General features: G+C 43.5%; 3 protein-coding genes across 4 annotated transcripts; all 3 read right to left on the bottom strand.

The window, feature by feature from the left end:
• Positions 1-12,682: 12,682 nt before the first annotated feature.
• On the bottom strand, positions 12,683-73,590 carry SORL1 (sortilin related receptor 1). 2 transcript variants are annotated; one of them, XM_081333776.1, is made up of 48 exons: positions 73,025-73,575; positions 59,495-59,611; positions 57,875-58,000; positions 56,747-56,908; positions 55,894-55,961; positions 54,888-55,068; positions 52,310-52,411; positions 51,734-51,903; positions 50,618-50,810; positions 48,687-48,804; positions 47,906-47,979; positions 45,792-45,880; positions 44,411-44,589; positions 44,080-44,266; positions 43,178-43,306; positions 42,371-42,456; positions 41,578-41,750; positions 40,963-41,094; positions 39,636-39,727; positions 39,177-39,423; positions 38,066-38,204; positions 37,482-37,655; positions 36,504-36,617; positions 35,114-35,236; positions 34,306-34,425; positions 31,711-31,836; positions 30,682-30,789; positions 30,139-30,270; positions 29,927-30,058; positions 28,967-29,101; positions 27,723-27,878; positions 26,330-26,479; positions 25,133-25,261; positions 23,116-23,242; positions 22,452-22,621; positions 21,515-21,627; positions 21,156-21,260; positions 20,314-20,386; positions 19,183-19,265; positions 18,464-18,560; positions 18,005-18,189; positions 17,110-17,229; positions 16,531-16,695; positions 15,656-15,830; positions 15,401-15,507; positions 14,496-14,688; positions 13,997-14,209; positions 12,683-12,779 (listed from the first exon to the last, which is right to left on the bottom strand). In XM_081333776.1, exons 1-48 carry the CDS (start codon positions 73,340-73,342, stop codon positions 12,712-12,714), a joined length of 6,675 nt encoding a protein of 2,224 aa, XP_081189902.1. In that variant the 5' UTR covers positions 73,343-73,575; the 3' UTR covers positions 12,683-12,711. The 2 variants fall into 2 exon arrangements, with proteins under 2 accessions (XP_081189902.1, XP_081189903.1); XM_081333777.1 differs by lacking the exon at positions 30,139-30,270 and having other exon boundaries at positions 73,025-73,590.
• An 11,063-nt stretch (positions 73,591-84,653) lies between these two features.
• LOC308671714 (lathosterol oxidase-like) lies at positions 84,654-88,430 on the bottom strand (the record flags this gene model as incomplete). Its single annotated transcript, XM_081334116.1, has 4 exons — positions 84,654-85,369; positions 85,706-85,806; positions 87,458-87,590; positions 88,221-88,430. The coding sequence occupies 4 exons, from the start codon at positions 88,428-88,430 to the stop codon at positions 84,941-84,943; spliced, it is 873 nt and encodes a 290-aa protein (XP_081190242.1). The 3' UTR covers positions 84,654-84,940.
• Positions 88,431-102,082: 13,652 nt separating this feature from the next.
• Positions 102,083-109,239, bottom strand: LOC308671713 (lathosterol oxidase-like; the record flags this gene model as incomplete). Its single annotated transcript, XM_081334115.1, has 4 exons — positions 102,083-102,614; positions 102,951-103,051; positions 108,121-108,253; positions 109,030-109,239. 4 exons carry the CDS (start codon positions 109,237-109,239, stop codon positions 102,186-102,188), a joined length of 873 nt encoding a protein of 290 aa, XP_081190241.1. The 3' UTR covers positions 102,083-102,185.
• Positions 109,240-111,746: the final 2,507 nt, after the last annotated feature.

Raw genomic sequence — 111,746 nt, 5'->3', positions numbered from 1 at the left:
CGCCCTTCTCCGAAGGACTACTCAGGGCGGTGAACAGGGCAAACATATAAAAGTGCAAAGATACAAAAGTTAAAAAAGAATTAAACAAAATGCCCAAGCTAAAACAATAAGTAAATATATTTAAAACAACAATAAAATCCCAACCCATCCCCCATCAGGCCAGGCCGGCTTGTTCGAACAAATAAGTCTTCAGATCGGAGCTTTGTATACAAAATATTTTTTAAAAATTATTACTTCTTTCAGCTCGGTACTGAAATTGTTTCTCTGCTGTCTGTGCTGTATTTTTCATTCTTTCCCCCTCTTTAAAATCTCTGTCAGGCTCTTGTTGGGCAAATAATTGAAAAGCCAACAACTCGTCATGAGGGCTGAAATCTCTCTGCTTGCTTGTATTTGGAAGGCTTCCTTTTGTATTTGTGCCTGGAAATCCATAGAGAGATGAGCCAGAAGGAATTTGAGGGAGGAGAGGCTGGCCCAATATTGCGGTCAATTATGACTATTTTAACAATAGGAAGGGAAGTTATTAAATACTTGGAGAGTTATCATCTTAATTCTGTTAAAATTGGTCTACATTAAATTAAGTTCGGGGGTTTTTTTCCTCCCCAGTTCCAGGAGAGACAATCCTAGAATGCCACACCAATGCCAGAAATAGCCTTTGATCTGAAAAAAAATAAAATAAAAAATTGGCATATTCTTTGCTAAACCACAGCTTCTATGGAGCTGTTTGATACATTCCTTTTCTCTTGGTTCTGGAACCAGCCCATGGTTTTATTTATCTTATTTATTTATCTGTGTGTTCAGTTTCAACCGAGTGACTCTGGGCCGCTTGCAGTTTTAAAACTGTAGAGACACATAAAACAATATAAAGAATACAAACGTCCCAAAATAAATGTATTCCATAGCCAAGATAGTTAATCCATTAACAGTAAAGAGAAGAAATGGGGGGCCGTAACACATTTGGGTACCTAGCCGAGTTTTTAAAGCCTAACAAGGTTGGGGCCATTCTAATCTCTGAGGAGAGAATATTGCAAAGAGCAGGGGCCACAGCAGAGAAGGGCCCGTTTTTTTGTCCCTGCCAAATGATATTCTTTGGCTGATGGGATCTGAAGCATGCCCAATCTGCTTTTGTTTCTCTCCTTTGTCTGCCAAATAAAACAAATAATCCTTTCTTTTCTCCAATTCAACCTACCATACCTATTACCCTCCTTCCATTTGTCCCCCAAAAACCATTTAATGGATTGATCCAAAGTGACCCCCATGGGCTTGCAGGTTGAAGGTAGATTGAACCTTGCCTGGGGCTCAGTAATCTAAGTCCAACCTCATATCCACAGCATTTTGTTGGCTCACTAAACTTTACCCTGAGTGGGTTGAACTGCAGATTCAACCACTTTCTCAACCGTTCCCCATTCAGACGTTATGTGGGAGAGACGTTCCCGTCCCATGGTGAGGTTGTGAAAGGAAGGAAACCATCCGATGCACAAATACATGCAGCTGAGGTGATCATTATCCTCCTGCTTCTGTATCAGAGGTCTCCAGACGTGGCCACTTTAAGACTTGTAGACTTCAACTCCCAGAATTCCTCAGTCAGCATGGCTGGCTGAGGAATTCTGGGAGGTGAAGTCCACAAGTCTTAAAGTTGCCACATTTGGAGAAGCCTGGACTACACAAGAACTTCTGTGCATGGGATTGAGGAAACTATACTGTCCCCAGAGGAGGAGAGACCACGATTTGTATGTGAAGTCTGGTGTTACAGGAAGTTGCTGTGGGAAGCCTGGTGGACCTCAACTGCAGACTTGGGACAGCCAAGAGAAGGCAACTATTTGTATGGCTACAACGGTACTGAAAAAAGCAACTTAGAACTGGTCCTCTCACTTCAACCGTTGCAACATTCCCACAGTCATGTGATCAAAATTCGGGCTCTTGGCAATCAGGATGTACTTACTTATTTATTAAAGACCATATGATTTTCTTAACAACTGCAGCGATCCGCTCAAGAATCGTGGCAAAAGAGGTCGTAAAACACCTGCCTTGCTTAGCAACAGAGATTTGGGGCTGAGTTGTGGTCATACGAGGAGGACTGGATGTATTCTGGCTAGGGCGCTTGCAGTTGTAATTGTTGTAGCGCTTAAGTCTTGGGCCAAAAAGGGGACTGAAAGCCCTTTTGTTTCCCAACGCTCGTTAAAGCTGCAATGTAATGTATCTGACTTCCCTGTATTTTTTCAGAAACACCACGGTACAAAAGTTCCCCTTTGTTGCCTTGCTCTCATAGCAATGAAAAGAGAAATTTTTAGCATCACTTGGCCTACTTAAAAGCCGGCCTTCATAGTTACACTGGGGTTCATACAAATCCGAGAGTCGAGTTACTTGGGTGGATTTTAGCCAAAGGAGGGTGTTCCTTCGTGTAACCAGAGCACAGCCTCAAGCCACAAGCAGTTGAATTATTTTATGATGCCCCTCCCTTCTACTAACAGAAGATGCAATGCTCTTGTAGGACATTTATCAGATTTGGTCCAAGATGGGCCTCAAGAGTAAGGAAAGTCTTCCTTCCTTAGGGGCTGGAAGGATAATGAGACCTCTTTATATAAACAATGGTTATGTTGGTTGACTGCCAGCTACAGAAACCATCACAAAGCATCCTGTGATCATGCAGTTAAGAGACAATTTGTTCGATGGAGAGAGAAAATGGTTGATGTATGAGACTAAAGACTCAGGAGACCGACCTTAACTTCATTCTGTGTGGAGAACATACATCTTCCAGGGTGGATTCCGGTAGATGACATCATGGAACCATAGAACCAAAGGATTGGAAAGGACCTTGCACATCTTCTAGTCTGACCCCTTGTCCAAGGCAGAAGTCCTTATTTCATCACAGACAACTGATTGTCCAACCTTTGCTTGAAAAGCCTCCAGCCATGGAGCACCCACTACTCCAGGAGGCAAGTTGTTCTATTGATTCATCATTCTGTCAGGAAATTCCTTATTTCCAGATTGAATCTCCTTCTGATGAGCTTGATTTAACCATCGTTTGTTGACTGGCCAGTCTGCATTTAGATGGGAGATGTTTTGGAAATCTGAGGGATAAGTGTCTAGGTTAGAAAGTCAAAAAACAAAACAAAACACAACAACCTCAGAAAACTCCAGTGGCAAACTACTTTTGATTGGCAAGAAAACTGCACAGACGTCTCTATGAAGTTGTCCTTAAAACTGAAGTGAACTGCACTTGGTTAGCTTATGAACAAGAAGTCTAAACCTTAAACCAGGAACGCACATGGATCAGAGCTCAGTGGAGAAATTTTCTTGGCACATCAGAATTACTTGCATGGAGATGGTTGCCTGGAGTCTCAAAGCCTCACTTCCTGATTTGGGGTTGATTAACATCACTTGTTTGTCTGCTGTATTTGCATCCTGCTTTTTCTCCAGGAATTCAAGGTGGCTTGCATGGAATCCTCCTCCCTAGGTTGTAGATTGGACTGACTTGGATAGCACGATGGGAGGTAAGAGTTGAACCATGGTCTTGTAGACCAATACTTTAACCATACACCACCCTGACTAAAGTAGCCTCTTAGCAAGCCTTCTTTCCGCCCCTACATATCATGTGTCTCCATCACCCCCCAAAGCTCTCCCAAGAATGCTGACACTCCTACAACTCAAGTACAGACCCAGTGGAATAACTAGTGTGGATCCAGATAGCAGAGATAGCTGGGTCCAATTCTTATGAAGTTTAACCAGAGTTAAGAAACCTAAACTGAAGTGGTGAAGCATCAAGAGAAGCAACCAAGATGTCAAGTAACAAATAAGTCTTATAATGAGGAGCAAAAAGGTGACATCCCAACCCCTTGAACTAATTAAATAGAATTCACAACTTTTTCTTGCATTTACAGATATCTTAAAACCTCTCACAATATGGAATAGCAATTGCACAGGTGATGATAAATCACGGCAACGTCAAAGCCTACAGGGCTTTAGATTTAGAAGACCCACAAAATGGGCCATTTAGAGAAACAGATGGTTATTGGCAGCTTTGGAAGAGGGGTGTGGTTAGAAGACCACAAACTGGGAAATGACCAAGGCCTTTGATGACAAACTTTTATTCCAAGCTGTCGTTATAGCTTTTGAAACTGAAGCTGGTGCGGTTTGGATACGAACTAAGCACAGTATGATTCCATTACTGCTTCTACAAATCTTCTACACAGAGTTGCAAAACTCAGGGTTAGATCTTACCTAACCCTTATGGCCTGGGATCAGGTTATCTGAAGGACCGTCTTTCCCCAGTCATATCTACCTGAACCACCAGAGTGGGGAGGCAGGGGATGCTTTAGGTCCCTTCTCCTAAAAAGATCTCCTGGTGGGACCAAGAAGGGCCTTCTTTGTGGTGGCCTTCTCCCTGTGGAACATCATCCCTGCAGAGATAAGATTGACCCCCCATATGACATTACTTTGGAAGACCCTGAAGACATGGCTTTGCCAGGGGACCTGGGCACCCCAGAGAACATGGAACCCATCAAGTGGCTGATCTGATTGCTGTCACGGGGGTGGGGTGTCACTGGTTTTTGTATTGAGGTATTATCTTTGTAAAGCTGCCCAGGATCACCATGAGTGAGTAAATAAATGAATAAATAATCTATCCATCAGATAGTTTTCCTGTTTCCTTAAAGTGTGTTGGATTTCAGATTCCTATAGGGTCCATTCAGATATTCAGAGCAAAGCCCCAACATACCACCACCACCTGAGAAAAGGTACATCACACCTTCCCAAGTCGATGCACCTTGCTTGGAACTGAAAAGTCATGTGTTGAGAATGCATGCTGTTTAATTGCTGAAAAACATTTCAATGCCCCAAATTCCTTTGAAACAACAACAATGTGGGTTGCTTTCTTTTGTTTTGATTTCCCCCCCCCCTCAATGCAAATTCTGAGAAGATGGCATCTGCCAGTTTTATTTTAAAACAAAGGCACTTCCTTCTGGATAGCCAAATATGAGGAATGCCTACAAACAAAACTGAAACCAAAGTGTGCTTGTTGAGGTCAAAAATATTGCCTTGCATGACTTAAATGTTATTTCAGTCCTAGGAGTTTCATCTTCCACTGATTGCCTTATCCATCCATCCTTATCCATCCAACTATCCATCCCCCAATCTGTTATGATCCTGGGCAACACACAAAATACACTGTACAGTCTCAATTAAAAAAACCCTCAAATCAGAAGAACCAACAACCATTTAGAGAAGCCAGGTCATCTTACAATGGGCCCTTCACTCATCCAACAACTCAGATCTGGGGACAGAGCCAGATTTTCATGGCTTCTTTAAACCGAGCCAGAGGGAGAGCTATATGAATCTTGGGGAGGGGAGGGGTTGGTGTTCCAGGAGACAGAGGGCATTATTGAGATTGATTGAAAGGCCCCTTTCCTGAGGCCCACCAAATGACATTGTTTAATCATTGGGACCTGGAGCACGCCATCGTATGAACCAACAACTAGGTATGTTTAGCCCAGGGATCTTCAAACTTGGCCCTTTTATGACTTGTGGACTTCAGCTTGCAGAATTCCTCAGCCAGCGGGCCTGAGGCTGAGGAATTGTGGGAGTTGAAGTCCACAAGTCATAAAAGGGCCAAGTTTAAAGATCCCTGCCTTGGGCTATACAAATGGAGTTGCTTGCATCCATCTTTAGTTTTGTCTCAGTGGAGAAGAAACCACGAAGAAAAATATTACAGAGAGTTAAAGCTATCAGGTTGGAAATAAACCTGCTCTAATGCAAGCCTCTTTACGCTCGAGGAGCTGTTCATATGCCCTTATGGCCCAGAATGCATTTGTTTGACAAGGATGCCAAGAAATTCAAAATTTTGGGGGTTATTTTGTACACGGTTTGCAAAGACATTTTAAGCATGGGCTGCTTTGATTATAAATCACCAGATGTTTTTTTTTCCCTTCTCAAAGCGGTCTTTGGTATTCGATCACTGCGAGCAGAGACTCTCAGATTAGACAGACTTTTGCAGGGGTCTTCAAACTTGGCCCTTTTATGACTTGTGGACTTCAACTCCCAGAATTCCTCAGCCAGGCACGCTGAGTCTGAAGTCCACAAGTCATAAAAGGGCCATGTTTGAAGACCCCTGGCCTTTTGGTTCAATCAACCCTACCTTTTATTTTCCTGACACTTTCAAAAATCCAGCGATAACCTGTTGATGGCATAATATGTGAAGTGCAACAAAAATGGCTCCATTGATGCCAATTGACCCCACCATGTTTAAAATCTGGTTAGGAGGGGAGGCAATGGCTTGTCCTACTGTAACCGTATCATCAATATATCACAAAGACACGACGTGGAAAAAACCGGAGTATCTCGCCATCATCTCAAGTCCTCTTTGTGATTCAAGGTGTCCCTTCTGCATCATTGTCCTTCTCCTTTGACTTGGTAATTCTAATCTTCAAAGAGGAATCCAGACATGTTGGACATCTCGGTCCAATATGTATATTCAGTTCCAGTCTGGTAATATTCCTTCCACAAAAGTTCTATTGTGAATGTCAAGTTGGAGCTCAAAAAGCTAAACAGCTGTCAAAATGTGAATAGGGGATCTTTGGCTGTTTAAGAACTCAGTCTCTCGTTTTTTGCAGAGTATCATTTTTTTTTTAAAAAAAAGGGGGGGGAAAGCTGCATTCTTATACCGGCTTCATTCAGACTGGGTTGGGTTAAACAAAATATTACAATAGCGAGAACTCATCTGGAACGAATAAGTTTTGGGGGGCCACCCAAAGTATTATCGAGAGAGAGAAGAGAGACCACTGAATCTGCAGAGGGAGAAATGTCCGTGCGGCCCCCTGGTGCATGCTAGTGGTACTGCAAAGTTTCTAAACGTTAATAATCCAGATTTTGCTTGGTCTGCACTTTAAGCAAATCTATCAAGGCTATTTTTTCACCAAGAGTTGATGTCTCAATCCTTTACCATCCTCAATGCCTTTATTTTTCATGAGCAGCTTTTTATTTTTTTTAAAAAAAATGGAAATGCTAAATGTGCAAAATGGAATCCCACCAAAAGCTGTTTCAAAGAGTCCCAATTTTCCGTTTTGCATGTTTTCACACTAGATAGAAAGCATTGTGATGTTATTCTGGGTCTCTTGGCTGCAAAGTGGGTTGTTCAAAACACGGCTCGTGGGTCTTTTGAGAAACAGAAGGGGCAGTAGCTTTGTTCTCAAGAGTGATGTCTCCTTTTTATTATTATTATTATTATTGCCAAGTTAGACTGCACAGGTTTTTTTTAAAAATAATGAAGTGGGGTATGTATATCCGTACGAAATTTAAACAATGGAAAGTAGATTTGTAGCAGATTCACACCTCAATGATACTTCATTGTTTAAAATACTTGGATGACTTAAATTATGCACAAATCTCACCTATTAATATGCATGGAATACTAAGTTAATAGCACAATATGCAGTACTGATTTCTGCTTTTAATAGCTTGGCTTATTTTTTGGCAGTAGAGAAGCAGGAGAGTTGAAGGAAAAGTAGCCACAGATAGATCAGGATAGACCTAACCAAAACCAAGAGACAGAAGAAAGGAAATTCATTTCAGGTGGCTGAATGAAGTAGGCAAGCTAGAATTATCATATCTGGGTAGCCAATACTGGGATGACCTCACCGTTTAGCAAAAAAAAAGAAGAAGAAAATCCTCCATTTTCTTGCAGTCTTTCAGCCTACATCCTAACGGTTATCCAGATGTTTGTAGCCCAGAGATGGTTGCCTTAAAAGTTAAATCTGAGACTTTTGTGTGTGCTGAGAAGTCAGCGTTTCTAATCTTCAATAACAGGGAGTGTTTTGACTTTAATTAGGAAGCACAAAAGCAAGCCCAAGGCTATTGGCAAGGAGATGAGGTGCATCACATCTGCTTTTTGTCATTTCGGGTGGATTTTTTTTAATTTTTTTTTTTTTTTGCTTTTCTTCCTTTGCTCTTTAGCACCACCTGCCGGATTTGGCTGTCAAACTGGCCACTGCCCCAAGGAACACACTACTGGTTAACTCCGCAAACTTTTTTCTTTCCAAGGTTTATGTCATTTTAGCCATTTTTGTTAGCCAATCTATGTTACGATGCTATTGAGGAGAGAGAGAGGCAGACAGACAGACAGACAGACACAGAGAGAGAGGATAGATGATATATAGATACAAATAGATTATAGACAGATAGATAGATAGATAGATAGATAGATAGATAGATGATAGATAGATAGATGATAGATAGATAGATAGATAGATAGATAGATAGATAGATAGATAGATAGATAGATAGATAGATAGATCAATCAGCAACCCAAGAGAATTTGCAAGTTGGCTATAACTAATCCCACCAGACAAGAGCAACTCTGATGCTGCAATTGGTAGTAATTCATTTGGGACTAAGTGTTAAAAGGCAGAAGAAAAACACAATGTGGAGACACGAGATCTTAAGAGTCTGAAAAAGTAGTTTGTGTGCCTTTGGTGATGTTCACGTAACACACTAGACCTGATTAATCAAACAACTTTTGGAGTTCAAAGAATCCAAACAAAAAACTAACCCAATAATTTTGGTTCACACAACAGGAAGAATTGGAACGGTGATCAGGTTTTAGACATCGCAACCAAATCCTTGGTTCACACAACAGGAAGAATTGGAACGGTGATCAGGTTTTAGACATCGCAACCAAATCCTTGGTTCTCAACAAAGTCAGCATGGCTAAGCTGTCCCTTCCTTTCCTTTTTCCCATAAGGGGGAACATCCTATAGATCAGGGGTCTCCAAACTCGGCAACTCTAAAACTTGTGGACTTCGACTCCCAGAATTCCTCAGCCAGCCATGCTGGGAGTTGAAGTCCACAAGTCTTAAAGTGGCCAGGTTCTAGATAATTTATGGCCCCTCATTTGTTGGAAAGAAAATTGAAGCTGGCAGATTCTAAAGTGAAGGTAGGCTCACGGCTCTGCCATCACATCTGTCCAGTGGAAATATCTCAAGACTTATTACAAGACTAAGGGCAGGAAGCAAAACCAACCATTGTCGATATGTTTACAACAATGAACACAATAAAAAAACACAAGCTTCAGCAGAGTTTTGTGAATCGAACAATCACAAAAATATAAAATTTATTTAAAGCTGAAACTACCTCTGCCCCACAGGTCTGATGGTGAGCATTCACTTAGCAGTATAAAGAAATGGTTCTTAGATTCCCTTTATCTCCAAACTGAACCCTTAAATCTGCTGTGATGATGCTATTCTTTTTTTTATTATTTTTGTATGGAGGAATCCACATTCTAACTTACGGTGAACAAATCAAGAATTACGAGGTATTCTCACTTGCTGAGGTTTGGCTTTGGAGTCACATCTTCACAGCTACAAATCCACAGCACCATCCAGTCAGCGAATGTTGTGTAGTGTGTGTAGAGGTTCTAGGCATATCTGCTATTGGGAAACGCTGCTAATGAGGCCTGCTTCTGAAAACCCCAGCTCAAACCAAGATCTTCCATCTCAACCATTTTTCTTTAATCAAAACATGTATTTTGAAGGCGAAGTAACAGCAAGCACATAATCAATTTCATAGCATTTTTAAAATGAGTTCAACTGTGCTGCCGAGTTACCCCAGAGCCATTTTTAATTTTTTCTTTTGCTTCTCCGATTGTTGTTCTTCAAAATTAGGAGACATCGGCGCATCTAAGAGGGAACTCAAGGCATCCCCACAAGACAACCAATGTGGGAAGTGGCCATTCCTGGTCAAGGTGTCAAAAACAATAGATCAAAACTCCAGATGGAAACAAGGAAATTTGGGTCATCAGATTCCCAAGACCCGCTTTACCTGGGCAATGCTACTAGATCCTAACCTCCAGAGATTTGTGGTCCTCTTCTGAGATCTGAAACACGGAGAGTTCTAGGATCCAATCTGGGTTGGTTACTGGGACCAGAGGATTAGTCTTCTGACCTTCCAGACTCATGCTGGATCCCATCTCAGGGAACTTCTCTCTACCGGAATGTGTGCTTTAGGCTATTCTATGCTTGGAAGAGCCCAAAGAAACACATTCTGGAGACAGAGAAGTTCCCTGAGGATGGGGGCTCCAGCACAAATCCGAAAGCTCAGAAGACAAACCCTCTGGTCCCAGCGACAGACCCAGATGGGATCCTGCAACATTATCCTGGAACGTGTATGTTGGCCTTCAACATACAGGTTCCGACACCGATCTGGAAATTTAGGGCAGAAGTAGGCAGTTAGGATTTCCTCGCACAACCGTTCTGGACTTCCACTGAATCAGCCTCAGCAACCACAGATGGTGCCAAAGGATTGTAGACGATGTGATCCAAAGCCTTACCTCCTCTGACCTTATACACCTCTCCTCCAGTAAACATCTCTCTGCAAGAGTGGCGAATACCTGTAGCTCAGGTGTAGGATGAGGGTGAAAGTTCGTTCTCTGACCTTGTGGGTTGGTTTCCGAAAATTTAGTTATTAGGCTGGGTAACCTCTTCAGCGGAGCTTAGGGGATGCCAGTGTCAGTGCTCTTCTGTTTATAAGGGCTTCAGGTGTGGGTGTGTTAAGTGAGGGTCTTGTGATGGTAGGGTGACCTTAACTTACCACAAGACCTTCACTCAACACACCCACACCTGAAGCCCTTATAAACAGAAGAACACCCCTAAGCTCCGCTGAAGAGGTTACCCAGCCTGGTAAGGAAACGTTCAGAAACCAACCCACAAGCTCAGAGGAAAAAACTTTCACCCTCAAACATCTATTTTCCTATTCTCCCCTGCTTCAACTTCATCTGTGATAGAAGAAAGGTGGGCCAAAGCGCTCAGGAAAACAAGTTGGAAGGACAATCTAAGTGTCCAGGGAGGCCCCAAAGGATCAGACCATTTGTGGAGCTTCAAAAGCATGGAAGCGTTTTAGTCCCACTCCAGAAGGTCCTGGAGAACATTTGAGGAGCCACTGAGTCTGCCAAAACACCACTGACATTGTTATGCAAAGCAATATAGTGTTTGCACTGATGGTTCCATTTCAATAAGGAGAAAGTCCCATTTCATAAAACTTTTTTTGTAAAAGGGGGCTGAACCCCACCAACCCCTTGAGGCTGCATCAGCGTCTACAGACTCCAGACAAAGCAATAAGAAAAACAGAACAAAATAGACTTGTTGAACCTTTTGTTTGTTTTTGCATCTATGAACACGTGCAAAGTAATCTGCAGAAAGCATTTAAGCCCTCAGTGTGACAACTTCGTAAGGTTTCCATTCTACCCGCCTGACCTTTTACTTTCTCACAAAGCATGAAAAAGTATTCAGAGATATATTTTTTTTCCAAAAAAAGGTTGTGTTTGTGTATTACTGCGGCAATCATGCCTGATGCAACTACAGGAGACAGAAAACAAACAGAACAATCCAGCGTTTTGCAAAAATAGATTAAAGTGTCGTGTTGCTAACCAACGATCATGTGCACGGCTGAGAATTTGGAACTCTGATCAAAAGCAGATTTCCTAATAAATTAATTGAACCGACCCCCCCCCAAAACAAAACAAAACAAAACCCCAACCCCTCCTATAAAACATAATACAAATATTTTTTGTCTTTCGGTCAATGTAAAACCTTCAGGAACTATTCCTTCTCTCTTTACAGACAGATATAGATAAAATTATAGATTTCCTAAACATTTTTTTCAATAACTTTTTTTTTTGCTTAGGAAAAAGAAACACGCAGAGAAAGAAAACCTGAAGATGGTTGAGATTGATCCTGAGAGAACGAGGTCATTTTTAAGTAAACTCATAACTCTGGGGTATACATTTTGAGCCAATGCCCCTGAAAACTTCAGGGTTCTGTAAGCAGCAACGTTTCAGCACATCTTCAGAGCGTTTTTCTCTTCCTTTTACTTTTTTAGGAACCTTACCTATGCTTGGTGTTCATGAGGGCCAAAACTAGAGATTGTTGTCTGCTTCCAAAAAGTGAGAATCCAAATCATTAGAAGAACATCAGTGTTCTTCCCACAAGATTCCTACCAATCTCTGAATAATATTTAGTCAACTTGCAGAGGTCAAACTAGAAATAAGGGGCTGGCATCCTATGGCTGGCATGGACAACGGTTCAACGATGTCCAGTCTCTTGTTTGACTCATCTCTTCCTATCAAAAGCTGGGGAAATGCCTGCCGTGGTCTAACCTAGGGGGAAAAAATGAAAGTGGAAATATTTGGGTCTCATGCAATGCCCTCCGTATTCAGCGATCAGTGGAGAACCTGACAATACCATTTCATTAGCACACGTTGCAAAAAAGAGTTCTCTTAAGGACAGGCGACTTTCCTTTGCTTTCCATCTGACTTCTTCAAAGCCAGGAGAACTGTCCCAAGATTCCCAACTAATCACAGGTTCTCAGAGGATCAAAGTCATTGCCAATGGGAAAGACCTCAGCGAATCGAAAGCTGTGCCCAGGAGGCGTAAGACTAAACTGAAGTTTGGAAAAGAAGAACCCCCAGCCACAGAAATGCTCACTAATCCACCTGATTTGAAACTTCACAGCAGTGTGCTACAAAGTGTCATCGTTGCTTCTTTTTCGTTTTCGTTTTTTTTCCAGCTGATACAAAAATAACGTCTTGCAACTCAAAAAGTGCGTTTTAGTTTAGTTTTGTTTTTTTTAAAATAAACAGTTGACTTTTTTTTCTCTTTATCAAATAAAATATTTACACCATTTTTGTTTGTCTGTTTGTTTTTGCTTTTCCGGAATCAGAAGCCTTCTTCATGCTATTACCATGGGGACGTCGTCTGAAAAACCCGTGATCATCGCGGCTTCGTCGTCTTCGTCTCCTGGTAAATCAAGCCACAAGGTGATTGACACTCAACGAGAATGAGAGACAGTCAAGACACTAAGAAGTGTAGAGATGGGCATGAAGGACCACTGGGGGATCATGCCTACCTCCTCACTGCGATCCACAGAAGTTTGGAAAAGCTGAATAAAAGATGGTTAACTGAGGGATTTGAGGATTTGGCTCAGGAATTCTGGGAGTTGACGTCCACGAGTCATAAAAGAGCCAAGGTTGCCTACCCCTGGTCTAACCTGTTGACTGTTTTTTATTTCTTTTATGATACCATATTATGATCAGATGGTGGATCAATTTGATTATCACAGAGATCCCCTTACCTGGAATATTTGTTTATTTAATATAGTATTCTTGTTAAACAGGGATGGGAAAGCTTATAACTATTTGCAGACCCGTTATGTAAAGGGGAGGATAAATTATCAGGTTTTTAAAAATTTATTTATTTTCAGCATTGAACCAAGGTGGATTCTTTATGTTTAATGTTAAATTTATTGGATATTTGGGTCATTTTTCCCCTTTTTTGTACACAATTTTTTTTCTTTCTGTTTTTGTTCTTCTGTTGGATGTATGTTTTTCTATTCTTCCATTTTGCATTTCATTCTTTTATAATAAATAATTATATAATTATATAGAAAATATGGCCTAATGAGACCACTTAATCCAGACTCAATAAAGGAACCCAAATTAAATCATTCATTCATTCATCACCCAAATCCAATGGACTCTGGAAATGGCTGAAGTGGAAATTTAACAAGCTGTTTATTAATATCCCAAAGGCAATTGGATATGGTCTGGATATCAAGAGACAACTAGACTTCCTTTTTTTCATTTGAAGATGTTTCACTTCTCATCCAAGAAGCTTCTTCAGCTCTGACTGGATGGTGGGGAATGGAAGGATTTATATTCAATGCAAATGACCTGCTCTCTGCAAGGAGTATAAATCCTTCCATTCCCCACCATCCAGTCAAAGCTGAAGAGGCTTCTTGGATGAGAAGCGAAACGTCTTCAAAGGGAAAACAAGGAAGTCCAGTTGCCAAAAAGCATATTTGAGACAAGCATGACCTGGATGGATGAGAATCTCCATGGACAGTCCAGGTATTAATACTCAGTCCAAGTAGAGCAGACACAGACACAATTTGTGGCTTGATGTAAATCCAGCAGTGTTTCTGAATCACACCCAAGCATTCCTAAGACCTCACTTACCTAAATCATCTCCAGAGGAGAAAACGGCAGAGCCCAGTCGTGAGTTGTAGTGACTGTTGGCAAAGGCTGTGAAGCTATTTTGAAGTCTTCGGTGCCTCATGTACAGAACCACAAACCCAACGCCCACTGTCACTAGCAGAAGAAATAAGACTGGCACCACGATGGCAGCAACATCCTTTGATTTGCCCAATATGGATGCAGTGGCCTCTCTGTCTACAGAAAGGGGGAAAGGGTTGAACAGAGGGAAAGGGAAAAAGATGAAAGAACAGAGCTCACAGAGATTCAATTGATACCAAGAAGTTCTCCGAAAATGGTCAAAGTCCTTCTCAACATGCTTTGTTGAGCAGAAGACCTGACGTTGGCCAACTGGAAGAAATATGAACTTGAGGAAGGATCCAAACTCATGTCTCTCCCGCTCTGCTCTTCTGGGGGGTCCAAACAGAAATGTGGTGGAGAAGATGCCAGAAGTGACAAAAGGAGATGGAGACACTTCCCCTACCTCTTCCCATCTCACTGAAGAGAAGAGTTGCAGGCTCTCCACACATCTGCCCAACATAGAGACATCTTGCTTGCACCGTGAAGGAGTAATTGTGGCCGGCCTTCAGGTGGGAAACCTTGAAGACGTTCTCCGTAGTGTTCCCCAGGTAAGATGTGGTGTTGGTCCCACTGTCAAACATGTGCACCTCATATCCCTGAAGGCGGAAAGAACACATTCATTTAAGGTGAACGGAAGTATTTAGAACAGGGGTCTTCAAACTTGGCCCTTTTATGACTTGTGGGCTTCAACTCCCAGAATTCCTCAGCCAGCGTGCCTGGCTGAGGAATTCTGGGAGTTGAAGCCCACAAGTCATAAAAGGGCCAAGTTTGAAGTTCCCTGGTCTACAGCATAAGGTGACAGCATTCCCCCTCCTGGCTTCCAGAAAACCTGGTGACATTTATTATTTGTTAAATGGCCCCTGTTTTGTTTTGTTGATGTTGTTATGTATTAAATTATTTTAGTCTGGGCTAACTAAATTTCAAAAAGATTTAATGTTTTTGGCTGATTTTTTCCCCATTTCGTTTGCTGCCTAGAGTCCACTGGATTTGGGTGGCTAATACACTTAAACAACAATATTGCATTTGTGTATAATGCAGTTCTATTTGGGCTTACTCTGTTATCTGAACTCTGACAGTGTGGTCTGCAAACCATGCTCTGCATATACTGTAGCCTTGTGCAAGGTAAATAAACAATAAGCCACAATCCTGTCAATGCAAATAAACAATAAACTACGATTCTGTCAACTGTTCCTTGGGGCGTTGTGTGAACACAAACCAGTTTGCATGTGAACCTGGAAATCCTTTGAAGAGGTCAATTAAATGCAGCAGGGAGAGAAAGAGTGTCATTGTTACACAACTGCAACTTACCCGGCTTTCATTAAATTGGCTTTCTTTTAAGGCTAAACTCTTCCAAAACAACAAGATGTGGTCATTTTCTGGTATAATCTTTAAAGCGTCAGGTGCAGCCAAGGAAACTGTAACAGAAATTGGAGAGGCAGGTGGATGTAGCAGGTCAATGTAATAGGAACTTCTTAATAAATGCAGGAAAAAAGACCCATTGAATTCAATGGGGCACGCACTCCAGATGATGACAAGTTCAGCACTTACACCACACACCCTTACCTGTGTTGATTTTCAAATTAGCTTCCTTGCTCATGTTTCCTAGCTGTATAACGATGTGGTATCTTCCACCAGGATCCAGTTTTTTGATGGTATATTCCACCGTGCTGTTTCGAGTCTTCACCTTATAGCTTCGATCTGTCTTTCTTATTAAATCTTTCACAGCCACTGCATACAGCTGGGGAGAAGCAGAAGAAACGAGGACACAGGAGATGCAATGTTTCTTCCAACATCCAGCACGAAATATTGTATTCCAGTCGGAGCATCTTTTTAGGAAGAGTCTTTCAATCTTCACAACTTTAAGAGGTATGGACTTCAACTTCCAGAATTCCCCAGCCAGCATGGCTGGCTGGGGAATGCTGGGAGTTGAAGTCCATGCAAGGTTGAAGGACAGTGCTTTAGGGAAACAGCGATCCATTGAGAGTTGGCTGAAGAAGGCTAGATCCTTTCTAGGACAGTATTGATTAATGGAATAATTAACCTTGGAATCAAAAGCTAGCATCCTATGTTGAACCCATCCTCTCTGGCACTAGGCATAGGCCCAGGGTTCCATGTTTATGGATCAGTTCACCAAACATGGACTGGCGTTGTGCCTTGTGAGGACCACAGACAACAAGGTCCCTGAGTGAGACGCAGGCAAATCCAAACAACAGTGACTGTATCTGCTCCAGATTCTTGATGTCCTCAATACATTAATTTTGTTTAATCTATTAAGGCTAACCATGATGCAAAGTCTTCCAATTGGCGCTAACAAGGTTGGACATATTTCCCGTCCTTTCCAAAAGGAGAAAGTGCTGCACCAAGATTGTGATCATAAGGCCCCCAACCATAGGTAGAGTCAATGTTGGGCCAATCTTGGACTGGGGCAACCCTCTTACCATATCTTGGTCCGGGGAATCATAAGGCGACTCCCATTTAATGATGGCGAATGTTTTTGATAGGTGGACAGCGTGAAGGTGCCGAGGGGGAAGGCGATTGTCAGGAATCATCTTCACAACAATATAATCTGAAGGTGGTCCTTGGTAGGGAGAAATAACTCTCACCTGGAGGAAACGAGATATCAGTAGAGCAATTCACCAAAGGCACACTTCCTGAAAAGCACAATATGGATTTTCCAGATCACGAAGCATAGGCTGAATCTAACCAACATGGACTATTAGTCCTGGTTTAGCTTCTTTCCAAGCCCATGGTTTTCATTCTTCCATAACTTACGTTCCACCAACCACTCAATTGGAGAACTTGAATTCCACCATGATGGGAAGAAAAAAGCTCACTCTAAGCTAGTAGAGCACATTGGATAAATCATGGTTAGCACAGTGTTTAACCCCACCCAGGCATATGGTAAAAGGATACCAGAGGAACAACTTTCAAATCTCCTCTCTCATCTGCATTTAAGTTAACTGAGTTGGGTTTTTGTAGAAACTGCCCCAAAGAATGAATTGAAAGTCTATCCTTACCAGGAATAGATACTGCTCATCTCTGTTAACAATCACAGTCATGTTGTGGAGAGTTGTGGTTGCATTGCTAGGATTCCGGTAGAGTTCCAGGAAAGACGTGGCATAAAAAATGCCATATATCTGCTCAGGGTGGAGAGGAAATAAGGAAGAATAAATAAACATGCTAATTCTGCTGTTCTGTGAATAACGTCCCAGAATCCTTTAGGCCCAGGGTTTTCAAACATGTTTGGTCCATGGAACCACTGAGTGGAAAAAAAAGTTCCCAGAATCTCCTAATCCACAAAATGGCAGCCACAGCATACAGATAGTCCTCAGTTTACAATCATACATTTACTGACCGTTTGAAGTTACAACAGCACTGGAAAAAGTGACTTATGACCGTTTCTCACGCTTATGAACGTTGCAGCCTCCCTGTGGTTCAAATTCAGACCCTTGGCAACTGACTCATCTTTATGACGGTGGCCGTGTCCCAGGATCAAGGGATCCCCTTTTGTGACCTTCTGACAAGCGAAGTCAATGGGGAAGATGGATTCGCTTAACAATTGCAGTGGATCTTAGCAACTGCAGCAAGAAAGGTCGTAAAATGGGGCAAAATTCACTTAACAACTGTCTTGCATAGCAACAGAAATCTGGGGCTCAACTGTGACTGCAAGTCAAGGACTACCAGTAAAAAAATTTTTTGTCCAGGAAACAAGACCGATCCTTTCCATCTGAGGGATCCTCTCTCACACAGGTCTCTTAAGAACGCCATCTGTTTTTTGCAGAACTCCAGAACACGGCTCAAAAATACCTTGTTCCTCCACCCACCCACCCCCAACAAAGGGACAACTCTCAACAACAGAAAGAACCACAGATCTTCAGCACGTGGGATGAATAGAAGAAGTCTCCTTTTTACCACATTCCTTGGCCCGCTCCAGTTGCATTCGACGGCCGTCTGGTTGACCGCTTTAGCCTTCAGGCTGGGGGGGAAGGGCCTCGTGCCGCGGGTCACCACGTGTGCGAAAGAGAGCGGGCTGTCCCCCAGTTCCGTCTTGGCCCAGGCGGAAATTTCATACGGTGTCTGAGCAGTCAAGTTCCTCACTGGGGGAAGGAAAAAAAGGGAATTAGTTGGAGACAGAGGATCTGTCTGTCTGTCTGTCTGTCTGTCTGTCTGTCTGTCTATCTATCTATCTATCTATCTATCTATCTATCTATCTATCTATCTATCTATCTATCTATCTATCTCTATATCTGTATCCCCTGCATTGTTATATACTTGCCTCTGAGCACAATAAAAGGATTTGATTCCATGGCTAAGGGTGGATTGGGGACTGGATATCCCTGTTCTCTGGTAATTTTGCTCAGATCATCTTACCTGTTTGGGCCGACTTCCCTCCATCTATAAAGAATGATCTTTTTTCTTGTCGGTGGGTGTCAAAAGTCCAGAAAATTTTCACAACGTAGCCATTCACCTGTCAACCAGCAGCGTGAGAGGTACGAGACAGACAAATAAATACCCAATCAATTTCTGGGTGGTTTGGTTTTACACGAGTGGAAGAAAAGGGCCCCATCAACAAAAGGCAATTATTATTTTTTAACAAAGGAGAACCTTTATAAAAGCTGTTTTGAGAATACGGAAATATTATGATTGTGAAAAAAGGGATGAAGGCAAGCAGGTCTGACTTCTCGTATCTGCTCGAGGGCCTTCACATACATTTGGGGAAAAATCACGGAGGCAAAAGAGAAAGGATCATTGTGAACAGAATTAGAATTCAGGTGAAATCAAGGAGGAAAGCCAATTTTGGTTAATTAGATCCTGGCCTCAATAATGTATTTATGTAGAATTAGTATAATTAAGCATTCTTCTTCCCAGGGATTGTAGACTGGTACTACAAACAAACAAAAAACTGCACACACACACACACACACACACACACACACACGATAATTTCTCCCCTAGCCTTCCCAAAATTCCAGTTTTGTTTTTATTTCCGATTGATCCCTCTTAGGAAAGGTAGTTGAGGGTGCAGCACTTGGGAACCAACCGTACACACTGTTAAAAGTGGCAATTAAAAAAAGAAGAATATATCGCACCTGAATATTGGCGTCTAGTCTGAGGGTGAAGCTTATGGAGTTTTCATCGTAACTATCAATGTGGATCGTCGGAGGAGGAATCACTGAATAAGGTCAAAGGAGAGAAAGAGATTGAACATGGATAGATAAACAGACATCAGGAGACTCCAATTAATTGGAAGGACATCCCAAGGATGACCAGCCAACTCTACTTAATGTGCCCTTTCATGGACGATAGTCCCTTTTCAAGTCCTTAACTTATTATCAGGTGCTTAACATATAATATAATACATATAGTACATATACATATATACATATAATACATATATGTTAACATATACATATAATAAAGGTAAAGGTAAAGGTTCCCCCGCACATGCGTGCTAGTCGTTTCCGACTCTAGGGGCCGGTGCTCATCTCCGTTTCATAGCCGAAGAGCCAGCGCTTGTCCGAGGACGTCTCCGTGGTCATGTGGCCGGCATGACTAGACGCCAAAGGCGCACGGAACGCTGTTACCTTCCCACTGGAGCGGTCCCTATTTTTCTACTTGCATTTTTTACGTGCTTTCGAACTGCTAGGTTGGCAGAAGCTGGGACGAGTAACAGGCGCTCACTCTGTTACGCGGCACTCGGGATTCGACCCGCCAAACTGCCGACCTTCTGATCGACAAGCTCAGCGTCCTAACCCACTGAGCCACCGCGTCCCTTTTATACATATAATACATATATACATATATAGTACATGTACATATATAGATATACATATAATACACATACATATAATACACATACATATATGTACATATGTACGTATAAGTGTATGTGTATATTTATATGTATTTAAAGTGGCAGTTGTGTCCTGCAATTAAGTAAAGCATCTCTTTAAGCGTAAGCTCAAATACGGGTAATTTCACGGACATGACGGGCTTTGGGGCAACCACATAGAAGTGCTTCCTAGTGCATTGTTCAAGGAGGTCCTTCTCCTCTGTCACAGCTCTGGGCTTCCTCTCACGCAAGTCAAAGCCCAGGCAGATCTCCTGAGCTTTTGGAGACCAGCCAGGGTTGAATAGCTGCTGCCATCTAGCTGTGTTTACCAACCTCAGTGTCTAGTGCAACAAAAGAATTCAAGAAATTAATCCCGGAAAGGTTTTACCTTTGCCTTTTATAGTTCGTATGGATTTGGAATCGCTCCAGTTGCCCACGCCACGGCTTGTTACTGCAGCAACCTTTTCAAAAGAGAAAGCTTGTTAAAATAGGCGAGAGAATTTCCCTTGGTAAAATAGCTCTTTTTAAAAACAAACAAAGGCCAAGGAAGTTTAGAAGTGAACGGCAAGGAGGTGAAGGAGGAACAAATGACATATTCGTTGTTATTCTGAAGGAAATGCTAAGTGATCAAAAACAGAATCCTTCTACCCTCTCCCGAAGGGGTAGGGGCTACAAAACCCAGTATTCCCAGCCAATACAACTCAAAAGCTTTGGGAGGGCCACTCCCAAAAGCCAGAAGACTTCTGCCAAGTGATGGATCCCAACCGCCATGGATAGACCAGACTGGTGGCCAGGTGGACCTTGGGCTGAAGGATCTCCACATCCACAGGGAAACTGGTGGAGGAAGGTGGTGATCGCTAAGCATGCAGAAGATTCTCAAACAACTATGGGTTATTCTCATCAAAGGAACCACTCAAGATGTGTCCATCAAGGAAATGTTTAGAGAAGAACAAAGACAGAAAGATTCTTGCTTGGTACAAGAAATCTGGAAGACTTTCTCAGAAGAAGCTTCTACAAGGACACTCCTCCCCTAGTTAACTGGCTCCATTGTTAAACAATCCTGATAGTTGAGGTTCCATCAAAATTTCTCCTTCAATTGGCTACATTACACTGAATCCACTGCCCTTTAAATATCTGTTCTTTTTGGGACAACAGAAGAATAGAAATCTCCTAGTTCTACAGGCTAAGATCAGTTGAACCTCACAGAGTTCTAATAAAACATCTACTCACTCTGAAAATGTATAAGACGTTGATTTGCAACATCTCAACTTCTGAATAGTTGGTGGGAGCCCTCACGGAAGACCACTCCTTTGATCCGGCTCTGCTGTATTCCACCTACCAGGACGGAAAAACAGGGACAACCATCTCCTTGCTAAAGTCGCCTTCAGCAGGCTAAATCTTTAAGATCCTGCCCTGACCACAAATGAAAGGTTTGAATCTGCAGGTTTGACCTCATATATTTGTGGAGGGAAACCGCAATTGAGTAAGATCAATGCAGGTAAAATGACACCCCTTATACCTGAATGCCTGTTCAAATCAATTCTCCATCATTGGGGTCAGCTTATCTCAATGTACAATGAGATACTTACAACATATTCTCTGATTAGACCATGGGCATTTGCTGGAGGGGCCCATTGGCAAACCACAATGCCTTCAGCTTCTTTCTTCAGCTGCAGTTGAAGATGGCGGGGGGGATCTGGAACTGGAGAGAGAGAGAAAGAGAAGGAGGGAAGGAGGAAGGAAGGAAGGTGAGTAGGTAAGTAGTCCTGTTGGAGCAAGCCAGGGACTGATCAATCCCAGATTTATGTATCTCTTCATGGCCAACCAGATGCATGAAATTCAGGAGCTTGGAGAACAGAGCAACTTGTCTTCTTGCCCTGGCGGTACCCAGCCCTAGTGTGTCTAGTCTGCTGTGTTTGGGGTCTAGCTTGTAGACCCCAAAAGGCTATCAACCCTGACAGCCATTGAGAGCCCATTCTTCTAGGCATCCTTCTTTGGTAAAAAGGGCAAGACACCCGTGATTCAAGTACGGCTCTCCAATGGAATGATCTCCTTGCAGTTGCGGAAATTAAACAATTCAACCACTCTTTCTACATAATGCTACAGACAAATGCCCATCAGATGAAGAAGGTAGAAAGAAATGGGATTCACAGCCTTGAGAAGGTTGAAAGGGACTCCTCCTTCTGTATCTTTCCAGAATGCAGAACGTGGAACAGTGATCTTGAGGGACAGATTTGGCTTGAAAATTAGGAAAAATGAAGAAGGTAGAAGGTTCCCAACAGCAAGAGTGGCTTGGAAGGAATCAACGTCCCAGAAGGGTTGGTGGCCTCTATTTGGTTGGAGAACCTCAATCAGCATCTGTAGGTTAAGGTCATTTGGGATTCCTGCCCTGAACATCTACCATTTAGAGATCATTTACAGTGCAAGAGACCTTCTCCCCTGCAACTAAATACTTGGGCCCAAGCAATATGAGTGTTTACCCCACCTTTATCCCAATGCGGCCTGTGAAGAAATGGACTCGCTTACGTCCTTCAGGGGTCCGTAAGACTATGAAATCGTTGGTGTTGTATACTTTGCTCAGGCACTGGACCTGGACCTTGACTTGATAGGTGCAATCTGGCTTCAGTACTTTCAAGATGGTGTTGGTTTTGCTACTGTGGGTTTCCACCGATTTCCACATGCTTTCTCCCACCATCCTAGATTGGGGAGTGGACAAAAAAGCACGTCATCACTGTGGCGGAGTGATTCACAGGCAGTTTTTGAATCTGTTCCATGCTTCCATGTATCAATCATTTGTCTTGATATTGTTAGAAATACATTTAATTCCATCCATGTTTGGGTCCATGCACACTAAGTGTGAGTGTGTTGTATGAAACTAGCCACTTTTAGGTTCCTCAGGAAAACGCATTTATGTATGAGCACATTGTAATGTGCAGATCAGGTCAGTGAAACCATCAACACGGGTAAAGGACATGGCTCGGTTCTGCCTTCTCCACCCTTGGATTCCCACCAAGAAAAGCTAATTTAGGAGCTGCACAGAGCACTGTACAATTTGCTGCACAAGCCATGAATGGAATAGCAGTTGCACTAATAAGAGGTTCTATGTTAGCACACAGGGCCTAATTTTAAGCCTGCAGTCAAGCTCCCTGATGCCAGGAGTTAGCAAGAAGGCTAAAATCAGACAAGCTACCTGTAGTAGATATTGTAGACACAGGAAGAGAGAGGCATCTTCTTCGGCTGAGCCCAGGATAAAGTGATGTTGCCTAAAAAGTCAGCTGTCCACTGAAGGTTTTGAACCTTATAGACAAGAGTATCATCTATGTAAAAAAAAATAATGAAAGAATTCCTGACTTTGATAAGGACTGGAAAGAAGGGATTGAGATTATCACCACCTCTGTGCAGAAACAGTGTTCTGGGCTAAAGCTTCCTTCCTTCCTTCCTTCCTTCCTTCCTTCCTTCCTTCCTTCCTTCCTTCCTTCCTTCCTTCCTTCCTTCCTTCCTTCCTTCCTCCCTTCCCTTCCCCTTCCTTCTTCCCTTCCTTTCTTCCTTCCTCTATCCTTTTTTCCTTCCTCCCTCCCTCCCATCCATCCATCCATCCATCCATTCCATTTAAATACTATGCACTCCTTGAATACAGGCCAGTCCACAACAGCTAATACAACCGATCACCATGACCCAAACTTTTACAAAGGTGGTCCTCAAGTTACAACCAAAACTGAGCCCAACGTTTCTGTTGTTAAGCAAGACATTTGTTACATACGTTTTGCCCCATTTTACGACCTTTCTTGCCACACTTGTTAAGTGAATCCCTGCCGTTGATAAGTTAGTAACCCGGTTGTTAAGTCAATCTGGCTTTCCCCCTTGACTTTGCTTGTCAGAAGGTTGCAGAAGGGGATCACGTGACACACACCCCCCAGGATGCTGCAACAGTTGAAAAAGTATGAAAAATGGCCGTAAGTCATTTTTTTCAGTCCCGTTGTATCTTCAAACGATCACTAGGTGAACCGTCGGTAAGTCAGGGACTACCCATGTCATCCTTATAAATTGTGCTTGGAGATTCTTCTTCAAGGTTAACGATGGAGGGACTACGTTCAAGAGAGTTGGATCCACCTTCCCACAAATGATTGGCCACTTAGTTGAGTCCAGGTAGGCTCCTGCCCAAGCTGCACAGATCAAAGGCCTTGCTTCAGCTCCTGACCTCACTTTCTCCACGGTCCCTTCCCCGCAAACGCCCCCAAATAAAAACCAGAATCATTCAAACCGTTCCTAGTCTTTTCCCCCGACCGACTAAATTCTCCAATATCAACTTCCCGGCCCTTGGGAAATGGCTTCGAAGCACTTGAGTGCCGCTCTTTTAAAATTCCAGCCAGGTGGACGTTTTCCACGTTGTGGTGGGTGGACAGAATCTGGGCAGACTTCTCCCAATCAATATTTAATTAAAGATTGATGGATGTTCAGTGACCCTTCCCGCTCGGGGAGGAGGAGAGCTGCACGGCCGCACGGGAAGGAGTATGCTGCCAAACGGAAAGGGCGATCGATGGCCATTAATGGGGACGTTATCTCAGCCATAATGAATCGAGGGCTGGAGTTCTGCTGACGGAACAAGCAGGGTGGGGGCAGGGGACGATGGGAGCAAGGAACACCTGGGGGAAAAACCATCATGAGACAGGCCTTCTGAACCGGGCTCCCCCCACCAGCCTCACTGGATGGAAAATAGGCAGTCCTCTACGTACGACGACAACTGGGGCTGAAATTCCAGTCGTAAGTCACTGAGGTGGTTCAGTGGTGGCAGCATACAACCGGACCCAAACCGACCATTTTTATGGCAGTTGTTAAGAGAAGTCACTTAATCACTGTGTCAGAGGAGGTCATAAAATGGGGCAAAACTGGCTTAACAACTGTCTCGCCTAGCCACAGAAATTTTGGGCTCAACTGTGGCCATAGGTCAAGGGGTACTTGTATTGGGTGGTGAAATATCTTCACCAAGTTATGCAACTTTTAATTCGATAGGACATTTTATTGTCCTATTATTTTTCCCTTCCCCTACAACAAACTGTTATCTCGTACGATTTCTCTTTTTCCCTGTGCATTTTTTTTAATGAAAAGGCTGGTTAAAGACCATAATAAAGCTATTGAATTGGATTGGATTGGATTGGATTCCATGGGCTTCACTGTTTTCGGACTTTTGTTTAGATGCTAGGACTTACCAGTACAGTTCTTTTCATCGCTGCTATCCGGACAATCCAGAAAACCGTCACATCGTTCCATCTTCATGATGCAGGCCTCCCCATCTTCACATCTGAATCCACTAGGGCATAACAAGGTGCTGTGAGTCGCTGGAAGACAGAAAAATATGCAATACTGCCATCTTACAACAAGTAGACGGGGAGGATCTACTTAGTTGCCTCGCGTTAAGTAATCTTGCTGTCTTTTGAACAATAGAAGCATTCCTGAATTTTGGTGCTGTTTCTTTTCCTGAAAGCCTAGTAGATCTTTAGCCATCATGATTGTTGGGTTTGTACTCTCATGACCAACCAATACTATGGTCTTGTATGGGCTACTTGAATCAAATTAATGGAGAAATGAACTACCATGGTTTACTCATCACCACTGGGTTTGTCCATTCATGACTAACCAATTTTGTACCATTTAATTCAGGGGTGGGGAACGATGGCCCTTTTATGACTTTTGGACTTCAACTCCCAGAATTCCTGAGCCAGTCATGCTGGATCAGGAACTCTCGAAGTTGAAGTCCACAAGTCATAAAAGGGCCATCGTTCCCCACCTCTGATCTAATTGAATCAAAGTAATGGAGAAATGAGCTACCATGGTTTATTCATACAATTATTAGGTTTGTTCATTCATCACCAACCAACATTAAGGTTTTGTACATCTAACTGATTCAAATTCATGGAGAAATGAGCTACCATGGTTAACCAATCACAGTTGTTGGTTTTGTTCATTCATGATCAACCAATGTTAAATTTGTGTAACATTTAATTGAATCAAATCAATGGAGAAATGAGCTTACTATGTTTTATTCATACAACCGTTGGGTTTGTTCATGACTGGTTAACACGGTTTTGTATGATGCGTTTGATCCCAGTTAATGGTGAAATGAGTTACCATGATTTAATCATCAAAACTGTAGGGTTTGTTCATTCATGACCAACCAACATTATGGGTTTGCATGATCTGTTTGAACCCAATTAATGGAGAAACCAGACACTAGTTGCGATCATCAAAGATACGTGGCCATTTTTCAGGAAGGCAAAACCAACGATATGGATTGGAATCCATTCCAGAGGGTTCCCAGCATTGTCTGGCAAGAGAAAAAGGCAAGAGAAACTCCTGGGACAGCAGGAATCTTTCAGGAGTTCCCCCTGAAGCCAACAAAGACTTACGGCAGTTGAGTTCATCTGTGCCATCCTGACAATCTTTCAAGCCATCGCAGCGTTTCCAATTTGGGACACACTTCTTGGTCTGCTGGCACTCAAATTCAAAGCGGCTGCAACGTCCATGGACACTGGCAGATGTGGAACTGGCACCGATGGCTGGGTGGGCAGAAGGTGGGGAAAAAACATCAGAAGCCACAGAAATACTATTACCCTGCTTCATTAGCGTAGTGTTTCTCAACTTCAGCCATTTTACAGTGTGTGGCCTTCTACTCCCAGAATTCTTCAGCCAGCGATTCTGGGAGTTGAAGTCCATACATCTGAAAATGACTGAGGTTAAGAAACGTTGCTCTGAACACATCATCTTTGAAAGCTGTTAGTAAGCTTCTGGGAAATTCTGGGAGTTGGTCCATACAACTTAAAATAGTCAAGGTTGAGAAACACTGCATTAGAAGCTAGCTTCCTTGGACTACAATTTATTTTTGTAGGCAAAGCCAGTTCCTTTGCCTCCCATACCACCAGATGGCAGCCTGAATCGGTTGAGACAGGAGAAAACGTGACTGCAGCTTCCAAACCATGATCTGATCCTTCCTAGTACTAAATCTGAGCCATCAGAAGCCGGTGCACTCAGTCACATCTGGGCTGGCTACTTCAGCGAAAAGAATGCCTTCCCCATCCAATCAAAGCAGAGATGTTCATGTAGCATTCCTTTAAGGAATTGGTCCTGCAAAAGGACTTTGCATGTTTGAAGATGTTCGGTCATTTTACATGGGAACTTAGCCAGGTTGTCCTCTACGAATTGGCCCCAACAGTTTTTCCAAACTTGGTATCCCTGAGATATACTGGACTTGGTCTCCTCCTTCTCCTCCCCCCCAACCCACCCTCTTCTAGCACTGAAGATGTTCCCTAGTTGGATAATGAAACTTCCACAAGAAAACCGCCAAGCTAAGAGATAATAAAGACCCCACAGTCCTCCTCTTCCTCCTCCTCCCAGTATAATATGCAAATTGATCCATATGGACTTAGTGCACAACCAGGAGTTGTGGTTGGTTGTCTGCAAAGGCCAAGCCACTAATGCTTGTTCCTCAACCCCTTGCTAAAAAATCCTGTCTTAGTATTATGAGTGAACGTAGCATATCTCCAGTGGCTACAGGTTGTTAACAGATGGCACTGGAAAGCAAATGAATCATCTTCCAAGATTCCCGGAAGTTGGCTTTTCTGTGGCTCCTCCCTATCGTTGGAACATCTGGCAGCTTTTAGGCCTTCTCCATCTGGCATTCGTGTAACACGAAGGATGCAATTCGTGTCATTTGCACAATGGTGTGAGGTCATTTCCTCCCTTTTCTTGCCCAGCCCACTAAAACCGATGTCTAGCAAAGGGTAAAAGAGAAGGGTGCCTTACGTGCGGTGGGGCAGGCCTCTTCGTCGGATCCATCGGCACAGTCTCGGTATCCATCGCAAACCCAGCTGTTCATGATACACGACCCGCTATTACACCGGAAGTGATTTGGGGCACACGTGGCAGGAATTGCCGTGGTGACGGCGATGACTGCAGAGCCTGGATTTCAACCAGATCAACATCAGAGTAGAAGCTCAAGGTAGGCGAGTCAAGAAACAGACCATGGGGATTCCAAGAATGCTACTTTATTGTAGGGCTGGGGTCTCTAAACTTAGCAACTTTTAAGACTTGTGGACTTTAACACAGAGATTTCCCCAGCCTACATGGCTTGCTCAGGAATTCTGGGAGTTGAAGTTCACAGGTTGTAAAGGGCCCATAGTTACCCATCTCTGAACTAAACCATCCAGATTAGTGTCCCATGCCCAGAAACAGGACAGCCAAAGCAAGACACTGAGATTCATCGTAACACTATTTCTCCATTATTTATCCCCAAACTTTTCTGGAGAAGATTGCTTCTGCCTGGGGTCTTTGCACAGACTGATCTTCCCAAAGGCTACAGCCAATCAGCAGGCAGGTACTCCACCTGTCTGTAAAAAGGTAGCAAATAGGGTGCCACAAGATTCAGTCCTGCTCCCAAAAATTTATTCATGACTTAGATCGGGGTGTGTGTGTGTGTCTCCAAACTTGGCAACTTTAAGACGTGTGGATTTCATCTCCCAGAATTCCTCATGTTGGTTGACAAGTTTGGAGACCCCTGGCTTAGAAGATGGAGGGATTTTTTTAAAATCAATCTTGCAATGAAACAAAGCCTATACTACAAATGAGAGAAATACAATCAGAAGGATCCTGGCAGATTTCATCCGTGGAATGCAACGGTTTTTGCAACAGTCGTTTATTCGAAACAAAACGTTAAGTGAATAGCGGGATGGTGTGGCCAAAAAGGCAAATGCAATTTTAGTTCTGCATCTACAAAAACACAGCTCCCAACCCCAAGGCCTCACAAAACGAACTCTGAGCAACCGGAAAAGAGCTCTTTCTCTCTCTCTCTCCCTCCCTCCCTCTCTCTCCCTCCCTCTCTCTCCACCTCCCTCCCTCTCTCCCTCCCTCCCTCTTTCTCTCCCTCCCTCCCTCTCTCCCCCTCCCTCTCTCTCTCCCCCTCCCTCTTTTTCTCCCTCCCTCCCTCACCCCCTCCCTCCCTCTCTCCCCCTCTCTTTCTCTCTCTCTCCCTCCCTCTCCCTCTCTCTTACCCCGACACGACTTCTCATCCGACCAATCGCCACAGTCGTTTTCTTGATCGCACTTCCATCGGTTGGGGATGCAGTGGCCATTGTCACACTGGAACTGGAAGTACCTAGAACAGCTGGGGGCTTCACTTGGATTTTCTAGCCAGGACAAAATATTCCCAGTTAGTTTTCACCACCTTAAATACTGAGGGTGTACAGGTAGTCCTCGGTGTACGACCACAATTGAGCCCAGGTGTTCTGTTGTTAAGTGAAACTTTGGTTAAGCTTTGCCCTATTTTCCAACTGCCACAGTTGTTAAGTGGATCATCAGAGTTAACAAGTTAGTAATCTGATGGTTAAGGGAATCCAGCTCCCCCATTGACTTTGCTTGTCAGAAGGTCACAAAAGGGGATCAATTGACCTCGAGACACAACAACGGTCATAAGTATGAGTCAGTTGCCAAGCGTCCGAATTTTGATCACATGATCGTGGGGAATGTTACAATGGTTGTTAAGTGTGAAAAACAGTCATAAGCCACTTTTTTCAGCGCCGTTGTAACTTTGAATGGTCACTAAATGGGCTGTTGTATAGGTCGAGGACTAACTGTAGTTGTTTTCTGAAACTGGAACAAAGTAAAACTGCATGGACTTATAAACCACAAGGGCAACGGAACAGTATCCTCCGTGTAATGGTCTCATTGTACAGATTGCGTGGCTGGGTGATAAGGTCATGATACGTGGCGTGACTCGTTCCCCACACCCACAATGTCGCCTTTCCTTCTAGGCCGCAGGGGTAGGCAACCTTGGCTCTTTTATGACTGGTGGACTTCAACTCCCAGAATTCCTGAGCCAGCCATGCTGAGGAGAAAGGGGGAGGTTTCCATGCTGAGCCATGCCGGCTCAGGAATTCTGGGAGTTGAAGTCCACGAGTCATTAAAGAGACAAGGTTGCCTACCCCTGTTGTAGGGGAACCTTCTCCACTCACCACAGTTTGCCTCGTCCGAGTAATCTCCACAATCATCGGTGCCATCACATTTCCACACCAAGCTGACGCACACGCCATTCTGACACTGGAAGCTGAACTGGTCACAAGTGCGATGGAACTCTGGATCCTGGGCTGCAAGCAACACAGCTCATGTTTAGGGAAGGGAAATGCTGCAACCCTGGAAATCCCATCTTCCTAGCAGCTTCACTTACAACACCCGGCGTAGGCAGGATCTTCATCCGAGCCATCGCGGCAATGCACGGTGCCATCACATACCATGGAACGCAACAGGCACTGTTGCCGGTTCTTGCACATGAAATCCATGTAGCGTGTACAGAGGGATTCTCCAGAGTGGCAAAGCAGAGCAAGGGTGGCAGGAAGCAGAGAATAAGCATTGGGAAAGAAAGTTTTACAGGTAGCCCTTGACTCACAAGCACAACTGGGCCCAAAATTTCAGTGGCCCAATTTGCTCTAAGTGCCCAAATTTCGATCGTGTGACCATGGGGATGCTGCAAGAGTCGTAAATGGGAGGACCAGATACAAATTGCTTTCCTCAGTTCTGCTGTCCTTTCAAAACAATACCTAAATTAAATGGTTCTTAAGTTGTAGGGCTACCTGTACACGCAGAGTGAAACGAACAATTGCAAATGCTAATTAAACGTTGTTCTCCAATGTCTGGGAGTCTGTTTCCTTTCTGGTTACCCAGCCACCCCACTGTCACCCTGGCTGCAACGTTCACACTCCAGTACACTCACCACAGTGTTGTTCATCTGAGCCATCAGAACAGTCCTGCACCCCATTGCACCGCTTGCTAGAAGGGATGCACACCCCCGTCGAGCACTGGAAACCGTTGCATTTCTTCTCTGCCAAACGATCAAAGAAAGCAAACTTAAGTTTAAAATACACGAGACTCCCAGCAGACCTAGAATGAACGTCTCTGGTTTTTACCCAAAGCAATGAGAACTGGGTAGAAGGTGACGAGCTGGCTGTGAAAATGACTTCTCACATGGTCAAGTGGAGACTCGATCATCCGGGCCAGAAGTATCTAAAAGGTTAAATCGTGACAACTGGACCAACATTTGCTAATCTGAGACCTTCCATTGCTCATCCAAGCAGCTTCATCAGTCAAAAAAAAAATTAGATCTGCAGAGAGGCAGAGAGTCCTTGGAATGTACCAATTTTGGTCCGGTTGCCATGATTTAACCTTTTCAGATCCTTTTGGCCTGGACGATTGAGTCTTCATTGATATATTGCAATACATTTTGGGGAGGAAACCCCTGAAGTTGGTATGTTAAGAGTTGGTACATTCTGATGACTCTCTATCTAATTTTTATTGTGACTGATGAAGTTGCTTGCATGAGCAACGGAAGGTCTCAGATTAAACAAATGTCGGTCCAGTTGCTATGATTTAACCTTTTAGATATTCTCACGTGGTACCAGATCTGGCTACCACCAACACAAGAAACAGATGGAAACTGCCTCTCTGCACCTACTCACCCACCTACTACTCGCCCACCTACCCAAAAGAGAAATGTCTTTAGCCATTTACACAGAAGAGGCACAAGAGACTTGAACGTTGATTGTATACAGTGCTCCCACTTGATACGCTAGAATTATTGTAAGCGCATCTTGGTCTTGCTATAATAAAGTATCTTATTAAAAGTTCTAGACCTTCTGATGAATTGATCTAGTTTACTAGGAGATGTTTGACCGTGGTCCGTGTTAAGAGAAAGTTAAAAGTCAAGAGTGAAAGAGAGTTTGCCTATATCTAGAAAGTCCATTACCACAACTGACGGGGTCTTCATCCGTTCCATCTTGACAATCCATGTCTCCGTCACAAGCCCATCTCTGGGGGATGCAGTGACCATTTTGGCAGCGGAAACTGGAGGCTTCACAAGTGTGATGAACAGCTAAAAGCAACACAACACAGATGGTTGACTTACTGTGGGAGCCTTGGTGCTCTCTGAGTTTGGTTGTTTTCTTGCAGATGTTTCGTTATCCAACTAGATAACATCTCCAGTGTTGACTTAACCCGGCATGGAGGGACCAAAGCAGGAAAGAAGGAAGGGGAGGAGAGAATGTGGAAATCAAGATAACAAACCCCTTCTGGCTACACACCATCTCCAGTGACCCTGCCAACCAGGGATCAGTCGTTCAGCCCAAAGGCAGGCTTCGAAAATGAGTTAACTCAGTCACCCAGTGTAATCGGTTGTCTGAATGCAACTAAGCTAAAGATAGCTGTAGGCCACCAGCTGTGTTTGCAAACCACAGCAGCCTGGAAAAAGAAATTTAACGGGCATGGCTGAGCTGTCTTAAAACACTGAAACGACTGTCCTTCACATTGTTGGGTAACAACAATACACCCCTGCTGTATTGGATCAGGTCAAGCTGACCATCTCAGCCTGTCAGGCAGGATCGGCCTTAGGAAAATGCACAAGAAAAGCTGAAACGGGACAGGCTTGCCCTGCTGTGTGTCCCAAAGCTTACGAAGCTGACTTTGATCTTCGCTAGAACAGCCCCTGGCAAACCATTCTTTCTCGGCTTGCCCAAACCTTCTCCTCAAACCAGCAGTAAAAACATATTTGTGGCTGTAAATCCCACCACTAACTAATGCTTTTTGCAAAGAAAAGAGGCTTTTCCCTGCCCAGCATCAATTGATGGGGTATTTTTATAATAATAATAATAATAATAATAATAATAATAATAATAATAATAATAATAATAATAATAATAATAATAATAATAATAATAATAATAATAATAATAATATTGTGCAATTCTAATAGGTGACATATAGTGCTGTCCTTTTTCACAAGCCCCTGTATTTTTCTGAACCCCTGCTCTATCCAAAACATGATCCTAAAGAGCCACAATGCTTTTCTTCTTAAATAGGAGTTATAGAATGCAATCCTAGAAACTTTAAAGCAGGGGTGTCCAATCTCGGCAACTTTAAGACTTGTGGACTGCCTTAAAGAACCTCAAATTTTGCTAGAAATACAAAATGGAGTAGCTCTGAGTACAAAATAACCATCCCTGCGGTTCTGGCACTTTCATCTTAGTTTCATTATATACTTGAGATCCCTTTTTATCAAGAAGGAAAATCGACTTCGCCATCCTAGTTAAGTTCTCGGCTCCTTATACCAGCCTGAGAGATTGACGTGTTTTTTTACAACATTCCAAGCTGTCATGCTCTTCTGGGGGTGATATTCTATTAAGTATTCACTGTGAAAAGTAATTATTTTCCAGGAAGCGTCTTACCTCAACCTGCAAAGCTGAGGGAGGAACCTTTTTAAAAATAACTCCAGAGTCATTTCAAGCCAGATCTTAAGAATATGAGATTAAAATCAAGCTGGCGTTTTTTTTTTTGGAAGGGCTTCTTATCCAGGAACAAAGAGAAATCAACTGCGGGATGTTCATGCCACTTGACTATAGATTGGTCTATTTTAGAATCTGTCAGAGCTGGCATGCAAATAGGGGTGGGCCATAAAATGGGACATTACATGACACTAATTAGCAAGTCCTGTGGCTTAGAGACAGCCCATCTGTTTGCCCTTCAAGGAGGTGTGAGTTACAACCCCAGGCATCTTCCTTACTTCAATAAAAGTCTCTCGGCCTCCATCCAAAGGAGGGGGTGAGGAGGATCAATCTCTCTCCAGGAGAGTGGGGCGGCTATGGGAACTAGTTAAATGAATAAATAAATAAGCCAGCCTCAAAAGAGTGGTTTAAAGCTGGCAGAGATGGCAAAGTGAGTTGTTTTAATTAGGGAAAGAAGAGACCAGATGAAACTTTTTAGTTCTCATCCCTAAAGGAGCACCAGGCCCAATACGGAGAGAGAGCCAGTTTGGTCTAATGATCTAAAGTACCAGGCTCAAAACCAGGTGATGATTAATTCTAGTCCTGCCTTAGGCATGAAAGCCAGCTGGGTGACTTTGTGCCAGTCATTCTCTCTCAGCCCAAACCACCTCATGGGGGGAGGGGAGAAATAGGAGAAGGGAGGTGTAACTGGGTAAGTTCACTGCCTTGTGTTATTTATCAAAAATAATAAAAGTCAGTATACAAATAAATACATAAATAAAATATATAAACCAAGCCAGGGTGTCAGTTTCGATGTTCCTCAGTACTGCTATCAAGTTGACAACAGCACAGTGGGAAAGGACACCTTTGTGCCTCGTGTTATAAAACTAGCTGCACAATGTATTATAAAATGAGATGCATTATAACACCAGGTATATCCTGTGTTATAAAGCAAATTCCAAGGAAGCTGTTTACATTTGCACCAGATGTTGTCTACTGAAGAACACCTCCAATTAATGGCTTAATCCTTTCATTGAGAGAGGGAGGGAGGGAGGGAGGGAGGGAGAGAGGGAGAGGATGTTCACCCGTGCAGTTTGCTTCATCCGACCAATCCCGACAGTCATTGTCACCATCGCATTTCCAGGAGAGACGGATACACATCCCCGAATTACAGCTGAACTCATCGTTCTGACATTGATGGGCTTCTGAAAAATTGCAGGAGAAAATGGTGTGGGTGGAAACTCAGCTTATATCTCACTATCAAATAGGCTGACCATAACTGAGCCTTGCACAATGCACCATGGTTTGTATAATCGTGATTAATTGAATGAAACCACAGGTTAACTCGTTGTGTGCAACTGGAGCCCAAACGTTATGGCTGAGTCTGAAGGAAGGACCCAATCATTTTCTATTTGATGCCTCCTATTCCATCCCATCCCAACAGACTTTCTGGAACAATCTCCTTTCTGCAAGAAAGACACAGTTGCACGTAGCTAACACGTCACAATGCCTCACTGGGGCCAAATGGTGGAGAGAAACGCCAGATGAGGTGGCTTTCTCTGGAAAATAGGTTGAGGCCCAACTTTCCTTTTTTCGCCTTACATAAGCTCACCCAAATGTTTGGTGTCCACCCAAGTAATACTATCACAAAATCTAGTAGCAGACATAAAATCTGCCATGGCAGGAGTCACAGCCTGAGTTTACAAATATATCACTTTTTGGACAAGGCTCTTCTTGCCTGTTTTATTGGGGGGCATTAACTGCCAAACTATAACTCCCCAGCACAGTAGGTGCAGTGTCTCAACCATCTATGCAATGGTCCGTCTGTATCCAGGTCAACGGAGAGACATTTGAGACATGTCAGAAGGGCCAGAGATCTTCTCCTGAGCTTACCACAGTGGCTCTCGTCACTACTGTCTCCGCAATCATCCTCCAGATCACACTTATAGGACAGGGGGACACAGGTCCCTGATTCGTGGCAATGGAATTGGGTGTCAGGATCACACACAGTGGTTGCTGTTAAAACAGAAGGAAAAAGAGACTGTCATGGTTCCGACAGATGAAACTCTTCAAAGAACTTTGAGGCATTGTTTACCTTAAAGAATCTTTATTTGAGAAGCATAGCATTGGCACGTACATGGTCGAAGCCAAAATCTGAATTCCCTTCCCCTGAACACATAGTGTCAAAGCACAATTCCCTCCTCTAATTAACAATCATAAATCACATTCTCCAATTAGTTTGAAATGCGGACTTTCCCTCCAGTTCTCCAACCTGCAACTTCTTACCATCTCTCATTTCAAACAACCTTGAATCATACACTACTACTATTGTTATGTCTAACTAATTCCCATACACATTCTTCCTCCTCCCCCCCAATATCATCTAATTCTAACTCTAAGAGTAACACACAAGTTAAAGAAAAAGGCTGCATCTCCATATGTTGTCAAAGCAAGAACATCCAATGTTAGCAGTGTTGACAGAGACCTTCTAACATCATCAAGATATCATTTGGAGACATCAGCAGCAGCACCAACACGAAAGTAGGCCCATCAGGACTCAGTTCAGAGGCATCAGCTCCCTTAGACGGTTTTGGTAGGACCAACAAATGGTCTAATGCAGCGGTCGCCAACCTTTCCAGCTTTGTGGACCAATGGGGGGGGGAAGAGGGGATGGTTCCGTGCCAGCAGCAGGTACACATACCCACCACTCACACAAATGGAGCTGCACACATGCTTGCCCACCCACCCGCTGCACTCGAAAGTGGAGATGCGTGCACACACTCGCCCGCTGCTTCTGCACTCTGGTTCTAAAGGGACCCGTGGACTAATGGAGGAAAGGGCTGAAGGACCAAATGTGAAGCTTAAGCTTTGCAGAAGCTTCAGGGCATCACTTCATCTCTTAAAAACAGAAAAACTCTCCCCAAATTAGAAATCATAGGACTGGAAGGGACCTTGTGGAGGTCTTCTAGTCCAACCCTCTCTTATTCAGGGCAAGAGTCCTTTTATCATCCTGGACACATGGTTGTCCAATCTTTTCTTGAAAACCTCAGCAATGGAGCACCTGCTTCTCTGGAAGGCAATCTGCTCCTTTGATTAATTGTTCTCATGGTCAGGAAGTTCCTCCTTATTCCATCCTAACCAAAAAGACCCTTTGTCCTTTCCTCACTGTCGATGTGTTGCGTGTCAAGATTTATCTAAGATTCTTTGAAGAGGGGCTGTTTTTGATCATTTACTTATGCAAATTCTCCCTCCCCCCCAAAAAAAAATTATCCACATGACTTACGGCAGTTCTTTTCATCGCTCATGTCCCCACAGTCATTGTCATTGTCACATTTCCAGATGTTATTAATGCAATTCCCATTTGAGCATCTGTACTGGTTGGAGAGACAGGTGTTTTCTAGATGTCGGTGGCAATGAAGAGAGGCAGAGGAGGAGAACAGCACAGATAATAAACAGCCATTAAAAAAGGACAATGTGAATTTAATGAACCCAACATCTAGTCAAGCATCCCAGTTCCCAGCAAGAAAGCTTCCAGAAAAACAGCCTTTGTGATGAAGAAGCTTCATAGCAGCTCTCAGAGACAATGTATCCAGAATAACCTTTCTCATCCTTGGCCATTTTAAGATGGGAGGACTGCAACTCCCAGAATTCTCCAGTCAGCTAAAATTGGCAAGGTTGAAAAATACTGGTCCAACAGCCATGGATTCTACCACCTTTCTCTCCCCAAACATTTCTGCCCAGAACAACTGGAATTTTTGTCTGTATCCAGGACAAAACAGCTCCATTTCGTTCCATATCTAACCCAATTCATGTTTGGGTCCAGGAACAAACCAGCAAGAACCAACATGAATTGTTGTACATGAATAATTTTGCACTTCTCCAGAAGACCCTAACAAAGTGCTTTAAGGCTGTGCAACTATCCAGAAATTGTTTGGAAATGGTTACTTGGTCCGGGCAGAAACACAAGACTACTCTTTAAAGCAGCTGCATCACTTCCCAGGATCCTGCACTGCCTTGTGATCTTGCCGAAAAGAGGCAGACGTTTTAAAGGGCTGCATTTGCATTCCGACACACTCCGAAGCATTTTTCTGGCATCCATATAATTCTGGCAATACATGGTGGATTGTTTTAAATGGTGCAAGCCACCTGGGATCATCTATGTGCGAATTGGGTGGCTACATAAATTTGTCTGGTAAATAAGTATAATACAATGCAATTTGAGATGCTATCTAACACTCTAGCACCCAGGTGTATCCCTTACCTTCTTTTACGCAGGTGCCATTCTTCAAGTGATAGTTGGGTGGACAATCACATCTCATCTCCCCAGATTGGAGCGCATGGCTGGTGACTCCATCAGGACATCGACAACTGTAGTTACTGTTAGCCCTAGGCAAACACAGCAGGCTGCATGGCTTGTCCGCACACGCATTGTTCCCTGTCCAGAAGAGAGAAGAAGGAAGAAAGTACTTTGTGAATCAGAAATGTACATTGTGAAACTTCAGGAGAACAGGTTGCCTTCCAGATGTCCCAAAGGCGCTTTTCCAAAAGGCAGCTGGATTTTCTTGGGGTTTTTTTCTTTGAAAATGCTTCGCTTCTCATCCAAGAAGCTTCTCAGATGTGGAGCAAAAGATTTTCAAAGAAAAAAAACTCAAGAAAGTCCAGTTGCCTTTTGGAAAAGTGCCTTTGGGTCAACCCTGACCTGGGTGATTGAGAATCTCTGCGGACAATGGCCTTCCAGAGTTGCCACTGAATTGTTATTTTTAATTATGCTCAGCAGGGAAAATTATTTCAAGGGAGATGCATCAGAGAACTAAAGGCAATGTTTGGTGGTGGACCAGCAAATACCTGCAATCTTTCCATGATAGAAGATTTTCATGTCCATCACACTATTGAGATGGTCAACCAAGGTCTCCATTCTGGCTCCGTTATGCTTGGAGGCTCTGAAGATGCTCAGTTGCGACCAATCGTTCCAATAAATATCATTCTGAGGGGCGGGGGAGGGGAATAAAGGAAACCTTTTCATTTTTAAACATTCACTGGAGGACCAGACATGGAGGCAGATGAAAGACACAACCATACAAGCAAGTTCCAAACCATGCTAATTGTACAAAGACTTAGCAATAAGACTTAGCCTCTATTAAATTCATAATCCACACATGAGGGTTGACTTCACATGCAAAACTAAGCCAAGAACAATACCTTATAAAGCATAATAAATAATTATGCTAGGGCACCCAAATCTCTTGCTCCTGCTTTGATCTGTACAAGCAAGTAGCAACCCAGGATGGATAGCTCTGCTCTGCATCACACCCATGGTGGTTCTGAGAACTAAGAACAAGCTGCCTGGAGATTATGAATAATGAAGTCCAATATGTCTGGCCAAATTTATCCGAGTTGGGAAACTAAGCAGGGCTGAGTTGGTTAGGACTTGGATGAAAAAAAAAACTATTAGGAATCCCAGAACTATAGATTAGACTGGGAAAGTTTAAAAAAATCCAAGAAAAAAGACCTTGATTTTCATCCCATTGGATTTGTCCGTAAAGTCTCTAGGAATCAAACACAACTCTTTTTGGCCCCTAGAGGGTTTTAGATTGACTGTGTTCTATCATAAAGGGTTCCAGGTTGATGCCCGCCTTATCATAGAAGGTTCTAGATTGATGTTGTCTGCTCTACCATACAGTTCTAGACTGTGTCTGCTCGATCATGGAGGGTTCTAGATTATGTCTGCTCTATCATGGAGGGTCCCAGGCAGATAATATCTGCTCTATCATAGAGAGTTATAAATGAAGACTGCTATATCATAGAGGGTTCTAGATTATGTCTGCTCTATCATGGATGGTTCTAAATGAATGAAGCCTGCTCCATCGTGGAGAGTTCTAGATGGGTGTTGCCTGATTTACCATAGCGGGTTCTAGGTGGATAATGCCTGCTCTATCGTGGAGGGTTCCAGAAGTACCTTAAACACAGCAATGGCATAGGGATGAGGAAGACTATCCAAGATCACTGATCTCTGCCTGCCATTGAAATCGACCCGCTCAATCCTGTCCATGTAGGCCTCGGTCCAGTAGATCCAATGGTCATCTGCCGAAATCCCATTTGGCCACTTTACTCCCTCAGAGACGATGCAAGAAGCAGAGGAGCCGTCCATTTCACTTCGATAAATACCCGGCCGGGAATCCCCCCAGTCTGTCCAGAACATCAGCCTGGAAACAGAAGGCGCAACAAACAAGAGGCAGAGGAAAACACGAAGCTTACGTTGGACCAGAACTAGGATTGAATGTAATTCCCCTCATTAATTTAGGATACTTTTCAACCCAGAGAAATTTCAAGATGTGAGATTCAACTTTCTGGATGGGGGTCCTCTGACTCCAAAGAGAACATCAACAAGATCCAATGATAGGGGCTTCCTACTCACCCTTCTTTGGGCACCAGAGTTAGGGCCCGGGGTCGCTCAAGCACCGAGGAATTTAAAATGGTAAGACGCAAGTCCCCGTCTGGGTTGGCCACCTGGGTGAAGACCACAAATTGGAGAACGATGATACCACCACACTATTATTGTTACTGAACTAGTCAGAGGCACTACACAGCTGGCTTAGTTGAAGCTGGAAGTCATCAGGCATGGGGAGCCCCAAAGGTTAGGTCTTACATGCTGTGCATCCATCCCAAATGAGGTTGACCACTCCGAATAAAACTCCTGACAAAGTCCAGCCAGAATAAAACAGGCTGTGGAATGCCTCCCGGTGGTCGATAATGATAACCACTGTGATACAATGTACAGTTACATCCACTCTGGGGGAAAGGTCTTGATGTCTCCAGCATGAGGGCCAGACAAATCAACACCTGTAGATCTCTCTTTAGTCTGAGAGTGGAAACAAAAAAGGAAGATGTACCATTCATAGCATATGGCGCTTTCTGTCTGCTGTCCTGGGCAGTGTCAGGACCATTGGAACCCAGTATCAAGCCACTGCATTTTCCAAACCATGGCTTATGATCTACGTTTGATGACTGAATGCAGCCTAATTTAATGAAAAGGAAGGCCAGGGGTGACATAATGGCAGTGTTCCAATATCTAAGGGGCTGCCACAAAGGAGAGGGGAATCAACCTATTCTCCAAAGCTGCTGAAGGCAGGACAAGAAGCAACAAATGGAGACCAATCAAGGAGGGAAGCAACCGAGAACTAAGGAGAAATTTCCTAACATTGAGTACAATTAACCAGTGGAACAACTTCTCTCCAGAAGTTGTGGGTGCTCCATCACTGGAGGTTTTTAAGAAGAGATTGGACAACCACTTGTCTGAAAAGATATAGAGTCTCCTGCGTGAGCAGAGGGTTGGACCAGAAGACCTCAAATGCTCCTTCTAACTTTTGTTATTCTGTAATGATGAATAATTCAGAAATCTAAGTTTAAAACAAGCCAACAGCCTGGTCCAGACAAGGTGGATCCATTCGTCTCTTTCTTTGGCTTCTTTTAGAGACCAAGTTAATTAGTGGTTAATTAGGAGGAAGAGCACCCTCCTCCTTGGTGCAAATCCTTTCTTTCTTTATTTAATCGATATGCCACCCATCTCACTGTTGAAGCGACCAGTTCTGTTGCTACAGAGGAAACAAAGTCCAAATACACAGAGTAAAAATTCAAGAAAATGTCTTTCCTCCATGCTGCCTGTCTGGGGTGGAGTTCTGCTTGAGTGATAGGCTTCCTTCTTGAGTTGTTGGCTTCCTTCCTACGAGCAGAAGGAGGCATACCTCGATTTTGGGGATGCCGGCGTTCACCCAGTAAAGCAGTTGACTGATGGGCTCGAAGACCAATGCTTCGACCGTCTCCAGGCCAGTGCCGATGATCACTTCCTGCCCAGAACTTCCGTTGAGACAGAGACGCTGAAAATAACAGATCAGAGCCATTAGGGAAGTCAACTGCTAAGTTTGATGCCAACAAAACTCAAGAAGTGGTCCCTGAAACTAAGAAGGGATGGAAAATATCCACTGACACTGCAACTTTAAGATTGCATTGCCTAGAACAGATGTGTCCAACCTTGGCAACTTTAAGACTTGTGGACTTCAACTCCCAGAATTAACCAGCCAGCAATTCTGGGAGTTGAAGTCCACAAAGTCTTAAAGTTGGCCAATGTTGGACACTCTTGGCCTAGAACTTCCAGCCGTTACTGGTGGTCAACTTAGAAGAAGTAGCACCTAGGGTTTTTCCCTCTGAGTCAACTTCAGAAAATAACAAATACCCACATTATACTTTATAGCTCACTTTTTTCTCTACACTCAAAAAGACCTTTGGAAGAAGTAGCAGAATTAGGAGGAAGTATCTGCTAGAATGTCCTCGCATCAACAGAGAGCACAGAAGTCTCTAACCTGGATAATTTCAAGAGTTACATCAGCCCAGTAGAGGCAGTTGTGGCTGTAATCAAAGTCAAGGGCCACTGCCCCACGCAGCCCGGTCAAAGGCAAATCTTCAGTCAGCCCAGATGAGAGATCGTACCGATGGATGGAGTATCTTGTTGCATACAAGATGAACTCATTTTCCTCTGCCAAAAAAAATAATAATCAGCCTATGAATGAATGTTTTGAACCAGGATTTTACATTTTGGAAGGAGCATTTTCTGAGCTCAAATATCAGAAAGGGACGACTGCAAACGCTCTGCTTCTGTAGCATCCTTTCCAGCTGATGTCAAGACTGAAATGTCTTGATTTTCCTCCCCAAATGGCTAAGATTTAAAGCATAATCCAACAAACTTTTTTTTTTAAATGTAGGCCACATTGCAAAGTTCCTGTTTTTCACCCCCAACTATGTAATTTTATTTCAAGGAAAGGTAGAAACCCTCCTTTCCCAGTGTTGGACAATTCTAAGACCCTTTTATTTCCAATAATTTTAGTTTTGGGTTTTTTTTAAAAAAAATGCTGCCCGAACAATGTGGTAGTAGACATTTCCCCATCATCCCATCGAAGCTACTGATCAACTGTCTTGGCTGGCAGTGATACCTGGTCCATTTGGGTTGCTCTCAAAAAAAATTAAGTGTGTGTTCATTAGTTAGCAGAAGTCAAGCTTAACACAAGGCAGGTTTTTATCTTTTTCCTTATCTACAAGGCACACAACATGGATAGTACTGTTTTTGCAAAAGCCCCCCCCTCCCCTCCCTTGGCTTACCTGCTAATGGACAGGGTACCGTTTCCCCTTCTAACCGAGCCTCTACGTCACCCCCAGAACATGTGTCCCCAGATATCTTGCGGTAACTAACATCAATAAAACAAGAGTGCTTGGTCAGAGACACACATAGTTGTAATTTGAGGGCCCCTGTCAAGTGAACAGCCCTGGGAAAGTGCTACTTTAACCTACGCGGATGACAAATTATTTTCTGCAAATGTTTGGATTTTAGAGGGCGATGCATTGAAACCCTAGTGCCCTACAACACGAATTTGCAGGTAAATATATTGAGTGCATCAGCACCTGAGTACAGGTGGGTAGTGACGAAATGAGCATTGTGTTGCCTTCCCTACTTTAAGCATCAATTACAGTCAATTACCTAAATAACAGGTAACTGCCATTTTAATTGCTGCTTTACTGACAAGCTTTAAGAAAAGCCTAAAATCCTTTTTTTCCATTTTAGCCTTTTAACCAGCTACCTAGATTGTATAAGGATATCCTCCTCTATATAATGTTTCAACTGCAATTCTCATCTTGGTTTTGACTGCATTATCAGGAAACTATTTATTGTTTTACAATGTTTTTTAATTCTTTTACGACGTTTAATTTATTTAATTGCCTGTGACGCACAGGACTACATCCTGCTCAGATAAAACTATGGAAACAGTTTCTAAGACACAACTGTCCTCATTATTCCTGCTTTAGAGCAAAAGTATATATATTTGAAATTCTATTTCCGCCTGTCACAAAAAAAAAAAGCTTTACAAATGAGTATGATCAACCTTGTAGGATATAAATCTCGCTTCCTACCCCCGGGTCTTCTTGTAGGTTGACCCAACCGGGCACAGCGCAGGAGGAGAGAAAAGTTTCCCAGCAAACTCAGGATCTGGAATGCAAACTTCTAGGGATAGGTCCTCACTTAGCTTGAAGCCAAAATCACTAAACGGGGAAGTGTAAAAAAAAGAAAAAAATATTTGTTCTAGTTCAGGAGTCTTCAAGCTTGGCCCTTTTATGAGTTGTGGACTTCAACTCCCAGAATTCCTCAGCCAGGCATGCTGGCTGAGGAATTCTAGGAGTTGAAGTCCACAAGTCATCAAAGGGCCAAGTTTGAAGACCCCTGTTTTAGTTGTTGTTCTGAAGCATCTTGTTTCAAATATTAGAAAAGCAAGAATTCAGGAATTGCAACCAGCTAAATAGGATTATCACCCACAGAGCACCCAAGGTGGAGTGTGCCTCAACCTCAGCAACTTTAAGAGATGTGGACTTCAACACCCAGAATCCCTCAGCCAGCATCTCCAGCCAGCCAGGCCAGGCTGTAGACAAGGCAGAGTGGCAGACAGAAATTGGTATTGTTACTGCAAGAGAACACATCTTGACCTAAGGTTAACAGCAGTGTTTCTCAAAATCAGCACCTTGAAGGTATATGGACTTCAACTCCCAGCCTGCTGCTGGCTGGGGAATTCTGGGAGTTGAAGTCCCACACATCTTCAAGTTGCTGAGCCTGAGAATCACTGACCTAGACGCATAAGGAATTCATTTCCCTCGTATCCCCATGGCCTCACTAAGTTTTCCCTTGATTTCACTCTCCACATAGGCTGGGGGTTACTATTGAGGCAACCCCACATCTCTTTCAAGGTAGGTGTCTTCTACCTTGAAAGTCCTCGCCCTCCAATATTCATCGTAACTGTCACTCACCAGAGACCTCGACTTACCACTCGTAATCTTCCCTAGTGCAGGAACAATTGGAGACCAGGAAGGGTCGATCAAAATCTTCCCCGTTGAAACACGTGGCATGAGGCGTCCGTCTTTTGAAGACCGTCTTGTGACCCAGGAGACACTCATTCCCACGTTCATCGGAGGGAGACCACAGCTTATAATCGTTTTCTGTGCAAGGAACCCCTAGGAAATCATCGGGGGGCAGGGGGTTATTTGTTAAATTGTGAGGAGCAGGCAGGGAAAGAAAAACCCCGTCATGCTACAAAGACAGGCTTCGGCCTATACCGAGATCAGGAAACGCCACCGGAGGCCAACTCCTTCCCTTACCGAGGACGTCCGTGGTGTTGATCTGCAAAATCAGCCAACTGTGGCCATTTTCTTTGTACGATCCAAAGATGGTGAAGATCGTGCTTTTCTCGCCCGGTTCTGTCAGCAGGCCATACACAAAGACTGGCTTTTTGGAGAAGGTGAATGTTTTCCAAGTTTCCCCTTCATTCGTGCTATACCTAACGTGGAAAGAATGGCAAGGAAGCGTCTGCCATACCTTGGTTTTGATCCTTCTCCAATCCAGCATCTTTTGCTTCAGAAAGTCCCCGTTACTTGCTACTTGCCTCTAAGTTCAGGATACAGCCCATTAAGGCTTGCAGTGTGGCATCACATGCCTATTTTACCCCTCTCTATCCAGAACCTAAAGAATGAGGTTGCTGGAAATTGGAAACTCGCTGCCAGGTTTCAGAAATATATTCTGGGGAAGGGTGGGGGGGGCTGTAAAATGAAAATGGAGTGCAAATTGCTCACCCTGACAATACAGGCTAAGCAGAGTGAGGCCCTTTCAAGGCCCCTGAGAATGGCCAAATTCAGCCAAAGCAGAGTCCGTTTAGAGTCCATTAATCTCCATCTCTTCCCCCCAAAACAACAGTAGTTGTTCTGGTTGCGATTTGGATCCTGCTCAAAACTAACAACCATTCCTTGGTTTGTAATAAAGCCACTATTGATATAGTGGTGAAGCCACCAGGCTAGAAACTGGGAGACTGTGAGTTCTAGTTCTGCCTTAGGCAAGAAAGATGGCTGGGTGACCTTGGGCCAGTCCCACTCTCTCAGCCCTAGGAAAAAGGCAAACGACTTTTGAAAGTCCTTGCCAAGAAAACCGTACAGGCTTGTCCAGGCAGTCTCCAAGAGTTGGACGTAATAAATAATAAATACATAATAAAATTGAAGAGCTCCACAATCCTGGCGACACCCTCCATAAGCTATCCTTGTGCACATTTTGGAAACCACGCCCGGAGAATTTTCCTGGAGTTTTTCAAAGGGCCTTATTAAGGAGACTGGAGAGAGATCTGCTGCCTCCTTTAATCACCGCCCACGGCTGCTTTCTTAAAATCAGATACCAGGAGCCGGAAAAGGGAGTTGATTTGGGCTGCTTTCCTAAACATGCTGTTTTTCAAATCCGAGATGCAAATTAAGATTGCTCACTGGGACGGAACACACAATCTGTTGGAAACTTTGGTTGTAGGAACTTGAATGAAATTTTCCCTCTAAGGTTTGTCAGTTCTTCAACTTCTTCACCCAGTAAAAAGTTTTAGATTGTGACTATCAAGACTCCCTTTTCCATTCTCCCAGGCCCCTAAGGCAAATCCGGTGGAAGATAAATTAACCAGGTTTAGGACTCCAATGTCAGGTCAGGCAGACTTATGGGTACTTTGCTTACTTCAGCTGGTTTGTTTCTGACCCCTGTGTCACGGCCATGAGGATGCCCCCGTGGTCTCCCCAGGAGTAATAATGGGGCCCGGACAGGACCTGAGAGAGGAAGCAAACAAAGTCATGGGTCTGAGATGGCCACAGCACGTGTCTGATCAGGATCAGGGACGCAAGGGAGAAATATAAACACGCATGGACAGAAAAATGCATTCGGCATTCTGAAAGTCGGTATTCATGCTCCTGCTTGCTGTAACAAAAATATCCAAGGCTAAGCCTGTCGTTTTCCCCCCTCGAGGCATCCCGTTACTGGAGCTGCTCCTCTCTGAAAACTTCAGCAAAATTCGATATACCTCCTGCAGAAGCCTACAGTATCCAGGTAGCCCTTAGGAGCCCAAGTGGGACGAGTCCTTCTGCTACTAAGCACGATTAAGCGAGTCGAGTCACATCCAATTTTATGACCTTTTTGCCACAGTTCAGCGAGTCACTGCAGTGAACCATGTGGTCATTTAAACGAACCCCACTTCCCCCATGGACTCTGCTTGTCAGAAGCCAGCTAGGAAGGTGGCAAATGGTGATCATGTGATCCTGGGATGCTGCAACCCTCGTAAATACACGCAGGTTTGCCAAGCAGTTGGATTTTGCTCATGTGGCTGCAGGGATGCTGCAAAGGTTATACGTGCGAGTATCTTTGAACAGTCGCTAAACAAATGTTGTAAGCTGAGAACTAGCTGCCCTTGGAAAACCAGCAGATAAGGAGAAGCCAAGCTAAAGATCTTTGCATCTCCAGTTTTGGCTGGCAGAAATGTACTCGATTTTAGGGTTTTCTGCTTATCCAAGTTGTCTTGGATGCGATTTCAGCCGGGCGTCCCAAAACTTGAGAGCCGCAAAGCAAAAAGGGAGCATGTCAGTTGCTCCCAAATATTTTTGCATCTTGGGAGCCCAGAGGCCAAGCAAGGAAAAAAAAAAGGTTCCTTTTTCCCTTCTGCCGCTGTCTTCCTCTTTTCAGACAGGGCAAGAGCCGAACCAAGCCCACCCCGTCCCCAAAGAGGAAGGGGAGGGGGCTGCGTTCACAGCACAGAAACGCTTTGCAGATGTCAGAATGCAGGCCGAAAGTCACATCATCGGATGAGCTCGGCTGCAAAGCCCAGGGCCGAGTGACCCACTGAAACAGCCACTGCCATGAACGGCAGCCAAGCCTCACTGGGAAGGCACATGGCCAAACCTTTTGGGAGGCTCACCCTGCGCTCTCCCCTCCTTGCCACAATCGGATCATCCCAACACACTCGAGTGAGGCATTTGCCGAAGAAAAGCCTGGTGCATTGAGATGGGCAAGCAAAGGACAAACGCCATTCACCACAAATTGGCAGCAACCTTTCTCCACAGGCGCTGGGGGTGGGTGTTAAGGTTTAGTTAAGCCTAGCTTCAAAGGTGTTTTTCCAAAAGGCAACTGGACTTCCTTGGGTTTTTTTCTTTTGACAATGTTCTCATCCAAGAAGCTTCTTCAGTTCTAACTGACTGGTGGGGAATGGAATTCCAGTCTCAACCGTTAGAACTGAAAAAGCTTCCTGGATGAGAAGCGAAATGTTTTACTTTTAGAGTTAGAGATAGAGTTAGATGATGCCGGGGGGAGGAATGTACATGAGAGTTTAGTTAGACATAACAATACTGTACCTAGTGTGAGAACCAAGGTTATTGAAACAAGAGATGATAAGAAATGGCAGGTTGGAGAACTGGAGGGAAAGCCTGCATTTCAAACTAATTGGGGAATGTGATTTATGACTGTAAATTGGAGGAGGGAATTGTGCTTTTATACTATGTGCTCGGGGGAGGGGAACTCAGATTTTGGCTTCGACTGTGTTAGTGCCAATGCTATGCTCCTCTAAAAAAGAATCTTTAAGGTAAACAATGCCTCGAAGTTCTTTGAAGAGTTTCATCTGTCGGAACCAGGACAGAATGAATGAATGAATGAATGAATGATTATAGAAGCTGCTGACCCAGAGGGACACAGGGTGGTGCATGCTCAGCTGTGGCACAATCCTTTCCTTAGTGTTGAAATGCCTCTAGAGCTACAGGGATGCCCCCATACACACACCTGCCCCACACGAGGGTCCCGCATTTCCTTACCTCTTGCCACCTGACACCTGCACTGCTGGAAATGTAGACGTTCATTTTACTTGCCATGTTCTTCCCCACAGAACCTACAAAGAGAAGCGCGTGAATCTCGGAGCGATTCTTTCGATCTGTCTGTGCCTCAAGACGGTGCCTGCGGCTGCAAAACAGAAGCCTAATACGGGTAGTTCTTGGCTTGCAACATTTCATTTAGTGCCCATTCGAAGTTCAAATGGCCCTGAATGAAAAGTGACTGATGACCGTTTTTCACGCTGACGAACGTTGCAGCCTCTCCTGGGTCGGCTGATCAAACTTCAGACGCTTGGTAATCGGCTCAGATTCGTGATGGTTGCAGCATCCCGGGAGGGTCACGTGATGCCCTTGTACCACCTCCTGACAAGCAATGTTGATGGGGGAGGCCAGATTCACTTAACCACCATATTATTGGTGATTCGCTTAGCAACCGTAAGATCGTAAAAGATCGTAAAATGGGGCAAAACTCACATTTTAACAGCTGTCTCACTTAGCAACAGAAATTTTGGGCTCAGTTGTGGTCGTAAGCCGAGGACTATCTGTATTTAGGCCAGTGTTTGTCAACCTTGGCAACTTTTTAAGTTTCATGGACTTCAACTCCCAGAATTCCTCGGCCATCGTCGCCAGCCAGCCAGGCCAGGGAGAGAGCAAGATGAAGATTATCATTAATTGGGCTTTTACTCTTGACCAACCAGAATTTAAGGAGAGGAGAGCGAGAAGATCGAAGAGAACCAAGCCCCCCCCCCCCGAAAAAGCTATCTACCTGTTGCAATGATCAGTCCAGGAGCAGATTCCTTGGATAGGATGGGCATCCTGCGCAACTGGAAGTTGAGGAGCTGGCTGAGTCTTTGGGCCAGGTGAAGTGAACAACCCAGAGAAAGCTAGTAAAGATGAAACACGCAAATGTCACTCGCCTTGTCCTACCCAACAAGACGCGTTTAGCATTCTGGAATCCGTGTGTCTCATTAAGAGCCCCTCTTCAAAAAATCACAGGACGGTGACAAAAAGCTGCAGCTAATTCCTACTAACATGCACTTATGCATTTTCAGTACCTATCGTTTCAGTTGCCTGCTTAAAAAAACACACCACTCTTTTGGCAAGGGGCGAAACTACGGGCCAAATTTCCCTTCCAAGCGGCAGACATTTAGAATTTGAGCGTTTAAGGTGCATCACAATTGCCTTGGCCCAGGTTTCCTGGTGGCCTCCTGGAAAATGGGCAGGCCGGGCTCCAAAAGCAAGAAAGACAACCCGAGTTACTTCAAAGTAGTTTTCATAATTGTTCCTCACCTATTGGTAGGAATCTTGCCAAACTAAAGCAACTACTTACATAGTTAAAGATATTCTCTGAGAATTGCTAGGGAGGAACCATCTTAACTCTCTTCCTCCTAACCAATCTAAGTTCTGCTGTCTCTTGCTCCTCTGGAATGCCGCCCCCTCCCTCCCTCCTGGGAATCCAAACTACATTCCACCACAGCACAGAATTGGTCCACAAAGAAGCAATGGTGCTTATTTCCCAACCAATATGACCAAACCTCCCATCCCACGTGCATAATCTTCCCACAGGCCTCATATGTCGACCTATTCCTGCTACATTTGTTGATAAGCTTAGATTCAACATCTGCAATAGTCTGTGGGAATGACCTTGAGAGACAGGAAGGAGAGCCTCAGGCTAGACAACCAGCATATAAAAGAAATCTCATCCCATAGGAGGAAAAGGAGGTGGGAAGAATTTCAGAAGGGACCCTCTCTAGTTTCCCCGGAGAGTAAAAGGAGAGGAGGGGAGAAATGTTTGCAGCCTTGCAAGATTCTGTTCATGTAACCTTACAATAAAAACAGAGCTAGATCTCCTGGTTGGGCTTCTTTGTTAGGAATACCTTGCACGGCTGACATCAACCTCGCGAGACTGAAAGTATTTCTTCCCTCTTTTCCTTTTACTCTCCAGAAAAGTAAGTAGGGTCAATTCTGAAAACATCTTTCCCACCCTCTGTCTTTCTGTGGGATATGTTTTTACGTAATGGTTCTCCAGCCTGTAACTCTCCCTTCTGTCTCCCAAGGCCATTCCCACAGATCATTACAACATCAAAGTAGGACAAGGTTTGACCACGGGGAGTTAGGACGAGGGCTATTTTCACCAGAATCTCTAGGAGAAAAGTATCCTAGAGCAGTGGTTCCCAACCCCTAGAATGCTTCTGATATATTCTCACACCCCTTACAAAAGTTCAAAATAATGGCAACGAATTAACTATAATTTTGAAAACCCAAGTTTTCGCACCTCCTGGAATATCGTCTCGCACCCCTGCCCTACAGCATCCTTCAGATATTACTCAGCTGATCGATAGGAGGAAAAGATTACACTCAACTTTTCATGTGGCTTAACAGATTGGCCAGACAGATGCTGCAGAGTGCATGAACCAAGAGTTCCGGTGCAGAGACCCACAAGTTTAGCAAGAGAAAGCCACTTGTTCAAAAAAATACGGACACGAGTCGGAGAACGTGCACATCTGCCGTCCACTGCTGCTTGCGCACCCCAACGATGACCAACACAAAAAAGATAAGCTCACTGTGGGTCAATGTCGCCAGACATCACCTACTTTTACAACCTGCGTGAAGCTTAACTGGGACCCTGGAATGCAATGAGCGATCCGAAAGCCTTCAAAAAGGCAGCTTCATTCCATTGGTTGCTGGCATCATTACCTCACAATTTATCTTTTCGCCATAGTGAGTATACTCTGGAGGCTGGAGAAATTCCCAAGTCCCACCTTTGTCGAAGGTGATGACCGAGCGCATGTTCTCGTCGCTGAACGAGCCGTTGATCAAGGTGGTGATATAGACCCCTGGAATGCCCTCAACACGGTGGAAGTCAGCAAAAGGCTCGCTTGCGAAGTATCTGCCAAAAGAAGAGCTTACTCGCCCACCAGCCCTTAGAGGTAGGCACAGACAGGAAACTGACATTGCAAGAAACACGAGATTCAACTTTACTGATACACGGCACTGAGCAAAAATCTTAGGCCACCAGCTGCTTAGTTGTCTTAGCAAAGTTTTAATGACCATGCATATGTGATTTGAATGCCACATCTTGAATATCCTGCTTCTTTGTTCATTTCTGCCCACTACCAGCAGTTCAATCCTGATTTGACTCAAGGGTGACTCATCCTTCCATCCTTCTGAGGTCGGTGCTATGGCTATCCTTCCTTCCTTCCCTCTCCCCCCTTCCTTCCTTCCTTCCTTCCTTTCCTTCCATGGTGCACAGTGGTTAGAATGCAGTATTGCAGGCTGACTCTGCCCACTATAAGCAGTTCAATCCTGACTGGCTCAAGGTTGACTCAGCCTTCCATCCTTCTGAGGTCAGTGCTATTGCTATCCTTCCTTCCTTCCTTCTTAGCTTCCTTCCCTCCCTCCCTCCCTCCTTCCTTCCTTCCGTGGTGCACAATGGTTAGAATGCAGTATTGCAGGCTGACTTTGCCCACTGCCAGCAGTTCGATCCTGACGGCTCAAGGTTGACTCAGCCTTCTATCCTTCCAAGGGTGGTAAAATGAGGACCAAGAATGCTGGGAGCCCTATGCTGACTCTGTAAACTGCTTAGAGAGGGCTGTAAAGCACTGTGAAGTGGTATAGAAGTCTAAGTGCTGTTATACCATTGCTATAACAAGTCCAGTGGTGGCCTAAGACTCTTCCACAGTACTGCAGGTTATCATAACAGAATCTGGAAAGCCCTAGAGTGTTTCCTGTTTCCTCTATTTTATCTTTTCCCCCAAGTGAAAGGGAGCATCATCCCATCATCTTTCTCCAAAAAGTCATCCACCTCCTTACCTTACTAAGGTGTCACTCCCTGATCCACCAGGACTGTAATACAGGATGTTCTCCAAAGTCAATGAAAAGTGCAGACCTTCAGCTTCAGAGATATACAGGCTGGTGCTGTTGTTACTATAAGTGACGCACACAAACACCTGGTCTTCAGAAGTGTCAGCAATATAATACTCCTTCAAGACAAAATTTGGGAGTGGAAAATTGAGGTGTTTTTTTTTTAAAAAAAGGGCAATAAAAAGCATTGAAAAGGGCAAAGTGTCTTAAACGTGTGACATCTAATCTCAACACCAATAAAATCTCACACCTTTGCCTAGAGTTCCCTGTAGCTTTAGATAAGTCTCAGCTTCCCTCAGCTGTGCAATGGGCACAACAGTAATACCTTCAGACCCACCCACCCACCCAAAAAAGATGGGGATTATTTTCTTTGCAAAGCATTAGTTCCAAAGGATGCTTACAATCTATGGAAACTTGCAAAAAAAAAACCCCTGCAAAAAAGAAAACATGCTGATTATAGAGGTGTGGTTTATGGTTGAATAGTTTCTAGTCCCTACCCCCCCCACCCGCCTGATTTGTTCGTACCTTAATGGGGTGTCTTGTTGCAAACTGTGCAGCCTGCATTGGCTTCCGGTTAAAGGAGACCCATAGCTGAACAGAGGTTTGTAGCTGATCTCCTGACAGAGGCTGAGAAGGGAAAGGGATGGACAGAGACAATCAAATGTGAGGGCTCTTTTACATCCTGAATCAAAAAAAAAGGGGGGGGCTATTTCTGCAAGCCAAAAACAAGGCCCTCAATCAAACGCCAAGTTCCACTGAGGTTCCAGAACTAAATATCAGCTTAACGTTTAAACAATTTTGCCTCCAGGACTCAGGCAGCGCAGTCAAACGAAACAGGAAATCACGACAACTTTACCAAGAGATGTTTTCAGGTTGTGAAAACATGGCTGCCTTATGAAATGCTACTTTCCTGCTCCTCTGCGGTGAACCTAGAGGTGAGTTCAGACGAGCAAAGTTAGAGTGGACAGAACCAGGAAAAAAAAATTTTCCCAGGATTTTAGCGTCCTTTTAAAGACTAATTTCGGTAGTTCTCAACTTACCACCAATTGCTTCACAACTATTCAAAGCTATAAGAGCACTGAAAAATGTGGTCCTCACATTTATGACCATCTCAGCATCCCCACGATCACGGGATCAACATTCACGACGGTGGCAGGATCCAGAGACCCTGCAATCACCTTGTTCCCAGACATTTTCCAACAAGCAGAGTCAGTGGGGGAAGCTGGACTCCTTTAACGAGCACACGGTTCATTTAACAACCACTCCGGCAAAAAAAAAAAGTCATAAAATTGGGCACCATTCGCTTAACAGCCGCCCTGCTCAGCAATGGAAATTTTGGCCTCCATTGTGGTCCTAAGTCAAGGGTTACCCATACAGGACTGTATCCATCCCCAAAATTACTTTGTGCAGCTATGCACGCACTGCAGGATTTTGAAACTAAAAACAAAAACAAAAACAAACAAAAAACTCTTTTCCGTGGGAGCTTGCCAGAAACTGCTGCTCCAAATTCACCAGGGCAAAACGAACTGGATCCATTTGCTACAATGGGATAGTTTAAACACTGGTGGTTTTGGGCTTGCAGCCTAAGCCAGGGGTCAGCAACCTGAAACAGTGAAAGAGCCACTCGGAACCGGTTCCCTCACAAAAGGAAAAACTGGGAGCCGCAAAAAATGTGTGCGCATGCGTGTACATGCGCGCATGTGCAGAACAGGGTTTGACTGAAGAGTGGAGCCAAGGCGAGATATGCACCTACCCTGCATATTTGAATTGATTGGTTGAACTTTTTTAGTCCCACTTTTTTTTGGGGGGGGACTGTACATGGCAGAGGACTGGGAGCCGCATGCGGCTCTGGAGCCGCGGGTTGCAGACCTGTGGCCTAAGCCAATACTTATTCCCTTGTTGGTTGGTGTCCAAGCAATTAAGAAATGCCACAATGTTGTAACTATGCTGTGGTTGCGGATTAAAAAGAAGTGCTCTCTCTCTCTCTCTCTCTCTCTCTCTCTCTCTCTCTCTCTCTCTCTCTCTCTCACTCTGTGTGTGTGTGTGTGTGTGTGTGAGAGAGAGAGAGAGAGAGAGAGAGAGAGAGAGCGCAAAAGAGAGATTTCCCCCCCCTAGAAACATCATCTGAATCGTGTCACCAATGAATGCAAAAACTGCTTTTCATCAGGTCCAACCATCTCATCCACATCCATCTGGTCCACCTGGCAGCAGATGCCTAAAATCTTGTCCAGAAGACAAAAAATGGCCCTCTCTTGTTTGAGGAACACTCTTCTAAAGGGAGATCAAGGTAAAAGGCTTTCAACTTGCAAAAAACCCAAAGAGGTTTGTCCAAAGCTTAGAAGTCTCTGAGAAAAGCAATGATCTAGCCATCCCACCTCAATCAATTGTACATTTGGACCAAAGTGCAAAAATCAACTTTTTTGTGTGGTACTTTGCAGGACTGCTGGCTTCACACAAAACACTTTTTAGATGTTCAATGGGATGCTTCTGGCATATCCTGCTCTGTGTAAAATTAATATCAACACCCAATTCTGCCTTTTCTTTCCCCTAGCCAAGCTGAGACGATTGAAAAAAAAAACCAAGGGTGGTCCCACTTTGTTATAATTTAGGACCAGGGAGATCAAAACATTTCTTTTAATGCTGTTTTTTTAAAAGAGTTTTGCTTCTTTGTAGTCTTGTGATTTTTGTTTTTAAGGGATGAATTTAACAGAGATGAACAGTTTCTAGCCAGCAAGAGGCCCAGCCAGGAATGGGTAACATGTTAACATTCCTGAAAAAATAAACCGAGATTTGCCCCTTAATGGCCTATGTTAAAATGCTTACAGTATTTATGTTATTCTCCTGGCCTCAAACCCGCACCGTGTTGCAGCCAGTCAGTTGCAAACTGTGCCAAACCTCATAAGAAGCATTCATCGATCTAAATTGAACTACGAACTGATTTTTGAATACAAATCAAGAGTCCCTGGAACACCTTTTTAAGGAAATGCTTGGGGTTTTTTCTATGACTTGGAGAATAAACTTTGCCAAGGGGTTTGATACAGTAAGGCTTCCCTGTTTGAAATGCATTTCCTGCAATTTGTGGGTGCAGCCCCCAAACTCTTACCCCAGATTTCGTTGCAAAGAGATATTTGTCCCTCAGCTGGAAGTCCTCAACCTCTTCCAGCAAAATCTCTTTATTTTCCCGTGTCTGGAAGAAATCCGTGCTGCGGAGGACTGTTGAGGACAAATTAGGTTCATGCCGCTCAATGTAAATTGTGTTTGGCTTATCGTACGGCTCCACGCCCCTTAGTGGCAGGGGGAAAAAAAGGGAGGAGGGAATTACTGCATGGGAAAAAAGCGATGGGATGATTTTTTTTCTTCATTTAGACCCGGAGTCTCCAAACTTGGTAACTTTACGACTTGTGGATTTCAGCTTCCAGAATTCCCCAGTCAACCGTGCTGGCTTAAAAGTCTTAAAGTTGCCAAGTTTGGAGACCCCTGATTTTAGACTCATTAAAACGTGACCTCCAAAGAGGGAAAGATTTTTGTGTTCACCAGAATTCTTCATTAAGGGATGGAGAAGAACTGTGCCACTTTTGCGCTTTCTCTCTCTCTCTCAACACAACACAACACACACACACCACAGCAGACGTTCCCAGATTAGTAGGTTAGTGTTTCTCAACCTCAGCAACTTTATGATGTTCGGACTTCAACTCCCAGAATTTCTCCACCAGTACACTGGGCAATGGAGAACGATGGCTAGGGAATTCTGGGAGTTGAAGTCCATACATTGTAAAGTTGCTGAGGTTGAGAAACACTCAATAATGCTGCCAGTACCCCAGTATGCCACCTCCCAATGCTCCTAGGACAAAGCTTTCCAATCGGGAGACCAGAGACACCTTGTAGTCCATGTGGACACCACAAGTGGAGGGAGAGAGGAAGGGAAGGGGCTGCAAATAAACAAAACATCCCTTTTTTGTAATATTGGCCAAATTTTGGGAGGTCACCAAATCTCATAAAGACCGAGAAATTCTCGTTTGAAATCGCCCCCCCCCCCAATTGGACGGAAGTGAAATTATGCAGGGGGATAAAGACTCCCCGAAGTCTCAGGAATAAATGACAGAACTTACCAAGCAAATGACTTCACATGTTCATGAATCATAATCCAGGTTTGCCCAAAATCATCCGATTTCCATAGCTGAAAAAAATTAGAAGATCTACTGAGATTCAAGTTAGGAGGGCAAAGTAAATTCAAAGAGCAAAATAATAATCCATCAAGGTGGATTCTTGGCTGTGAACCAGAGGAAAGGAATGAGGAAAGGAATGAGGAAAGGAATGAGGAAAGGGGAAGGGAAAATAGAAGGAAAGGGAAGGGAAAGAGGAGGAAAGGGAGGGTAGGGAAGGAAAATAAAGGAAAGGAAAAGAAAAAGAAAGAAGTGCTGAACCTATTTTCAATGGAAAGGGAAGGAGGGGAAGGAAAGGGAAGGGACAGAACAAAATGTTCTGTCTAATAAGACCCAGAAAGACAGAAATACTGCATTATATTCATCCCCAGGCAGGATTTGTCTGTAGCTAAGCAAAAAAAAAAAGACACTGGTGCATCGGAGCAGAAAGAAACCATAAAAATACTGGTGGGTGACCACAGAAGACAAACAGCATCGTTCTTGGCAGAATCAAAGAAAGCCGGTACATTTCCTGGCATCCGTTTCCCCATCCCGGTGCTGCCTCCTTCCAAGCACCAGCAAACAATGTCAAGCAGAGCTAAAGAAGGACAAAAGCAGGATTCTTGTCTGAAAAGAGGTTGGGGGGGGGGAGAGACGGGGAAGGCTGGGGGTTGGCAACTTTTCCTCCATCCAGTCCTGTTTGCAGGAAGGGAAAACCCTGGGAGATCTAGGAAATTTATTCCTTATGCCCTTCCAAGGCAGAACATCTCATTGGCTGCCAAGGAAAGATTTACGGAAAGCCACGCGTTCTCTTATTCACCTGTTTGTTGGGATGGGATCGGTCGTATCCCAGGACAAGATTGGGAAGCTGGCTGTGCAGGAGGAGGTCTGCGGCTTTAAATGGAATTGGGAAGCCTTGAATGGTGGTGCAAAAATCCATGGTGAGCCAGAGGTACTGGGAGAACGCATCGACAAAGATATACTGTGGAAGGGAGGGGAAGAAAGGGAAGGAAGGAAGGAAGGAGAAAGAGGTTAAAAGAACAGGTCAAGAGGCAGCTATGAAATTGTGACTGACACAATAGACTTAACTATGGTTTTATGAACAAACTCAATTAGCTGGATAATACACAAAATCCCAAAAGATGAAGAGGGCACCTATCACCTCTTTCAAAATTAATTTAATTTAGTTTATTAAATAGTTAGTTATGCTGCCAAATTGCCAACAACAAAGGTTCTAAAAAGTTCAGGTCTGATTATCCATACAGTTATGGCACCAGGCTAGAAAGTAGGAGTTGGTGAGTTCTAGTCCCACTTTAGGCACGAATGTTGTCTGGGTGACTTTGGGTCAATCACCAGGAGACAGGGAGTTCTAGTTCCATTTTAGGCATGAAAGTTGTCTGGGTGGTTTTGGGGCAATCACCAGGAGACGGTGAGTTCTAGTTCCGCTTTAGGCATGAAAGTTTCCTGGGTGACTTTGTGGCAATCACCAGGAGATGGTGAGTTCTAGTTCCACAGAAACAGCCCTGAGAGGTGAGGGGACTCAGAGAGAGTGACTGTCCCAAAGTCACCTGGCTGGCTTTCATGCCATAAGATGGTACTAGAACTCACCATTACCTGGTTTCTAGCCTGGTGCCTTAAGCCGCTAGATCAAATTGGCTTTCTGAGTGTTTCCACTGGTTGCAGCACCCCAAGTTCTCTGATTGCTTCCAAACCGGCTTCCAACAAGCAGTCAATGGGAGAAGCCAGATTCCCTTAACGACCACGTGAATCGCTTAGCAACCGCATCAGTTCACTTAGCAACAGTGACAAAAAAAGATTGTAATATCGGATGTCAGCTACTTAACTGCCCTGCTTAGCAACGGAAACTCTAGTCACAACTGTGTCCGTTAAGTCAAGGATTACCTGTGTAATTTCTCCATTCAACAGTCAAGCTATTTATTTTACTTACCCTTTTGTTGTCGGCTGGACTGTGGTAGAACTGAGCAATCACAGCTTGGCTAGAGTTTCCTGGGCCAAAACCAAATTTTTCGGATATCTTTTTAAATGTTTTCCCGTAATCATAGGATATATAAACCTAGCAAAAGAAGGTGAAAAAAAAACCATGAGAAATGAGTGTGGGAAATGAAAATATAGCCCACTCCTCAATTGACACGATGGGGCTGGAGCAGATTTGAGATAGGCCCACAGTAGTGATTTAAAACTTTGGCTTGAACTCCACACTATTTCACAAGACAAACTTACTATTTGTAATCTGCTGAGCTTTGTGCAATATGAAATTGCAAAGTAGATAGTTTTATATATTTGGAACATGAGTATTGTAACTGTGGGAAAAGAGGAACTAAAAGTAGCAGATGGATAGAGGTTTCAGACGTGCATGGGTGTATGTGGAAACTGCTGGTCAGCACGAAAGAACAAGGAACAGATTTTGCAAGATAAAATGGTAGCTCAAGTCTAGCTCGGGGCCATTGGCCTACAGCTGTCCTATTGGAGTTTGCTATACCATATGGTCCTCATTGCAATGGGTTGTTAATGTAAGTGATGTTATGTTATTATGCTATGTTCCAAATTATTAGCAAAATAAACCTCTGAATCTTAAGGTAAGAATTATTGTTTTGTGTTGCTGTCTTTTGTCTTTTCCATTGGTTTTTTTTCCACGAGAAGGGGATTGTGCATTTCACAGACCATCGAAACACTTTTTGGCTCAGAAAGAAAACAAACTTGCTGAACTTCTAGTTTTATAGGACAGGAGCTGTTTTCCTACCGCATAAAGTTTGCAAAATGTGGGGCGACTACTCCTTGCCTTCCGAAGAAGGTGTACAAGGAATTCCAAATTATTATTCTGGAAACAATTCAAGTTGCTTCCTGGATGGGGACAGGGATGCGCAGAGAGGGAAGTGCGGAGATCCACATTCACACTCTGCCTCTTGTTCCTGGTGAGATCCTTGAGAAAAAGTAACAACACTGTACACAACCCTCCTTCTATCGCACTTGGTAGAATTCCATCAGCCCTCCAAATAGGGGGGAAGGACTTGGAAGCTTTAATTCAATTAAGGTTGAGCTATTTAAATGTTAATCTGATCTGATTATTAGCTTTAATGCTTTAACTATTAATTTAATTAGCTTGGTGGTTTAATTATTTTACCATTAAATTGGTAATTGGTTTTATAGATTAAAAATATTAATATGTTATCTTTACATGTTAATTGCCTTTCCCTGCTCCAAAAATCACATGCCATCTATTCAGCCAGCCAACCAAAAATCACCTTTTGTTAAATTTGGCTTTCCTAGATGCTGCTGCTCCATTAGCCCCACCTACATGTTCACGAGTGGTAAGTGCTGTGATTCAAGTACCATCAGAATCCAAGGTTTAAAAAAATGCTTTATAGTTGCAGAGTTCTTTAGGGAGGAGAGGAGAGGAGGAGGAGAAGAAGGAGGAGGGATTAAAACAGCACACTCTGTTGATGCTCAGAAAAGATTAAGGTGTCTTCTTTGGGAATGTTTTCCAACCTAAATGCGAACAATATCTGATTAACAATAAATAGCCAAACATAAAACACAAAATACTTACATCACTAAATTTGGGACCTGGCAATGCCAAGCTATCCCGGGCCAAAGCTACAATCACATCGCTTTTCTCCCCAGCCCAGTGAACCACCATTTGATTGTGTGAATCGTTCAAGCTAACCTGGAAAGAGAAAATGTGGTTAAAACAAAAGCAACAAACAATGAAAGAGATAAAAGGTGAAGGAAACCTCTCCAGACTAAGCTTCCTAGCTGATTTCGGCCCTTGAGGAAATGAGAAAGGGAGAGGCTGTTTGGTTACCTTATATACTGTCATTTGAAAGAGGAGAAAGCAGAGCTCCGGAGCAGGGCAGTGTTAATAATAATAATAGAGTTGGAAGGGACCTTGGAGGTCTTCTAGTCCAACCCCCTGCTCAGGCAGGAAACCCTATACCATTTCAGACAAATGGCCGTCCAGTCTCTTCTTCAAAATTTCCAGTGTTGGAGCATTCACAGCTTCTGGAGGCAGGCCGTTCCACTGGTTAATTGTTCTAACCATCAGGAAATATCTCCTTAGTTCTAGGTTGCTTCCAGTTTCCATCTGTTGCTTCTTGTCCTGCCTTCAGGTGCTTTGGAGAATAGCCTGACTGCCTCTTCCTTGTGGCAACCCCTGGGATATTGGAAGACTTGCTATCATGTCCCCCCACCCTTGTCCTTCTCTTCATTAGGCTTCATTAGGCTAGACAGACTCAATTCTGTTCTCTGTGTGTTTTAGCCTCCCGTTTCCTGAACATCTTTGTTGCGCTTCTCTGCGCTCTTTCTAGAGTCTCAACATCTTTTTTAGGTTCACTGAATTAGGTTCACTGAATTCTACCAGGCTTCTGTGGAAATTTCCATCAGCGTCTCTCTTTGCCATCATCCAGGCATGAAGAACGAAACACAACTATTTCCTCAGAAGAGGATAACTATACAGAGTTGTTTTTTTCTCAAGGACAGTGAGTCATCTCTAAGCTCAGGGCTGATGTACTTTATTATTACCATGGAGAGACTGGCATTCCACCAGCGGTGCAGGTAGTCCTCCACTTACGACAGCTCATTTAGTGACCGTTCAAAGTTACAACGGCATGAAAAGAGTGACTTAGGACTTCATCCAAGAAGCTTCATTGGTTGTGTGACTTCCTCTGTTCAACCGAGGAAGCTTCTTGGATGAGAAGTGAAACGTCTTCCAAGAGAACACAAGGAAAGTCCAGTTGCGCTTTTGAAAAAGCAGCTTTGGGACAACTATGACCTGGATGATTGAGAATCTCCAGAGACATTCCCACCAGTTTGTAAAGTTGGTTGGCTTCAGTGGTGGAAAGATGGCTTGGAGAACATGGAAGCACAAAGAAAATGTATTAATTTATGTGTTTATTAAATTGATATGCAGCCCAACCAGCTGTCCCAAGCATCAAGACCTGTCTGCAACTTCTTATACAGGAGTGTACGCAGCAGGCTGTGTGTGAATGTGTGTGCACACGTGCTAAAAATAAAAAATGCAGCTTCTTCTAAGTTAGACGTACATTTCCCATGATCAGACGGCTGCTCAGATTTTCTACTTTAGAGTGTTGTAGACAAATGCTACCCACGTAATTTCCATCTTTATCTCTTCACCTATTTTTGAGTTCAAACCCAGGGGGAGACCAGCCGTCCAGATTCTTCCCACTTGACACAGGATGTGGCTGAAGAATGAATGCATTTCAAACCCTGTGATGCAAGCATTATAAATAATAATCAAAGCAAGGCAGCTGTACCCTTGATCACAACTGTGAGAACAAGGCTCTGGGTCTCTGTCTGTCTGAAGGCAAGCAACACCTGGAGCTTCTTTTGATCTGCTGCTTTCATCCCAGCAGACATTGGCAACCGAGGGGTCAACAAGGATGAAAGTTTGGCTTTCAAGGGAAGAACTAGCTTTTCGGACAAACTGAAAATGTCAGGATTTAAGACAGTGTCATCCGAGGGGATTTGAAAACAGGACTTGAAAGCATTCCAAGAATTGGCAGGGCCATCATCATCAACAGCAACAACCCCTCATCCCTAAGTTTGTGTTCCTATCCTGCCCAGAAAGCCATATCACCTCAACGTTTCCAAAGAGATGTGCGAGGGGAGGGGGGAGGGATGCAGAAAATGTGCTTTCCAGTTTGCTGCAAGGAAATAGTGCAGAGTAATGATTCAAAATAAAATAACATAAACAGAAGAGATAAGTCTTGCTGAAAAGATATGAATCAAACTCCTATCTGCCAGTGCCATGATTTTGGGTGCACTAAAATAATATTTGGGAACAGCATTACTCCCCGATTAGGAAACTGGCAAGGGGCAACTCTCATTGTTGCCTTTTATTTCTGTATTAATCCCAAAGGTGAAGGTAAAACTGACATTTCCTGTGTGTATTTGTTTAATCTTTTGGAAGCTGGCAGGATGGAAAGCAAAACAGTAGACTTTAGCACGATCTTTATTTACACATAGGCCTCTGGACATGACAGAAGTTCTTCAGGAAACTACAGCTTAGTTCTTTCTTTGGAGATCTCGTTTCTCCAGAATGAGAACCAAGGTTAGCAAGAGCATTCTAGATCTAGAAGAAATTGTAGGGAGCAACCTCATCCGTTTGCTTTCTGGTAATCAAATGTTCTGTGGTAAGAAATCTCCAACCTAGCTGTCATTTGAGGAAAAGGCTAGCTTCTTTCCGAGTTCTCAAAATCCTGCTTCAAACAGATTGTCTACTGTACAAGGAATGGCTCTAAATCTTCAGAATAACAGAATAACAAGTCTTGGAAGGGACCTTGGAGATCTTCTAGTCCAACCCCCTCCTCAACTAGAAGACCCTACACCATTCCAGCCACAAGGCTGTCCAGTCTCTTCTTAAAAACTTCCAGTGTTGGAGCATTCACCACTTCTGGAGGCAGGTTGTTCCACTGTTTAATTGCTCTCACTGCTAGGAAATTCCTCCTTAGTTCTAGGTTGCTTCTCTCCTTGATTAGTTTCCATCCGTTGCTTCTTGTCCTGCCTTCAGGCACTTTGGAGAATAAGTTGACCCCCTCCTCTTTGTGGCAGCCCCTCAAATACTGGAACATTGCTATTATGGTCTGTCTTTACACTTTTAGCAAGTTTAAATCCGGAACAGACAACACAGAAAAATTGGGAAGATTCTGTAGGTATGCTGCTAACTTGTGGAGTTTTATTATATGATGGATTTTTTTACATTTTGTATGCCGCCTAGAGTTACCTTTATGTGAGCATGGCAGCTATATAAATTTGTTTAATAAATAAACTAAATACATGCAGTGTTTCTCAGCCTTAGCAACATAAGATGAACATAAGCAACATAAGAATTCCCCAGCCAGCACTGTGTTAAGTTATTATTTCTTAGTTTGGCATTTTTATCTTCGCTTTTCTCTGACTTTAGTTTAAAAAGCAGAACGAAAATTTCCAGTGCTGTTCATGTTAAAAATAATACATTATAACAATATCACCCCCATAAGAGAAAAAAACAAGCAAACAAATAAATAAAGAGAAAAAAGCAAAGAAAACAAACACAGCTAAAGCAGAAAAGACAGAGGAATACTGTATAAACACAGCTAAATCAACAGAGTAGCAAAATCAACATTTTTAGAAAAGCCTGCATAAATTAATCTATACTTAAAAGGTAATTATATTTGCTTTAGGCGATTTTGTTTTAAAAGAAGCATTTATACTGCACAATTTAGGCAACATTTTCAAAGCAGATGGCAAATCCTTATTATAACTATCAAGGAGAAAGGCTCATCAGAACAATTGCAAAGAAACACTGGAGCAAAACCAGAATATTGGATCATAATATGAGGCTCCTGCACACACACACTAACAAATATGTGCATTGTTCAATGGGAAGTGAATTCACAATCTGCTCATTGCTGTAAACAGTGTCTCCCAACCTTAGCAACTTTTAAGAGGTGTAGACTTCACTCCCAGAATTCCTCAGCCAACATGGCTGGCTGGGGAATTCTGGGAGTTGAAGTCCACACCTCTTAAATTTGCCAAGGTTGAGAGACACTGCTATAGAAAAAGGGGAGGTAAATTACCTCAGAACAGGGAATCAAAACCTGAAATTCCAGGAAAAGCTACAGTTTTCTGTCCTGACCTTCAACTGTGCAGCTTTCTGCAACACTACAATTAAATCACAAAGGAAATTTTTCACAAGGAATATGGACAAAACCTGGTCCCTTTTCAGGAAAGGAGGGAAGAAGGGAAGAGGGGAAGGAAGTAGCTGAACTTCCATTTCCACCCAAGTAGGTTCCAGTTTGGGTGAAATGCAGCATCTCTTCTCCAGATGCAACTTTGCCCCCTGGCAAACCACGCATGCACACAAACAGATGCACAGATACCCACCCTCTGTGTGACGTCGAACGGAAAACTGTTTAAAGATTTGGAGCCCCTCCAGTTTGGGGAGCAAATCAATGCTTTGTTCAACATCAGTTACCCTATTTTTCCTTCTATTTCTTTGGAAAAACAGGAAATTTGCTGGAGAGAGAGAGAGAGAGAGAGAGAGAGAGAGGGAGAGAGGGAGAGAGAGAGAGAGAGAGAGAGAGAGAGAGAGAGAGAGAGAGAGAGAGAGAGAGAGAGAGAGAGAGATGAAAACACCAGGATGGCTTGTATAAATGAAATTCTTAGCTACACAAATGTTAACTAATTTAGAGAAAATCATCACTGACGAAGATGTTCCAAATATTGGTGGGAAATTAAACTTAAATAAGAGATTGAAAAAACAGGATATTGATTTAACAGGGAGACTTTAATTGCAAATACAACTGAAATATAAACTGTTTAGAAAAGAGGTTATAAACTATTATTGTGGTTTGTATAACCCTAGAAAAATAGAAAAATAGGGACCACTATGGTGGGAAGGTAACAGCGTTCCGTGCGCCTTTGGCGTCTAGTCATGCCAGCCACATGACCACGGAGACGTCCTCGGACAAACGCTGGCTCTTCGGCTATGAAACGGAGATGAGCACCGGCCCCTAGAGTCGGAAACGACTAGCACGCATGTGCGGGGGAACCTTTACCTTTTTTTACCTTTTAGAAAAATATGATGAGGACGTGTCTATTTAATTTTGTATGTATTAATAGTAGTAAGAACTGTATTTGCATAGTGTTGGGAAAATGAAAAGAATGTGGGAAGAAAGGAGGGTCAGTAAGAGAAAGAAAACATTGGATTGTGTAGTATTGAAGAATGTTAAGTTGTAATCTTGAGTAACAAATGGACCCGGTCATCACACTGTTTACTAAGCACTTATTGTTTGTAACAATCAATTACTACTACTACTACTACTACTACTACTACTACTACTACTACTACTATTATTATTATTATTATTATTATTATTATTATTATTATTATTATTATTATTATTATTAAAAACAGTAATAATAATTATAATCATAATAGAATATTCCAAAGGAGAAACTGGAATGAAAAGTTGTCCAATCCGGTCCTTTCCCATGTTGCCACATTAGACTCTTCTCTTCCAGCCCCCGGTACCCCGTGTCCCGTGACCTGCATGCACATACATCCCCACACATGAGGCCGACACAGACAATGTTCGGAGAGCCTTTTCATAAGACAGCAAGGCCACTTTCAGCTTCTTATCAAAACGGCTCCCAACGGCTCCGTTCTGCCTGAGGGACTTCTAAATATGAAGCCAAGGGCTCATGAACGGCCTGTTTGTGACTCAGAGGCTGAGGTTGGGCCCAAGAGACCTGGAGCCGTTCCTCGGGAGCCGCCCTTCAGAAGTAAACAGCACAGGGAGCAGGTGTGCAGCTTCAGGTGACGTCAGCCCAGCACGAAATGCAACAGAAACGTTCAGCCACGCTTCAACTCCCCCCAAAAAAGAGGGCAGGTCCTGTTAAGGAATTAGCTGCTTTATGAAGGACAAATATCATTTTGGGGATTAGTGGCAGGCAGAGACAGATTAAAAAAACCAGTGAAGGAGATATTCCTAAGAGTAGAAAGTGATACCCCTCCCCCACTTCATCCAGCTCTGCTCTGCCTGTTTTTATTTCTGATGAGCCTGCAAGATCTGGTCTCCCTATGTATTGAAGCCACCCAAGGAATATTGTCCAAGCTCCTTAAGAAATCTCTTCAACTGAGGAATATCTACAAGCATATTGTGAGGAATGTAAGAAAAATTGCTAGGGCTTTCATTAAAATACTATGTGGGGTTCTTGGTGCTAGAGCTGATGATGTTACCTAGTTTGGTAATGAAATGACTGCTAGAAAGCTAGCAAGCTGAGCTCACCAAGGACCTGACAGTCCTCCTCCTCCTCCTCCTCTACCACCACCACCACCTCATTCTCTTCTAGCACTGATGATGTTAATAATAATAATAATAATAATAATAATAATAATAATAATAATAATAATAATAATAATAATAATAATAATAATAATAATAAAGTTGGAAGGGACCTTGGAGGTCATCTAGTCCAACCCCCTGCCTCAGGCAAGAAACCTTATACCATTTCAGGCAAATGGCTGGCCAGTGTCTTCTTAAAAACCTCCAGTGTTGGAGCATTCACCACCTCTGGAGGCAGGTTGTTCCACTGGTTAATTGTTCTAACTGTCAGGAAGTTTCTCCTTAGTTCTAGGTTGCTTCTCTCCTTGACTAGTTTCCATCCGTTGCTTCTTGTCCTGCCTTCTGGCGCTTTGGAGAATAGCTTGACTCCCTCTTCTTTGTGGTAGCCCCTGAGATATTGGAAGACTGCTATCATGTCACCCCTCACCCATCTCTTCGTTAAACTAGACATACCCAATTCCAGCAACCGTTCCCTATATGTTTTAGCCTCCAGCCTAGTTTGGTAATGAAATGTCTGCTAGAAAACAAGCAAGCTCAGAGAGCACCAAGGACCTGACAGTCCTCCCCCTCCCCCTCCTCTTAAGCTACTCTTCTTTGCCACAGTTGTTAAGTGAATCACTGCAGTTGTTAAGTATCACACAGTCATTAAGCAAATCTACCTTCTCCCATTGACTTTGCTTCTCGGAAGCCAGCTGGGAAGGTCACAAATATCAATCAAATGCCAGTTGCCAAGCAACCGAATTTTCAGCACACCACCATGGAGATGCTGCAACGGTCATAAATGTGAGGACTGCTCAACTGGAATACTTTTATCAGGGCTATCGTAACTTTGAATGGCCACTACACCAATGGCTGTACGTCGAGAGCTACCTGAACTCTGCACCTTCACAGCCACAGGCAGAATTTTTAGATCACAAGAAGCCATCGTTTGTTTAATGATGGTTTACTGAATAAGCAGCCCTTGATTGTGTTCATGCAATAAGCTAAGTAGACTCAAAAGAACTCGCAAGGACAAATGGGTTTTCTGCCTATTTAACGAAGCAAAGTTTTGCCAACATCATCCTTCAACCTGTTAGATAGAACAGGAAGAGAGGTTTGATTGGACATTGACCCGGAGAGTGACAGAAATAAAATACTTAATTATTTAAGTCTTTACTGTACAGATTTAAAAAGAGAGAGCAAGAGAGCAAAATAACAGAGCTTGTGCTTCCTCTTTTGGTTAGAGGAGATCTGGCAGATTTAATTGTGTCTCTCCCACATCTAACTCATTCCCTGGGGCAAAATATTCCCTTCCAAGGTTGAGTTTCTTCATCTGTATAATCAGCATAATAATAAATCACCATCACGGACTGGAGCAATAAGGGATAAAGAAATCGGAATTACAGAAGCTAATTCTGCATGAGAATGAACTGCGCAACAGCTGGAGGGAAGATAATATTTCACATCCTAAACTATGCAACAGATTAACATGTAATCCTTTTCTTTGAAATCAAACCATTTCTGAGATGTCACAGGAAACACCCAGCGGGCGGCAGGAAACGGGAAAAACAAGGAACTATGATTAGAATTAAGGACCACAGGTGACCAGCAATCCATTTTCATTACACTCAGGAAATTATGCTCACAAATCAACAAATGGTCTCTTGGGGCTACATTCAGTTTAAGCAAAATATACAGAAAACTTGTGCCAAGCAGGTGCCATCCAGATGGGTGGGACTGCAACTCATAAAATGGTCCAGCTGGTGCTGCCTCCATTCCTGCTAGGAACTCTGAAATTTCAACCCCATCATGACTGGAAGATAAGAAGTTGGGAAAAGCTACGTGTTTCTCAATTTCAGCAACTTTAAGAGTGGACTTCAAACCTAATTCTAAGGGAATCCAGTGACCACTCAAAGACTTGGAAGACCAACAGGAGCTTCACCCTCTAGTCAAGCCAATGACCAGGTTGAATGACCACTTTGCCTTCAGTGAATGTGTCAGGCAGATCAGAAAGAAAACACAATGAAATACACTTATTCTACTATATCCTAAGGCAGGGGTCTTCAAACCTAGCCCTTTTATGACTTGTGGACTTGCAACTCCCAGCATGCTGGCTGAGGAATTCTGGGAGTTGAAGTCTACAAGTCATAAAAGGGCCAAGTTTGAAGACCCCTGTCCTACGGTTACATTAACAGAATCTTGCAAGTCCAAAGGGACATTTCTCCTGCAAACTCTTTTATAACAATGTTAGAGAGGTTCCTTCCTAAGTCTCTTTCTCTGCCTGTTTTGCAGCTGCGGGCTATGCCCTCTCTTATCTAATTGTTCCTTAAGTAGCAACTTCTCACCATCCTACCTCTCCCAAGGTCATTTGAACACACCTGTTACATCCTGCTTGTAGAAGTTGGGTTTTGTTGGGAATATGGAGGAGGTGGATGATGTTTTGGATTCTGCTTTGGACGTGCTTTCCATCTAGTTCATCTTTCGTGCCAGGGATGTGTGGTGCAACAATGTGGCTGAAACTAACAATGAAGCAATGGGAATAAATCACAAACACTTGGTACGCTCATCCTTGATTTTGCCCAATACTGGCCACCTGCCATGCAGCTTTACCACACCCAACAGGCTCTACTATCTCTTTGGCCAACTATTGCACAGGTCAACAATGAACCCCCTGTTGCTGTTCAACCAGATGTCCTTGAGAAGTGTTGAGTCACTATCTCAACTTCCCCAGCCTGTTGGACTCGATGTTGGCCTTTAGAACACAACTCAAAACATGTCTGCATCAAGCAAGGAATCCAATGACAATATACAAAACATGTGGGGTTCTTGTGCTCTCCAAGCTTGGTTCTTTTCTTGCAGACCTTTCATTACCTAACTAAGTACCACTATCAGTGCTATCCCCCATAAAATCAAGACAGTGGTACAAAGCAAAGCCGTAGCTCTTTCTTTTTTTTTCATGCCTCACAATATGCTTGACATTTTTTGCCTGTTTCTTGTACATATTCCTCAGCTGAAGAGATTTCCTAAGGAGCTTGGACAATATTCATTATATATTAGAGGGAGTCAAGCTATTCTCCAAAGCACCTGAAGGCAGGACAAGAAGCAAGGGATGGAAACTAATCAAGGGGAGAACTAACCTAGAGCTAAGGAGGAATTTCCTGAGAGTGAGAACAATTAATCAGTGGAACAACCTGCCTCCAGAAGCTGTGAATGCTCCAACACTGGAAGTTTTTAAGAAGAGACTGGACAGCCGTTTGTCTGAAATGGCAGGGTTTCCTGCATGAGCAGGGGTTTGGACTAGATGACCTACAAGGTCCCTTCCAACATTGTTGTTGTTGTTGTTATATTCAATTGCAAGAAAACCACCAAGCTTAGAGAGCACCAGGGATCCCTCAGTTGGAGCCATAGCTACAGATATTCTCTTCTGATAGAAAACATGCTTTACCGGACAAGGAAATTCCAGGGTCTATTAAGGGAAGTTCTGAAACTATTATATTTCCTAGGAAGGATACATTCCTAGGAGAGAAGTGCACCTGAATAAAAAGAGTGCATACTGACAGCTCCAGGACCAATGAGTTTGCTAAGAATCCCGTGCACTGTTTTTTACAGTATCTGAAAGGTCATGGGGACCTTGCAGTGACAGAGAAGTAAGCAACTAGCTATGAATTCTTTTCTAATGACCGTGGTGGGTTTCAGAAAAATCACTTGTCCTCAAATTGCCAAATCCTCTCCTTGCAAAGGACGAAAGAGCAAACACCTGAACATGCAGACAGCTGCTATCAACACAGGCTGTTGACACAGAGTTACCGCTGGAAGCTTTTGAATAACAAGAGCAAGCATTATAATGAAACTGCAAATGGGAATTTCAGATTTGTTTTCTTCTTACAAAGGGGACCTTTTTTTAAAAAAAAATTCAAGCCCATGATTGATAAGAAGGAACAACTTCGCTGTGGAAAGTTTTCTGCCTGAAAAACACAGAAATGGCAGAGATGAACTGTGTAATTTTGCTGATGGAAAAGAGGCGATCTTTTGAACAGGCAGCTGAGCAAAAAAAAAGCAAGCCGCTCGCCTGCCTAACCATGTTCTCCAGCAGTCTCTGGTGGCCCATATCTTATTATTTATTGTCCTCTTGGAATGGTGAAAACAGAGACACCCTAACAGAAAGAAATGAACAGGCTGAAACTGGGTTGGCCAAGGTCAACTAGAGCCAACCTGAGATATTGAATTGTAATTTCTAGCCAGCACAGACATTATTAAAATTAAAAGTGCATGTACTGATGTGAAGATTGATATTACCTCTAGTATGGACTACCGTCATGGGACATCAACATGTTGACATTGGTTTCTGGCTGAGTTTCAAAGGCATCCAGTTGGCTGCTATGGGAACCAACCAGATGCTAAAGAGGCCTTGGGGGGGGGGGTATTTTTTAATGCTCTGAAATCGGAATATGACCACGAAACAGACAAAGTTAGGATGGGCATAGAGGTAGTCCTCGGCTTAGAAGCATTTATTTAGTGACCATTCAAAGTTACAACAACACTGGAAAAAGTGATTTTGGGTTATTTTTCGCACCTACAACCACTGCAGCATCCCCAGGGTCATGTGATCAAAATTCAGATGCTTGGCAATTGACTCACATTTATGACGGTTGCAGTGTCCCGGGGGGGGGGGTCACCTGATCCCCTTCTGCGACCTTCTGATGAGCAAAGTCAATGGGGGAAGCCATATTCGCTTAACAACCATGCTGAAGAGATTCCCTTAATGACCGTGGCAAGAAAGGTCGCAAAATGGGGCAAAACTCACTGAACAGCTGTCTCGCTTAGCAAGAGAAATTTTGGGCTCAATTGTGGTCGTAAATTGGGGACTACTTGCACATAAGAAGGTCTATTCTCTTTGGGGGGAAAAAAATCTCATTTTTCCCTCCTAGGCACCGTCCCATCATAAAGTGGGGAAAAATCTTTCTATCAGGTCAAAGGCCTCTTCTTGGCCCCCTTCACGCTTCTGTATTAGGTTGGCCTGGGAAAAGTTGTCTAGCTCTGAAGTGGATTTCTTAGGCTTTATTTTGCCATAATACAGGATGGCTCAGACTTTATTCTGGGATGCAGAAGTCTCAAGCATTTGAAAAAACACACCAAAAGGATGCAGAGGGAAGCACTGAATAATCCAGATTTTCACACAGTTTTGGGATCCTTAGGGGAGGGGGAGAAACAGGAAGAACAAAGGAATTAGGGGGAAAAAGAGAAATTCAGCCATGGAAAACCAGTGCCCAGCCAGTAAATTCTGGGATCCAGATGTTTTAGGTTGGTTTAATGGGGTTTAGACATCCAGGAAGACTTGATTTTACTCTTAAATCATCGGCCTTTCCGGCTAATGAATATTGGGGCATTCTGAAGACCATTTCTTAACCTGGTGTCTTCTTGGCCAGTTTTGCTCCCTTCGTTATCCTACAAACATGATGCCAAAATAATAAACCATTGTTGAACTGACGAGATTTATGGCTTGTTAAAAAAGAAGGCCATGTTTATTGACTGGGGCTAGGGGCTAGAAGTCGTCTTAATCTGGATTACTTCACAGGAACCTCATGAGCACCTTTAAGCAAACAGAAGGTCTATTGTGCTCTTCACACTCTCTTCCATCTTTCCTAAAAATAGTGATTGCCATTTCTGACAATAGTTCCGGCTGCCTATTAGAAATGTGAGTAACTCTTTCATTACAGCAGAGAATTGCGGTTCCTCACAACTCTTAATTCTTTCAGAGGCCTTCCTTAAATTTAAAGATAGCTCCCCTTTAATCTCACATCAGCTCTTATGTCATGGAGAAAGAGGAGAAGGTTGGAACTTGGTGTGTCTCATGGGATCAACAGAGACCACATAGGTTGACATCACAAAAAAAGGCAAACGAGCTTGTCTAGGAAGGAGATGGAGAAGTTTCGAGAGGACACCCCTACAGTTCTTGCACAGGGAATTCCAGCTAGCACACAGGATGACAATTGTGTATTTCATCGTTCTTAGGTGAGAAGATCCAAAAGCTACATCAGCATTGAAGTTCAGTGGGAACCCCGCTCCCCATATTGTTTGCCATGGTTGATGGAAACACCAGCACCCTCCAAGTCGATGGAGATTTTAGGCCATCCAGATCAGGGATGGCTTTCCAAAACAAAGATGGCTTTGTTAAGTTTGTTTTTCCTTTGAAAACATTTCGCTTCTTATCCAAGAAGCTTCTTCAGTTCTAGCTGTCTGGTGGGGAATATCAGAACCGAAGGAGCTTCTTGGATGAGAAGCAAAACATTTTCAAAGCAAAAACCGAGAAAGTCCAGCTTCCCTTCGGAAAAAGCACCTTTGGGACTCAAATCTGGACAGCTGCAGGTTACAACAAGAAAATGAGAGTCCTGATAGGAATTGTTTGCAAACTGCCAACAAATGAGTCCCATAAAAACTGGGATTTCCAGTTCTTCTTGCAACAGACCATGAAGTCCAACTGCAAAGCAGGCTTGATGTGCGTGATTTTTTTCCAGACCACCTTCCCCTGAGAAACCCAGCATCCCGGGCTATCCAAGCCCTCGGTGAGAGGGCTGCAAGCAAGGTAACAAACATTCAACTTGGTCCATGGTGGTCTTTCTGGACCCATCTTAAACAACCCAGGCGATGCTCCTTTTGCACTGCACCCTTCACCAAGGATGTTAACCTTTAAATATCTGTCTGTGGGAAGATTCACACCCTGCCCCCCCATCCCTGCCCTCTAATTCTAATTTGCTCCCCTCCCCTCCCCTTGCAACGGAGCCAGAGGCTCTTAGCCCTGATTGACAACCCCCCCCCCCGAAAAAAGATAAAGTATCCGGCTTCATTGCTAGGCAGGTACCGGTAGCTCGTTTCTCGGGGGCTGCAGGACAAACCAAGCCCCTCTCCTCAATTAAAGCACCAACCAAGGGGGGGGGGGGAAGGGACCCCTGAATCGTGGTTCGCCTTCCCGCAAGCGTCGTCGGGCTCTCCCCCCCTCCCCCCGAAAAACCGAACCCCCGCGGGCGCCAAGGCCACAGTGGGGAGGGGGAGTCCGCGAGTGGCGGCAAAGGGGCTCTTCCAAGGACGTTTCCTGGGGGAGGGGGAGCCCCCTCCTCTCCGCTTGGCACCCGGTTGGAAAAGCCGGGACTGACGGAGGCCAGCAGCTCGGGAGAGGGGGGGGAATGGGGTGGGGGAGGCCAGCAAAGAGGGTCGCGCCGCGGCAGAGCAGAGCTGCCCGTCCGGGGACCGCTCACCTGGCCGTACACCTTCAGCGGCTCCTCCTGCGGCGGGGTCGGCGGGGTCGGCGGCGGCTGGGCGCTCCTTGGCCGCCGCGGGGGCTGTCCAGGGCCGGGGGGATCCGGAGGCTGCTGCAGCAGCGCGAAGCCCCGATCCTGGGGCCGCGGGGCCAGGGCGCCCCGCAACAGCAGGCTCCGCCGAGGAGAGGGGGCGGCGGCGGCCGGCCGGAGGGGCCCGGCCAACAGCAGCAGGAGCAGCAGCAGCGGCGGCGGCGGCGGCGGCCGAAGGGCTCCCGGGGCAGAGCCGGGCTTCCCGCCGGCGCCTGCTGTCGCCATGTTCCTGGCCCGCTCCTCCGCCGGCTCGGCGCGCTCGGCAGCGGCCAAGTGGGGCGCCGCCGCCCGGAGAGAATGTGCCAGCCCGGGGATGCTCGGCTCTCCGGCGCGCGCCACGGAGAAGCCCCGCGGCTGCCGGCGCCGCGCCCGGACGGGGCAACCCCCTTCGCCCCCGCCCGCCTCGGCACCGACGCGCGCCCGGGAGAGGGGGGGGGAAAGGCCAGCCACGCGTGGGCGACGGAGAGGGCTCGCTGCACGGGGGCGCGCCCGCGCGGCCGGAGCCAAAGGCGTGCGCGCGCTGAGCTCCGGCCGCGCACTTTCTTCTGATCTTCCTTCCTTCCTTCCTCCCTCCCTCCCTTGACTTTATGCTTCTTCCTTCCTCCCTCCCTTTCCTATCGGAAGGAAAGGGGGACCCCCCCCCCATGAGCCCCAAGAGGGTAGAAGTGCAAACCAGGTGTGCTAAATCTGAAGCGCGCTCCTATCGTCTCTTGGCCCTTTCTGCATCCCCTCTCAAGCAAGAGGGGAAACTCTGGTTTGGCTGGCTTCTAGTGCTATAACAGCTGCTTCCCTTTGATGAATCAACCACATCTGGATTGTTACCGCACTGCTGCTGGCTGCAAGAATATTCGGCGAGGTCAACAGTTCTGCAGCCAAAATCTTGCAGGCCACAAACGAAGCCACTTGTTGGTGGCTTATTTTATTACTTGGCTGCTGTGCCCGACTTTGTGGTTCCGATGGAGGGCTGATACAGAAGCACCAAATCCTGCAAAGGTTTACCTCTCTGGGCCAGGAGAGATGGCAGTTTGCTAGATGTCCTTAAAAGCTCTGGAGAATGTCATATATTGCTCTGCAAAGGCAGCCTGGGATAAGGTGTAACCTGTCCTCTGCTAACAGCTCAAGGAAGGGCTTTCTGCCGGTCAAGGTTTCACTTGGTTGGGCATGATCAATGGATGGAATAAGACCCTTTTCTGCCAGGTTCAAACTGTGATGTCAGGTGGACTTGCCCTTCTCATATAAAAGGTAAAGGTGTCCCTGCCGATTTTACTGTGCAAGTTGTTGCCGACTATAGGGGGCGGTGCTCACCTCCGTTTCAACGCCATTGAGCCAGCCAGCGCTGTCCAAAAACATTCCCATGGTCATGTGGCCAGCCTGATGCCACAGGGCACTGTCACCTTCCCACTGAAATGGTACCTATTTATCTACTTACACGCTTTTGAGCTGCTGGGTTGGCAGGAGCTGAGGTGAGAACAGGAGCTCAGCCCTTGTGTGGCGCTCGGGTCTCAAACCAGGGCTGCTGGCTTTCCAGCAGACAAACCCAGCGTCTTAACCACCGAGCCACTGCGCCATCCCTCCCCTCTCATAGCCTCATCAAAATCCACAATGCACAGTACAGATCTGTGCCATTTTCCAGCTTCCCTTGCAAATTTTGGGCTGCTATTCCAGCCATGTTCTCAGGGCAAATATTGATGCAAGGGACAAGCCTGATTTTGCACATCCAAGGAAGGGCTGTCTGCTGGGAGCAAGATGCCGCAGGAGTCGGATGGAAACATGTATGGGGGATACTAGCAACCTTCAGAGAAGCCAACGCAAAAGGAAGAAGCTTGACCATTGGTCAGGAAAGAAATTTGTGGGCATCTGCTGCATTTTGAGGGTGGGCAACTTGTAAAGCAGGAATTCTTCTCTGCCCACTATGGCTGGAAGCTCATAGAAGAATCCCCATCGTCTTGAAGAGGGAAAGAACATTATAACTGGTCCTAAGCTAGGAACTTTGCAGTTAAAATAGTCCCCCCTTATGCATCTCCTCAACTCCATCCATAGGGGCAATGTGGACCCCTCTCAGCCTCACTGCTCCCCTGCTGACCTCCTGCCCCAAAGAATGACCAAGTCTTTCTGGCAGGGGGGATACTGCTCACCTGGGGGTAATGAGACTTGTCCCCCTTTGTTGAGGAAAACGGGCTCTTCTGACTGATAAACCAGAAGGTCAAGAAAGGATGCAATTTGAGATTAGGGTTGAAGTCCTAACTGATGTCGTTTTCAAGAGTTTGTAAGTCATCAGCACAAAAGAGAATCTTCCCCCGAAGACCACTTTTGAGGGTCCCTTTTGAGCAGCCATCTCGTCCGTTTTGAACAAATTAGCAGGCTCTGGTTTGGTGCCAGCACTCCATAGGTGGGCACAGAATTAGCCAGTCATTGCTTAATCTTTTCCTGTTTCTGCCGTCTGGCCAAGATTCCTTGGCTCGCAGTCCCAAGGGCAGAAGTGTTTTCTCCAAATCTTGGATCATATTGTTAATATCATCAGAAGGCCACTTCCTAGGTCACAAGCAAAGGGAAGTAATATATCCAAAAGACGCAATACTGTTAAGATCTGCAACACGGAGCAAGAAAGAAAGCTTCGGGATGGACGCACAAGAAGTCCTAAAACCAGCTCACGTTGTGGGACCATTTGTGGACATCTGCAGTATCTGAGACCTGCGTTCTTTCTTGTGGATGGTCCCTAGCCTCCAGTTCAGTGCATGATCCATATTTGCTATCATGCTATCAAGGAATGGTTTGTCATTATTTACTACCATGCCATGTGAATTCAGGGCACTGGATGTGAAAATTGGACTCTAAAACAGGATAGAAAGAATATTGAACCTCTGGTGCTTTGGTGTTTGAGAAGACTGAGGGGACAGCCAAGAAAACAAACGAATCAATGGTCAAACAGATCAACCCAGCCGTTCTAACTCAAGGCGTTGCTCACCAGGCTGACATTCTGGATGCATTACGCAAAGATCAAGCTCTGAAGAAGTCTGTAATGTTTGGGGAGATGGGAGGGAAGAGAAGAGTGACTGGACTCTGTTACAGTGGTGATGACTGCCCTGTTAGAAGATCTGTTAGAAGATCTGAAGGCCCAAGCTAGGGACCAGTGGTGGGATTCAGCCAGTTTGCACCACTTCGGCAGAACCGGTAGCTAATTTTTTGTTGCCCAGGCCCAGAATGGACTTCCGGAAGTGGCATCCACACAGAGAACCATTTGTTCACATATTTTAATCTCACCACTGCTAGGGACAGATCTTCCTGGAGAACATTTATCTGTGGTTTGTAGTCGATTCCAACTTGATGGCACAATGTTCATCAGTCAATCAAATTCAGGGCACATGATGTTTCAGAAGACGAGCCAAAAGGAAATTTCAGAAAGCAATGAAGTCTTTAAACCAAACCCTTGGTTATCGTCCCTCTGTTTATATATTCTCAGACTCTTTTTATCTGAGATCTGTAGTTAATAAAACTAAATATTGTTTCATGCTCTGCTGGGACAGCCTGACCTGAATTTGCTTTGCTTCAGATGAGGACCATTCTGATGCGGTTAAATGGGGCTCGTAATCTTTTATTTATTCCTCAAACATGCAAGCTTCAGATTTCCAAAGGGAAATTTGCCCCGTGGGTTTTGATCTCATGTAATTAACCTCTGTCTGTGTGCATGGATTTCAAACTTCTTCTTTTCTTTTTTTTCTTTGCATAGATCAGACCCCATCCTCAAACAGATATGAAGACCTTTGGCAAGGTGAAGATTTGACATTGGGGTTTTGGTTAGGGCTTCCGCTTCAAGGTGGGTTGGGTCTAGGGGTTAAGGCACCAGGCTAGAAAGTGGGAGGCCGTGAGTTCTAGTCTCGCCGTAGGCTGGGTGACTTTGGACCAATCACCAGGAGACGGTGGGTTCTAGTCCTGCCTTAGGCACAAAAGCTGGCTGGGTGACTTTGGGCCATTCGTCCTCTCTCAGCCTAACCCACCTCCCAGGGTTGTTGTTGTGGGGGAAATAGGGGGAGGAAGGTCTGTTGGGTACATCACTGTCTTGAGTTATTAGTAAAAATAATAAAAGGTGGGATATAAATAAACAAACAGCCAGACAAACAAAGTAGGGCTGTCTTATTTTTCCAGGGACGAAGGTCCGTTTTTCCCCATTCTGGTTGGCAGTTCAGGCTTTTTTTCCTAAACGGCACAGAGCCTATTTTAGAAGTTTGGGTTGGGTTTGGGCCTTGGGGGTAGAAGGAGAGCCCATCACTGGGCAACCGCTAAGGCAGGCAGGGGGAAAAAAAAAGTCCTGGCACAATCTGAAAGTGCTGTGTTACTGATAGCCTGGGAAGGGAGAACGTATTGTTCCTCCCCGAGTCGTTAAACTAATGCCATCAGTTCTGCTTAAGCAAATTCTGAAGGACACCAGGAGGCATCTAGGCAGGCTTCAGAGTCTCACTGCAGCAGGAGAGAGTTTTGAAGATGCCGGAGCGCTTTTATGCAGCAAAGGATCAGAGCAAAGGGCCCCAACAGTATAAAAATCTCCATCCAAGTCTCTCCCCTCGCTGTGCAGTCGGCTGTGCTGATCCAACCTTGGCTGGGTCAGTCTCGTCTGCCAATTCTCTCTCCAGACAAGCTGCAAAGGGTCTGCCTGCCCCTTGAAATGCGGTGCCTTAAAATTGCAGTTACAATGAAAGGCTGATGGGAGGTGAATGGGAATGAAATCATACGCAGGCGAGGAGATTCCTCTTCACAGATTCTATCCATCCCTGCAGAAGACAGGAATCAAATTGAATTCCTGAACTGAAAATTCTGGATAAAACCCAGATTAGGGCCCAAAAAGTGTTAAAGATACTTGTTTCTTTAAAAAGCAAACAAACAAGTAGCAGCCTGGAGAAGGAGAGCCGGGCAAGGCCTGCTTTGCAAGGCTGTTTGGGGTGGGGTGGGGGGGAAATGAAAAGAGTGCAAAAAGATCAGAAAAGACCAAACTCATTTTGTTAAGTCAGCAGCAGCAGCAGCCATCAAGGAAAGCTCAGTCAAATTAAGGGCAGCAAGGTGTGTAGACCCCTGTTGTATCCAGCACTTACATGATTAGCAGTAGATTACAAAAACACTTGCATCAAACAGAGGAAGAAAAAAAGCCAAGAGGCAGTAAATGAAAGTAGCATATTCTTCTGTAGGAACTGCTGCTGCTTGGCTACTAAGGATTAAATGTTCCCCTCTTTACCCCCACCAAAACTAGGAGCCTTTGTGTAACGTCACCGGAGGCTGATAGTCATGTATGTGGCTTGATTTATAGAGGATTTATAAGGTTAAAATTAATTCCAAAACAGAAAGAGCTGGTATAAACTTCTTGTTAACAGGAAGATAGTCCAGGCGAAGATGTTACAGTATAATACAAATTCTGATCAATTTAAGAAGTTTGCAAGTGTTGGGGACTGATATCTCTTCTCTTTATACTGACAAATGTGCTTCTGTGGATCATTTAAGTTGCAGGACTGAATGAGGATTCCATTGGTATTTGAATTTCATGGAAGGAAGGAAGGAAGGAAGGAAGGAAGGAAGGAAGGAAGGAAGGAAGGAAGGAAGGAAGGAAGGAAGGAAGGAAGGAAGGGTCTTATTTTTTTTCCCTATTATGATATTTAGTTAAGTGGACCAGAGTAAGTTTACTCTATTTTCTAGTTCATTTTTAGAGATACCAACATTTTTTGGTCCAATTCTGTAAATAAAAAATGTGTAGCAATTTGTCACAAGAAAGGATCGACAAAGTTGTACTTCCTATACAACTTTCTGAGGTGCCTTAAATCTCTGTCTTTCTCTCAGTTTCTCTTTCTTCTATCAGCATCTATTTTCTATCTTTCATCTATCATCCATATCTATCTATCTATCTATCTATCTATCTATCTATCTATCTATCTATCTATCTATCTATCTATCTATCATCACCATCACCCACATAACCTTCCTTTCATTGTGATTTTGCACATGAGACCATCCATCCTTTGGCCCCGAGACCTGCCAATAACCCTTTTTTAAAAAAAACAATAATAATTAAAATAACTGAATTGCCAGGGGGTTTAAATAAAGGCTGGCTTTTTCATTAGGCAAAAGGCTTTTCAATCGATCCAGCCAATTTGTCCATCGCTGCAGCTCTGGATGAGAAAAAAAAAGGCAACCTTTAAAAATCATTTCAGTGGCTTGTTTCTCTCAGCCCAGGATGCTCCGTTTGGTAGAAGCCCTTGGCAGATGGAAAACAGCCTCCAGCTTGGGATCAATTGCTCACAACTGTCCTAAATCTGTCATTTTCCCTTCGGTCTTCCATCTCCACCCTTCTCGGTGCCGTGTTTCCTTTCTTCAGCCCATCCCTGGCTTCTTCCCGACAACCTTTGTTGCAGTTGTCCTTCAATCCATTTCGCAGGGACATCCACCCAGCAGTTCTAGTGAAGGACTGATGTTTTATTATTCTAGACCAGGGGTAGGCAACCTCGGCTCTTTTATGACTTGTGGACTTCAACTCCCAGCTATGCTGGCTCAGGAATGCTGGCTCAGGAATTCTTCCGCGAGTCATAAAAGAACCAAGGTTGCCTACCCCTGTTCTAGAGCATTTTCATTATTCACCTTTAATGCAGTCCTTCTGTCCACGGCCCACAAGTTAGTCACAGTCAAACCAGACGGTATTTTTTTTTTAGTCATCGGATGCTAATTGAGGGTTCCTGGAGCCAAAGCAAGCTTTAAAAAAATGAGATCAAATCTTAATTGCTGTTTTGAATTTTTTTGAGTGTATCTGCAGGGAAAGAATCACAAAAGGCAAGATGGCGGCCAACCCTTATGAAAGTGAAGCTTTTTTAAAACATGCAATTGCATGATTGTGGCTGCCCTCCTGACCTCTTGTGTATTTCTGGTTTAAAATGCACTAAACTGTTTTACTGAAGATTATCCATATTGTCACAGGGGAGAAGGATCAGAAGTAAAGTAAGCATGTGGTAATGTAGGTGAACCTCGACTTATGACTGCAATTCAGCCCTGTGATTACATCGATTAAATTGTGATAGTGGTAAACTGTGTCACCATGACTAGAACAGACTTTATGAATTTTGTGGTTGTTACTTGAACGCAATGGTTGCAAAGCAGATGCCACACTCATTTGTGGGGATCAAGAACTGAAATTAAGGCTAATTTACTTGTGTTGTTGCTTCCATGGAAAGTGGGGTAGGTTTTTTTTAACTATGATATGATGAATCTTTGAAATGTTGTAAGCCACTCAGAGTCACTGATCTGTGGGTTGGGCAGCTTTATTTATTTAGTGTATTGCATATCATACATGGATTTGCAATATATATTAACATTTTGCCTAGATTAAAAAAACATAATAAAATATGAATGTTTAAAAAACCTATATTCATATAGCAAGGTCTAGGCAGGCCATCTAACCACTGAAGCTCAGCATAGTTTACATAAAAAAAAAATCAGTATATGCCCTCAGCTTACAACAGGTTATGGTGTGATCTACAGTTAGGCGGCTACAGTATATGAATTTGTTTAATAAATAAATACGCGAAAGAAGCCAGTAGGAATTGCCTATGGAGATTCTCAGTCATCCAGGTCATGGTTGTCCTGAAGGTGCTTTTTCAAGAGACAACTGGATTTTCTTTTTTTCTCTTTGAAAACATTTCGCTTCTCATCCCAGAAGCTTCTTCAGCCCTGACTGGATGGTGGGGAATGGAAAGATTGATACTCCTTGCACAGCAGCTGGTCATTTGCCTTCTTTTAGAGAGTCATTGAGGCCACCTGGAGGCTTATCTGTGTCGTCAGATATCTGTAGAGCCTTCTTGGACCTGCCAAAAGGATCATGTTGTAGAACTGGAGATAGATAATGTTGTATCCCTCCCTCTCTGTTGAGAGAGGGATGTTCAGTTTTGACCTAGATGGCCTCTTTGACCCCTCTTTCAAACCAACGGTCCTCTCTATCCAAAATGTGGACTCTGCTGCCTTCGAAAGAGTGGCCTTTGTCTTTTAAATGCAGGTGGACTGCTGAATCTGGTCCTGATGGGTTTGTTCTCCTATGTTAGAAAGGCAGTTTCACAGAACTGCCTTCTCCTGGGCCTCAGTGGACCCCCCTGCTCAACCGCCCTGCTGCAAAGCACACTCTGAAATATTGCAAGGAACCGTGTCAGCAAACCCCTGGTTGTCCCACCCCCTCCTCTCCTGCCCTCCAACCGCAAACACATTTAATAATTAAAGGTGTCTGCCAGTTGTTGCACAATAGCAGCATGTACCCAGGGGCTGCCAAATGCAAACAGCAGACTGCCTGGGCTCCCTTAAGGCTCTTGAGTTACAGAATCGGTTCAGCTGAGTCTCTTGCTGCAAAGGCTTGACGTGAGCATGCAAGGATGCACTCCTGCTGTCTTGTTTCCCCGGTGACTCCACTCCCTCCTCTTCTCTCCGTTTCCCGGGCTGGTTTCTCAGTTAATGGATGGAGCTCAAGAGGAGCTCAAATGGGCCTTCTGATTAGAACTCCATGTCTCCAACATGACTCAGCCACTGATGTTTCCATGGACACCTGCCCTTGCCATACAGTCAGCCAGCTACTCCACCAAAGGTTAAAAAACAGAAATGCATTTTTTTAAAAAAGAAGAACTTGGCGCTGGCATGTAGCCAGTAAAGGGTCAGGCTCTGGCCCTGTCATTCTTCACAGCACGGGGTCGTGCCCAGCCTTGGCAAGTTTTAAGACTTCTGGACTTCAACTCCCAGAAATCCCCATGGCTGGGAGTCGAAGTCCACAAGTCTTAAAAGTTGCCAAGGATGGACACCCCTGCTTTACAGCGTGCGAAGTAGGGAGGGTACTGTTATGTATGTAGAGATGCCAGGCTGGTGTAGACACCATAACACCAGGTGGCATCGGTCAGCTGGCCTGATTGGTCAATCTGTCCGGCGGGAAAGATACAACACCGGGTTGGGTGTTACCAGGCCGGCGGGAAAATAGAGCAACCGGGTTGGCTGATCTCAGGGGCATCAGTAGGATAAAAGGGGGCACCGGGGGTTGGGCTGGCTGTTCCATCTTGTAATCAATAAAAAATATCACGTACGATGCTGACTCGTTATTGTGTCCACGCGACCGCTCACGCTACAACAAGTACCCTATCTGTGCAATCAGGGTGCAGACACCGAGGGCAGATACTGTGCATTAAAATGCTCTTTGCTTTGATCGAATAGGAACCTGGATTGTGTCTCCAGCCAGATATGGTAACTCTACAAACAGAGCTTTCTTGGGAAACGAGAAGGAAGGAAAGCTGGAATTAGTGCTTGGTTTGGATGTGTGCCCCCTCAGTTGAAAGGAAAGTGGAATAGCAGAATAACAGAGTTGGAAGGGGCCTTAGAGGTCTTCTAGTCCAACCCCCTGCTCAAACAGGAGACTCTATACCAGGGGTAGGCAACCTTGACTCTTTTATGACTCGTGGACTTTAACTCCCAGAATTCCTGAGCCGGCCATACCTACCCTTGCCCTATACAATTTCAGACAAATAAGTTATCGAATCTTTTCTTAAAATCTTCCAGTGAGTGAGCAGAGGCAGCAGGGAAAGATTTTTTAAGAGAGTGCATATCGGGTAGCATTCTGCTCAGTGAACAGGTTTTATTCATGCTAAGGAAGAATTGATGCAAAAATCACTTGGCTTCCCATTTCTCAACTATTTGCAGTTCCAAAGCGCTAGAAGGATCTGAAAGTTTCAGCGTCAAACACCCGGCTAGAGAATCTGGTTAGATCGGTACCTTTTCTGACAGCCAAGATTTTCATTTCTTTTTTTTTAGGAAAGAGAAAGAATGCTTTCAACTATAAAAGGACTATACTAAATTTTGATTGAGGTATAAGCCACAGCCAAACACTGGGATTCCCCATCACATCCTGGACAGTTCTTATGGATCCATAAATTAAGAGAAAGAGGCCAGGCCATCCATAAATAGCCAAGGAAGGGCCATCATTTATTCTCTTCATGTCAATTACTTATTTGTGTTTGACCTCTGACCTCCGCATTGATCCCAAATTAATCTGCAAACAGCTATCGGAGTTGAGATACACAGTGCCAGAGAAACATCCGTGTTTCCACAAAGCTGAGAGGGTCCATAAAGAGGCAAGGTCACCCGCAGGGCAGGATGAACAAACGGTTGCTGATTCTTCAGACAGTCTCCTAGGCAGCAAATCACCGTTTTACTGCAATGCAGCCCCTTCAAAACAATGTACTTTTTGGAAATGGAAAAAAATGATGGGCTAAGTCTAAGAGATGTAATAAATGCCTACTACCATTTTGATATTAAGAGCTCCGGTCACAGGGAAAAGCTGTTTAAAAAGTCATGCACCCAAAAAGGAAAAAAACAAAAAGACATTTCCATGTTGTGTAGCTTGGAGGCTAAAAAACGCAGCATGGCCTTCTCCAATCCGAAGAGACCCTTGTGGGGCAGGCAGGCTGAGTCAAAGAGGCAGTCCCAGAACCAGCGAAATCTGGGGGCTGGACAGGGGACAGATTGTACCTGCCCTCGGTGTGGAAGGGACTGCCAGTCTCGAACTGGCCTTTTTTAGCCACACCAGATGCTGCTTTAGGACCTCTTTCCAGAGCACGATACCATAGTCTCTCGAGACTGAAGGATGCCAATGAATGAATGAATTTGCTAAACAAAAGCTTATGGACTTTATGCTTGAAAAAAGAAAAAAAAATGAAAATTCAATCTTAGATTTTGAGGATTATATAGTACGTTTCTTGTTGTAGAAGGGGTTGGGATCTATCAGACATGCAAAGCAAAAAGTGGAGGCTTTACCTATATTTCAATCAGAATAAAGCTGGAAGGGACCTTGGAGGTCTCCTAGTCCAACCCTTTGCTCAAGCAGACAAATGTCTGTCCAGTCACTTCTTAAGAGCCTGGAGTGTTGGCGCATCCACAACTTCTGAAGGAAAGACGTTCCACTGGTTAATTGTTCTCACTGTTAGGAAGTTTCTCATTAATTCCAGGTTGTTTCTCTCCTTTGCATATTTTACTATACTTTGTATACTACTGTACCGAAAAGAGATGGAAGTCACAGGGTTTTTTATATTTTACCTTACAAATCAGAGGGAAAAAGAGCAAGGAATGTATATTATATTACAATAAACTCTTAACTTAAAAAAAAAAAACCTCATGCATGGGACTGTCCATTTTAGTCCTTTAGAGTCCCCCCTATTTTATTTTATTTTTTACAAAAAATGGCTGACTTGCATTTAATTGGCAGGTTTTTTTAAAAAAATATTAAAAATATGAAGCCCTTCATTCTCTTTCCTTTGTGGGGGGAGGGGAGGACCGGGAAAAGATGGCCCCCTAATGTGTTTTTTTTAATTTTTTCCAGTGAAAAAGTTCTGTTGCAAAGCTCCACCATGTGGTCAGACCGCAGACGTTTAAAATCTCAGCTCAGCTTCCCAAGAAGTCATTCCTTGAACCCCATCTTCTCGCCAGTTTGTGGGAGATTAGTTTCATTTTAAAGGAGCAAAAGCAGAGAAACTCTCCACTGGTAGTGTAATAAAGTTTTTTCTCTCTCTTTTCCACTTCTTTGATCTTCTTTTCGTTCTATTTTCTTAGTTAGTGGTTGGATTTATATTAGGTCTTTCCTTCAGGAGCTCGTCACCTTCTTCCACCTTCCATGCCTCCCTCCCAGCAACAAACCTGTGAAGTAGGTTGGGCTAAAAGGAGAAGGAAAATCCAGTCACCAGGTAAATTTCCATGGCTGAGAATGGAGAAGCCAGCCCAGCGCTTAACCAGCACCTTAACCATAAAACCACAGCATTTCTTCCTTACAAGCAGTTGCTATTTATTTTTCACTTCATCGCCTCCTTGTAGTTTCTCCTCCTCAGGGCCGTCCGCCACCTTTTTCAAATATGCATGCAGCCCCTCACCTTCAAAAGAAGAGGGGTTTTTGTAAGAGCCCCCAATTCTATCCCAGAGAGTAAAGTATTGGCTGTAATTGTAATTGAAGAACAAGTGGTGAAGAGTTTGATGGGCAGCTCCGTTGATGATGGGTTTCAGCAGATTAGGAACGCGATAGTCTGCGTCGTGAATGGAAGATGACCAGATGCTGCCTAAGACAATGAGGCTCAAATAGACCACTTTGTGAACAGGAAAAAGGAATGGATAGATATGATAAGGGAGGCTATGAAGTAAACCATCCAGGGGGTGAACAGCATGGCTGGCAAATGGAGTTGGGATCTTCCACATGTGGTGGGGTTTGTGTAAACGCTGCGGAAGACAGAAAAGGATCAGATCCTTAGAATGAAGAGAAAAACAGATCATAACATTTTCACTTCATTTTGATGAGGTCTCCACCAGCTACAAAAGTAGCCTACTGGTGGTCCTCCACTTATTACCACAATTAGGGCTAGACCTTCCACTAGATGGTTGTTAAGGACTTGTGCCTGATTTTACCATCATTTTTGCCGTAGTTAAGCTAATCATTGCAACCCTCAGCAGGACATGACAGTTTCCAAGCACCTGAATTTTGATTTCATAACTTGGGGATGCTGTGATAGTCCTAAATGTGAGGAGACAGTCTTGCCTGCCAATTATTGACCTTACCTTATATAACAGCTTGTGGTGAACAAACCGATGAATCCAGTAAATGCACATATCGGTGAAGAACAGAAATGAAAATATGCTGAAGACCACGCCAAACCATCCTAGATAAGGAGGGAAGAAAATTAGGGACTGAAAGAATTCCTTAAAATCCTATAAGCTAGACTCCAGCAGTATGTGGATCAAGAACTACCAGAAGTACAGGCAGGATTTCGAAGAGGCAGAGGAACTAGAGATCAAATTGCCAACATACGCTGGATCATGGAGAAAGCTAGAGAGTTCCAGAAAAAAATCTACTTCTGCTTCATTGACTATGCTAAAGCTTTTGATTGTGTGGATCACAACAAATTGTGGCAAGTTTTTAAAGAGATGGGAGTACCAGACCACCTTATTTGTCTCTTGAGAAACCTATATGCGGGTCAAGAAGCAACAGTGAGAACTGGACACGGAACCACTGATTGGTTCAAAATTGGGAAATGAGTCCGGCACGGCTGTATACTGTTGCCCTGCCTATTTAACTTATATGCAGAGCACATCATGAGAAAGGCAGGGCTAGATGAATCAAAATTTGGGATTAAGATTACCGGGAGAAATATCAACAACCTAAGATATGCAGATGATACCACTCTAATGGCAGAAAGTGAAGAGGAACTAAAGAGCCTCTTGTTGCGAGTGAAGAAGGAGAGTGCAAAAGTTGGGTTGAAACTTAACATTAAGAAAACCAAGATCATGGCATCCGGCCCTCTCAATTAGATAAGGGAAATAGATGGGGAAGAAATGGAGGTAGTGACAGATTTTATTTTCCTGAGCTCCAAGATCACTGCAGACAGGGACTGCAGCCAAGAAATTAAAAGACGCTTGCTCCTGGGGAGGAAAGCCATGGGAAATCTAGACAGCACACTAAAAAGCAGAGACATCACCCTGCCAACAAAAGTGCATATAGTCAAGGCTACAGTCTTCCCAGTTGCAATGTATGGCTGTGAAAGTTGGACCATAAGAAAGGCTGAGCGCCAAAGAATTGAGGCCTTTGAACTCTGGTGCTGGAGAAGACTCCTGCGAGTACTTTGGACTGCAAGGCGATCAAACCGGTCAGTCCTAGAGGAGATCAACCCTGACTGCTCTTTATAAGGCCAGATCCTGAAGTTGAAACTCAAATACTTTGGCAACCTAATGAGAAGGAAGGACTCACTGGAGAAGACCCTCATGCTGGGAAAGGTTGAGGGCAATAGAAGAAGGGGACGACAGAGAATGAGGTGGCTGGATGGAGTCACTGAAGCAGTAGGCGTGAGCTTAAATGGACTCCAGAAGATGGTAGAGGATAGGAAGGCCTGGAGGAACGTTGTCCATGGGGTCGCATTGGGTCGGACACAACTTCTCAACTAACAACAACAAAATGGATGGGCAAGCTATTAACAAATTCAATAACACTGTGTTTGTGATTAAATCATAATTATAGGGGATTTTCTTCAATGCTAACCAGCACTTTACATTCCAAAACCTTAAATTCCTAACCCTATATTTACCATAAAGTAGCAGACATAATTTAAAATATCTTTCCCTAAACCAATGCACTCCAAAAAGTGGCAGTTAAATTGCACCACACAAGTCCACTTCTAAACCACTTTACTTTGCATAATCAGGGCCAGGATATATTTTGGGATTGCAAAGTCTCTGGCAGTTATGTAGAGTTGTAAGCTAGGAGATAAAAAGGGACAGAGAGGTCAGTTCTGGAGGGCATGCCAAACGGGTGCTTACCATAGGAAGAATCCTCAATGTTACTGTAGAGTTTGCCGTAGCCTCTGACCTCAGCAAAGAAGGTGGCCACGGTGGGAGTGCTGATGCATACTATAGCCGAGAGGGAGAGCTTTATTTCCCGCTGCACTTGATTCTGAACACAAAAGCAGACAATGGGTCAAAAGGCCTTTTAAAATCACACAGTCCTAAAGTTGGCAACTTTAAGACTTGTGGACTGCAACTTACAACTGGCTGGGAAATAATGGGAGTTGAAGTCCACAGGTCTTAAAGCTGCCAAGGCTGGAAGGAGCCTGGCATAGACCTCACACTCCCCACCAAACATCAGGAAAAGTGCTTCCCTAAAGCTAATGGATGAATCTGCAGCAATTCTGCTTAATTGTTCACCATGCAACATCACCTCACAATTCTACATATCGTATGAATGCATCATCCTCCAAAATGAAAAAAAGTGGTCAAATTCCAGCTAAAAGAACTCCTCAATAAGATGAGGCTAACTAAATCAGGAAAGAAAAGATGAAATATGCCCAGTCACCAAAAGTACCATAGAGATATAGCAAGGAGAAAAATTCCCCTCTCCCATTTCACAAGGTTTTCATTCTGCTTTATAGCTGTAACATTTTCATTCACAAAATTAAGAAGAGGTTTAAGCATGGCACAATTCACAACATGATAGAGTTAGGGTTCTTTAGATAGGACCCCTTGTGAGTAATTAAATGTCATTAAAGGAAACAGCAGCTCTGCCACATTGATGTACCCCACTCACCTCTAAAAACTGAGGATGCTTCTTTAACTTGTGATCAAAAAGCAGATAGTAGCTGAGACTGCCAAACAGAAAATATACGGCAAATGCCCCCAGGTATGTTATAACAGAGAGACTTATAATCTGCCGAAAAGCATTGTCTTCCGGCCAGGTTGCTGGATAAACATAAGGTGTCAAAATATAAGTATCTGCATAATCCAGGGTAAGATCCATTGTGGCACCTGCAGGAGACTGCTAGGAAAGGAGAGTCCTGCCAAACACGGAAAAACACAAAAGGTTATCTTTCAATAATCTAACACAGGGGTGGGCAATTAATTTTCTAAAGGGGCTACATGAGAAACTGGCAATGGTGTGGAGCGTCAAATCAAAAGGCCTGTGACTATGCATAGACACCCTCACACATATGTATATTTTTTAAAAAGCATTTTAAAAATAAAAGCAATGGAGTTGTACTTACCATTTTTTTCTACAACCGGTGATGTAATTAGAGCTTTTGGAAAAAAACTAGAAAGCGTCTTGGATAAGCAAACCCAAATTTTGACTACAAATAATAAACTATCTATACAGAACATAAGAAATTGAACAACCAAATATTTTGACAGAAGATTTAACCAATCAACAAGTACAGGTAAGAGAAAACTCAGGAAAAAATCTGACAAAATGGATGGAGGAAAAAACCTACTCCATAAATCAGGAATTTGAAGATCAAAATGAGAAACAGATGGAAGAAAAAACAGACAGTCCAGGACAACTATGCCAAGAGGAGAAAGTAATGAGAGGATTTGGTAGTTCTTCCACACCCCTCAACCCTCCAAAAATGGAGATTGGAGGGTCCCCTCAATATGATATAATAATACAAGAAATCTTTGATGACCCTGAAGCAAGGACACAGAAAATGACATGGCAAAGGAAAAAAGCCAGAATAAGATTGAAGAAGAATGGAGTGTGGACATATCTAAGAGGCCTAAAATAGAATATATCTAAGTAGATAGGATTTGTATCTTGAATATGAGATTTTGTTATGATGTGAAGATAAAGAAAAATGTTGGCTAATTAAAACTTAGATGTATGAATATCAATAGTTAAACTGAAATATTGAGTTGTTTATAAAGGTTAAATGAAGGTGACTAAGACACATATATGTTAAGTGTGATGTAACGTAATTAATATATCTGGATGTAGTGATAAGAATAAAATTATAAGCCTAAACACGAGAGAGCGGATACAAAGGAGAAGAGAGGATGTATTAAATGCTGAAATGGGAGAAATCTTGGTTATTGAATCTACAATATGTGGAAATTACAATGAAAATAAGATTATATTGCACTACTAATCTGTTGATATGGAAATGAGATAGATATGTATCTGGATTACTAGGTATTGGAGAGAATTGTGACAAAGGAAAGTGGAGTCACTCAGAAATTTGGAAATGATAAATTTCAAACGTTTAACTTAAATATTAATGCAAAATTAAAGCTGGGAAAATTTATAAGGTGATTGATGGTCTAAAGAATGATTGTTAAAATAAATAAAATACATAAAATTATTCACAAACGTAACAAAACTACTAAATACCTGATGGATAGAATAAGAAGTATGTTAATTTATATACGAGACAATATGTATTAAAGGAAAAAAGAGAGGAAATATTGGCTACAATAAATTGGAGATTTGTAAAAACATACATCTGTATGAAATGGAACTGTTGTAACCCAGACACCATGTTGGTTTTGAAAGATATAATTGTAATATTGGAAAATTAATAAAACAAACAAAAAACCCCAATATCATTTATTTTCATTTAAACAAATTATTTTATTTTAAAGTTATTGATTTTCTAATTAAATGTTTAAAAAGTAACGTGGTAGCTGAGTTAATCGATAATTCAATAACATACAAGTATCTTTAGTACAAGTATCAAAGTACCACATTAAATATTTCCTCTCTTTTCTCCTTAATATTTACTGTCTCATATTTAAATATAATTCTTATTATATCAATTAAATAAAAATAACTTTCTTACATGTATCAATATTTTTTAGCTTATACATATCCTGGTTATTTTAATATTCAGTTGTTATAGACAATCAATGACCTAATTAGATTTTCCCAATTTTTAGTTTCCCATTAATATTTAAATTTAACATTTAATATTTATAATTTCCAAATTTTAAATAACCACAGTTCCCTTTAACACAATTCATTGCAAAATCTAATGTTCAGGATACACATCTTATCTGTTTGAATATATTCTATTTCTCACCATCTTACATCAACTAATTAATAATAAAGTATAACATTATTTTCTATTAATTTCCAAATGTCTTAAATTTAGTAACCAAAATTTCTTATTTCAACATTGTGTTTCCTCTTTTTGTCTTGATATCTACTATCTCATATTTAAGCTAGTAGCTTTTATTATAACAGCTAAGTAAAAAGATATTTATTACATTTATCAATAGATTTTAGCTGATACATAACTTAATTAAAGGGACTCAGTGGCTCAGTGGGTTAGGACACTGAGCTTGTCGATCAGAAGGTTGGCAGTTTGGCGGGTCGAATCCTGAGTGCCGTGTAACAGAGTGAGCGCCTGTTACTCGTCCCAGCTTCTGCCAACCTAGCAGTTCGAAAGCACATAAAATGCAAGTAGAAAAATAGGGACCACTACGGTGGGAAGGGAACAGCTTTCTGTGCACCTTTGGCATCTAGTCATGCTGACCACATGACCACGGAGACGTCCTCGGACAAGCGCTTGCTCTTCGGCTTTGAAACGGACATGAGCACCGGCCGCTAGAGTTGGACTAGCATGCATGTGCGGGGGAACCTTTACCTTTACCTTAATTATTTTTACATTCAACCATTATAAGAAAATCAATATTCAAATTTAACTTTTAATATTTATACTATCATCTGCCGGTTTGGAGGGCTGCCTCGGATCGAGCGGAAGGGCTACCGCACTCCCACAATCAAGAGATAATCCACTCCTTGCTGGTCACCACTACAGGGCGACTTTCAACTCTTTCCAGGGTCCCCCAGCACTGCAAAATCGGACGTGGAAGACGGAGCTCGCCATCCGCTGTGGCGGCAAACCAGAAGCCCCATTTTCATTTAAACAAATTAATGACACACATCATCACCAAAGATTTGCAAGGTTCTTGACGAGTGTACAAATTCCTTCTCCTATTGCATAAAAGCCTTAACTTTGGGGCAGAGTGAGAAATGTGTATAGGAGTGAAGACTCTGAAGTAGGTGGATAGTGTATTGGTGATGTCCTAATTTATCATTTCATAATATCAGATTATGAAAGTGTTATGAAAGCTCTACTTTGGGGGGGAGGCACACAGCTAAAAATAAAGCTAGGGCTGGTGTATATACTCCACACGCCACCCACCCACTGTGATGACCCAGGGCACGGCACAGAGCCAATGTAGTCAGCTGGCAATTCAAACTGCCTTTTAATTGGTTCAAATTTTCCCCAAAGGCTCTTATGTTTCTGGCAAGCCCCAGAACAAAGTAAGACACGCACACCTTCAGCAGCCTCTGGCTGCAAATAGTTTCACATATGGTTGGATTAGAAGAATAATTTACTCAACGCCACCTAGATAACAAGGAATGAAACGTACATCCAAAATCTAACAAGTCTGTGGAAATACAAGCTTGCATTCCGGTTTGTTGCCGTGGCTGCTCCGGACACTAAAAGGTGAGCTCCATCTTCTACGTCCGATTTTGCATCGCTGGGGGACCCTGGAAAGGGTCGAAAGTCGCCCTATAGGAGTGACAAGGAAGGAGGGGATCGCTGGAGGGTGCTAGCCCTTCTGCTCGATCCAGGGCAGCCCTCCAAACAGGTGGAGGAAAGAACAGCCATAGAAATATGGCCTGTCACTAAGCTGCAGACAGCCAAAGTCAGGCACCTATAAAGCAGTGCAGATGAAACTGAGTGAGATCTGAACCTCTCTTCAATCTTAACTATTTTTTCTACCTGTATAAGCTGCCCAAAGTAATTCCCCCCCCAGTGGAGAGAGGGAAGGGAAATTCTATCCCACCCTCTAAAAACAGAGGCGACTGACTATCCACGAGAGTTTAAAATGCTGAAAGAATCACCTGATTTTAACTGGATTTCTATCTTTCTAAAATTCGAGTACTAAAAGATTTCTTATTCTTATTGAAGATTTGGGTTTTTACTTACAAAAAAGAAGTAAAATTGGAAAAAGGACTATAGAAATTTTGGACTTTAAAAAAATCTTAAATGGTATGGGTGACATCCTGTGGCTAAACCTGATATTACAACTTGTTATTGTCTAAAAGAGACTTGGCTTGAAGCCCAGACTAGAGATAAGACTTTTGCAACCTTGGCAGATATTAGCTGTGAGAAATCCAGATGTGTTCTATATTCAGTGACAAAATTATTTTCATTCTCTGATTGTAAAGTTTTTAATTTAACACACTACTAAGAGAACAAAGAGCAACAAAGATGATTGGGGGACTGGAGGCTAAAACATATAGGGAACGGTTGCTGGAATTGGGTATGTGTAGTTTAATGAAGAGAAGGGTGAGGGGTGACATGATAGCAGTGTTCCAATATCTCAGGGGCTGCCACAAAGAAGAGGGAGCCAAGCTATTCTCCAAAGTACCCAAAGGCAGGACAAGAAGGAATGGATGGAAACTAGTCAAAGAGAGAAGCAATCTAGAACTAAGGAGAAATTTCCTGACAGTTAGAACAATTAATCAGTGGAACAACCTGCCTCCAGAAGTGGTGAATGTTCCAACACTGGAAGTTTTTAAGAAGAGACTGGACAGCCATTTGTCTGAAATGGTATAGGGTTTCCTGCCTTAGCAGGGGGTTGGACTAGATGACCTCCAAGGTCCCTTCCAACTTATTATTATTATTATTATTATTATTATTATTATTATTATTATTATTATTATTATTATTATTATTACATGGATGAAGATCAAGAACAGATTCTCTTTATGTTGAAAACTATTTATGAAACTATTCTTACAGGTTCTGATGAAATAAGAAGCTACAGAAAAGAACAAGGATATACAGCCTGGATATACGAACCCAAACTTTGATTACAACTAAAGAATCAACTACACAGAATATAATAGAAGAAGTGGAACAATCAAATACTGTGATAGAAGATTCAACTGATCAACAAACACAGTTAATGGAAAACCCAGAAAAGGGACTGACAAGTCTGAAAATGGAAAAGACTTTCTATATAAACCAGAAGAAACCTTAGGATCAAGAAGAAGAAGAACAGACCGAAGGGAAGATAAACATTTCAGGACAACTAAGTCGAGATGGAAAAATAGAGACATGGTTTGTTAGCCCTTCCAAAAAAAATGGCAACTGGATGACCTCTTTTATCTCAAACAATATATATAATAACAGAGGGAGATCTATTTGATGACTTAAAAGCACAGATATGGAAGGCGAGTTAGAAAAGAATGAAAGCTAGAATAAGGGCTGAAGAAAATTGGGGTTTTGACTTATTAGTAAGGATTAAAATAGAATAGACTCAAATAGACATGATGTGTACTTTGAATACTAGATTTTGTTATGAACTGAGACAAAGAAAACTGGTCATTTAAAATATTAAGTTAAATTTGAATATTGATTTGTTTTTAAAGGTTGAATGTAAAAGTAATTAAGATATATAAGCTAAAAATCTATTGATAAATGTAATAAACATGTTTTTACTTAGCTGATATAATAAGAACTGTACTAGCTTAAAAATGAGATAGTAGACATTAAGAGAAAAAGAGAGGAAGTATTTGAGGTTGAAACAAGAGAAACTTTGGTTACTAAATTTAAGACATTTGGAAATTAATAGAAAATAAGAATGTTATACTGTATTATTAATTAGATGATGTAAGATGGTGAGAAATAGAATATATTCAAACAGATAAGACGTGTATCCTGAATAATAGACTTTGGGATGAATTGTGCTAAAGAAACTTTGGTTACTTAAAACTTGGAAATTATAAATATCAAATGTTAAATTTAAATATTAATGGGAAATTAAAAATTGGGAAAAACTAATTAGGACATTGATTATCTATAAAGACTGAATGTTAAAATAACCAGGATATGTATAAGCTAAAAATTATTGATGAAGGTAAGAATGTTATTTTTATTTAATTGATATAATAAAAATTGTATTAGTTGAAACATGAGACAGTAAATACTAAGGGGAAAAGACAGGAAATATTTAATGTGGTAGTTTGAGATTTGAACTAAAGATACTTGTATGTCATTGAATTATCGATTAACTCAGCCAGCACGTTGCTTTTTAAATACTTAAATATAAAATTAGAAAATCAATAAAAGATTTAAAAAAGGAAATACAAGCTTGCCTGAACAGTTTTAGAAGAGAAGCCAAAATTCAATCCGAGGTCTTTGAACACCAAATCAAGTTTGTCAGCCAGTCCAAAGGTCAGAGTTTCAGGTTTTCCAAGCAGAAATCACAACACAGAACAAGGGATTGGGGAGTTGTTTCCAAGATCACCAACAGTACACAAAACTCCAAGAAATCAGCGTTTGTTCCCGAGAAACGTCTCCTTAAGACTCAGTCTCCACATGTGCCCTGTGGAGAGGGGCAGGGTGTTCTCCTCCCACGTAATTGAGCCTGTCTGAGTTGTTGCCTCCTTCTCTCCACTCTCATTGCTCTAGGATCAGGAGGGGGTGGCCGTTGCTCATCCCCTGACCTCTGTTTCTCGTGTTCATCCTGTCCCAATCATGAAAGGCCACAGCCTGCCTCAGCCTGCTCTTCCCCACATTCCTCTAAGGCACAGACATCTCTCCCTCTTATAAGCTCTGAGTACAAGCCTATTACTGTATCATAACAATACTTCATTTATTTTCATTTAAACAAATTAATGATGCACATCATCACCAAAGATTTCCAAGGTTCTAGATGAGTGTGCCAATTCCTTGTCCTACTGCATAAAAGTCTTAACTTTGAGCCAGAGTGTGAAACGTGTACAGGAGCTGTTGAATCGCGTGGTCTTGCAAAGGACACTCAGCTTGGTGTGTGGTGATTCTTTTATTCAGTCAGGATTCGCTCAGTTCACAAGGGGTTATCTGGCGTACCTTTATACCTGCCCAGGTGAATGCCAACCAATAGATTCAAACCCTGGCTTCCCGCCAGGACTGGCTATAGCCCAGAGCTGTCAAACTTGTTTAAACCAGGCTTTCCCGCCAAATGCGGTTATAGCATGGAGCTGTCCAGCCCCGCGCCTCCTGCTGTGCTGACAGTCCGTGTATGCTGGGACTGCATACACTACAACCCTTCCCCCATAGTGATGAGCTATCCCCTGCCCATTTCCTTCCCAGTAACTATATACAATATTTACAATTTTTTTATTATTTTCCTCGCCCTCCCCCTTATTTCTGTACGTAGTCAGAGAGGTAGGCTGGGGCCTTATGTGTTCTGCTAGATCTCCTCAGGTTTGGCCCACCTTTTGGTGTATTGTTGTTTGAGTCTTTTTTATTATTGTCTGGCTGAGCCTGTTGGTGTGGTGGACTGCTATGTGCTGGTGTGGGTGACGTGGTTCCTGTGCGCTCTGTGGGCCTGGGAGTTGCGGGTCTGGCTATGCCGTGTTGAGGTGTCCTCCTTGTGGTTGTGTCCTCTGTTGCCCTGTTCCCATTGTCCTGCCCCTGCCTGGAGCAGGCTTGACCTTGTGACCCCCTTGTGTCCATCCTGGGTTGTTGTGGTGGTGACTCCACTTCCTCAGGCTCCTGATCAGCCCCCACCTCCTGATTTCCCTCCAGGATCCTTTCAGGAGCCCTTGGTCTCAATTGGTCCAGGTGTCTTCTCCACTGGAGTCCCCCCTCCACCCTTACATTGTAGGAAAGGGGCCCTGTTTGGTCCAATATCTCCCCTGGTACCCATGGGTGACCTGTGCCATAGTTCCTAGCCCAGATGGTGTCTCCCTGGTTGAACACTCTGTTGAGGCTTGGGATTCCAGCGTCCGCGGCCACTCTGTCTGGGTGGAGTCTGTCCAGTGTGGTTATTAGATGCCTGCCCCATTGGAGTTCTGCTGGGCTTTTACCTGTTGCTGTGCAGGGTGTGGAATGTTGATGAAACAGGAAGGTGGTCAGTCATTGCTTCCAGGCCCCTTGTATGACGCGCTTGTGGTGCGCACAAAGCGTTCTGCCAACCCATTACTGGCCGGGTGAAAGGGGGCAGAGGTGACATGTCTAATCCCCAAGGTCCTCAGGAACACCTGAAAGTCCGATGAAGTAAACTGTGTTCCGTTATCTGATACTATCACATTAGGAAGCCCATGCATTCAAACAGGACCCTGAGTACGGTTACTGGTGGGACAATATTGGAAGAAGGATAGTTTGCCTACTATAGAAGAATGGGTGTTTAAAGTATCAAATCTTGCAGAAATGTCTAAGATTTCTGCTTACTTGAAAGATCATTCACAGGAAAGATATATTTCAGTTTGGAGGAGATGGATAGATTATATTCAGAATAAATATGGGACTAAAAAGTTCCATTTAGCTTATGAGTAGATTTTAGAGGGATATTGTTATTGGTACTTTGTATGTAGTTATGTTAAAGGGGAGTTAAAGCACATTATGAATTTGGTTAATTGTATATTATGCATAATTCTTATTTAAAATATGATTATTATAACTATAATCCTGTATTTAGCTCTGGGAAGTGGGGGGGGAAGTGGGCGGATTTGGGGTGGGGGGGATTTGGGGATATATTGTAAAATCTTGTTTTTGTAAAACTCTTTAATAAAAAAAATGAGATAGTAGACATTAAGAGAAAAAGAGAGGAAGTATTTGAGGTTGAAACAAGAGAAACTTTGGTTACTAAATTTAAGACATTTGGAAATTAATAGAAAATAAGAATGTTATACTGTATTATTAATTAGATGATGTAAGATGGTGAGAAATAGAATATATTCAAACAGATAAGACGTGTATCCTGAATATTAGACTTTGTGATGAATTGTGATAAAGAAACTTTGGTTACTTAAAACTTGGAAATTATAAATATCAAATGTTAAATTTAAATATTAATGGGAAACTAAAAATTGGGAAAAACTAATTAGGACATTGATTCTATAAAGACTGAATGTTAAAATAACCAGGATATGTATAAGCTAAAAATTATTGATGAATGTAAGAATGTTATTTTTATTTAATTGATATAATAAGAATTGTATTAGTTGAAACATGAGACAGTAAATACTAAAACTTTAAACGGTCAATAAACAAATGGTTGTAAGTTGAGGACTACATGGATCTAATGAGATGTTTGATAGGGTTTTTCTATTGCTCCATCCAATTAATTGGTGACGGACGTTTTAATAACAAAACAATTGTTAAGCATGAAGTTAAATATTTAGTAAATTCACACCAACAAATGCTTATGAAGTCCACGTTTAGACCCACGTTTTACACATTCACCAGCGAGCGTGGGCCCATTAACAATTTTCAGGCTAACTTAGTGAGAAATGGAAGCAGAACCAAATAAAATCGTAACACGAAACTCGTGTTACTTGCACAGATGGGCTTAACTCAGTCCCACAGTCATTTGTTTGGTCAATTCCTCACAATTCCACTTGTGAGGCTAAAAATCAAAGGAATCACACAATAGAGCGAATTTCACAAGTTCCAAAATGTCATTTGAAGCCATAACCAGATGTTTCTCCTCCTCCTAAAGCCCAAAGAGGTTCAAAACTTCTCTTCATTTTTGCAACTCAAGAACTGCCTGCTTTCATTTGGGGAACTATTTTCAGATAAGGAAGCTACCTAGGGTTGAAACAAAGGTTGGAGGGGATTAACATTGCCCAGGTGACACTTAATCACAGAAAGCCTCAATACGTCTATTGTACTTATGAATGAATGAACCTTTATTGACAAACTACAACCATGTATACATTGAGATTGGCTGAGCCTCCCTTCGTGCCCCCACCCCCCAGCTTACAGTGACACAAACCCTCCATCTTATTACACCATATGAACTAATTGCACAACACACTGGCCTCGCAAGTCAATTATGCATAAAGTTTATAAAAATTATTTCCCATTCAAAAGCCTAACAGTCCATGGATAAAACCTGTTTTTCAGCCTGTTGGTGCGGCTGGCTATACTCCTGTATCTCCTACCCAATGGTAGGAGAGTAAAGAGATACCGTCCAGGGTGTGAGTCATCCCTGAGAATCTTCCTCACTCTTCCAAGGCAGCGAGGCCTGGTGAGGTCATCCAGTGGTGTCAGGAGACAGCCCACAATGTCTTGTCCTGTGCTCACCACCCTCTGTAATGCCTTCCTATCCGCGGCTGTCAGACCAGCATACCAAACCACAATACCATACGAGAGGACGCTCTCTATAGTAGACCGGTAAAAGAGGGTCATAAGCCGTCGTTCTACCCTGTTCTTCCGCAAGACCCTGAGAAAGTGCAGCCTCTGTTGGGCCTTTCTGTCCACCTGGGTTGTATTAACTTTCCAGGTCAGATCTTCGCAGAGGTAGACTCCCAGAAATTTAAAGGAGGAAACTCTCTCCACACAATCCTCCCCGATGTAAAGTGGGGCAGGTTCCTCTTTTTTTCTCCGGAAGTCTAACACCATCTCTTTCATCTTGCTGATGTTCAGGTGCAAGTTGTTGTTACAACACCATATGGATAGTTTTTGTACCTCCGCCCTGTATGCTGTCTTATTCCCACATGTAATAAGACCCACTATGGTTGTATCATCTGTGAACTTAATTATCGCAGTAGATGGGTCGGATGATACACAGTCATATGTGTACAAAGAGTACAGGTAGGGGCTAAGCATGCAGCCCTGTGGCGAGCTGGTGCAAAGCTTCGGGGGGGTGGACAAAGCAGACCCGACCCTCACTGTTTGTAACCGGTCCCTAAGAAAGTCTTGAATCCAATCGCAGATGGAGGCGGAGAATTTCAAGTCAGTCAGCTTCTTGATGAGAATGTTCGGCAAAACGGTGTTGAAAGCTGAGCTATAATCAACAAAAAGCATCCTGACATAACTTCCAGGTTTCTCAACATGACTTGCTACAGAGTGTAAAGCTAAGGCATCATCTGTCGACCTGTTCCCCCTATAGGCAAATTGATGTTTATCAAAATCCAGTGGGAGGCATGTCCTGAGATGTTGGAGAACCAATCTTTCGAAGCATTTCATGACTACAGACGTTAATGCAACAGGTCTGTAGTCATTCAGGCACTCAACTGCAGTTTTCTTGGGGACTGGGACAATGGTAGCTGCTTTCAAGCACGATGGTACACGTGCCGTTTGCAAGGAGATGTTAAAAATCCTTGTCAGGACCCCTGCTAATTGGTCAGCACAATTCCTAACCACTATCCCCAGCACCCCATCTGGGTCTGCGGCTTTGCTGGGATTCACAGCCTTCAATACAGTTCTCACTTGGTCTTCAGATAGGGTGAGTTGCTGAAAATCAGAAGGCCGGCCAGCAGAGGCTACGGGGTCTGGTCTTTTCACCTCGTAGCGAGCGAAGAAGATATTCAGCTCCTCAGCCAACAAGGCATCTGTGTTAACCATGCTCCTCGTACTGCCCTTGTAGTTGGTTAAGTGCTGCAGTCCCTGCCATACTTGCCTCAGATTGTTGTCTGCTAGATGGTTCTCCACCTTGTGTTTATATTGCTGTTTCGCCATCCTAATGCCTCTTCTAAGATTTGCCCTGGCCTCTCTGTATGTGTCCCTGTCCCCTGCCTTAAAGGCAGAATCCCGGGCTCTCAGGAGTGTTCGTATCTCTGCAGTCATCCAGGGTTTACAATTCCCGTAAACTCTAATGCACTTTTCTGTTGTTACACTATCAGTGCATGTTCTAATATAAGAGAGTACGGCATCTGTGTATGCATTCAGATCTTGTTCTTCGAATACACTCCAATCAGTGGTTTCAAAGCAGTCCTGCAAGTGGCTGTGAGCACCACCTGGCCAGGTTTTGACCCTTTTTGTGACTGCCTGAGTTCTTTTCCTGAGAGGGACATACTTTGGGCACAACAGGAGTGAAAAATGGTCGGATGTACCCAGGTGGGGGAGAGAGAAAGCTCTGTATGCCTGTTTCAGATTAGAATACACGTGGTCTAAAGTGTTCTTCCCTCTGGTGGGAACTTGCACATACTGTACAAACTTGGGGAGAACTGTCTTCAGACAAGCTTGATTGAAGTCCCCAGCCACGACAAGAGCGCCCTCTGGGTGAGTTTGCTGCTGCCTGGTGATGACGTCATACAGCTTGGAAAGTGCCGTGCTGACATTGGCATCAGGTGGAACATAAACAGCTGTAATAATTACCACAGTAATTTCTCTAGGTAGATAAAAAGGCCTACATAGAACAGTCATCAGTTCCACATCTGGGGAGCAATACGTGTACACTAATCTGCTGTTGGCACACCAGTCACAATGTATATACACACAGAGTCCTCCTCCTTTGCTCTTAATGGAGCCTTTATCTCTGTCAGAGCAGTCAATGACTCGCCTTGTCAGCTCCACTGCTGTATTCGGTACATCTGGATGTAGCCAGGTCTCCGTGACAACCATCACACAGTATTCACGGAGAAGCCTGCTTGCTGCCAACTGCAGCTGTAATTTGTCAATTTTATGGACGAGGATCTGGCATTGCTCAGAAGAAGACTCAGCAATGCTGGTCTATGAGGCTGCTTTCTAAGTTGAATCAGAATTCAAGCCCTGCAGCCACGTTTTTGCTTTAACTCCTTTCTCTTTCACTTACATTGTCTCCTCCCCGGCCCAAAGACAATCCATGGAGATCCTGGAGGCCTCGCTATGCAGTTCAGTATGTTATGGGACTGCTGAAAATCACTGGTAATTCCAGATTGCCTTGCAAGCCCGATGTTTAACAGCTCTATACGTGTGTAGGCTAATTTAGCCCCTTGCACCACACTGTGCACATTCATCCACACGCACATTAATCCAAGCACCACACACCAGTACCGGGAGCTCAGAGCCGCTGCGTGTGAACGTGCTGCCATCTTATGGACTTTATGCTTGAAAAAAGACATACAAAATTGAAAATTTAATCTTAGATTTTGAGGATTATATAGTAAGTTTATTGTTGTAGAAGGGGTTGGGATCTATCAGATATGCAAACCAAAAAGTAGAGGCTTTAACTATATTTCAAACAGAATAAAGCTGGAAGGGACCTTGGAGGTCTTCTAGTCCAACCCCTTGCTCAAGCAAGAAAACCTACACCATTTCAGACAAATGGCTGTCCAGTCATTTCTTAAGAGCCTGGAGTGTTGGAGCATCCACAACTTCTGAAGGAAAGACGTTCCACTGGTTAATTGTTCTCACTGTTAGGAAGTTTCTCATTAATTCCAGGTTGTTTCTCTCCTTTGTATATTTTGTATACTTTGTATTCTACTTTGTATATTTTACTATACTTTGTATACTACTGTACTGAAAAGAGATGGAAGTCACTGGGTTTTTTATATTTTACCTTACAAATCAGAGGGAAAAAGAGCAAGGAATGTATTTTATATTACAATAAAGTCTTAACTTTAAAAAAAACACCTCTCCTGCATGGGACTGTCCATTTTAGTCCTTTAGAGTCCCCCCCTATTTTATTTTTTACAAAAAACGGCTGAGTTGCATTTAATTGGCAGGCCCAGAGGGTGTTGTAAATCTCAAGCAAATTTCTCTGCTCTCCAGTGGTAGTGTAATAAAGTTTTTTCTCTCTCTTTTCCACTTCTTTGATCTTCTTTTCATTCTAATTATTTAGTTAGTGGTTGGATTCATATGCCGTCTTTCCTTCAGGAGCTCCGTCATCTTCTTCCACCTTCCACGCCTCCCTCCCAGCAACAAACCTGTGAAGTAGGTTGGGCTAAAAAGAAAAGGAAAATCCAGTCACCAGGTAAATTTCCATGGCTGGGAATGGAGAAGCCAGCCCAGCGCTTAACCAGCACCTTAACCATAAAACCACAGCATTTCTTCCTTACAAGCAGTTACTATTTATTTTTCGCTTCATCGCCTCCTTGTAGTTTCTCCTCCTCAGGGCCGTCCGCCACCTTTTTCAAATATGCATGCAGCCCCTCACCTTCAAAAGAAGAGGGGTTTTTATAAGAGCCCCCAATTCTATCCCAGAGGGTAAAGTATTGGCCATAATTGTAATTGAGGAACAAGTGGTGATCAGTGTGATAGGCTGCTCTGTTGACGATGGGTTTCAGCAGATTAGGAACAGGATAGTCTGCGTTGTGAATGGAAGCTGACCAGATGCTGGTGAAGACAATGACGCCCAAATAGACCACTTTATGAAGCGGAAAAAGGAATGGATAGATATGAAAAGGGAGGCTATGAATGCAACCATCCAGGGGGTGAACAGCATGGCTGGCAAATGGAGTTGGGATCTTCCATGTGTGGTGGGGTTTGTGTAAACGCTGCGGAAGAGAGAAAAGGATCAGATCCTTAGAATGAAGAGAGAAACAGATCATAACATTTTGACTTCATTTTGATGAGGTCTCCACCAGCTACAAAAGTAGCCTACTGGCGGTCCTCCACTTATTACCACAATTAGGGCTAGACTTTCCACTAGATGGTTGTTAAGGATGTGTACCTGATTTTACCATCATTTTTGCCGTAGTTAAGCTAATCATTGCAACCCTCAGCAGGACATGACAGTTTCCAAGCACCTGAATTTTGATTTCATAACTTGGGGATGCTGTGATAGTCCTAAGTGTGAGGAGACAGTCTTGCCTGCCAATTATTGACCTTACCTTATATAACAGCTTGTGGTGAACAAACCGATGAATCCAGTAAATGCACATATCGGTGAAGAACAGAAATGAAAACATGCTGAAGACGATGCCAAACCATCCTAGATAAGGAGGGAAGAAAATTAGGGACTGAAAGAATTCCAGCAGATCCAAGTCACAAGAACAAAGACATTTGTCAAGTCTATTGACAATGTTTGTATCTGTTATCTACTTGAGCAACATTGGCATGTACCAAATCTAAGAACACAACAGTCAAAGTGCAAGCCAGGCAGGAATGGAAGATTTTCAGGTGGGTGGGCATGGTTTAAAGTTATGGACATATTTCTTTTTCCTTATTCTGATCCTACTTAACAGGAGGAAAATAAGTTATGTCACTGTCAGAATTTACGTAGCTGTCCTCCTATTCTGGGAACTATTTTGGGATAAATTTTGGCAGTAAAGAGGCAACGGTGGAGATCTCCCCATAATGAAAAAAAAAGGATTCCTTAAGACTACTTCCATTTCTGGTAGATCAATGTTTCTCCAACTGTGCAACTTTAAAACATGTGGACTTCAACTTCCAGAAATCCCCAGCCAGTATAGATTTCTGCGAGTTGAAGTCCACATGTCCTAAAGTTGTCCAGTTTGAGAAACACCACTGTAGATAATGTAAGTGATGTGTCATGTTGGTCTACAGGAGCAAACAAATCAGGAATTTTCTGACTAATCTATTTGATTCACAGGCTTTTGTCAGATGTACTTTTCATCCTCTGACAAAGTGAGCTGCAGCTCATGAAAGCTGATGCCTTTGAATCTGTCGGAACCCTGACACTGCTAATCTTTTAATTGGAAAAGGGGCTTCCAGGTTTCCTTTTTTTTCCTGTGAAAAGAGAGAGCAGAGCCATGCTCCGTTCTGTGTTTCTAAGGAATCTTAAGAAAAATCAGAGACCTGCAACATTTGAAAAGAACATGAAACTCTCAACTGAGCAGGCAACAGCTTGAATGGTATCGCTTTTCCATCCAAAGGTATTAAAAATTTGCACAAATATTGGGACGTTGTATTGCCTGACTGTAGTGTATGCAGGTTTTGCATACACGTGTGGGTCAGTGAATTAAGGAGGCGTGGAGCTGGACAGCTCCGCGCAGGAACAGCAAGCAAGAACAGCGTTCAGCGGGAAGCCAGAACAAAGAGACAGCGTTCGGCGGGAAAGCCGGATTTAAAGGGATTGGCTGACCAGCCGGCGGGACGCCTGGATTTTAACCCATTGGCCAGGCAGTTACCTGGCCAGGTATAAATGAGGGCTGAAATCTTTTGTTCCCCAGTTCGGCCATGTTCCTCAATAAACAACTTAGCTCCTGAACCTGTGTCATCTCTGATTCCGGAACCCAACTTATCAACTGGCGACGAAGGTGGGATTTTGTTCTGAAAGGTGGTAGGAATCCCAAATGACTGGAAAATCACCACCTGCATCAGAACAGAACGGAAGGAACGCATGAGATGTCCCAGGACGGTCAGGCTCAAATTGCTCAGGCAGGTCCAGCTCCCAGGTCAGTCAAGCTCCCACGGCACCGGTCAGTGTAGCCCCCACTTTTAATAGCGCTCGTCCCGAAGAGTGGGAGGCATTCGTGGGGCAGCTAGAATTTTACTTCATCACTAATAATATTACTGAGGACAGGATCAAGGCAGCCACCCTGCTCAGCACATGTGGGAAGGACATTTATCAATTAGCCGTGGGCCTGTGCGCGCCTACAGCCATCAGGGCGGTGAAGTATGATGACCTTATGGACAAATTAAATCAGCATTTTAACCCACACATGTCGGAAGTAGCATGGACATTCGAATTCAAAAAAAGGAACCAGCGGCTGGGGGAGTCAGGGTCTGCATTCATGGCTGCAGTCAGGCAGGCGGCTCGCCTATGCAACTTCAACAATTTAGAGAGGAGATTGCGGGACAGAATTGTTTGCAGGCTCAGAGACCGAAAATTGAGACAAAAGCTGCTTGCCAGACCGGGTCTAATCCTCAAGACACTACAAGAAGAGGTATTGGCCTGGGAGCTAGCTGAGAAGCCAGAGACGTCCGACGCCAGCCGCAGCAGCCAGGGGAGCACCATCCATCAGACGCATGAGGCAGAAGGAACCAGCGAGGACGAATTAGCGGCCGAAGTAGATGCGGTTCATCTACGACCCCCCCATCCGTCCAGACGGCACGGAAGCACAAAAGGACAACGACCAGCATCAACACCAGCCGCCAACAACCAGGACAAGAGATGCTCTGGGTGCAAAAGCTGCATGTCCTGACAAAAATGTGCTGGTTGCGGGGGGAACCATCACCGTTCTACCTGCAAATTCCGGGGGGCCAAATGCCGAGTGTGCGGCAAGACGGGACACATTGCGTCCATCTGCCGGAGCCGGAGCAGAGACGCGCTACATGAGGTGAACACTGAAACTCACCTGCCAGCAGGTACTGGGGGTCCGAAGCACAGAGTGCCTATCAGCTATACCAAGAGCAGATGGGCGGTTTGTAACACGGGGGGTTCTCAATCCCTCACCCCCAAAATTAAGCTACAGGTGCACCTCAAAGGGGTTCCATGTAAAATGGATCTGGATCAGGCTCTGCCATCTCAGTCATTTCACATGAGACTTATAAGCTCATCTACAGTCGGAGCGGCCAGCAGGTTCCCTTGAGGCCATCTAGCATTACCCTTACTGATTTCCAGAATACCCCGATACAAGTCTGGGGGGAGGCCATTTTCTCTGTGAGGTACAGGGGGTTCCAGGCGCCCTTGGACGTTCTAGTGGTCAAGGGACAGAGAACCAGCTTGTTAGGGTTAAGCTGGTTCAAAGCACTGGGAATCCACATCGTGGGAATTCACCAGACACAGACTCAGATGCCCAGCATCGAATCCGTGTGCAAGGCATTTGCAGACATATTCGATGGAATGCTAGGAAAATACACAAGTCCACCGATTGCATTCAAATTGAACCCCAACGTTCAACCAATCAGAATTAAGCCCAGGAGAGTACCGTTCGCCCTTAAACATAAAATTGAGTGGGAACTTGACAAGCTATTTGCGCAGGGGGTTCTGCACCCGGTAGAGGGGGCAGAGTGGGAGACCCCAATTGTCACCCCGCTCAAGGCAAACAGTGACGTCAGGATCTGCGCTGATTATAAATGCACAATCAATAAATCATTGAACCCCCATGCATACCCAGTACCCACAATTAGCAGCATCCTAGCATCACTCCAGGGAGGGGGCATTTTTGCCAAGCTGGATCTCGCTCAGGCTTATTTACAGCTCCTGGTCAACCCAGAGACTGCCGCTGCGCAAACAATAGTCATATGTCCAGTTCTCACTGTTGCTTCTTGGCCCACATATAGGTTTCTCAAGAGACAAATAAGATGGTCTGGTATGCCCCTCTCTTTAAGAACTTGCCAGAGATTGTTATGATCCACACAATCAAAGGCTTCAGCATAGTCAATGAAGCAGAAGAATATACAGTAGAGGTGACAAATAGTTTACATTCCAATTCCAAAGAAAGGCAGTGCCAAAGAATGTTCAAACTATCACGCCATTGCACTCATTTCACATGCTAGTAAAGTTATGCTTAAAATCCTACAAGCTAGACTCCAGCACTATATGGATCAAGAACTACCAGAAGTGCAGGCAGGATTTCAAAGAGGCAGAGGAACTAGAGATCAAACTGCCAACATACGCTGGATCATGGAGAAAACTAGGGAGTTCCAGAAAAACATCTTCTACTGCTTCATTGACCATGCTAAAGCATTTGATTGTATGGATCACAACAAATTGTGGCAAGTTCTTAAAGAGATGGGAGTACCAGACCACCTTATTTGTCTCTTGAGAAACCTATATGCGGGTCAAGAAGCAACAGTGAGAACTGGACACAGAACCACTGATTGGTTCAAAATTGGGAAATGAGTCCGGCACGGCTTTATACTGTCGCCCTGCCTGTTTAACTTATATGCAGAGCACATCATGAGAAAGGCAGGGCTAGATGAATCAAAATTTGGAATTAAGATTGCCGGGAGAAATATCAACAACCTAAGATATGCAGATGATACCACTTTAATGGCAGAAAGTGAAGAAGAACTAAAGAGCCTCTTGTTGCAGGTGAAGAAGGAGAGGGCAAAAGTTGGGTTGAAACTTAACATTAAGAAAACCAAGATCATGGCATCTGGCCCTCTCAATTAGATAGGGGAAATAGATGGGGAAGAAATGGAGGTAGTGACAGATTTTATTTTCCTGGGCTCCAAGATCACTGCAGATGGGGACTGCAGCCAAGAAATTAAAAGACACTTGCTCCTGGGGAGGAAAGCCATGGCAAATCTAGACAGCACACTAAAAAGCAGAGACATCACCCTGCCAACAAAAGTGTGTATAGTCAAGGCTATGGTCTTACCAGTTGCAATGTATGGCTGTGAAAGTTGGACCATAAGAAAGGCTGAGCGCCAAAGAAGACTCCTGCGAGTCCCTTGGACTGCAAGGCGATCAAACCGGTCAGTCCTACAGGAGATCAACCCTGACTGCTCTTTAGAAGGCCAGATCCTGAAGCTAAAACTCAAATACTTTGGCCACCTAATGAGAAGGAAGGACTCACTGGAGAAGAGCCTAATGCTGGGAAAGGTTGAGGGCAAGAGAAGAAGGGGACGACAGAGAATAAGGTGGCTGGATGGAGTCACTGAAGCAATAGGCGTGAGCTTAAATGGACTCCAGAAGATGGTAGAGGACAGGAAGGCCTGGAGGAACGTTGTGCATGAGGTCACATTGGGTCGGACACAACTTCACAACTAACAACAACAACAAAATGGTTGGGCAAGCTATTAACAAATTCAATAACACTGTGTTTGTGATTAAATCATAATTATAGGGGATTTTCTTCAATGCTAACCAGCACTTTACATTCCAAAACCTTAAATTCCCAACCCTAAATTTACCATAAAGTAGCAGACATAATTTAAAATATCTTTCCCTAAACCAATGTACTCCAGAAAGTGGCAGTTAAATTGCACTACACAAGTCCACTTCTAAACCACTTTACTTTGCATAATCAGGGCCAGGATATATTTTGGGATTGCAAAATCTCCTGCAGTTATGTAGAATTGTAAGCTAGGAGATAAAAAGGGACAGAGGGGTCAGTTCTGGAGGGCGTGCCAAACAGGGGTGCTTACCATAGGAAGAATCCCCAATGTTACTGTAGAGTTTGCTGTAGCCTCTGACCTCAGCAAAAAAGATGGCCACGGTGGAAATGCTGATCCATACTATAGCTGAGAGGGAGAGCTTTATTTCCCGCTGCACTTGATTCTGAACACAAAAGCAGACAATGGGTCAAAAGGCCTTTTAAAATCACCCAGTCCTAAAGTTGGCAACTTTAAGACTTGTGGACTGCAACTTACAACTGCCTGGGAAATGCTGGGAGTTGAAGTCCACAGGTCTTAAAGCTGCCAAGGCTGGAAGGAGCCTGGCATAGACCTCACACTCCCCACCAAACATCAGGAAAAGTGCTTCCCTAAAGCTAGTGGATGAATCTGCGGCAATTCTGCTTAATTGTTCACCATGCAACATCACCTCACAATTCTACATATTGTATGAATGCATCATCCTCCAAAATGGAAAAAAAAAATTGGTCAAATTCCAGCTAAAAGGACTCCTCAATAAGATGAGGCTAACTAAATCAGGAAAGAAAAGATGAAATATAAAGGTACTGTAGAGATATAGCCAGGAGAAAAATTCCTCTCTCCCATTTCACAAGGTTTTCATTCTGCTTTATAGCTGTAACATTTTCATTCACAAATTTAAGAAGAGGCTTAAGCACGGCACAATTCACAACATGATAGAGTTAGGGTTCTTCTTTAGATAGGACCCCTTGTGAGTAATTAAATGTCATTAAAGGAAACAGCTGAGCTTAAATGGACTCCAGAAGATGGTAGAGAACAGGAAGGCCTGGAGGAACATTGTCTATAGGGTCGCGATGGGTCGGACACGACTCCGCAATTAACAACAACAACAACAACAACAACAACAACAACAACAACAACAAAGGAAACAGCAGCTCTGCCACATTGATGTACCCCACTCACCTCTAAAAACTGAGGATGCTTCTTTAACTTGTGATCAAAAAGCAGATAGTAGCTGAGAGTGGCAAACAGAAGATATATGGTAAATTCCCCCAGGTTTGTTATAACAGAGAGACTTATAATCTGCCGAAAAGCATTGTCTTCCGGCCAGGTTACTGGATAAACATAAGGTGTCAAAATATAAGTATCTGCATAATCCAGGATAAGATCCATTGTGGCACCTGCAGGAGACTGCTAGGAAAGGAGAGTCCTGCCAAACACGGAAAAACAAAAAAGGTTATCTTTCAATAATCTAACACAGGGGTGGGCAATTAATTTTCTCAAGGGGCTACATGAGAAACTGGCAATGGTGTGGAGAGTCAAATCAAAAGGCCTGTGACTGTGCATAGACACCCTCACACATATGTATATTTTTAAAAAAGCATTTTAAAAATAAAAGCAATGCAGTTGTACTGTGTGCATGGTGTACACTTATTTACATTTGATTTCTAATTTCTGATTGACCTCACACAGGCTGGACAAGGACAGCCAAAGGGCTGGATGTGGCCTGGGGCGAGCCATAAAACATCCAGGTCTGGCCTAACATCTTACAAGCTCTGAGTACAAGCCTATTACTGTGTAATAATGATATTTCATTTATTCTTCCGGTTTGCCATCGTGGCCGCTATGGACGCTTGGAGGACGGCTCTCGTCTTCCATGTCCAGTTGTTGGGGGCCCCTAAAAGGACTGAAAAGTCACCCCGTAGAGGTGACCAGATTTGTACTCAGGGCTTTTTTTTTTAAAGGTGCCGGAACTCAGAGGTGCTGTCAGTGGGAGCGATGCCTGTATCTGTAAGAACCCCCTCTTGCTATAGCGTCGCCGCCTGTCCTTTGCACCCCCACCCCTGTGGCATGGAGCCACATGCCAAGGGGATTCCCCTCCCTGCAGTTGCCACGCCACAGCCCATGCTGAGCCCCCACCCAGAGCTGCTCTGAACCCCGACCCAGAGCTGTGTTCCTCGTGGCAGCGGTCTCCGGTGCTGAACAGCTGACAGCCTCCGGCACCGTCCCTGACACCAGCTGAAGACGCCCCAGCCACAGAGTGCTGCATTGGGCCACCCGGCGTCTCCCGCGCCAAATAGCTGATGGCCTCTGGCCCCGGCACTCCTTCACTTACTGTCCCGTCACTTCCAAACTCAGTAAGTGAGCGAGCAAGTGGTGTTTCAAATCATTTAGATTTGAAACACCACTTGCTTTGAAGCAGTGAGTGAGTGAATGAGCAAATGGCATTTGGAAGCATTTGGAAGCGTTTAGAAGCAACGGGGCAGTAAGTGAGTGTGTGAACAAGCAAATGGCATTTGGAAGCAATGGGGCAGTAAGTAAGTGAGCAAGCAAGAGGCCTTTGAAAGAGACGGAGTGAGCGGGGCAGAGACTGAACGAGGTGCCTTTGAAAGAGACGGAGGAGTGTGTGTGACTGGAGACTTTTGTGAGCAAAGTGTGAGTGGGTGGGGGGGGGCTTTTGTGAGCAAAGCGTGAGAGAAAAAGGGAAAAGTGAGGGGGAGAAGGGAAAAAGAAAAGGCACTGACTTCTGACTTCCTCTGTTGCTGGAGTAGAAGGAAGCATTAACATTGAACCTCAACTTTTTGCTTTTCTATAATAACATTATAAACTAGGCATTTCTATAACAGCATTTTCAAAATAGAAGACATTATGGGTGAGTGAGTGAGAAAGAGATGAGATTCTTAACTGAAATGTACAAAGAATATGGAAGATCTATGCAAGGACTTAACGTGCTTTTGGGAACACTTCCTGACACATAACGTCAGCTGACGTTTAGGGCTGAGTTGGTGTCTTTCATTTTTTTTAATGTGGCTTGTTTGAACCTGGAACAAATCTGTTGTTCTTTGTCATTTTTGTTTCCAAAACTTTGTTTCTTCTGAGCTAATGTATGATTCACTTTTCCATTGGATGAACCATTTCTGTTTCTTGGACTTTTCCTTCTGTTATTTTTCTTTGTGAGGTTTTTGTTTTTTGTTTTTCTTTTTGGAGATATCAACTTTTAAATGCAGTGTGTTAAAGCAATTCAACACGGATTTTTCCTTTTTTTCACAATACAATAGCCTCTCATAATAATTGAGAGCCAGGGTTGCTAGCAATTGTAAGGGCTGAAGTTAATTTAAAGGGATTGGATAAAGTAAATCAGTCTCCTTTTTGATAAAGTGGAAAAAATGGGCTTAATGGTCCCACTGTGCATGGATTCACAGTTGACGTCAGAGTCATCCTGGTGAGATAGTCAGCATATAAATTTAATAAATAACATTTTTTTTCCAAATGCCCCTATCAGGAATTGAATTTGAATGAAGTTTCAGAAAAGCAAATGTTCTGTGCTGGTGGTACTAAGCTCCCAAAGATCTAGCATGGGATAAATGAATTCTTCCTAATAAAAATAACTTCCTGCCTTTTTCTAATCATCATTTCTTCCCTACAGCAATTTGAAAAGTAAAACAAAGTGAAACAAACCACTACTCCCTCCATGCAGGGAAAATTTCCTTGAGTCATACTTGGATATCCTATTTGCAAATAATATCTTTTTTTTTAATTCAGTATTTTATTGAAATTTTTTAACATAACATAAATCATTATAAAACAGAATGTTGTCTGGGTAACATTTATAAAACAGTCCTTAACAAATTCTATAATCTATATTCCATATGTTAATTTCATTTGATTTCCCCTTTCTC

Source organism: Vipera berus, assembly GCF_964194415.1.
Source record: "Vipera berus genome assembly, chromosome: 8".
NCBI lineage: Eukaryota > Metazoa > Chordata > Lepidosauria > Squamata > Viperidae > Vipera > Vipera berus.
Note: the sequence above shows the minus strand (reverse complement) of the source record. Positions and strands in the feature narration are given on the sequence as shown.

Excerpts from the sequence above, each read along its gene's own strand:
- SORL1 (XM_081333776.1), bottom strand. The coding sequence starts at position 73,342 with ATGGCGACAGCAGGCGCCGGCGGGAAGCCCGGCTCTGCCCCGGGAGCC. Across the intron at positions 59,612-73,024 it reads CGCTGAAGGTGTACGGCCAG|GTTAGCTTGAACGATTCACA; the intron begins GTGAGCGGTCCC and ends TTCTCTTTCCAG. Across the intron at positions 23,243-25,132 it reads CGATGAAAAGAACTGTACTG|ATGATACTCTTGTCTATAAG; the intron begins GTAAGTCCTAGC and ends TTTTTTACATAG.